The sequence below is a fragment of the Falco rusticolus genome, chromosome 2 (assembly GCF_015220075.1).
Source record: "Falco rusticolus isolate bFalRus1 chromosome 2, bFalRus1.pri, whole genome shotgun sequence".
In the NCBI taxonomy this organism is placed as follows: domain Eukaryota; kingdom Metazoa; phylum Chordata; class Aves; order Falconiformes; family Falconidae; genus Falco; species Falco rusticolus.
Genome location: NC_051188.1, coordinates 135,519 through 262,311, shown reverse-complemented (window position 1 = coordinate 262,311; position 126,793 = coordinate 135,519). Strand labels below are relative to the sequence as shown.

Here is a 126,793-nt window from a genome sequence, read left to right as displayed (position 1 = left end):
TGGCCATGAAGCCCCCGCAGCCAGACCCCAGAACAAGGAGGAGGCAGCAGAAGCCACTGGGACATAGCGGTGGCAGTGCTGAGGGGCAGCGGGGTGTCCCAGGCACCTGGTGGGGGTGACGCCAGATTCTGGGGACAGGGGGCAGTTGCTGGCTGCTCCCCCAGATGCAGGTCCCTGCTCCAGCCCCCGTTTATATCAGCCTCGGGATCCGACCCTGCACAGGAGTGCATGTGGCAGTGCCAGAGGATGCTGGGGCAATTATGGTCTAATCGATGGGAAGTGGAGGTGACGCATCAATATCTGCAGAACTGCTTCAGATGGGCAGGCAGCCCCCACCCCCACCCCGAGAGCCCCCCGCCCTCCCTGCTCCCAGCCTCTGCCTGAGCAAGCCAGGGCGGAGAGACGGAGAGACGTGGACAGACAGATGTGTCTGGGAGGCAGCACCTCACCGGTGCCAGACAAAGCCTCTTCACATGGCAATGGGATGCTGAGAGGAGCTCCCAGGCCCTCTCCCAGGCTGTCCCCAGCCCAGTCAAACCCACAGGTCACAAAATGTTGTCCCCTCAAGCCCCAAGAGAGCAAGAGCAATCACAAACTCGCAGTGATTTGCAGCCTGCTTGGTCCTCAGTTGGTCTTAAATCTGGTTTGGGGGTGAGCTCAGGGCTTTCAGACAGGGGCCAGATCCTGATCACTGCATGCAAACACGGTCCTTGCTGCCCACTGTCCCCAGTCTGAGCAGTGACAAGGTGCTGCTGCTGGAGACCCCAACTCAAACCCCTCCTCGCAGCCCACGTGCCCACCATGGCATCACCCCTGGCTCCCAGCCTGGCCTTGCAGCCCCAGCTGTCCTCAGCAACCCTCTGCATTGCTCCAGCACAGCACCCTGGAGTGCACCCACCTGGCAAAGCACCCTTGGGGCACCTGGAGGTTGGGTGGAGGGGGGACACAGGGGCTCACTCGGTGTGCCAGGTCTTGGCGGACTCTGGGAGGGCAGCAGGGCACCGGTGCCACACCATAGCCACCAGCAGGGATGAGCCCACTTATCTCACCGAGCAGCAGGTACGGGACCCCCTGACCTTTCCACAGCCCCCCCCCCCCCCGCAGCCCAGCTGTCTGGGTGGGCACAGGAGCCCGGGCCAGGAGGCAGACCCCAGCTATGCCAGCGCACGGGCTGCACTCCTCGCGGCACTGCCGGTGACCCCAGAACACATCTTATTTTTGGTTTGCCAGAGGCTTTTTTAGACCCGCTAAATAGGAGCCAGAGGATTTCCTGGTGCTGTAAATAGGCCGACCATGAAATCTGCCCGTCAGAGTCACATTTTCTCTGACTCAGGCAGCTCCGGGCCCGGAGCCTGCCTGCAAGGGCTCAGCCTCTTCCCGGTGCTAACAGGGCACAGCCCAGCTCAGCAGACCCCCGTGGCACCCTAGGGTCCCCGCCGTGGGTCTCAGCAGGCAGCCCCCATGCCTCCAGACACAGGCATCCCAGCGTTGCCGCAGGGGTCTGGCTGCGGTGCCTCTTCCCTGGCACCTCCTGGCACAGTTTGGCTTTGCTTCAGGCTGCAAAAGCCACACGGCCATCTCCGGCTGAGGAAGGAGCAATGGGGACCCTGGGGCCAGCTGACCCCTGCAGTTCTGTGCTGGCTGCACCTGGGAAACCTGCAGCACCCAGGACCTTCTCACTAGTCCCAGTAATCCTAACCAGCAGCATAAAAATCCCTGAAACAGCATAAAATCCCCACACATGCAGACCAGCCCTTCCCCTCTCCCACCTCCACAGCTAAAAAAAAACCCAACCCATCTATTATTAAAAATAGACAAGTGATGGCGCCGGGTGACATTGCAGTCACAGGATGTCCGGTGCTGCCTGCACAGGCAGGCTCACCCCCTGGCCAGGCACTGTCTGTGGAGGAGCAAAGGGAAACACGGTGGCACCGGTGGGGGGGTCCCACGTGTGACCCCTCCCAGCAAGGGTCACTGTGAGCATTACCCATTGCCACAGGTGACAGCAGCCTCAGCTCTGTGCCGAGACCATCAGAGCTGCGGGGAGCCAACCCACCTCCAGCAGCCAGGAATTTGGGATGTCAGGGGGTGGGCACAACATGAGCCCCCCTGCACTGCGGGCAGCCTGGCCAGGAGGAGAGGCATGCGCAGCAGTGGCACCGGTGGCACCACCAGTTCGGCTTGGGCAGTGAGTGGGAAGCAGATGGGTTTGTGCTGTGCCGCTGGTGTGGGGCACCTCTTCCCATGCCCCCCCAGTTGGGACAAACCCTGTGCCACTGCGAGGGGCCACTGGCACTGCCCCAGCACCACACATGTGCCAACGAAGCTCTGGAGTGGCCGTGGAGACTCACTGCTGCTCAATGGGGACCAGGGACAAAGCTTCACCGAGGGATCCACTGGGTCCCCGGTGAGCTGGCCTGGCAGCTCACCGTCACTCCCCAGCCCTTCGCCCTCGCCAAGTAAATCATTCATGATGACCTTGCTGGGTTCCCTCCTCCGGTCATTAATCATTTAACCTCTGTCCAAAAAGAGACAAGGCAATTCCAGAAACAAAACCAACCCGGAGAGCTGCCATAACCCAGCTGGCTGCTGGGGACCGGGGGGGTCACCCCAGCCCTGGCCCCCACCGCCCCTTTCGGCTCCCAAAGCCTCGCTGTGCTTACCCACCGCATTCCTCCCCGGGATTAGGCAACTCGGCCGAGGCTGTTTTGTAAGAGACTTAAAGGCTGTAAGAGTGGCGTGACGAGGGGCAGGCGAGGGCTGAAAACCGCCCCCGGGACCAGGCCAGCGATGGGCAGCTGCCTGCGAGCCGGGAGGGTGAGCTGGGGTGCCAAAACATGCCACGGGCTGGCAGGGGCCAGGGACAGACCCCGCCAGCCCCATCCCAAGCCCACACTGCCCTCGGGGTCCCCATGCTGGGGACAGAGGACCGAGGGGGGTCTGGGGGTGGCCCCCATTGTCCCCATAGTCTGGACCAAGGGCTCAGCCACCCCCTCTTCTCTGAGAGGGGTACTGAGTGCTTTTCTGGGGGTTCCCACAGCCACCCCTTCCTCACCAGCCCCACTCAGATGCCCTCAACTTAGTGGAGGGTTTTGGATGCTCTTTTTCCCTGGTCACCTGCATGCAAGCCCTGGGAGAGCTGAGCATCACACTGAGCTCCTGGGGCTCCACCGCCACCAAGGGACCCTCTCCCTGTCGCTCCCATCTCCCTGCACCAGCATCCCCAGCCCCGGGAGAACCCTGTGTCCAGGCTTCCTTTCCAAAGCAGAGTCAAGCAAGAAAACAGCTGTGCCCCCCGCTTCTCGCCCCACCTGGCACCCCAGCCCCACATGTGTCAGCCGCCCAGAAGCACTAAGTAGCACTGCCAGCATGGAGAGGTGGCCCTGGCACACACCAACACAAACCAGCCGCTCCGTTTAAGGCTCCCCCAGCACCGGGGCTGCAGCTTCCCTGCCTGAGGGTCTGTGCCGGGGTTACGTGGCACATCCCCACGGTACAGCAGGCACAGGCAGGAGACCCCGTGCCCCCGGTACTGCAGGGATGTGCCCATCCTTCGCCCACCGCATCCCAACCGCTGCTGTTGGGGCTGTGGGGCTCCCATCCTACAAAGCAGAGGAGGTGGCTCTAAGGGCAGCAGGAGCGTGCACGGCAGTAATGAGGGCCAGGCTCACCAGATTGAAGAGCTGCATGTGTGATGGGCAGCATGGTGGGCTCTGATTGAGGACGGCAGCCAAGCACGCTGCCTTCGCCGGCTCCGGCAAAGCCATGACCACCACAGGTGTGACTGCACACAGCCCTCCTGCACACTGGCAGCCCCACGGCACCCAGCTAAAATCATCATTACACCTAACGAGGTGCTGGGGAGTCAAGCAGATTGACCAGGGCCGGTCAGCGCGTTGGCGGCAGAGCTGAACCGAGTGGCTCCGGCAACAGCTGGGCTCATGGCAGCACTATCCCCGAGCACCAGCCAGCCAAACCGCGGTCAGCCAACAGCTCCTCCCTGCCCGTCCCTCCAAGGGCACCCAAGCTAGCAGCCACGGGTTGGAGGAAAACCAGCACAGCAACCCGTCAGGCATGCAGCACCAGCTTGATGAGTCTAATTCCCATCCCAATTCCTCCTCCAGTGCCGGCAACCCAGCAGGCAGGGCAGGCAAACCCTGCCTACACCCCAGCATTCCCCTTTCCCAGGCCCTTGGGCTCATTAATCAAGGAGAGCTAATTAAAGCGGGCAAAGCACAGTACCTCAGCTCAGCTGCGGGAGGTGGATGGGGCGAGCTGGCCAGCATGCCCGCAGCCCATGCCCGGCTCCCCGGCGGCTTGCGGAGGGGTCTCTGCCCGCCCAAGGACTTCCTCAAATGCTTCCTTGGTGATCGAGAACTTGCTGAAGAGCCGAGACGGGCGTTACGAGCCTGGCGCACGCACGGCGGGATGTGTTGCAATAACTGCTCATTCGCAGCTCACCACTGTGCTGCAAGAGCTTCACGGCCCCGGTAAAACCAGTAGTATCTCAGCACGCTAGAGGAGCCCCCACCACAGCCACCATGGGAGAGGAGGAAGCAGGACCCCTGTGCCGGGTGAGCCCCGGCTGATGGTGTGACGGGGCTGGGCCTTCGGCAAGAGAGGAAGGAAGAAACTGGGGGGGGTGGTCCCCGGAAAGCGGCGTGGCACGGCTAGCCGGTACTGCAGCAGGGACCGGGGCACCAAGGACGGGGTGTCCTGGGTCTGGCAGGACAAGCTGAGCCTTGGCCACCAGTGAAGAAGGGATGAGCCGCCAGGTGGCTGCCACGTCCCCACCACCCCAGGACCCCCGTGGACCCCACCGGGAGGGAAGTGAGCCCTCACCCCTGGGGATCCTGGTGGGCACCAAGGACACGCAGCCAGGTCGGGGGGGGGCCCTGTGGGAATGAGGTTGGACATCGATGGGAAGGGGGCTACTCAGCCGCCACGGTCCTGGCCACATTGGGCAACGAGCCTTGCACCGAGGTGATTTTTACCCCTTTCTGCCTCAATTAAGAAAGGATCCTGAGCTGGGACCGTGGCCGTCTGGGACTGGGCCAATGTCCCCAGTGTCCCGGGGGTCCCGGGGGATGGACCCATCCTGGCAGAGGAGCCCACAACTGACTTGCCTGCAGCTGCCGCAGCCACTGATGCTCTCGGCTGGGAATTGAAAGCGCCGCATCCTCACACCGAAACTTGCCGGCACAAATCCTTGGCGAGCAGAGAATGCCCAAAAGCAGAAGCAGGGTCCTGGGACCGTACTGAGCCTTGGCTCCCGGCAGCACTGCACCCCACAGACCTCCCACCGAAACTACTCCGGCACTTCACCTCGACAGAGTCCCATCAGTTCAGCAGCTGCAAAGGTCTCGCTTTGGGAAGACGAAGCTGTTTCATTTTCAAGATCTCACAGCGGAGCCCAGGCCAGTAAATACAACATGCAAACAAGATTCAAATGCACTGTGCTCCAGGCAGCATTCAGAAATCAAGTCAAATCTTGCAAAGTCATCAAAATCAAGGAGTGGAAAAGGTTCTTCAGAGCCTCTTCCTCCTGCCAGCAATTCAAATCTCAAAGTGCTTCATGTTTACGCAGCCAGGACTGGCCCCCCAGCCTCGCTGCAGGCTGCTGGGGCTGCTTTATAGCTCATACACACCCTGCTTTCCTCCAAGGCCATCCCGGGCTGCCAAGGTCCCAGCGGTGGGAACGGCCCAAAGGCAGCCATGCATGGAGGTGAGGGGTGTGCACGGCGCTGCGGGGGTGCACGGGGGTGAGGGGGTGCGGGGGTGCGTGGCTGAAACTGGGGGGTGCCTGGCTGATACTGGGGGGTGCAGGGCAGCGTGGGGAGTGCAGGGCAGCTGAGGATGGGCTCGCCCGGTGCCCAGGGGCGTTGCAGCAGCTGGGAGGGGAGAGCAGCAGGAGGGAAAGCCGTGAGCCGAGACCCACAGGACAGGCTGTGGGCAGTGGGATGGGGCAGCTCGGGGGGCGCTCCCCCCTGCTCTGATGTACAGTGGGAGGAAGTCAGTGAGGAGGGTGGTGAGGAGCGTGATGAGGAAGGCAATCAGGAAGGCATCAGGGACAAGGGGGCAGGGAAACAGGGGGTTCCTCATTTTCCCAAGGGCCCTCCTGTGTTTCCCTTCTCCCCCTGAAAGTAAAACCCAGGAAGGTGAAGTGTGCCCTGGGCTGTGGCGCCCATGAGGGCACATGAGCTCTTGGCATCGGGGGCATTGCCGCCTGCCTTACAAAGCCAGCCAGAAAAGGGGCAAATCCAGCAAAAAATGGGGCAAATCCAGCAAAAAAAGGGGCAAAACTATCTGGCAACTGATGTCCCTGCCCAACTGAGCCCCGACTGGGATGCTCTCAGCTCCTGACACACTTTCTGGAAGCTGCCTGCAAAATAGGTCAGGAAACCATACCCCACGTGCACAGCCCTCCCCCCCGGCAGCCCTGCTGGGCACAGCGCTGCCCCCCATCTCCTGAGGTCCTGTGATGGCCGGGGGGGGGGACCATGCTGAAAGAGGGGCTGCAGCTTGGGGGTATCAGCACCTATCCTGGGGGGCACAGCACCTCCATTCTCCGTGGGAATCATCCATGGCACCCAGCACACAGCATCAAAACCAAGTCGGCCCGTGTTTCACCTTCCCGAAAGCGGGAAGTGAAAGTCTCTTGGTGAAGTGCTCGACGGCTCCAGCTGTGGCTGGGGGGGCCCTTTGCCAGCCCTGCTGTGCTCCTGCCTCCTCTTGGTGCAGCCGACACCCATGGCACAGGCCCCGTTCCCTGCCAGGACCCCCCAAAACCCTCTGCCTGGAAAGAGCTGGCTCAGCAGGGTGCAGCAGCACCCCAACCCCATGCACAGCCCCCCCCAGCAGCCAGGGCATCCCCACGCACCCCCCGCCACCATGGCAACCCTGGCAAGCTGCAGCGTGTGGCTGTGGCCAGCAGGCACAGAGGGATGGGTACCCCCAACCGCATGCACCTGTTCCCCACCTTTGCAGAAGCCTTTCTGAACAACCATCCCCCCCCCCCCCCCCTCACCTGCAGATTTGGGGTGTCCAAGTGCCATCCCAGCCACTTGCTGGGTGCCCAGAACCGGGGCAGCACTGCCTGCCTGCACCACGGGTCAGCAGTGTGGGCAGGAGGAAGAGGAGGAGGAAGGCCATGCCAGGGGTGGGGGGCACAGCAGCACTTTCTCACCTGCCCCGGGCTGGGCAGGAAGCCCCATATTATTTTTAGACTATATTTTTTTCCCCTCAAGCGTGACGTTCGTGCCATGCGGCAGGCAGCAAACCAGAAGGGGAGACAGGCGAGGACCCACCCCAGCCACCCCCTGCCACATTCCACCTCCAGAGGCTTCTGGCTCTGCGTTTTAATGATTCCACAGCTCACATCCATCTGCAAAACCTCCCACAGCACTAACACCCCAATAGCCACAGGGTCCCCACAGCAGGACCCTCCCCAGAGCCACCTGCAGCCCCTGGCACCCGGTGACAGTGAGCGCAACCCTCCCAAGCTGATGAAATGGGACTTGATTTGGCCGGGGACGGGGGGGAAGGGGGCACAGACAGGTGGCCCAGGGTGGTAAAAACACGGCACGCATCCCGCTCGGCTATGGGATGGGGCTGGCTGTGCCGCCCTGCCTGAGGAGAGACGTGAGATGCCAGCATGAGGGAGCATCGCTCCCTGCCTTCCCTCAGACACCCCCAAGATACCCAGGCTCACCCCCTCAGTGGATTTTCTAGGTTCTGGCAGCAAACAACCTGCTTTTGCAGGGACGTGGGACACAGAGGGATGCAAAAACCCCAGTATTGCTATAAATATTCCCATCCCCGCTGTCCCGGCTGCTTGCCATAACAGCTCGGCCCCCGTAGCTACGCTGCAGAGAGGAGCACCCCCAGAAAACAACGGGCAGCTCTCAGAGGGGCTTTCCCTGGCGCAGACGTGACCTTCCTCCCAACACCGGTCCTGCCACCCCCGTGGGAGCTGCTGGTCAGCCCCAGCACGGCACCCACTCGCAGCACCCAGGGCTGCTGCGCGGGGCCAGCCGTGCCCTCAGAGGTGGGTTTTTTAGGGTTGAAGAGTGCAAATTAAAATTGCAAGCCCAGTGGCAGTGCCAGAGCCCGGCAGACACCCCCCCACAGCAAGGGACCCCAATGCAAGACATAGCCCCCGGCCCCCCGAGCATCATCCCAATGGTCCCGGGGCCGCGGCAGCAGTGAGGCGATGCAAGGAGCTGGCTCGCCGTTACCGGAGGACGAAGCGGTGACTGTCTCGGTTCCAGCCACGCGGCGCTGGCAGCCTGTGCCCAGGCAATTCTTCAGGCCTTGCCAGACATACCAGGACACAGCAAGGAAGAGGAGGAGGAAGGCGAGAGAAACCCACCGACAGCATTGCCCAGTGTTTGGGCAGTGTCGGCGGCAGTCAGCGCGGCACGGGTGCTGCTGGCAGGGGTCCCGGTGGCCCCGGCACAGCCGCAGCTGCCGGCGTTGTTTGGCTGTGAATTGGGACGCGCTGAGCTGGTTCTCAAAGAGAAAACAAATCTGCCAGCCGGGCCCTCCGGGTCCCGCTCTCCCAAGCTTTACCCCTCTGTCACCAGCCCGCAAGGTGGATTGAGCTGGGGTGAGCTGGGGATGATCTGGGTTATACTGGAATTGAGCTGGGAGTGCTGGGGTTGAACTGGGGTAGTACTAGGGTTGAGCTGGGATATGCTGAGATTGAGCTGGGGTGTGCTGGGAACAAGGTGGGGTGTGCGGGGGGTGAGCTGGGGTATACTGAAATTAAGCTGGGAATACTGGGGTTGAACTGGAGTGTACTGGGGATGAGCTGGGAATGAGCTGGGAATGAGCTGGGGTCTATTGGGGTTGAGCTGGGGTGTGCTGAGGATGACCGGGTATACTGGGGTTGAGTTGGGGTCTGATGGGGATGAGCTAGGGTATACTGGAACTGAGCTGGGGTGCACTCGGGATGAGATGGGTGTACTGGGGTTGAGCTGGGATGTGCTGGGGTTGAGCTGGGGTGTACTGGGGCTAATCTGGGACATGCTGGTGGTACATCCAGCCAGGGGGCACGGCCCTGTCACAGCTGAACAATTTTGGAGCAGGGAGCAGGGTGCAGCCTATCCCCCACCCCCCCCGCAGCTCAGCATCCCCCCTGTGCCCCCACCACACGCACAGCCCAGGGAAGTAGATGCCCTGGCAGCATGTGGGGCAGCGCAGGACAAGCATGACCCCCCCCAGGAGAGAAACCACAGCCAAGGAAGTGGCAGGGGGGTGTCCCCCAGACTGGGTTTCCACCCCCCAGTCCCCCCTCCCCCCCCCAGCATTGCCCACCCCAGCAGGCAGAGACACAGGGAGCAAAGCCGCAGTGAGAGGAGCACTGAGTACCTCTGTTCAGCGGTGGCCGGGGCTCCAGGGAGGATGCTGAGGTGCTTCCCGTAGTGGGCAGGGCCCCCCCAGCCAGGCCTGGGCTTGTTCCCGCATGGAGGAGCTTTGGCTGCCTCATGGAAATGCGAGACAGGGGAAAACCGTAGGGACTTTCCCCAAAAAGAGAAAAAAAAAAAAGAAAAGAAAAAAAAAAAAAAAAGGATTATGATTGGGTTTTTTTCCTCCCCACCCAGTTCCCAAGGCCTCGGCAAGGGGAAAAAATGAAGCGGGATGTTTTGGGGAGGGGGCGGGAGACACGAGGTTCCCACAGGCCCCCTGCATGGCTCCCCACGCCGGGGGCTGCGAGCTGGCCCCAGCAGACCGCGCTTAGCGCTGCCCGGACAATGCTCCTTTCATGCCGCAGAGCAGCTCGGGGACGGGGACACGCTGGCTGCCTGCTCTCGGGGGGGGGGGCACGGTCCCCGCGATCTCGGCCCCTCGCCCACGCGAGGCCATTAATTGCCCTGTGCAAAGGGGGGCCAGGCACAGCAGCACCCGCTTGCTGATGCAGCAGGCTCAGCCCCACATTTAGGGGATGGTGCTCTGCTGGGGTTCAGCCAGCGGGGCCGGTGTCTGACTCCCCCAAAATGCACCTCTGCTGCCTGCATCGCCCCACTCCCCACGGCCATTGTAGCTCCCTGCTCACAGCATCCCCCCGCTCACAGCATCCCCCTGCTCAAATCATCCCCACTCCCCACGTCCATTGCATTCCCACTCACAGCATCTCCCTGCTTGCAGCATCCCCCCGCTCGCAGCCTTGCCCCACCAGCAGCATCCCCGCTCCCCATGACCATCATATCCCCCCCCTGAAAGTACCTACATCCCCCATGGCCATCATATCCCCTGGCTCGCAGCATCCAGTCCCCACAGCCATTGTATCCCCCCTCTTGCAGCATCCACATTCCCCATCGCCATCGTATCCCCCTGCTCACAGCGTCATCCCACTCGCAGCATCCCCCCCATTTGCAGCATCCCACTCCCCAGGTGCTTGGAGCACTGTGGGTCCCCTCCCCAAAGCCTTCAGCCAAAGACGAGGGTGCGGTGGCCTCCCCCAGGTCACCGGGCTGCACACGCTGTAGGGCACCGCGGCCCCCGGGATGGGCAGCAATGCCAAAGGCTCATCCCTGCGGAGCCAAAGCCTCACAGACATTCCCAGCAGCATTTCGGGGATCCCTATGTCCTCCCCAGACAGCAGCAGGACAGAACCAACACAGCACCGAGCCCCCAGCACAGTCCTCGTGCCCAGTGGATCCGTGTCCCCCCTGCCCTGCCCATGGCCCGCAGCCTACCTGAGCCCCCGGTGCTGCCCAAAGCCCCCTGGGCACACAGCTCCTCCGACACCAGCTGCCTCTGCTCCCTTATGAAGCCATTTCTTCTCACAGCCCCCCTGACACTGAGTCCCTGGCAACACCTCCCACGGGCAAAAAAACTAAAAATCCCCCTGCGGGGGGCTTTGCCCCCCTGATTCGCCCCCACCGTGTGTCCCCCCAGCACCGGAGCCACCCGCGGTGCATCCCTTGCTCCGTTACTGCCCCGCACGGAGGTGGAGTGGGTGCTGGCTCCCTTTTTAATTGCGTCCTATTTTTACCGGCAGTTTGGGAGAGGTGCGGGAAGGATGGGGAGGATGTGGCAAATCAGAATTAATGGATGAAATCGGCAGCGAGTCCCCAGTGCCCGGCATGGTCCCACGTGTGACAGCACTAGTGGGGCACGGCTGGCGTCACCCCAGCCAGGCCCTGAGCCAGAACCTGGCACGCACCCATCCAGCAAGACCCTGGCGTGCAGAGAGAAGTTTGGGGTCTGCTGAGATGTGGGGTGCCCAGAGCATCAGGTGGGGTTGGAATGGGGGGGCTGCACTGGCCATAACTGCATGCACTGGTAGCTGTGCCCCACGGGGAGTGGGGGTCCCAGGGCTGAACCTGCAGAGCCACACTCCCCAGGGGAGTGCTGGGCTCTCCCCCGGGATGGAGCATCCTCTCTGCCCTCACCCGCTGCTCTGGGCACCCCAATGCCTCACAGACCCCGAACCCCTCCCTGCACCCCAAACCTCACACCCCAGCATGGCAGATCCTCTCCTGGTCCCAGCTGAGCTTTTGCAGCCCACACTGAGAGGGGGGACACCCACGGTGGGGCCCCTCTCTGCAGCACCAGCACTGGCTGCATGCCTGGGAGCAGTGACCCCCCCCAGGTGTCCCGTCGTCCCCCCACCCATCCCCGGAGCATCCCCGCACTGGCCTGACTGGGCAGCTGTGGGCTCTGCTGGAGGCTCCAAGCTGGGAGGCTCCTGGGTACCAGAGGGGGGAACAGCAGTGGGAGGGGGGGAAGGAAAAACCCTTCCCAGAATTAAATAAATAAAAAGCAGCTCTGGCAAAGCCCAGCAGCAGCTGGCTGTCCGCTGCCTGCTGCCCGCTCAGGCACCCCCCCCAGGCACCCCGCCATCCTCATCCTCTTCTTCATCACTTCCTCATTGCACGCCCCATGTTCTGCATCCCACCGCCCTGGCTCAGGCCCATGGCTCTGGGGGTCCGGCAGCCCAGGAGGGTCCCCTGCTCGGGGGGACGCTGCTTTGAGGTTTCCTGGCAAGTATCAGGAAGAAAGATGAAGGTTTCAGGGTTACCAAAGGTTCATCCTCCCCAGCTCCATCTTCCCCCATTGCCGCTGAGCGTGCATCCCGTCGGACACTGGAGAACCCCCCCACGGAGCCAATGGCTGCAGCGAGCCAGGCACCGTGGATGGCCGCATCCTGAGCAGCGGAGCTGGGGGGGATTCGCCTCTCCCTGCCACCTGCAGGGCTGGGAGCCCCCCCAGTCTCAGCTCCAGGTGATTACCAGACACTCACCATTTCCACTTTTTATTCCCATTTTAAGGCCTTTCAAAGCTCCTTGTAGAGGTGGAGAAAAGCTGGAGAAGCCAGGGATGCACCCCCAAATAGAATCCCCTGCAGCCCCCTGACTCAGAGGTGTTTTTGGTGGGGCTGTACCCCAGCTGGGGTGGTCCACAGGCGGTACTGGTGTTATTCGTCTGGCTGGGGCTGGGGCAAAACCCACTACAGGGGCGAACAGCCTTGTCTCCAATTACTGCCCAGCACTAATTGGGTTTAGGGGTTTCTCAGCACCCTCCAGCAGCACCACCACCACTGAGAGCCCCCCCGGGGTCCCCCAATGCCAAAGCCCACAATGGCTCCAGGGCACCATCCCAGGGACCCCCCGATGAGTGGGACCTGGCAGCACCCACCACGACCCCAGGGACCCCCCTGCCTGAGCCCACTGCAAAGCCGGGGACAGGGAGGGCTCACAGGGGACCGAGGCAGGACAGAGAGGCCAAGGCACCCTGTGCCGGATTTATTTGTTTTATTCCTAAATAATCAGCTCCAGTACAAGGTACAAAATCTCCCTCCTCCCCTCACTGCCCCAGGCACGGCGGGGGGACAGGAGTGCAGCCAAGGAACAGCTCCAAAATCCCGATTCAAGGCCTCTAATTCTAGCGTAGAAAGTGTTCAGACACCGAACTTGGGGTCCCTCACCTAGAAAGGGGGGGCAGGAGCTCCCCGAGACCCCCAGAATATCTGGAGGTGCCAGAAGCCCCCCCCCCCGCCTCCAAGTCCCCCCAACATGCCTGACCTGAAGATGCTGGGACCCCGAGACCCCCAACATACCCGGAGGTGCCAGCAGACCCCAAAGCCCTCCTCAAACACACATAAAGATGCTGGGAGACCCCCATGACACCCCCCAGCACACCTGGAGGTGCCAGGAATCCCCCAAGTCCCCCCAAGATGCATGGAGGTGCTGGGAACCCCAAGCCCCTAGAGACCTCCAGAACATCTGGAGGTGCTGGGAGCCCCCCCAGGTCCCCCTAACATGCACGGAGGTGCAAGCAGCTCCCAAATCCCACCACCACACACACACCCGGAGGTGCCAGGAGCCTCCCAAAACCCTGCCAGCATGCCTGGAGGTGCTGCAAGACCCCAGAGACCCCCCTATTCAACATGCCTGGAGGTGCTGGGAGCCTCCAAGCCCCCTTCCCCCCCCTGCCCAGCATGCCTGGAGGTGACAGGAGCCCCTAAAGACCCCTTTGCACACCTGGAGGTGTGGGCAGCCCCCCCTCCAGCCCCCCCGGGGGTCTGCTTAGGGCAGGGGTCCTGCAGGAGGAAGGCAGTTCTGTCAGACCCTAACAGAGGAGACAGGGAGGAGGGCTGGGGGAGTAGGGGGGGTGCAAGGAAGGGCTGGGGGGATCCCCCCTGGGCTGGGGAGCAGGGGCAGGGACCCCCCCTTTCCTCTGCCCCCCATCCCAGGGCGACAGCTGAAGGGCACTTTGGGTTTGCCACCGATGGGGATGACGAGGGGGACATCGCCAGTGTGTCCCGCAGCGGCTGCGAAGGGACCAGACACCCCCCGGCTTCCTACCCTAGTGGAGGGGAGGGGGGGGCACCCCTCGGTCCAGGGGGAGCCCAGCACAGCCCCCCCGCCCCGAGCCAGAAGCGTGGGTGCACGTGCAGGTGCGTGCAAGAGAGAGAGACACAAACTGTGGTGGAAGGGGGAGGGGACGGGGGAGGATTGGGAGAAAATGACCCCACGGAGGGGGTCCAGGCCGGGGGAGGGGGTCAGTTAACGCTGTCCTCATCACTGGCCTCGCCGCGGTCGTCTTTGGTCTCGGCGAGGGAGCTCTCGTCGATGTTCTCCAGGGAGTCGGCATGCTGGAGGGAGAGCTCGGAGAGCGGCAGCGCGGGCAGCTGGCTCTGCTCGGGGAACAGCCAGGGCTTGAAGTGCGGGTTGTGCTTCAGCTTCCACTCCGGGTACTTCAGGCAAGCCTTGTACATCTTCTTCATCGCCTGGGATGAAGGCAGCATTAGAGCCCAGGCAGGCGAGGGGACAACTCACCTCACCCCACCCGGGACCCCGGCCCCAGTGTGACTGACTCACCTTGGGGGCCAGGAACTGCGAGGATTTGTTCACCACCCACTTTGGCAGGGAACCTGCCGAGACAAGAGGAGCCATGCTGGGACCCGCACGGCAGCCGGGACCCCCGGGCATTGGGACCCGCACGGCAGCCGGGACCCCCGGGCATGGCAGCGCCAGGACCCCCAGGTCACCCTCCGCAGGGACACCCAGCTGGACAGGGCACAGGGCGAGCAAGGGGGTGGCCAGTCCAGGGAAGTCGGGGCTCAACCCGAACTACGTGCTCAGCTTCTTGCCAAGTTACAAAAAAAAAGCTAAAAAAAAAAAAGCAAAGAAAGAAAAGCTATTTTGGCTGCCTCTCTGCCCCCAAAAAGGCGTATTTCTAGAGAACTGGCTGAAAATGTTTCCTCCTGGCACTGCTCCAGGGCTCCTGGTCTGGCTCCGGCCACATCCCGAGATGCTCCCACTGCTGCCTGTCTCCAAGCCCCCCCAAGCCCCCCCCCCCCCCCCCCAGCTACGGAAAATCTCCAGCCCCACTTACTGACCCCGGCAGACCCCCAGCCAGAGGGCGGCTGTCCCCGAGGGGTAGGCTGAGGCGCACCCCTCCCCCCCCCTACCTTTGGGGTCCACCTGTGCCAGGTAGGTGATGGTGCAGCTCTTGGCTCCTGTCCCCTCGATCAGGTAGCCCGTCTGGATGGAGACTGCTCGCACCATGTCCTTCCGCGGGGGGTAATTCTGGGGAGGGGGGACAGCGAGTGGGCATTAGTGGCAGGGGCAGGGCAGGGTTCAAGCAAGCATCTACCATGTGGGCAGGGCTGCCCTGACCCCCCAGAAACCAGCCCCCCCGATGCCACCAGCCTGCCCGCCCCCCACCCCCGGAGCTCTGACTGATCATGGGTGAACCCAGCCCCGTCCTGGCATGGGCAGCCCCCCCGGCCACCCCCCGGGCACTCACGGGGTGCTTCACGGAGTAGTTCATGATGATGTAGTCGGTGCCCATGGGCAGCCAGGAGCGGAGCGTGATGACATCCCGGTTCTTCAGGGGCTTGGGGCACTTCCCTGTGGACAGTGGTGGTGGGGAACCAGGGTGAGACACTCCCCCGACCCCCACCCCCAGCACCGGCCTCCCCTCCAGAGGGCCAAGCCTGCCCCCCGAATCCCTCCCAAACTCCTCCTGGGCACCACCCAACCCACCGATGCCCAAGCCAGGCACGCTGCCATGACAGCCACGGGGCTCAGTGCCCCCCCGGGACCCCCCCAGCCCCCTCTCACAGGCGTAGTAGCCCACGTCGGAGTTGACAGTCAGCTTCCCGATGTCAAATGTCTCAATGACGTTGGTGTCCCACTTTTTCCGATACTCGATGTCATGCAGAACGTCGTAGAGCGTCTCCGCTGGCACATCCTTGCACTCCATCCTGCACTGCAGGGGTGGGCGGCTGAGAAACCACCCCAGGGAGGGAGGGCAGCCACGGGGACCCCCAGAAAGGAGGGCAGTTATGGGGACCCCCAGGCAGGAAGGTGGCCACAGGGACCCCCCAGGCAGGAGGGCAGCCATGGGGACCCCAGGAGGGAGAGTGGCCACGGGGACCCCTGGAAAGGAAGGTAGCTATGGGGACCCCCAGGCAAGAAGATGGCCATGGGGACCCCCAGGATGGAGGGTAGCTGTGGAGACCCCCAGGCGGAAGGGTGGCCCCAGGGACCCCTGGGTGGGAGGATGGCCATGGGGACCCCTGGAAAGGAGGACAGCCATGGGGACCCCTGGAAAGGAGGACAGCCATGGGGACCCCCAGGCAGGAGAGTGGCTGTGGGGACCCCTGCAAAGGAGGCAGCCATGGGGACCCCCAGGAGGGAGGGTGGCTGTGGGGATCCTCAGACTGGAGGGTGGCCACGGGGACCCCCAGAAAGGAGGGCAGCCATGGGGACCCCCAGGTGGGGACCCTCAGGCAGGAGGACGGTGGCAGGGACCCCAGGAAGGAGGGTGACCACAGGGACCCCTGGGTGGGGGTCTCTTCTCAGGTTCCCCAAAAACCAATGCAACCCCCCCAAAGGAGCCGGTTACACAGGGCCAGCTACGCCCTGAGGCAGTACAGGGCTGAGCCCTGCACGCTGGGGGGACCTTCTTGGGGGGCACCTTCCCACCTTGCCTCCTCCCCCCGCTGCTGCTTTCCCCCCAGAGCAGCACCCCTGCGTGGAGGTGCCAGCTGGTGGTACCACAGGGCACTGGTGCCTGGTGCCGTGGGGCAGCGAGCATGGTGCAGGGGGCCCAGAGTGGGGAGCAGCCCCCCTCCTCCAGGTCAGGAGCAGCTCCGCTAACCACAGTGGCCAAATCCTCAGGAAGAGAAGGGGAAGGCAGAACAGGGATGCCATCGGGCTGAGAGCTGCCGAGCCGTGCCACAGGGCAGCACAAGGGCAGGAGCAGGCAGGGAGGGCAGCCAGCACAGGCAGCATCAGCAACCGCGCCACGTCCCTGGGGATGCTGCTCCTCCACCCCGGCAAACACACATGCCCCACGTGCCTGCGAGGTGGGTACGGCACCCTGTCCCCCACCAAATGCCACTGCCACTGGCTCCTGGTCCGTCCCCAGGGTGGCTTTAGCAGTGGATTTTGGGATTTAGGGGTGGAGGAGCAGCAGTGGCTGTCCTCACTCGAGCAGGACACGGCTGCTGCTCACGGCGCCAACCTCACAGAGCCTGTCCCCAAACCCACGGAGCCATCACTGCCCCACAGAGCCATCCCTTTCTCACAGCACCTGTCCCAAGCTCCATGGAGCCAGTCTCTGCCCCACAGAGCCCATACCAAACCCCACGGAGCCAGGAGCCTGTCCCCAACCCCACGGAGCCATCCCTGCCCCATGGATCCTGTCCCCAGCTCCATCGATCCCCACCCCATGGAGTCATGCCTGCCCACAAGATCCCATCCCATCCCCACAGAGCCATCCCTGCCCTGCAGAGCCTGCCCTCAGCTCCACAGAGCCTGTGCCCAGCCCCACAGAGCCATCCCTGCCCCATGGAGCCCATCCCCAACCCCATGGACCCAGTCCCTGCCCCACATGCCACAAAGCCATCCCTGCCCCATGGAGCCAGTCCCCCTGCGCCTCACACTGCAACCCTGCCACATGAGCAGGTCTGGCCAAAACGGAGGAAGGGGACAGCCCTGCAATGTGGTCTCGGGGAGCACACCCCTGGGTGACACACTTGGGGACCTCCTGCTCCCCACCAGCACCCAGGCAACCCCAGCACCCTGCCTGTGCCAGCTGGGCTGGATTTGGGAGCGGGCACCGCGCCGCTCCCGTTTATTCCTAAAGCAGGTCAGCGGAGTGGTGCCCACGTGGGCAGGACCAGCCGGGTGACTCAGGACCTGCCCACGCTGCAGCCCCTGGGTGACTCACGTCCCAGGGGGGTGCCTGCAGGGTCTCACCAGGAAAGGGGACGGTGCCAGCTGGGAAGCGCCCAGAGCAGTGCACCCCAGCCCTCAGTCAATATTGACGCTGACGTCTACAGGGCGAGGAGGAGGAGGAGGAGGAGGAGGAAGGGAGACCAAGAGAAGGGAGACAGACACAATGGGTGCAAGGGGCTGCCCGTGCCAGCTCTGCCCTGGGGGTTTTGCCTGCACCATGCCCAGCACCGCAGGGCCGGGGCTGTGCTGGGCACGAGGGGACAGTTGCCAGCATGCCGGGCTGTGGGACAGCAGCAAATCCAACAGGGAGACAGCCCCCACCTCTGCCCGGGGGGCTGTGGCCACCTTGGGGACACACTCGCCACCCAGGTGGCTGGGGGGGGACTGAGGGGACCCCCTGGATGGAGGAAAACTGCCTGCGGGGTCACCTCAACCCCCCACCCCACAACCTCGGGGGGCTGACGCTGCCACAAAGCCCTGGCTTTGCTGGCGCATCCCCTCCTGCCGGAGCAGGCTTCCCTGACACCTGGCGCAGGCAGCACTGGGGCCCTGGCCACACAGGCCATTAATTAAAAAGAAGATCTCCCTCCTGACCCAGATGTTTGGCATGATCATTAGCGACTGGGTGCCGCGTCTCAAGGTGACCTGATGAATAATTAACAAGTGGGAGCCAGGGTCCGGGTAGGGATGGCCAGCACGTGCCTGGCTGCACCATCAGCTCCGGCAAAGCTCCAGCTCCCTACTGATGCCTCCCACAGGATGGCTGCTGGCCATCCTTTTGGAGCAGCCTGTCCCCAGGGGCAGCATCTTCCCTGGAGGACTCAGGTCCTCAGGCACCAGCTTGTGGGGTGGGCAAGGGGGTCCCGGCTGGGGTCCCCTACCCTGCAGCCACCTTTAACGGGCAGCCTGAGGCCACCGAATCCCTCTGTCCCGGTGATGAATCAGCCCTGGGTTGTGTCAGTGGCACAAACTTGTTTCCAGACTCCAGAAAACAGGTTAGACGAGAGCTGCATCCCTAATGGAAGAGAGGGGGGGACAGACACGGCAGCTGCTTCAAAGCGGGGCGAGACCTTCAGGTTTGGTTTAATTACAGAGCAGCAGCAGGAGCAAGAAAGCCAGCGAGCAAACAGCGAGGCAGACAGCTCTTTGCAGGCTGCCGGTGCCAGGCACCGCAGGCAGCCCCCGGCCCCCTCCCCAGGGAGCTGTGCCGTGGGACACTAACACCCCGGCTCAGCCCTGCCGTGCCACGTCAGCGACGCCACGTGTGCCAGGGCAGCTGCCCATCCCACTAGCCGGCCACCACAAAAATCCAGCGGGAACATCCCATCCTGGGTGGGAGGTGCTGGGTCTGGGTGCTGCTGGGATCCCGGGGGGTGGCACAGGGACTGACGGTCCCACGGCGGTCCCCGATACCGGCCCGGTGCCGCTCAGCACGTGCATGGCACCAGCATTTAAACACCCAGCAGGATCCAGCCAGGAGGGTGTTGAGGGGGGCCAAGACCCGGCGTGGCTGCGGGATGTACTGGGCTCTGGGAGGGCAGGGCTGGATTGCCGGAGGGGGCTCGGAGATCCCCACGGGCCGGCTGGCTGCGCGGGGGCAAAGGCTTTGTGGAGGGGAACAGGGACAGGGAACAAAGGTGGCTGCCCCGGAGTAAATGGGGACCTTGGCCTTTCGGGGACAAAGAGGCTCCTTGGTGGGGTTTAACCGAGCAGCACCCCAAGCCCCGGCTCCCCGGGCACGGAGAGCAAAGGACACCCAGCCCTGGGGTGCTGCCCTGGCTCAGGGACCCCCGTGAGCATGGGACAGGGCACCGACGGCCCCGTGGTGGGAGCGTGCCGTGCCAGTCTGGGCTGGGACATGCCGGTGCGCACCTAGGGCTGGTTCCCTGCCAGGCCGATGGCTGCTGGCAGACGTGGCACACCGGGATTGTCGGGGGGGGGCAGGGGACGGGCAGGGCTGCACCCCCACGTGACCTCCCTGCTGCCTGCTCGCACCCAGCAGCTCTGCCCAGAGCAGCACCCCAACCCCGCCGCAGGTGCTTTGGGATGCAGCAACACCCCAAGAGCAAGCAGCGGGGCGGGGGGTGGGGGGTGGGGCTCAGTGGGGGTGCCGAGACATGCTGCCCCATGGGGCCATACCTATACCAGCGTGCCCGGGGAGATGCCCAGACTCCACGGAGATGGGTGCTCCACATCCCGTCGGCCACGTGTCCCAGCGCAGTGCTGGGCTCGTGCCGCTGCGGAGGGGGAGCAGCATTGGGAAGCCCCCACACCCCAAGGATCGTGTCCCCCGCGCCAGGCTGCTGCCGGGGCACGACAGGGACCTGTCCCCTGGTCACTACAACCCAAACCCACCGCCACAGCCCGGTGGCCGGGGGGAGCAAACAGAGGCAGCTCCCCAGCGGGCGCAGGTGTGGCGGGAGCCAGGCACAGCCGGTGCCACCGCCACTGCCACCACGCCAGGGACAGGTTTCCCCGGTGCCGCCAGCGCCGCTTGTTTGCGCGGCTGCTGCAGAGCAGCGTGTGTGCATGCAGGCCGCACCGCAGCCACCGCCTCCGCTCCGCCACCAGCCCTGCCAGCTGCCACCGGCCCTGCCAGGCCTCAGCACGGCAGTGAGGGCCACATAACCGTGGCATCGTGGAGGCACTGGCAGGGACAGGGACACCGGCCAGCCCTGCAGGCAGCCAGAGGCTCCAGCATGGCCACCGGCAACCTCAGCCTGACGCTGCTCCTGTCCCAAGTTTTCCCTTGGATTCCCGGTGCCCGCAGGATTCCCAGTGCCCGGTGCCCACTAATGGTGCCCGGCTGCCCCCTTTGCCGGAGGGATGAGCCAGGAGGAGTGCGCACCTGCCTGTGCCAGCCCAGCAAACCGGCTCCGCGGAGGGACGGGACCCACCAGGGAGGGAAGCAGTGGGGACCCGGACAGCCCTGATCTGTACCAGGGGGTTGCAGGGCCACAGCGGGCACTGCAGGGCAAGGGGACAGCCAGGATGGGGACAGCCCCAACGAGAGCGGACCGGTGCCTGGCCGGCCCTGAGAAGCCCCCAGCCCAGCCCCAGCCCCAGCTCCTCCGTGAGCAAGCGCTGGGGGGGTTCCTGAGGTGAGAGGGGACAGGCAGCACCGAGGCTCCATGGTCCCACGCCCCGTGGGTGCCCGTTTGTCCCTGGGCGAGTCTCTAGTCACCACTATGCAGCCCCCTTGTCCCCAGGGGTCCCTACTTGTCCCTGCTCAGCCCTGGGGTCTTGCTTGTCCTGGGGTGCCAGCTCACCCCTGGGACCCCTGTTCTCAATGGGGTGCCAACTTGGCCAAGTCCCCACTCGCTCCAGGGTGCTGTATCACTTGAGGGTGCCCACTAACCCCTGGGGTTTCTGCTCACCCAAGGATGCTGCATCACCCCAGGGTCCCCACTTGCCACAAGATTCCTGCTTGCACCCCCAGTGCCTCTTGCCCAGGGTGCTGGCTCACCCCAGTGTCCTTGCTTTCCCTCTGGGTGCTGGCTCATCCCAGGTCCCCATTTGTCCCAGGATCCCCATTAACTCCTGAGGTCCCTGCTCACCCTCAGGGTCCCTCTTCACTCCAGGGTGCTGGTTCACCCCCCGAGACTCCACTTGCCACATGGTCCCTGCTAACCCCCAGGGTTCCCACTCACACCAGGGTGCTGCATCGCCCCTGGGGCCCCCCTTGCCCCAGGACCCCTGCTTGCCCCCACGGTCCCTGCTCACCCAGGGTGCTCACTCAGCCTCCAAGTCCCTATGTGCTGTGGGGGGTGCCGTAACACCTGAGGGTCCGCACCTGCTACAGGATCCCTGCTAACTCCTGGAGTCCCTGCTCACCCCAGGGTGCTGCATCACCCCAGGGTCCCCGCTTGCTGTGGGGTCCCTGCTCACCCCAGGGTGCTGCATCACCCCAGGATCCCCACTTGCCACAGGATCCCTGCTTGCACCCATGGTCCCTGCTCACCCTTGGGTCCTGCATCACCCCAAGGTCCCCACCTGCCATGGGGTCTCCGCTCACCCTAGGGCGCTGCATCACCCCAAGGTCCCTACTTGCCATGGGGTCTCCGCTCACTCTAGGGCGCTGCATTGCCCCAGGGTCCCCACTGACCTCCAGCCCCGCCCCCGCGGATTCCCCCTCCACATCAGCAGCCCCCTCCCGCCCCAAGGTCCCCGCTGCCCCCGGGGGGCTGGGTCCCCCCGGTAGCCGGTGCGGATGCCCGGTGCCGGTGGGGGCTTACCTTGATCTTGTGGAGGGAGCGCTCGGGCTCCAGCAGCTGGACCCAGACGGCCACCCCCGCCTTGCTGTAGGTGAGGCTCCAGCCGCGCTCCGACTCGCACTCCGCCCGGAACGCCCCGAAGTCCCGGTCGTCGGGGATCTGCACGCTGTCGCGACCCGACATGGCCCCGGGACACCCCCCCCCTCCTCCCCCCCCCCCCGCCCCTTTGCCCGCTGCCGGTGCCGGTGCCGCGGGTGGCGGCGGCCCTACGGCGGCGGCGGCATCCCCGGTGCGCGGCGCCGCCCGGTGCGCGGTGCGCGATGGGCCGGGGCGGGGCCGCGGGGGCGGGGCCGGGGGCGCCGGGGGGGCCGGGAGCACCGGGCGGGGAGAGCCGGGGAGGGGGGAGCTGGGGCGACCGGGAGTACCGAGGAGCACTGGGCAGGGGGATCTGAGGGGGACTGGGAGCACTGGGTGGGGGGTGCCAGAGGGGACTGGGAGCGCTGAGGCGGACACAGATGCACACAGCTGTTGCACTTGCCCAGATACCTCCACAGTGCACACCCGCACACCCTGCCTGCCTGTGCACACGCAGATGCACGTGCTGCAGTTGCCTGCACACACGTCCCGGGCCTTTACATCCACCCACCTGCACACAGACACGGGCACACACGCGTGTCCCACGGGGGCACACACACGGGTCCGCACACATTCACCGAGGCGCACTCGCACACTCCTGTACCGCACCCCGGTGTCTTTCCCCACGGTGATGCCGGGAGGGGGTCCCAGCTGCATCCACCCCTGCACCCCGTGTCCCTGGTTTCGAAGGATTTCATCCTGGCCCGTGTCAGCAGCAGCGTGGCCAGCAGGGCCAGGCAGTGCCCGTCCCCCTGTGCTGGGCCCTGGTGCGGCCGCCCCTCGAGCCCTGGGCTCAGCGTTGGGCCCCTCACCCCCAGGCAGACCCGGAGGGGCTGGAGCGTGTCCAGAGCCGGGCAGGGGCTGGGGAAGGGGCTGGGGCACAGCTCTGGGGGGGGCGGGGGGAGCTGGGGGGGCTCAGCCCGGAGAAAAGGGGGCTCAGGGGGGCCCTTCTGGCTCCCTACAGCTGCCTGGCAGGAGGCTGCAGCGAGGGGGGTCGGTCTCTGCTCCCAAGGAACCAGCGGCAGGACAGGAGGGAACGGCCTCCAGCCGCACCAGGGGAGGTTCAGGGTGGGCACTGGGAGAAATGTCTTCCCCGACAGGGTGGCCAAGCGCTGGCACAGGCTGCCCGGGGACGGGGTGCAGGCACCGTCCATGGGGGGGTTCAAAATACACGAAGATGTGGCGCTTGGGGACATGGTTCAGTGGTAGCATTGGCAACGCTGGGTTAACGGTTGGACATGAATATCTTAAAGGTCTTTTCCAACCTAAATGATTCCATGAGTCCGTGATTTCCTTTGGAGGCAGGACGAAGGGGCAGAAGGGCACATGCTCCGGGACTGGGAGCCACAGCCCCTGGCAGGCAGCTCTGCTGTGAGCCCCCTCCGTGCTGGGTGGCTGCACCAGCACCATCCCGCTGTGCCACCCATGAGCATCGTCCCTCCCCGCCAGGACACCCGGTGCCAGCCCTCACCCGGTGCCGGTGCCAGGCCCTGCTGCGGCCCCGGTGCGGGGCAGCTGGCTGGGAGCGGGAGGGCAGGCTGCCATCAGCAGCACTGGCGAGGAGAGGATTTTTGGAAGGGCTGGGGCTTCTCAGCCGGCTCGGGAAATGCTGCAGACTCAGGATTTTTTTTTTTCTCCCTGCTTGAAAACACGGAGGAAGCCTCTTCCAGCTCTTGCTGCTATGAATAACCATTTAAAGGCAGAGGGAGCCGCGCCGCACAGCGTGTGCTGAGCCCAGCAAGGCAAAGCCCTTCCCGGCAGCGTGGCACCCACGTGTCCGAGGATGCGGGGATGGGGCCCTTCCCAGGATGTGGTAACCAGAGGAGAAGGGGGGCACAGGGGTGGGGGTGTGAGGAGGGGTCCCCGTGCTCAGCACCTGCAGCACGGGGACCTTGCATCACTGGTCTCGACCTGCCATACTGCTGGCGGTGGTCCGGACCTGGGGAAAAGAACCAAGAAAGCTTCCACTCATCCCGGCGCGGGGAAGTGGGAAGCCCACCGCTGGCACCAGTGGGTGATGGCCAGGCAGGTGCCCGGCTGCGGGTGCCCTGCAGCTGCTGGGTTTTGCTGCGGTGGGTACAGGGGGGACCCTCTCCCCTTGCCCCCCCTGTCCAGCCCTCCCAAACAGCCCTGTGTCTGCTCCCCTCTGGGAATCTGGTGGTTGTTGCCCCCCCGCCCCTTTCCCAGGGAAGCGGAGCTGGTGCCAGCATCCCGCAGCCTTTCCCAGCCTGGCTTCGCTCCCTGCTCCCGGGGGATTCCAGCTCTTGGCAGGGGGAACCCCCTGCCCCATCCCCAGAGAGGGGCTGCCATGCACCGCCACGTGCACAGCCCCCACCGAAAACAGGACAGACGTCATCTGTGGGCCTGGGAAGCTGCCGGGGGGACAGGGGGCAAGGGTGGGGCTGGGGAACTGGGGGAGCGGGGATGGGGATACTGGGTGGGGAGCTGGAGTGGGGGAACTGGGCCGGGAAACAGGGGAAACGGCTGGTGGGACTGGGTGGGGAGCTGGGCTGGGGGAACTGGGGGAACTGGACTGGGGAAACTGTGCTGGGGGTACTGGGTAGAGAGCTGGGCTGGGGGAGCTGGGCTGAGGAACTGGCTGGGAAACTGGGGAGCTGGACTGGGGAACTGGGGGGAATGGGGCTGGTGAACCTGGGCTTGGGGCACTGGGGGAGCTGAGCTGGGGAACTGGGGGAATGGGGTAGGGAGCGAGGCTGGGGGAACTGAGCTGGAGGAGCTGGGCTGGGGGAACTGGGCTGGGGAACTGGCTGGGAAACTGGGGCAGCTGGGCTCGGGGACCTGAGCTGGGGAACTGCGGGAACTGGGCTCGGGAGGTGGGAGAGTGAGGCTGGGGGAGCTGGGCTGGGGAAACGGGGCTGAGGGAACTTGGCTGGGGAACTGGCTGGGAACTGGAGGAGCTGGCCTGGGGGCACTGGGGGAGGTGAGCTGGGGAACTGGGCGTGGAGCTGGGGGAGCTAGGCTGGGGGAACTGGGCTGGGGAACTGGCTGAGAACGGGGGGAGCTGGGCACTGGGGGAATGGGACTGGGGAACTGGGGAAGCTGGGCTGGGCTGGGGGAATGGGGCTGGAGGAACTGGGCTGGGGAACTGGCTGGGAACGGGGGGAGCTGGGCTGGGGGCGCTGAGGGAATGGGGCTGGGGGAACTGGGCTGCCCCACTAGCAGCTTCTGCCACAGCTCGCAGTGCAGCCAAGCCCCCAGCTTGGCGCAGAAGCACCCGTTCCTGGCTGTGCCCTCCCCTCCCCAGGGCCGCCCTAGTTCCATTCTCACCCCGTGCCCTCCCCACGCCAGGTCTGTCCCCCACCATCACCCCACGCACCCCAGCAGCCCCGGGGAGAGGGGAGAGCCCGGCCAGGCTGCGTGGCACCGAGTTCCCTGCGTGGCCAGCCTTAACCCTGCCCCTGCATTCTGCATCTCCCTGACAGCCTTTAATTAGCAGAGTGCAAAGCTAAATTAGCCGTGCAAACGTGTCCCACGCTACCAGGCTCCGCCGGGGGCTGCGGGCGTGGGAGCCAATGGAGAGATGCAAATACTGGGTTATAAAGGCTCATCGCCGAGTCGATGAAAATGGATTTTCTGCATGAGGCTGAACCGCTGCAGTCACTGGTGAGCTCCAGTGAGCTTCCCCAAGCTTTCCAGCACGGCTCGGCACGGCAGCACCCAGCGTGAGCTCTGTGTTTAGCTCTTCTCCAGGGGCTGGCAGGCAGAAAACAGATATTTAATAATGCATGTAATAAACACACTTCTTCTCAATAAACCTGATTTTTTTTTAATTAACTTCTTGCTTTTATTTTTTCTTGCTAAAACGCAACTTGTTAGCAACCCAGTTCCAACGACTCAGACGCCGAGCTTCTGAGCCTGTTAAAGTGCTGAAGTGATGGTGGGTGATGTCAAACCATGCAAGTGGCTGCGGGAATAACACAGAAACAGGGAGCGCGGGCAGCCATGGCCCCCCAGCAAACCCCAGCGTGCCACAGGGCTCCGGGGAGCTGCAGCTTCCCCTGCCTGTGGCGTGGGTTAGTATAGTTTTCTTCACCAAAGAACAAAGCAGAAACGCTTGGTTGGTTGTGTTTGGTTTTTTTTTCCCTGGAGCTGTAAGTACATGTGAGAGAAGGGGTGAATTCCTCTGGCTTTGAAATATTGATGGACCTGGAGGAGAGAAATGGGAGACGCAGCCTGCTGACAACCTGCCTGCTGTCCTTGGCTCCTGGAAACGCCAGATAGACGGGGGCTGAGGAAAAAGCACCCCCGGCCAGTGCACCAGCATTTCAGCACCTGTTTCTTTTGCCTTTGCGGTGAACCTTTCTCCCAGTGAGACCCCACACGCCGCTTGCTTTTATTTTGTCCTGAAAACACGCAATTCTGCATTTTCCTTCTCCTAGGCATTTGGCTATATGTTTTTTTATCCTCTACCAAAAAGCGTTTCTTGCACAGGGCAGTAATTTACTGTCTGTTGGTGTAGCGGCTCTGTGGGACAGTGCTGAGGGGCCCTGGGGGCTTTGGGGGCACCTCGCTGCCTTTTGGGGAGTGGAGGCATGCAAGGACGGAGAGGTGTTTGCTGGATCCGTCCCTCTGTCCCCGGTGCCATCAGATGGCCAGGGAGGAAGCAAAGCCCTGGCCCTGCACCAGTAATAAACCAGCATCAGGCCGGCTCAGTGCCTCCCACCAGGACGGACACACATGCGCATGTGCACACGCACATACTCAGAGCCACATACATGCACGGACACACGCGTGCACTGCACACACACTCACAGGCATGTATGTGCATGCATACATGATGCGCATGCACATGCATATGCATTCACACACATGCATTCAGACACGTGCACATGCACACACAGGTCACACACACATGTATGCCAGGCCCACGGCATGGGGCAGGCTCTGTGGGGATGGTGGCATGGAGCGGGGGTAGGATGAGTGGGAGCAGATCGCAGCACAGTGCATGGAGAGGTTGCCCAGCCCTGCGCCCCACATGCAATTCCCACATCAACAGCACTGAGCCCACCTGAGTGTGCAATTCCCCCCCTGGCCGAGGCTCCTGGAGGTGTTTGCTCCTGGCCCTGAGCACTGCCCACCCCAGGGGGTGTACCCAGGAGTTCCCTGGGGGCAGGAAGGCCGCTGCAGGGAAGGGGAGCACTTGTGCATGTGCAAGCCCTGCAAGAGGGTGCAAAGGGCTCCCGCCGTGCCTGCATTTGTGCACACACGTGTGCGTGTGTGTGTGTGGCTGCGCATGGTTGTGCGTATGCATGAGAATGTGCATGTGTGCATGAGTGCCTGCATGGGTGCATCCTTACATGTGCATGCATGCATGGGAGTACATATGTGTGCGCGCATGTTTGCTAGTGCACAAGTGTGTATGCATGCATGTGTGCAAATGCACCTCCGTGTGTGCATGCATGTCTGCAAGTGCACCTGTGTGCACGACGCATGCACGTCTGCTTCTCTGGGCGTGCGTGTTTGCAAGTGCATACAGGCGTATCCCTGTGTGTGCATGCACCAGCGCATGTGTGTGCGCGAGCACGTGTGTGTGACTGCACGTGTGCAAGTGCGCCTGTGCGTGTGTGTGCCTGCATGCGCGCGAGCGCGCCGGTGCGGGTGCAGGTGTGTGCACGCGTGGGTGCCCAGGTGTGGGAGCATGCGCGGGCAGCACGAGCCGGGTCTCCAATTGGCGTCCCTCTGCTGCCCGGAGCGGAGCCGGCGTCGCTTCCCGGCATGCCCCGGGCGGACCATGCCGCATTGCCCCCTGGGAGCTGTAGTCCGCGACGGCCGCGACAGAGCGGCGAGGAGCCGGGCGAGGACTACAGCTCCCAGCAGGCCTTGCGCACCATCCCGCGCCGACGCGCTGCCGCGCCGGGCTGCCGGCGGCCGCCATCTTGATCCGCCGGCCTCAGCGGCGCCGGGGGGGGAGGGGTGAAGCCGCGGGAGGTGTAGCGCAGGGAGCGAGAGGACGATGTTGGCCTCCCTGGCGGTCCGCCCGCCGCCACCGGGGCTGGCGCGACTCCTCCGGGCGCGGCTGTGGCTATCGCCGTCACGGCTGGTCTACGGGGGAGCGGCGGCGGCGGCTGAGGGGGCCGGGAGCGGTGGGCCGCGGCTGCTCCCACCTTCGCTCGCCAGGGGGCGCCGCCAGCACGCGCCGCAGCCGAGCGCGGGGCTGCCATGGCGGGGCGGGGCCTGCGGGGGGCGGCAGCGGGGCCCGGGGGGGACCCCCCCGGTAACGGGCCCGGGCCCCGGGGTCACCCCCGTAGCCGTGGGGCCGGGCCCGAAGGGGACCCCCGTGGCAGCGGGTCCGGGGCTGCGGGTCCCAGGTGCGGCCCTGCTGCGGACCGCCGGGCTGGCTGGCCAGGGCTGCCCCGGGCCTGGGCCCTCGGGCCTGGCAGTGCCCCTTGGAGGGCCCGCAGCGTGGCCCTGGGGCGCTGAGCACCGCTGTCGTCGCGGAGGAGACCCCGGCGGGCGTCGGAGCAGAGACAGGAGCTGCCCCCCGGGAGCTGCGCTACCTGCCCTCGTCGCTGTGCTGGCCTACTGCTACCTCAGGGACCACCTGTCCAAGGGTGACTATTGCTGCTCGCTGCCTGGCCAGCCCCGCGGTGGTGGGAGGGGGCTGGATGCGAAGCAGAGGAACTTGTGCCCCACAGGGAGGGGAGCATGGGGGTCCCTCCTTGGGGATGAGGCCTGCCTGCTAGTGCTGGCCTGGGAAACCCTTCTGGGCAAATGTTATCCTTGCTCCCTAGCCCAGGGGTGTGCTGGTCTATGATGGATGCCCAAACTCTTCTGTAGTGTGAAGGTAACAATCCTCACATTTGCCACCAAGATAAAACGGCCAACGCTCTTGTCAGCTGCACTCCGGCCCCTCGCTGTGGACTCTTTCCTGATGGGTGCTGGGAGAGGACCTGGCTCCCAGCCCCTGTGGGTGAGGGAGGCTTGCAGGGAAGGGTCTGAGCTGGCAGCGTGCACTTGGCCCAGGCTTCTGCTTTGAATGTAGGATGCTTTGGGGCAGCTTCAAAGGTTCTGGAGCTGGGAAGGGATTGACTTACTACCTGATAAGGCCAGGGTTTCTCACGGCGCGGTTTATGCCCACCCTGCTGTGGGAAGTAAGCAGTTGCAGGTGGCCGCAAGTGCCGCATTAGGTTTCGGTCTGCAAAGGCAGGCATGTGTATCTGAGCTGAAGCACACAGGATAGCCTCAGTGACTGTTGGGGCAAGTGGCAGGCCCTTAGGCTGTTGTGGAACTATAGGTTTGTGCCACAGCAAGCCCATTCTTGGCACTCATGCAGTGTTTTGTATTTGGGAGTATTTGAGGTGCAGCCTCTCTGCCCCAGGTTGTTGTCACCGTACTTTCCTGCTGCAGGACAGGAGATGGAATGGCCTCATTGGTGTTACTGGACAAGGTGGTGTTGAAGCAGAGATGTGTTTGCTGCTCGGCTGTGTACCGGGCACACAGGGCATCAATCATCAGACCTTCAGCTGTACCAGGATTGGTACAAGCTACAGAAGAGGAGATGGTGCGTGCACAAGGAGGGCCTTCCCTGCTTGCTGTGGTGCCTTTTGTCATGAGCCAGCACTTGCTGCTCACAGGTTTGGGCTTGTTGGCAGCGAGCTCATCTGCTGGTGTGACACAGGCCTAGGTCAGGAGGGGCTGTGACTTCACAGCAGGACACTTGGTGGTTTCAAGCATGTCAGAGGTTTGTGTCTCTGTGAGTAACACGCCAGCTGCTGCACTGGGCTGCTGGGTTTGTCACCCAGGAGGTTTCACCATCATTATAGGGAGTCTTGTGTAATTAGTGCTTAGGAAAGGTCTAAGAGACTGAGGCCTGGTTTTGTTGCAGGAGCTGGTTTGTGGACTGGTTAGCACTTAGAGCCAGGCAGCCACGTGGCTGTGGCTGCCGGTGGAGGGGACAGAGCCATGAGTGCCCCAACCCTGCAGGCAGGGAGAGTGCAGGAAGCAGGCAGGATGTTTTCCTGGAGAGAGCAGGGATGCGGGAATGTGGCTGCAGAAGGTTAGACCTGGAGTGCTCAGGGGTCTCTGCAGAGCTTGCTGAGCCAGGCTGTGCAACAGAGAGCCTTCTCCTCACTCTCACTTTGCAGGTGTCTTTGGAGAAGCCCCACTTTGTTCTTTACCAAGTACTGCATCCAGCTCTAGGATCGTCAGAGCAGGAAAGACATGAACTTGTTGGAGCAAGTCCAGAGGAGGCCACAGAGATTGTCAGAGGGCTGGAGCCCCTCTGCTGTGGGGACAGGCTGGGAGAGCTGGGGCTGTGCAGCCTGGGGAGGAGAAGGCTGCGGGGAGACCTTAGAGCAGCTCCCAGTGCCTGGAGGGGCCGACAGGAAAGCTGGGGAGGGGCTTTGGGCAAGGGCAGGGAGTGGTGGGACAGGGGGGAATGGCTTGAAGCTGAGAGAGGGGAGATTTAGGTTGGACATGAGGAAGAAACCCTTCCCCGTGAGGGCGGCGAGGCGCTGGCCCAGGCTGCCCAGAGCAGCTGTGGGTGCCCCATCCCTGGCAGGGCTCAAGGCCAGGCTGGACGGGGCTGGGAGCAGCCTGGGCTGGGGGGAGGGGGCCCTGCCCCTGGCAGGGGGTGGGACTGGCTGGTCTTGAAGGTCCCTTCCAGCCCGAACCCTTCTGTGATTCTATGCAAGGCAGAAGGCCAAGCCACAGGCACAAATAACTTGGAGAAGAGAAAGCGGGTAGAAAATGTTGGGGAGAGAGCAGGAAGCACTTGAAGGCTGGTAAGAACTGGGGAGAATTGTCCCAGCTTCCCAAATGCCCAGGTACAGCTCTGCTGGCTGCATTGGGTTTGACCAGTTCCTGCTACAGCAGCTGGGTGCATCTCCGTCAGAGCTCGGGTGCTGTCCTTACCCTCTCCAGCCAGGAGGTGTCATTCTGAGCCTGCATTGGGAACTCTGGCCTTCTTGTGATGTCTGGAAACCTGTGGCTGAGGCTGTGACTGCCTGGGGTGACAGTGCCAGCTACCCTGTAGTGCCTGCTGCACCCTGGAGCCTGCTGTCTGCAGGGTTTGCTTTGCAGATACCATGGTTCTCTGGTTGCTGACACAGTTGGTTCCTTGCTGAAGCTGCTGCTGGCTCGTGCCCAGCCCTGGGTGCCTCAGCAGGACCTTTCTGCTCCTTTCCAGCTTTTTGCCAGGCCCATCCCATGGCACCTTCTGAGCCAGAGACAGGCTGCAGAGGTAGCTTCCTACAGATGTGGGAGATCTCTGCCAGACTGGGAGAGACTGGTCTCCCAGGGAGGAGCAATTTGCATCCCTGGCTGTGTCTGCTTGAAGTGCTGCTCGGGGGTTCTCTCGTGTTATGATGCAGCACGCAAGGAGTTGCTGTTTCAGCTGGCTGAACATCTGTGTTTGGGCTAGGAGAGGCGAGGAAGGGATGCAGCCAGGCTGGGGGTTCAGCTGGCACACAGGTTCCCATGTGTCTGCCTGTGACTGCGTTTTGAAAAATTGCTGTTTGGTCCTGCCTTCCCCAGAGCCTAGCACCAGGGCTTAGGGAGGCTGTGGTAAGTCACCAAGCAAGCAAGGGATTTTGGAGTAACCTGCTCACAAAAATAGATTTTTCCTAGCCTGTGGTGTTTGATCAGAGCTGTAAGCACAGGCCCTACCTTCTCTGCTGCAGTGGCTTGTGCCACCTCTGGGTTATTATGTGCATGTGTGTCTGGCTGCTAACTTGCTTTCCCTTCTTTCTGTGTTTTCAGAAGATGCTCTGCTGGAAGCTGCGAGGATCAACAATGTTTCAGAAGTCAACAGGTGAGCAGGCTTTAGAGAGGTGTGAGAGAACAGTGCTGCTGAGGGTGGGAAGGCAGGAAAGCTCTGTCAGCACTTGGGAAGGGTGGGCTCATCCTCATTACCTGCTGTGACTCGGCACTTTTTTGTGCTTGGGCAGGCATCCCCAGGCACAGCTCCTGGGACAGGATAGAGCAGCGGGGGCTGGCTGCTCCCACAGACCTTGGGGTGCTCGCCTTGCTGTCTCAGATCCAGAGCGGGTCAGAAGGGTTGGTGAGCGCAGTTACCTGTGAGGTGGAAGGTGAATCACAGGTCCCCGCGCTGGGAGAGGACAAAGCGTGAGGCCGTGCAACGCAGCATGGTGTGGATGTACCCCTCTGGGCCTGAAGACGCAGAGCCTTGTTTGTAGGGGTCTGTCTCTGAAGGAACAATCCTTGGTGCTCTCCTCAGCCTGAGCCAGCAGCTCTCCAGCCCGGGCAGAGGTTTGTGTCCCACAAGGAGCACTGGAAAGAGCTCAGCTCTGCCTGTGCCACCCAGCTTACCTGTCAGGGAAGTGGCTGGTTGGGTGACCAAGCCTGTGCCTGTTAGGGAGCGGAGCATCTCCAGAGCTGTCCCTGTGCTCCTGTCCCACGGGCAACTGCCCTCCAAGGCTCTTGCTGTTGGCTGTGCCTGCTTCTGTTGGGGTTGTGCTGTGGCATAGTTCAGGAGCTCTCTAGCAGCCTTGAATTCTCCAGGGTGTTAACAAATGAGCACCTTTCTCAGGCCCAGCGTGTGACCAGTCCCCAAGAGGCACATTTGCTCTCTGCCCACCCAGTCCTCCTGCAGCTCTGTCTCTAGGGAGGGACTTGGATTGCCTCAAGCAATTCCCAGGACAGTTTGCAAGCAGCAGTGCTGCATTGATGAAATATGTCTGCTGGCAAACTAGCACTGACCTCATCTGCGGTGAGTCCCAGGGACTTCGTCTGGAGCTGTGTAGGGGAAACAAGCCTCCTGCCAACACAAGGTGAAGAGAAGGGTGAGAACCAGGCAGAGCTACTTGTCTGGCAGAGACAAGCCTGCTCTCTTCCAGTAGCCCAGTGGTGATGAGGTCTCCCTTGCCAAGTGCTGCCCTCAACCAGTACAGAGTTAAGATTATTTTTTTTTTTAGTAGCCTGGCAGCTTGCACAGGACAGGAGAGACGTTGCTGCTGTCCTGTGTTCACCACACCTGGCATTTCTCTGGCTGAGATCTCCCACCCAGCACAGGCATCCAGGGAGCTCAGCACTGCGAGCTGCTGTCCCTGCAGCTGGGGAGGCGAGTCCCGCTGGCCTGCAGCCAGGGGATGCACCTTCCAGTCTCCAGCATCTCAGAGGAAGCAGCCTGGCTCTGCTGTACCCCGGGGCTGAGATCTGGCCTAGATCAAGGGTCGAAGAGGATATTGGTGTGCAGCTAATTGGCACATGTGTTCTGCTGCTTGTAATTGCAGGAAGCTGCTGCTTAGGGATGTCTGGGTGATTTGTGAGCCTGGTCAGCCACAGCAGCAATAGGGATGCTCTGTGCTCCCCCTGATGAAGGAAGGGCTGGCGGCTGTAGGCAGTACGGCTCTGCTGTGCTTCCATGGCCTCTCCTTTCATTTCTGTGCTCCTTTCTTCCAGCCTGCTCTGTGGGGAGCTGCCCACCCCGCAGCACCCGCCGTGTTTGGAGCTCCCAGCTTACCTGTGCCTGGCACATACCTTGGCTGCCAGGCACGGACAGGGTTCTGTGGAAACTACTGACTCTCCCTGCTGCAGGCAGCTTCGGCCTCTGCTTTTAAACGAGCTGCCGCAGTCCAGGAGCTCTGCAGCTTCTGCAGAGCTGACAGAGGAGGCGTGAACAGGTTTGCATTAAGGGCTCTTGCCACCTGCAAGGGGTGAAGCTCAAATTCAGTCTTAGCAGGGCAGGAGGGTGGCATTCAGCTGAGCAGCATGGGCTGCACCCGGGAGAGGGCAGCGCTGTCCACATAACGCCCTGTTTGTCACTCCTCCTCCCTCCCCAACACCGCTGTCCCCTGCCTACTCTCCCCCCTGCTCCACACAGCTCGTTGGTGGTGAATTAGGAGAGGGGAAGCTGGTGTGATAGAGTTTTCTAATATAGCTTTAGACTCATTTAAACTCTCTCCTGCAGCCTAATGCCTTGGTATAACTTAAAAGCAGTGAAAAGCCAGCCAGTGGTGTGGTAGGGCTGAACTCCTGCACGCTGTCTGGCTCAGGCTTCATGGAGTGATTCAAGACACATGTTCTTTGCTGTTCAGCAACTTGTCTCATTAGGCCATGCCAGGAAAGCCGAGCAGAGACGTGTTGTTGCTTGTGTTGTGGAGCAGTTGCTGACATTGTTCAGTTCTCCGTCCTTTTGGCTCAAAGACTGTTACAAGAAGCAACCAGATGTTTACAGTTCTCCAGACCATGTTCTTTGCTACATGCTGTCTTCATCTGCTGCAAGTGCCTTGTTTAGCTAATGGCTTGTCATGGTCCTTTATGCATGAAAACATCGAGAGGGTGGTGTGAGGTGCCAAGAAGAAGGTTTTTGAAACTGTTAAGTCATAGTTGTGCTTAACTGCAGAGGGAAAACAGGGTAGAGAGAGGCTCTGAGGCAGTTTGGAGCAGAGTCTGGGCTATAAGCAGAGAGCTGAAGAGCTTTTAGGATAGCTGTGTCCCTTATCCCAGAAGAGTTCTGTGTTCTCTCTTGGAAGAGAGTGACTCCACCACCCTAACAATTACCTGTAAGATGGTGAGGCCAAGCATATCAATCTTGCGGAAAACCCCCAGAGAGGATTTGAATGCCAAGGGTAACCAGTATTTGAATGCCAAGGGTTCCTAAAATGAATGATTGCATCAACAGGAGGTGTAGAGGCCCCAGCATAACTTGCAGCCTGTTTTGAGGTTGTGTTCCTGAAAAGTGCGATGGTGACATGGTGCAATGAAGAATGATCAGTTTTTCCTGTAGGAATAAATGTAAGGAGGGGTTGTATGTAGGGACTTCAGAAATAACACCTTAAATACATGGGGACAGGGTGTATGGTGTGGAAGGTGGAGGGGCAGGAGCAGCATCATCAGAATCATCAACCGGAGAAGATGCTGGCCTTTTGGAGGCTAGCTTTTCAGAACAGGTCACCCTTCCAGGAGATCTCGGCCTCCCCATTTCTGAGTGTAAACCTTCTGGTGTGGATGTTCTCACAGCCTATTTCTGAGTATTTACATCTCATTGTTGCATTCCTCTGTGGCGTACAAGGCACAGACTTTTCAAGGGTTGTGAGGCAAAGACATTTATTGTTAGTTACAGCTTTTGTAAGTTTATACTCTGTATGTGCGCTGCTAAAAGCTTTATTATTGGTGAAACTCTGCTGTTCACTGGAGGCAACTCTCTGCTGTTCCCGCTGTTCCCTTATCCTCTAGAGGTGAGATCACGTTCCCCCTTGTTTCTGTCTCATCCAGGTTTATTCTCATACTCCCTCAAAGTTATTTACATCTTTGCTGCAGGATCAGAGCTGCACATCGTCAAAGCAAGACCACAGCTTCATGTTATCAATGTCAAAACAACCCACTGTCTCCATCCTCTACATTCCTCCATTTAAAGTCAATCATATCAGTGGAGTAGGAAGATCAGAAAATGGAGTAATGGCAGTGGTTAGAGGAGCGCAGCGTCAGGCAGCTGCAGAACTCCTAAAGAACATACGGAGAAGACAGATCTCAGGGTGCTGCCGTATGATAAGTACTTCCACATATGTATGGAAGTGGATGACACCTCTCTGGTGATGCTGTACTAAAGAGTTCATGTTTCACAGGGCTGCAGGCAAACAGGCTGCTTTGTTCCAGCCATCAGGATGTGAGTGGAGATGGAAAATAAGTGATACAGTTACACCAAATTAAAAGCATTTTATCTTGGAAGCTGAGCTGTCCTACGCCCATCCAGATCATCTGTCTGGAAGCACAAAGAACCATGGGCACACGTGACCATCAGGCTGAAGTGACCAAAAGGAGGGTTTGTATTAGGGATCCTTGGGCAGCACGTGAAGGCAAGGCCTGGCTGTGCCTTGGGCTGGTTAGCAGCTGTGCCGCTGCACTGGCGTCTCCCCAAGTTTGAGCTCGGGTGCTTAGGCAGGCCAGCCCAGCTCTTCTCACAGCATACAGGCCAGCTCACCCTGAAAGGCTTTCTGTGGGTCCCCTTTTGCTGTGGAACTGCTAGATAGGGAGAGTATTGAGACGTAAAGAGTGTTAGTTTGGCCAGTAACTAGAAATTTCTCAATCAAGCTTGGAAAGACTAAAGTTAGGTATATCAGAAATGAATGGGAGGCTGGTGTTCAGGGCAGTTTCGCGTTACTCTAACCAGCAACTTTTTCCTTGGTTAAGGATGAGCAGGCCCTTCAAACATCCCAGGCAGGCCTCGCATTCGCACACACAGTAGTATTGCTGCAGGAAGGATCGCATGTCCAAAGGCTGGATCCAGCCCCCAGGGCTCTCCTCTTCCCTCTGTCTCCTCTCAGCTCCCAGACAGGTTTTCTCATCTTTACCCACTTGTTAAATGTGAGAAACCAGACTGAATTCTTTATCGAGATCAAGGAACGTGTTAAGTTCAGAGACCATTCCCTTTGGAGCATGTGGCAAACCAGCTGTTTCCTTTCAAGCCCTTCATGCTTTTAGCCAGTACAGAAGATAGCACCCAGTTAATGTGCATAGTTTAATTACCCTCAGCCTCAGTTGTTCTGTGCTTGTGGAGGGAAAGCAAGAAGCAAAGGCATAAAGAATTACTGCCTCAATCCCCCTTGTGTTTATATTCAATATTAATATTGATTCTCTGTGTTCCAGCTTTGTTTCTTAATAAGCCGCCCACAAAAGTGCAGGCTTACAGCAGAGTTTCCTTGCCGGCTAGATATGATGGAACAGTATTCTCACAAGCACTGTGCGACTGTGACTCACGGAAACGTGGCGTGTATGTCAGCTGGCTGTTATCAGGCTCATTCGTAACAGCAGGCAGCAACCCAAATCTGCATGTTAATGAGGTCTGGAGATGACCAGGTGCTCTCCTGCTCTCAGAGGGATCCAGCCTGACATGGTAGTGGGGTAGGAAGCTCTGTGTCAGCTGTTGCAACTGGTTCTGCATTCTCCAGGCTGATTTTCAGGTGGAGGGGTTGCAGAAACACGGAAGTCAAGCCTGATCGCCTCAAATGGTGATCTCTGCCTTTCAGTCAAGCAGCCAAGCATCACTCATCTTGTCATCTCTGACTCATCGCTGGCGCTGCTTCTTCCCAGACTGCGTCTGTCTCTTCTCCCTTGCTTTGCAGGCAACAAAGCTCATCAACCAAAAGCTCCCTTCTGCAGCAAGACAGGATTTGGCCCAGCCTGGGCTGCTGGCCATGGCGGGGTTACACCTGATAAATGGTCCCAATCCTAACAGCAAGAACACTCTGCTGTGCCTGGCTGGGAGGAGGGTGGTCCTGCTCCGTTAACCAGTCTTGCTGTCCCCTGCTTCCAGTCCTCTGAGAGCATGGCATCTCCCCTTGCTGTCACAGAGAGGTTTGCTGTCCGCCAGCATCGTGCTCCAGGAGTGTTCAGTCCCCCACATTGTTCTAATTCAGTCCCAGAAATGCTGATGTGGAATGTGCTCTGGAGCGTGTGGGGTGCATGCTGGCAGGGTCAGACTTGTTCCCCCACTGTGAAACGACCTGTGGCCCAGGGCACGTGCTGCTTTGGCCTGCTAGTGGGAAAAGATTAAACCTGTGGCTGTGGTCAGCTGCAAGAGGCTGAGCTGAAGGTTCGTGTCCTGTGTTAGCTGCTGCACTTGCTGAACTGTGTAGTTGTGATGGCGATTTGCTTTCTAGTCTGTACCTGGCATGGTGGTGAGATGTGCTGGAAAACAAGGCTGCTCTTCTAGGATGTGAGCCCTTGCTGCCATGGGGCATGTCCTCCCAGCTAGACCAGAGCAGTATTAAGGATCACAGAATCATGGAATGGTTTGGGCTGGAAGGGACCTTCAAGACCAGCCAGTCCCACCCCCCGCCAGGGGCAGGGCCCCCTCCCCCCAGCCCAGGCTGCTCCCAGCCCCGTCCAGCCTGGCCTTGAGCCCTGCCAGGGATGGGGCACCCACAGCTGCTCTGGGCAGCCTGGGCCAGCGCCTCGCCGCCCTCACGGGGAAGGGTTTCTTCCTCATGTCCAACCTAAATCTCCCCTCTCTCAGCTTCAAGCCATTCCCCCCTGTCCCACCACTCCCTGCCCTTGCCCAAAGCCCCTCCCCAGCTTTCCTGTCGGCCCCTCCAGGCACTGGGAGCTGCTCTAAGGTCTCCCCGCAGCCTTCTCCTCCCCAGGCTGCACAGCCCCAGCTCTCCCAGCCTGTCCCCACAGCAGAGGGGCTCCAGCCCTCTGACCAGCTCCGTGGCCTCCGACGGGCCCGCTCCGACAGGTCCGTGTCCTTCTGATGCTGAGGACCCCTGAGCTGGACGCAGCGCTGTGGGGGGGTCTCAGCAGAGGGGAGCAGAGGGGCAGAGCCCCCTCCCTCGCCCTGCTGGCCCCGCTGCTGGGGATGCAGCCCCGGGCACGGGTGGCTTTCTGGGCTGCGAGCGCACATTGCGGGGTCATGCTGAGCCTCTCATCCACCAGCACCCCCAAGCCCTTCTTGGCACTTGCTGAGGGTGCACTCGATCCCACTGCCCATATCACAGACAAAGATTTTAAACATTCATTCTTGTCTTTTATGCCTTTTCTGTTTTTTTATGGTTAAATAGCTAGGAGGAGCTGAGAGAAGCTGCCAGGACCACAGTAGATCCATGAAGATGAGCCTGTTTGTAGCTAAAACATTGTGCTCCTGGACATTGCACTTGTCCCCTTTCCAGTTCTGTCCTGCTCAGGGCCTGGCGTAGGGGTTCAGCAGCACCTCCTGTTTGCTTCCCATCTCAAGGGTTTGTTAAAGAATTCAGAAACTTCGCATGAAATGATAGGGTGGGCAAAAAATCCCTCTGTAGTGAATCACGCTTTGGTTACCAACTTGGACCAACACCCTCCTCAGTCCAGGGACGGATTTTTGAAAGTCCCTTGTCTGAAATGAGCTCAAATCTGAGCTGAACATGAGCTGGCTGTCCTGGGCTCCAAGCAGAATGTTGTGCCCACAGTGTGGAAACCATCGGACCATGGGAAGGAACTGTGTGGAGGGGTTGAGCCTTTACAGGAGGAGATAGCCCATCTCATACCTGTCAGAGCATCTTCCTGCCTCGAAATAATTAGCAGTACTGTGAATATCATGCATGGGGGCTTATACTTGAGGGATGCCTGAATGCTTTGTAGGGTAAATGTAGGAGCCATGTCAACAGCTACCAAAGTGTGACTGTCTCTGGTCACCAGCCAGATGTGTACCTTATCTTCTGTCCTAAACAACTGCGAGATGTCTTCAGCAGTGGCTGTGAGGGGGGGTTGGAGACGGGATTGGAAGATTATTTATAATTACATATATTTCCATTGCTACACACTTTATATTTTGCTGTCTGGTTACCCTCACCGGGCCTGTATTTGTTAGTCTGTGTCTGAATTAATGGACACCTGGGTTTTTTTAGGATAAACAGATGTTTTTCCTGTAAATGTCCTCCTTAATGTTTTCTCCTAATGTGTGGACCAAATTATACAGTGCTTTGTTTCAGTGGAAGTTTTTGACTGGTTATTGAGTTTGATTTGGCATGTGGCCTCAGGGGCTTGGAGTAGATGCAGCAGCCCAGATTTCTTCATGTTGGCTATGAAATATCAGAGGAGACTTGCATGCACTGTGCTTTCCTGTATCGGGTAGGTGAGACACCAGAAGCGGACAGCCTTTATGAGGCAGGGCTGCAGAGTAGGTTTCCCAAACAGGATGGCAACGGCTGAGGAGGAAGGGTGGGAAATAAAGTGGTAACTTCTGCTGTCGCTGCTCCGTTTCTCACTGCTTTCACAGGAGCGTTTTGCTTTAACACTTTCTCTAGTGCCCTTTTTTTGTGCTTCTTGTTGTATTTTGTCCTCCCAGGACTGACGGTGTTTGCGCACTGAGTCATAAGACCAATCTCTCTGCAGTTGGCCACCAGCTGGCTAGCTGCAAGAGACAGAAGATCTCACACTTCTTTCCAAAACAGTTTTAAACCCTTTACTGTGCCCGAATCCCTCTCTGGAAGCAGACACTGACTCATCTGGTGTGACTGGATGTGTGGTAGTTTCTGGATGTGTGGAATCCATCTGGTAGCCATCACAGGGTTAATTCCAATTAATGCAGGTGTTTATCACTGGGGAAGTGGTGGGGCTGGGTGCAGGATAGCTTCCATCTGAGGGAGCCAGCTCAGCAGCTCTGGGTTCAGAGGAGAGGCAGCGCCAGCACCAGGAAGGGCAGTCAGCCGGCATGGAAGTGTCCTGTACCAGCCATGAGTGATGGTGACAAATGGCATCAATTATTCCACTTCCCTGACAGCTTAGGAGCTGAGGAGCACCCAGGGAGATGTCAGGCAGCAGGTTTAAAATAAATGCAAAGTGCTTTCTTACACAGCCCATAAACTGTGAAACTCGGTGGGTGCTGGTGAGTCTGAAATTTGAGTTCAGGTTCGTGCAGAGTAAGCCTAGCAGGTAACCGCGTGTCACCTCCAGCTCAGAAACCAGTGGGTCATGAATTGCCAGAAGTTAGCGTATTATGGCCAAATCCCTCGCAAACAGTGATTACTCATGTTCTTTCCCCCACTATCCGCTACTGGCCACTGCCAGAGACAGACTGTCAGCCTGGTGTAGTATTTTTCCAAGGCACAGCTTAGCTGTTGCACTGAGGCGACCTGGGAGGTCAGCAATGAATCCGTGTTCCTTCAGGTGGGGCGACGTTTTCTCTTCCTCCCAAGCCTGGCGATGCCAACCATAGCACACGTTAGCCAGTAGCGAAGCAGCGTGTCTAAACTCCTGCTGTTCCCTGGGCAGCAGCAGGAGGCAGGGCACATACATCCCAGTCTTTTTCTCCGTCTTTCAGCCCATTTTAAAAGACAAAACCTACTTGTAGCATTGGAGCATCTTGCAGGCTGTGTAGGCAAGGGACAAAGACCAGCATCTTGCCATGCCTGTATCGGTCTGTTTGTGTTCATGTTGTGCCACTTGGGCTTTTCCCCATCGTGTGTTCTCACTTGTGCTGCTTTCGCCCACCCGCTGTGCCCTTGGACAACCCTGCTTGCATCTGGGAGCTCAGTTTCCCTTCTGAAACTCAGATTTATAGGAGCTTCCCTTTGATTTTGAAATTTATTTCCAGGAGTTTCTCCTTGACCACTTGCCTTTCCACATGCCCTGTTTGTGCTACCTGGGTTAGGGGCACCATCCCCTCCAGGACTCCTGTGTCGTGGGAGCAGCTGCGGAGACAACTTTGCTCTTCTCCTTGTCCCTTCCCTTCCTGAGCCTTGCTTGAACCCTCTGCACTGACCCTGCCTAATGCCTTGTGTGTTCTCACGAAGCACTGTGGTTGTTACCAGCCCTGAGATGATCGTGAGGAGCTGAGAAGCAGACGTGAGCTCTCAAGGAAGAGAGCAGCAAGATCAAAGGCTTTTCAGCAGCTTGTCGTCTTCTGACCAGGCAGATCCTTTCCCTGACCTCTAACAGGGATTGTGCCTTCATGTTTGGAGATATTGTCGGGTTTGGATGTTTTTCCTTCACTCCCTCTTCTGCAAAGCGGAGGGCAGGTCCCGAGAGGGTGAGCACATCTGAGGGTGTCCCCCACCCCTGCAGTTAAACAGTGACATATTGGGGAAGGGCTGGGGGAAATGTTTAAGTGGCCGAGAGAAACAGAAGCTATTGTTGCAAAAGTTCAAGTTTCCAGCTTCCTCTTCCTCCACCTGTCAGGAGGGAGCGCAGGGCATGCTCCCAGCACTGAGCACAAACTCAAACATGCCCTCTGGGCTCGGCTGTGAGCACGGTGTCACCGAGTTAGTCACCCAGAACCCCGGCAGCGGGGTGAATAGGAGGCACATCTGTCCGGGGGCAGCGGGGGGAGAAGGCTCATCGTCGCAGCTGACTTGGGCTCTTTTTCTCTTCTGGGTGGATCAAAGTGCTGAAGCTTTGGGAGTTGCTGTCTCGAGGTAGAATAGGGTGTATGCACAAAGCGGCGGGTGCTGCTCTGCCTGAGCTCCTCCGGCAAATTCCAGAGCAGCTGGTGATGTTCTGCTGGCTGGGCCCCGGGCTCCTCCAGAGCTCTGCTCCTTTCCAGAGAAGTCTTTAACTGCTGCCTCGGAGCTGAGGCTCTGCTGGGAGAGAGGATGTCCGTTGAAGACTGGGAACGGGAACCAACAGCTCCTCAACCATTAGAAACCTGTCAGGAAGATCTGTTCATGCAGAATACCCCGACTTTTGGGAGAAGTGGCTGAACTTTCTTCCCTAACCGTGCCCTCCCCCACTCCCCCCAAAAAAGAGGTTTTTCTGAAATCCTTAAAATACAAACACACCACCAAACAGATTCTTTATCAGGGATCTTGTAGCGCTTGGGTCTTGGTGGTGCTGTGGCAGCTGAGGGGCAGTTTGTCATTAGAGAAACACTGGAAGTGGTGCTAATAGAGCTATATATGCATGAGAAACTACTTAAAAGGTAAGAGTGAGTGTCCTGGATCTTATGTGGTTAAAATGTGGATAAACATCCTAAACATTGATCACAGGATTTTATTTAATTAAAAAAAAAACCAACTCCTACTGGTAAATACATTTGGCTGTCTAGGATCTGAGCAGTGGTCGTCGCTTTATCGATTGTCATATCGTTAAATCAGGCGGGGAAAAAATTAATGATAGGCTTGAAGACCCTGAACATAAAGTTCAGTTGTCTAGAAAATCTGTTAAGTTGCTGAGCATCTTGCAGTGATTTAAAAAAAAAAAAAATGCAGCTCCTAAATGAAATGTCAATGCATATTATGCTAGGTGATGTGATGCTACTGATTCTCTCACTGGGTTCGGTCATGTGGCATTCCAGATGCTTAAGTTTATCTAGATTCCTGAATGGAAAACTACTTGATTAATTCTAATATCTTAGCTCCAAGCCTGTAATCAAATCCGACAGCAGAGGCTCCAGCATCCTTCCTGTTGGATGCACTGTTTTAACAGGTTTGACTGCTGGACTAGGATCTTATTTCTTTTTTTTTTTTTTTTTTTAATCTAAGAATGAAGATAATTTGTTGTTCAATATGCCCTTCCAGTACATCTGGAGAGAAAAAAAACTCACTTCCAGTGAGTTAAAATGTAGTTTTTAGTGGCTCCAAAGTGCTTTAAGTGAAGGCTGTTGTCCTGGCCTCTGTCTCAGGAGGAGATGCTGAAGTGTTCAGCTGCAGTTCCCCTTCACGAGAAACCAAATGTTAAAATTCATGACATACAGAAGTAAGACCGAACTTTTGCAGCAGAGTGTCCCAGTGGCTGTTTGCACCTTTAATGTTAAATCATACCAATACCACAGGTCAAGTGTGAGTGGGGCGAATACTTTGTGGATTATATTAACTAACCCCCGTAAAAGTTGTTAATAAGCGGTAGGTGTTGGGCCCTGAGGTTTTAGCCATCAGGCTGAAGGGGCATGGCTGCCTTAATCCCTGCTTAGCTGATGCTGTCGTACCTCGGGAGGTTTGCATCTGGCTTCCCCTGTCTCTCCGGGTTCCCCTGTCAGGCTTCCTCTCTGTAGTGCTAATATTTTCCTTTATTTTATTTGCTGGATTTTATGTGGCTTATTAGACTGTCAAATTGACTGTAGGAAGGGGCTGAGGTGGAAGTTACTGTGTTCAAAGTACTTTCAAATGGCCAAGTAAATAAAATGAAATTCCGAAATAACTTGTACACGTCCTTCCATGCTGCTCTAAGAGAAGAGCGGAAGGTGACCGGGTGTTGCGATGGCTGTGAAACGAGTTTTGAGAGCACCTGGGGTGGCTCAGAGGAGAGGCAGTAAGATCTTGGTGTAGGTTTCCCCCGTCTCTGGCTGGGCTCGCTCTGGTGCTGGGGGATACGACTTCTCGTGGCCTCTGGGTGAGCTGGGGCTGAGGCTGGGCCCTGCGGTGGTAGCAAGTGAGCGGTTTATCATCCAAAGGAGTAGCTTTCTGTGCCCCTGCAGACACGGTGCACATGGCGGCACAGATGGAGCCACGGTGTGGATTTCTCCTGCAGGCAGCATCCCTCCGAGCAAGAGCAGCAATCCAGCCTGGATCTGAGTCAGGCTGGCTTATCTTGGTGTTGTGAGTGCAAACACCCTCCGTATGCATAGCTGCAATGGGAGCTGATCTCTAAAGATAGCAATCTGCCTGGAGTACAGGCTGCCATCATCTGTGTATGTAGGCACGTCCTACCTTACAGGGACAGGAAAGCTTTGTGGCCGCACAAAAAAAATTCTGCTTTAAGCAGTCTGCTCTCTGAGCGCTCTTCAGGCAACAGAGCTGGCAGCACTGTCTTATCGTTTGCTTTCAGTGATTAGGTGCTGGAAGAAGGAGAAGGCATAAGGACATATCCTGGGGGGAGCCAAGGCTGGTCCTGTGCAGTGCCTCAGACTGTACTGTGCAGCACCATTTCATAATGCAGGAGCTGCAACCTGGCCAGAGGTCATGATAGCGTAGCGTAGATTTGGTAAGGATTCTGCATGAAGATTTGTTCTTCTGCTACTGTGTAGTATCAAGTATCAAACTTTTTTGGAGCAAGGACCTATTGTTTATCTGCCAAATTGTTCATCATCATTAAACTTTTAATTGTAACCCTGGTAAAGAGAACATAAACCTTCTATTGGTGCAGTGGACCATCTACAGGGGTCATGGCCTCCTGAACCATGGTTGGGAGCTATGAATAAAGGCTACCAGTTACTGTTCTATTTTTTTAGCTGTTGGATCTCAGTCCAAGTGCCTGATGAGCAGTTCAGAGCATCCAGACAGAATCACAGAATCACAGCATCGTCAGGGTCGGAAGACACCTCTGGAGCCCACCCAGCCCACCCCCCTGCTGAAGCAGCTCTCCCAGAGCAGGTTGCACAGAGCCGCGTCCAGGCGGGTTTGAATGTCTCCAGAGCAGGAGACCCCACAGCCTCTCTGGGCAGCTGTCCGGTGTCCCGTCACCCTCAGGGGAACGATGTTCTTCCTCACATTCAGATGGAAGTTCCCGTCTTGCACTTTGTGCCCGTTGCCCCTTGTCCTGTCGCTGGGCACCGCTGAAAAGAGCCTGGCCCCGTCCTCGTGGCACCCACCCTTGAGATATTTGTGGGCATTGGTGAGGTCCCCTCTCAGTCTTCTCCTGTCCAGGCTGAACAGCCCCAGCTCCCTCAGCCTTTCCTCATCAGGGAGATGCTCCAGCCCCTCATCATCTTCACAGCCTCTGCTGGACCCTCTCCAGTAGTTCCCTGTCTCTCTTGAACTGGGGACCCAGACTTGGACACAGCACTGCAGATGTGCCTCACTAGGGCAGAGTAGATGGGGAGGATCCCCTCCCTTGACCTGCTGGCCATGCATGTCCTCATGTCCCCATGTACCAGGGCACTAGTGCTGGCTACCCCTCATGTTTAAAGGATGGTCAGATTACCCACCTGCACCCGCTACCTACGTATCATAGAGTCATGGAGTCATAGAATTGTTTAGGTTGGAAAAGACCTTTGAGATCATCAAGTCCAACTGTTAACCCAGCACTGCCAAATCCACCGCTAAACCATGTCCCTAATCATACCTCCACTTGAGTCAGAAGAGCTATCTGACACGCTTCTATGTAGAGCTTGGCTGAAGTCATCTGGCTGTTGTCTGTCGTCCCCCCACAGTCTCAGTCTAATAGGACAAAAAGTTCAACTGAAGGGGGATACCAATCATTTTGGGTATCTAATTTGGATGGCAATTACCGGGCTAGTTTCTCAAGTCAGCAGGGAGAACTGTGTTCAGCTGTGTTCAAAACATAACCTAAAGCTTGGGCATTGGTATTGCTGGTTGGAAATAACTTTAGGATTATATGAGTAAACTTGTTCCTTGGGATAAGTTTTTGGTGAAACTGCTGTGAGAATTTTTGACCAGGTGGAGGACGGTTTGCAGTGGGCTTGTGTACAGCTGTGGGTGTTTGCTAGGCTAGCCTTCATGCTTTCCTTTGTGTTTGTTCCAACTGTAGGAAGAGGGATAGGGTGCATTTCCCTCCTTTTCACTAATTCCATGCCAACACTTGTTATTAACCATCTGACAGAGTTAACACCACAGCAAGATGAGGGCAGTTAATTTGAAAAAGGTGGCCAGGTTCAGACATGTACCTCTCTGAGTCCTTAGAGAAGGAGTCCGACTTTTTCAGTGTGTGGGAGCAGCCGTAGCTGCCATCGACTCCCTTATCTGTGATCTGGGGGGTGTAAATACTTGAAGTGTGGTGCTTGCGTGTGTGAAACGTGGCATGTGTTTTCACTTGTGTTTCTCACAGCACAGAGTTTAATGGTAGCTCTTCCCTGTTACACCTGTGTGACGTGCGGTAATGGCCTCACCTGGAAAGGAAGATGGAAAAGCCTCAGTTTGGGAAAAGAAAGAAGGATGAGCCAAGGGGGAGAGAGCTGCTGACTCCTGCATAGTTCTCCCTGCATTCTACAGCCTGACCGTCAGCTGCCAGCAGCACCTTGTTCATGGGCGGGGGGGGTGGGGGGTTAAGACTTTGTCTCATCTCGTTTAACCTGAGTGCTCTAAAATTTGTGTCTGGATTTCCCTTCTTTTTTGTGATCTACAGAGAGAATGGCACTTCCAGACTGTCATTTCATACCGTCTGGGTTTGGCACTTGGTTTAGGATGAGCTAAATTAGCTTCTGCAAGGACCTGTCCCTTGCCGTTAGCTGTGGGGAGCGCAGGCAGCTGGGCTGGGCTGGGCAGTGAGCATTCACGTGGCTTTGGTTAGAGGAGGTTATTTGGATCCCGTGGTTGGCCATGAAAGAGAGAAGTCTCTGAAATACCACTGTTCTAAGGAACTGCTTGGAATCTGGTGCTAAGAGTAATAGTGGTGTTGCCGCAGGGTCAGAGGATGCAGAAAGGGTAGAGAAGCCTTCTGGTGCTTTAGAATCTGAAGAACGTAACAGTAAAAGCCAGCAGAAGCCATGCAGGATCAAAGTTGCTAAAAGGTGCCAGGGAGGGATTAGGAAACAGTGCAAAGGCTGAGATAATTTTGCAGAAAAAACCACCAAGGATAGTCTGACGCCTCACATTTTTGGGGTTTGTCTCATTTGTTCTCATGTTGTGCAAGAAAACTGCAAAATATCTCCTGTTGACGTGGGCTTAGGAGATCTGCTGAACTTCTTCTGAAACCCCAGTGGTTGCATTGCGGCCTGAAGATCCAAAACTGTCATCAGATTGTAGGTTAATTGGCTTCACTCTCCATCCTGCTGTTCAGTTCTTTGGGTATTAGACTGAATAGAAGAAAGAAATAAAAGATAAAGAAAACAGGATGGTTGGCATTGCACCATTTGAAAGGACTGTGCCTGTTATCACCTACCAGTTCATTTCAGTTTGGCAGCTGATGAGAAACTGGATTGAATCAGCTTTTCATGTTGATTCTTCCAGGCTGCACTGGAGCAGGTGCTTGTGAAGTAAAATATTCCTCTTTCCGTCATTGGCTCCAGTCTGCCGGGGATGCTTTCTCTGCATCTTCTTCCTCAACGTGTCTCTCTTCTGTCCAGGTTGTTGCTGGAAGGCACGGATGTGAACGCGAGGCACAAGCTTGGCTGGACTGCTCTCATGGTGGCAGCTATCAGCAGAAACTCCAGGTATGTTTGCCTCACCATTCCCCATCACGTAGTGGGTGAGTCACTTCACGGCTCCCCCACCTTTTTATGAAGTCATACCGAGCTCCACAGAGAGTTTCCGTAAAGTTTGGGCTGTGTTGTTGAGCTAAACCCGAGGGAGCTTTTCGCTCTTCCTTTGCTCGGTACGCAGATGATGCTCAGTACACAGGTACACATCACACGCGGGTGTGACAGATGGAGGTAGGCTGCTCTGCCATCCCAGAGAGGTGACTGCTGAACTGACAGCGCCATTCCACAGCGGCACTCAGATTTTGGCCTCTGATGAGTTCGTAACCTTGGGATGTCATTGTGGTAGGCAGTCTAACACCCTGCCATCAGAAATAGCTTCCCGTAAGAGCTGCACGTCCCTCCTAACTTGTGGGGCCATTGCTGGGTCTTTCATACTAGGCCTTTATGAAGCAAAAAGGCTGAATGCTGTGCCCTCCCTCCTTAGTTCCCATGATGATCGCTGTGGCTTCTTGTAACCTTTTAAAGACACTCTTAAATATATTCAGTCTACAACTAAATTCAATTAGTTTTTTTTATTTAAGGAAAAAAGAGAAAAAGAAATCCAATTTTGGAAAACGTGGGACAGACGGGAGAATGAGCTTTGATGTTACAACCTCTCAGGGATGCTTTACTTAGTCACAAGTTCATAAGCAAAAAAGCCTAATTACTTGGGAAAACACAGGATTAAAGCAGCGCACAAAAGCTGAATATCCGCTCTCGGGCGACACGATTCGAATCCATGTGCCGAGTTCGTGTGTGGTGCAAACTTTGATGTGTGCTATGACAAGCTGAAAGTCGTGACCTCCTTGGGGAGCTCCTTAAGATGGGCACAGAGGCGGGGGCTTGGGACTGTTTGTGTAACTTTGATGTCCGAGCAGCAACGGGCCCCGTTGTTTGCCCGTCCGCAGAGGGACGGGCTTTGGAGCCTCCCACCTTTGCCAGTGGACAATGGTCAGCAATGGAGTGTGACGACTGTTGACCATTCCGAGTGACTGATGGACCAGAACAGGGCTTCCCGAGTTGCAAAGGCTAAGAGGAGACGGGGAGAAAGGCTGTTCATGGTACAATAATTACCTAAAATCACGCCTAAAATCAGGTAGAAATGCTAATGAAAACATCTAGGAAGTAAAAAACGTTCAGCACCCAGGCGGGTCCCTTGTCATAGCCTGGCAGAACGATAGTGACAGTGTGTCTTCTTTGGGTACCTGGCAGAAAAAAGCTGTTTGTGTGTGTGTTGGGCAAATTGTGTTTATTTTCCCCACATTTTGGACAAATACTGACTTTAATTGAAAATTAAGAAGCTCTCGAGTACCTGAAGCTTGGTAGGACTTGTCTCCAACAATATAGCGGAAGAGTAATTAGGTACTTCATGGAGACAAACAAAAATGCAGTGCAGACTTACTCCTGGTGTAACAACTCTGTTGATACTGCTGGGGTTGTGCCAGACATGGGTTTGGCCCTCCGTACCATTTTCTAGCTTTGTCATGCCCACAGTGGGGTCTCGCTGCTGGCGGGGAAATGTATTGAGCTTGAATGTGACAGACGGGAGTGTTGGAAATTCCCTATAAATGGTTCGCTTGTGGACGTAGTCCACAGGGTGACCTTTTTAACCCGAACCCGGCAGAACTGGGTGTTGTGTGTGCGGTCGGCGACGGAACTGGAGACAGCAGAGCGTGGGGAGCTGATGGCATTGACTCAGTGCCATGGGTTTGCCTGCAGAAATGTAAATGTTTATTAGCTTTTCCCTTCCAAACGCAGAGCCTGCTGGTTTTCTGGATCTCTTGCAATCCTTTTACATACATTAGGTAGGAACTAGTCTAAATACGACTTACTCTGCTTTGCAGTAGGATGCAAGATCTTTTTTAGAGTGTGGTCCCTCTGTAAAGCGCGATAATCTGAAATTGGTTTATCCAGCCACGGCAGCTGATTTGGTGGGTTATAAGTTGTTATGACTTTTGGTTTGTAGCCCACCAGTCAAACAGCACCCGGGGGAGATGAGCTGGGTCTTTCTCTGACTTGCGCGTCAGAGGAGAGGTAAAGAGTGGCTCTGAGATGGTCAAGAAGCAGCCAGCTCTGCATGTATTGTTAGCCTGAAATAAGAACAAGCTCATTCCATTTTGTTTTAACGTGCTTGTTCTGTCACTTCTTTTTTTAAGGTTGCTGATACCTGTGCAGGTTATTCAAGTGTGGCTTTAGGGGGCTGTGATGCTAAGAACAGGAATAAGTGTTTTCAGCTTAGAACTGCTAAGAAAAAGTAAGCCTTCAGCCCCAAATTACTGTCTTCCCAAAGTCATTTTTCAGAGAAGAACTATGTTTTCAGTCTCTGCTGTGCTGCTGGAGATTTCTGTGACCTGTCCTTTAGCTTTGTAATGTTTCCCAATTTTCACAGCCCTCAGTCTTCCAATTAGACAGCTACAGTCCATATGTTTAATTTAATTTCAGAGGAGCTGCATTAATGATTTCTGTCAGTTGCCATCAGCTACAAGATGAAATCCCCTGTGCTAGCGGGGAAGTTTGGGCTCTTTTGTTTTTACAACAGAACAATGATCATTTCTTCCTCTTGAAAATGTCCTGTATCCAAAACATGGCAAGGCATTAAGAAGTGTTACGGTGCATTCCTACTGATAGGTTCCAAAGGGGAGACCAGTGTCACGGCTTCATGTCACACTGAGGTAGAGCTCTTCTCAGGGGCTCCCAAAGGCTCCTAATCCAGGTGAATTTAGCCTCATAGCACCCTGTGAACTGGGAGAGGCACTGGTGCTTCCAGCAGCTCCAGGTCCAGGCAGGGATTTCCCTCTCATTGCCTGTGCTCCAGAGGATCGCTCTTCTGCAAGCAGGGAGCATTTCTAGTCCTGGCTGGCATCTTCCTCTGCTGAGCGTCCTGCTCTGAAATGCAGATGCACAGCCTGCAGAGTGGTTGCAGCTTAGCTTTGGCACAGTCATAGCATGGTGGGGGTGGGAAGAGACCCCTGGAGCCCACCCAGCCCACCCCCCTGCTGAAGCAGCTCTCCCAGAGCAGGTTGCACAGAGCTGCGTCCAGGTGGGTTTGAATGTCTCCAGAGCAGGAGACCCCACAGCCTCTCTGGGCAGGCTGTCCCGGTGTCCCGTCACCCTCAGGGGAACGATGTTCTTCCTCACATTCAGATGGAAGTTCCTGTCTTGCACTTTGTGCCCGTTGCCCCTTGTCCTGTCGCTGGGTGCTGCTGAAAAGAGCCTGGCCCCGTCCTTGTGGCACCCACCCTTGAGATATTTGTGGGCATTGATGAGGTCCCCTCTCAGTCTTCACCTCTCCAGGCTCTCTCTCGCACTACAAATGCACAGGGCCCAAGCACGAGGTGCCAGCACATCAAGCCCCCAAACACTGCTGTGATGATAGTTGTAAAAGTAAGGGAAGTGGCCAAATACTTCAGTCTGGTGTCTAATGTGTGTGTTATATTTAAAAAGCTTCATACAGTAATTTAGTTGCTATAAAAATATTGTTGAAAGAATTGTGTTCCTGTTCTCTTATTATTTTAACTAGCTTGTTTTCTTGTTTCAGACCTTCCCTGAAGTGTGGATAGATCATTTATGTTTCTTTTTTTATGGAGAGGGGACTCCAAGTCCAAATTCCTTGGCTCTGTGATAGTACAGGTTGTAATTGGGTTGTGAGCTAAAGACAGATCGGCTGTGATCACGTTCATGTGAACAAAGGAAGCTTTTAGGCTGTAATTCCCATCGCTGGGGGAATTTACCATAGCGTTAACATAGCTGATGGGGCAGCAGTGCTGCGTTTATTCTAAGCATAACAGCATGTAAATGTCACTTTAGTCTGCAGTGCTGTGCTATAACTGTGTGTTTCTGTTCAGGTGTGACGAGTGACGCTGGCGAGTGGGTCTGCGCCCACACACATACGCATTCCACCTTACTTTTCATTTATGTTTTTCAGTTGGAGTGACTCTTGGTCTGTTTTTTTCTTTAGTCTTTGTGGAAGCTTGTTGGTCTCCTGGATGTCAATACCTACTTTTAAGTGGTTTCTTCATTCTCCTGGCGAGATACCAGTTTTAAAAGGGAGGATTTATAGTCTATGCAAAAAACACTGCCAGGGGCTTCTTTCCCTTGGCTGCACCTGCTAGCTTTGCACATTTAACATATTTATAGTAATTAAGCTTTAATTAAATGCTTACTGGGAGCTTTGTGGGTTTTGTGCCTTTGTTAAAATAAGCAACAGAGCTATCATAGATTAAAAACTAATGCAGTTAGGACCTTAGCAAGCTAATGTCTATGTATTTGTAGCGTAGTGACCCTTTCTGCATGCAGCTACTCTGTTTTTCATTGTTTCAGGCAGAAATAAAATGGCAGTGAAATATTGAGTCATCCTCTTGGCCCCTTATGAGGGGGGGCAGCGTGGAAACTCGTAAGTCCCAGTGTGATGACTGGGGGGAGTTATAAAACACTGGTGCCTGGTTCTGCTTCCATTCCTTACCATCGATGCAACCCCTGTGCACCAGTCCAGCGGGGAGGGGCATGGCTGGAGCATGATTTCAGGGCTCCCAAAGTTGTGTGCATAGCTCATGCGGTGAGGAGGAGCACCTGGCTGTACTCAGTGGGATGAGCTTCTCAGGGCAGTTCAGGCCTCTGCAAGGCTCGGTGACGGCTTGCTTAGCAGCAGCAGTAGCAGCAGCACCCGTGTTTTACAGGGGGAGAGAGAAGATAAAGCCAGTTGGCTGCAGCTGGATCTCTGTGTCGCCGAGGGGTCTCTGTTTGCTGGGGCAGAGACCCGTGCAGCTCTGGCAGGGGCGGTGTGGGTGATGGGCGCATGGCTGCTTGCTTTAAGAAAGTTTGTGTGTGTTATTGCAGGTTCACAGTCAAGCCTCTTCTTTCCAGCTTCCCTTTTTCTTTTTTACTACTACATAGCTACAGTATTTCTATCCGTGTTCCTCCCTGCTTTTCTCACACACCTGTCTTGTTTTACACACAAACGAGCCCTTCATTCCCCTGGTTCCCCATGTGGATCTCCATGAGATACCTCGGTGAGTGCAGGGAAGGTGGCAGGAGGGACAAGAGCAGAGGCAGCTCCACCTAAGGAGCATTTCTTATCTGGCAGGTGCTTTCTCTTGGAAGCTGGTCCCTGTCTCCCCTCGCCCATGGGTGTTCTGTATGGACTGCTTTGTGTCCTCTTAGAGCAGGAAGGAAAGCTTAATGCTCTGTGCTGGTGAACCATCACGTTCATCACCATGCATGGTGAACCTTCCATGTTGTTCCTCCTTTTAAATGAGTCCTGGTTGTTCATCAGCTCACGGTATAAGCACCTCCCGGGCATATCGTGTTCCTTGTTGCGTCAGGGGCTGTAGCTCTGATTCCTCTCGCTGTTTCCCCACACAATCGCCTCTTCTTCATTTTCTTTTTGAGGCTTTGACTTCTTGCACTCCCTTTCTCCTTTTCCCTCCGTCTTCAGGTCGGACTCTCTTTACCTTTCCTCACTTTTGCACCTCAAACACCTTCCTGCTGGAACAACTGATGACAAGTGACTCCTCCCTTGTGCCTCTGCTGTCCCTTCCTTCTCTGCCCTTTCCATGTAGATTGAAAGAGATGGGGGGCTCCACGTGGGTACCAGGACCAGCAGTGCTTGGCCCAGCATGGTCCTGTCCCTCCCTTGCCCTCCTCTGACCTTCCTTAAGGAGCGGAGTGGGAAGTGGCTTGCGCTCTGCCTCGGTGTAGCTTGCTGGGAATTCTGCCCTCTTCCACGTGTACCAGACTTTGTGTATTGAAGGTGTGTATAGATGTTTTATATTGCTAATAACAGTCCATCATGCGTCCCTAATATTCTAGCTGGTATGTTCCTAAGATTAGAGTGATGGCTCACCTATCTGGAGCTATTTTTCTGTCTACAGGCAATGACATGATTAACTGGTGCAGTCTTATTACCTATATTAGGCACATACATCTGTTCCCTGTGATTTTTTTCATTCCTTTCACTTCAGACAACTCATTCAGAGCTCTCTGCAGCAGAGCGGAGAAGTATCTGGATGCTTTTGGACGCATGTAATGTTGTCTGTCAAAGAGCTGAGTTGTTTGAACATGTTTTTCAGCTGTGCTGACAGCACATTTTGAAGGACTTGTTCCACAAACTGGGGTATGCTCTTCAAGTACTCCCCTCCAAATGTCTGATGAACAGAGTCCACTCAGCTGTTCCCTGCGTTTGTAGCTGCCCGCCTGAGGACAGGCCAGTGGCAGTTGTTCCCCCACGCTGCTCCCCTGCTGCCTTGGCAGCGTCCCCCATCTGACACCTCTGTGCCTGAGCACCCCTTCCACAGTGATCCATGGCATCTGATGTCCCTGGAGGGTCAGGGCACAAGGAGATAGCACCATTTTAGCAGTTTCTGCAAATCTCCAAGCCATAGAAACCACCTCTGTGCACATCGTACCACCACATGCAGGCAGCAGGACTTCTAACGCTCCTTCACTGATGGCTGGGGGCATGCGGCGCAGTGCTGTGCCTTGACCATGTCTCTGAAGCGTGACTCACCCGAGCCACATGCTCAAGAGGAAAACTGTTGTGAACAATATTACAATTATCACCCTTCAATGTTGGTGTGGTTTTTTTTCCTTTATGGATTCCATAATCCTTTTAGCCCTTCTGGGGGGAGACGAGGATCATTTCATCTGGATCAATATAAACTGCCACAGAGTGAGGGAATGCTGTGGCTGCCCTGCTTTCTGTAGCCACAGGGTAGGCGTAAACGTATTCCTGGGAAGGCACCCATCCACATTTAGACCTCATCTAAGAAAAAAGGAAAGAACAGGGGCTGGAGTTTAAAGAGCAGCTCCCCCTGGCCCTCCTGCCCTGCTGAGTTTTACAGAGAGTAAGATATAGCCACACAAGGGATCTTTGTGTCCGGGCAGGACCTGTGGCTTCTGCCAGAGCTCAGGGCAGCCGCATATCAAAACCCATCAAGGCATTGCATTGTGCTGATAACTCACGGTCATGGGGAATCACTGGACTTCTTGGTTCACCAACCCCAGCTGCCGGTTGCATTGGTCCAGGCACAACATTTCTCTCCTGACACAGCCCCAGTCACATCCAGCCACCTCGTCATTGATTCCCCAACCCTATATTGTATGTATGTATTTATTTATTTAACAATAGTCTGGTCAGCCATCTAAAAGCAGAAGCACTTTCTCCAATCGATTGAACTGCCCGGCAACTTCAGTTCAGCGTGCCTCTGAGTCATCACCAGGGTCAATTTAGATATTATATTCACGCTGATGAATAGGCTCTGCCTCTAATCTAATGAAAACTTCATCAGCAAATTAAAACTCAGCTTGTTGAGGCTGTTGAGCACAGGTGAGTTATGGAGGAAAGCCTGCCTTCCTGGACCAGCTCAGCCTGCCATCAGCATCCCTCTCCTCTAGGTATCTGGTGCAGAGCGTTGTTCTGCCCACACCCCTGGCAGCAAGAGAAAGAAAACAGGAGGTATATGGGCAAAGAGAATCCTCCATTTAAAACTCAGCCCTTTATTAATAAGCAATAATTACGGAAGCTCTGGTGAGGGTGCTAGAGGAAGGCGGAAGAGAAGGATGCCTTCTCTAGCACTTCACCAGAGCTTCCTGAATTGACCCCCACAACTGCCTTACAATGTGGGAAGTAGTTACACCTCTTCTCCCTGGGAAACCTGAGGTCTTTTATTCAGGGACTGCATTACTAGCCCATGCTCTGTGACTGTCATCTGCATTCGCAAGTCCCTTGCTTATTCCAATGACACTCACGTGCTTTGTGCTGATGAGTGCAGTTACTCTGTATTTTGATGGTGCCGTTACCTTTCCTAAAAGCTAATTTGCTTGAATGTCCCATTACCTGCAAATTGAATAGGTACAATCGATATTTGTGACTCCAGGAACATCTGGCTGGTGCAGAAGTGCCTGGAGGGCATGGCACCTCCCAAAATCAGGAGGTGAGACTGAAAGATGATTGGAGAGGGAGGCTGAATGTGCAACGTATTGTTATCAGACCAGTGAGTCCTTCCTGTGTACAGAGCTGGATCGCAGCCCAAAAGGGGGCCAGGCTTTTGGAACATCAGATTTTGCCAGTAAGAGATGATATCCATGCTTATTCAACTTGAGCCTCGCAGCTATCTTAAGAGCTAAGGACATGTGTCTTACTGCTCTGGGGGAAATGGTGTGGAGTGTTGTTAATAGAGACAGCAGAGTACTTCTGACATCATCACCCTAGACCACCTTGCATCTAGCATTTGTGGTCCTCTGCTAAAGTTTCCATGGAAGGTCGCTGCTCAGAGAGAAAGGCTGAAGGTGTATGCAGTGAACGAAGAGGAAGGGGCTGCCTGGGTGTTGCTGAGAGCACATGAAGGTAATATCTGATGAAGTGCCTGAGAAGAGCATTCATTTCAACGTAGTCACTGAGAACAGGAAAGGAAGATGGATGGAGTTACCAAGGAAATTATAAGTCATTGTGTGTTATCATGTGACTCATTCAGTGCCCATAGCTCACCCCTGGGCTGCAAGGTTGTGGATTAAAGTCCTACACTGGGACTTGGGATCATTTCTTTTAAAATGACAAAGATGCATAGACCTTAAAATGTATCATAGCCTGTCAGCTAAAACTGGAGTAGGGGGATTTTTGGTGTTGGCAACTCTTTGGTGTTGACAGCTGTGAGGATAGGGTCCAAGAAGGGTGGTTTGACCATATCAGAAGCTGTACTTTAAAGCGCTTGAATGATCAGAAAGGCTTTCTGATGTAGATGCTGGAAGCCCTACAGTAAGTCAGCTGCCTAGGGCAAGATCATCAAAGGCTTAATTGAGGGACATTTCACTAATGGTGGCTTCTGTTCAGTAGCTAGATGTCCATCTCTAGGAGCATGGAGGTCATTGATGCAGACCAATAGGGCAGCAAGGCAGTACCTGCCCCACCATCTTCCATCCTGTACCTCCTGCTTTCCATAGGGACTGCCTCTTCAAGATCTCTGATGCAGTTCTCCTGATGACTGGGCTGACCACAGTAGCCCCAAGTACTGGAGATGCAGGATGTTTCCAGAGGAATCCAGCTGGATCTTCCAGAAGAACTTTGCGCAGATCATTGATCTGTGCTAGAGCTTTCCCAGGTAGAAAGCCTGGCTGTGGCACCTTTGCTTCTCCTGTTTCATAGACTTGGAGAGATGGCACACCTCCTGCCCAGCCCTGCCAGCCAGGCACTAAAAGCAGGATTGACAGGCCTACCTGATGACCTACCTAATGACCAGGGGTGGAAGAGCCTGGGCTGGTGGGCTTTGGCTGGAGCTGCTCTGGACAGCCAAGGCTACACACTTGGGCTCATGTGATTTTACTTGCGGCCAAACTTCTCTCTTGCTTTTTGTTTTGCTGCAGCCATAGCAGTCAGTGGTAGAGGTCCTGCAGTGTCCTCTTATATAAGGCAACAAGTTGGAGTTGTGAAGTGGAGGTGAGTCAGGAGCTACACATACTGAAAAGCCCTTGCTAGAGGTGCTAAAGGATTTTTAGAATAGGTTTTGTGCCCCATGCCTTGTTGATGCTCCCAAGGCGGTCCAGAAGGACCTACAGGCTCGTCTTGTGGCTAGAGAGATGGCACTCCTACATAAGATGTCCTCATGGAAGTGGCCTTTAGGAGCAGTGTAGCAGGGCAGTGTAGAAATGGCTTTTCTGAACATGGAGGGGGAGATTTGTATCCACACCTTTCTTCTCCCTGGTGGCAAATGGTCTGTTCTGAGAGGACTGAGGATGAAACAATAAGGTTGTATCTCACTGAAACTATGCTGAAGATAGTGGATGATCTCACACGCTGACCCTTGCACCAAGACCAAAACTGCTGAATGAACTGAAAGAAAATACAAGGTCCTGCACGTGGGTCAGGGCAATGCCAAGCACAAATACAGGCTGTGTGGGGAGTGGATGGAGAGCAGCCCTCAGGAGCAGGTCCTGGTGGATGAGAGGCTCAGCATGACCCGGCAATGTGCGCTCGCAGCCCAGAAAGCCACCCGTGCCCTGGGCTGCATCCCCAGCAGCAGGGCCAGCAGGGCGAGGGAGGGGGCTCTGCCCCTCTGCTCCCCTCTGCTGAGACCCCCCCACAGCGCTGTGTCCAGCTCGGGGGTCCTCAGCATCAGAAGGACACAGACCTGTTGGAGCGGGCCCGTCAGAGGCCACGGAGCTGGTCAGAGGGCTGGAGCCCCTCTGCTGTGGGGACAGGCTGGGAGAGCTGGGGCTGTGCAGCCTGGGGAGGAGAAGGCTGCGGGGAGACCTTAGAGCAGCTCCCAGTGCCTGGAGGGGCCGACAGGAAAGCTGGGGAGGGGCTTTGGGCAAGGGCAGGGAGTGGTGGGACAGGGGGGAATGGCTTGAAGCTGAGAGAGGGGAGATTTAGGTTGGACATGAGGAAGAAACCCTTCCCCGTGAGGGCGGCGAGGCGCTGGCCCAGGCTGCCCAGAGCAGCTGTGGGTGCCCCATCCCTGGCAGGGCTCAAGGCCAGGCTGGACGGGGCTGGGAGCAGCCTGGGCTGGGGGGAGGGGGCCCTGCCCCTGGCGGGGGGTGGGACCGGGTGGTCTTGAAGGTCCCTTCCAGCCCAAACCATTCCATGATTCTGTGATTCTATTATAAAATTGAGGCTAGTTGAAGGGATTTGAGTGGTTGAGAGTGAGCACATCTATGATGGGAGGCTACTTAGAGCTTCATATCCTCCTTTGCTGATGTCTGGAGGTAGGTGAGATGATCCTCATCCTTAAGTGCCAGTCCTAAACTATCAGATATCTAATTTTATCATGGGTGTGCAACTCAAACTATTGGAGAAAGTCTTCAGTGTAATGTGCTCCTGACTACACTGAAATGGTGAAAGATCACAGCTGGTAGTTGCTGTTTGGCCAATACGATCCAGTGCATCTCAACCTAAATATTTTAGAACAAAGGGCATTGTTGAAATACAAGTATAAACAAACCTGTGCTCACACGGGAGATGGCCGGAGGATCTCCTGCCTTCCAGCCTGCTGCTTTGCTCACTAAAAGTAACTTTGTACGTGGTGAAGAGTTTACCAGTGCCGGTAAGGAGCTGGCCTTTATTGTACTGTATTCAAAGAATAAAATAACCACCTTTGATTCTGCTAATGCATTTATGGGGTAAATGGTAGAGGAGCTTAAGTGAAATTCTAAATGTGACTTGACAAGACACAGCCTGCAGATACATGTCAGTCAGTCTGTGGTGCACATCGCTGTCAGCCCGTGAGCCATGTCACCAGTGATGAATGCTAACTAACGAGTTACTGTCTAGTTGTCATGGAAGGCTTGAACCCTGGAAAAAAAATTAAGAATTAACTGGCTTCAAGCTGCTTTCAGAAGTGGTGAGAAATCTAATTCTGGCCCGATTGTTTGGGTTCGAAAGCAGAGATGGAGGACTTCCACACCAAAACTGCCTGGCCTGTGCGTCTTGTGTTAATCTGTGCTGCTGCAGCATGTTGATAACCTCGCGGGTCTGGGGGCTGAAAGCCTCGATCCCAACGCACGGGAGAGTTTAGTATGGGATGTTCTGCCTGTGTTGCTGTGGCAGTCAGCCCTAGGAGGGCCTGCCCCTCCAGTGGGTCCTGCAGCCGCCATGTAAAATAAGGGGGAAGTTCTCTACAAATTCAGAGGTTGAATCTCTTTCCGAAGTCCTGGCAGCTGCTGGGCTGGTTGCAGACGATCGGGCTGTCTTCGGTGGTGATCTCATACCAGTGGGCTGGTTCTCAGAGGTGGGGATTTGCCTGAATATTATGCAGCAGTGGAATGCTTTTCTTCCAGAACCCCATATAATTCATGCAGCTGAAATTTGTTCTTGAAATGCTGGGGTCTGACGCTTCATCTTGTGAGGGCAGAAAAAGGCAAAGGAAGGCTTAGCTGTCTCATAGGCCATGTGGGTATAAGAGATGCCTTTTCAAGGGTGGCTTCCATGAGCTGCTTCGATGTAGATGGACTGCTCAAGTGACTGCTGTAAATTGTAGGGCAGAAACCTCAGAAGTGAATAGTGCCCTTTTGCTGTGCTGCATGCTGAAATGCTATGGGCTTCTTGTCTTGGGAGGGTGGCACCTTTATTAAAGGAGGCTTAGGTGCTGTTACGATTGCAAAAAAAATTGTGATTGTGTTGCAATTGCAACCCAAAAGCAGAAGTAACAGCACCATGTAGTTTTGCTTCCCTTAACCTGAAGGCTGTTGCAAGAATCTATCTTTCTGCAGGGGCAGGGATGGCCTTGGAGCCAGGATCTGGCTCTGACTGTACATTTGCTGCTGCTGGGGACAGTTTCCACCACTGATCCAGACCTACAAAGTTACGGGAATGTCACTGATTCCCATGGTGATCTGGGAATATGAATCATGCTCAGAGCGTGTTCTGTGCAGGTCTTCTTGGGAGGACTGTGTTTCCCTACAGCGTCACCCCTGCCTCAAGTGCCTCCCGCATCTAATGGGTTTCAGAATATGCTGGTGTGGTTTTATTTGTGGAAATGTTCAGTTATGGTTGTTGGTTTCCTTCACTAGCCGGGAGGGCTTTCCGAGTGCCGTCTCCCTTCTCAGCCTCTGAAGGACTTTTAATTACTCATGTTCTACCTCTGCCTTATTTTTGTTCCAATTTGTAACAGTGTGGTGAAGATCCTGCTCGCAGCTAATGCAGATCCAAACCTTGGAGACGATTTCAGCAGCGTGTATGAGACTGCCAAGGAAAAAGGCCTCCATTCTTTGGAAGGTAATATTGTTTGTGTGCAGCCACTTGCATTTGCTTTTCAGGTCCCAAAATTTTCTTTCCTGGCTTTGAAATGGAAATTTGACCTTGTATGGTTTTTTTTAGAGCCAGCTTCAGCTCGCATTTAAATGTAGAGTAACTGATGGTACGTGGGCAAGTGTGTCTGAAGATGAGAGAAAACATTGTGTAGATGTTTATGAGAAGCAATCCTTCAACGTCCTAGAGATAACCTGTTTTTATATAGCCAGAACATAATACAAAGTTGTAGATAGGAGTGTCATCCTGTTGACCCACATGCAGCCGCTTGCTGGGGAAGGAGGAGGGTTCAGGGCAGTGTATTCTGTCAGTAACCTTACCCCAGATCTTATAAGTAGGTATAAAGTGAAGAAAGACTTGGCCATTTGAAGTAAGACTGGATGATGTAACTGGTTGCAATTACTGCTGCTGTTTTTTGGGCAGGCGTTAACGCTACCTTTCAGGTCTTGGAGTCTTTACATGAAAAGGAGGAAATGTTCTGCACCGTCGTTTCATCTTGTTATGGTTTTTCTTGGCTGATGTCTCAAGTTCCAGTCTCACCCTAACATTATCCCCATTGCTGGGATGTTGATGCAGACTTAGAATCACAGAATCACGGAGTGGTTTGGGTTGGAAAAGACCTTTCAAGGTCATCTCGTCCAACCCCCCTGCCGTGAGCAGGGGCATCTTGTACTAGGTCAGATTGCTCAGAGACCTGCTCTGTTTATTCAGACCAATTTAAATTTCCAGACTGTTTCCACTCTTTACGACGATAAATGGTGGTTAGATTTTCTTGGGTTTGTGATTATCGATGGAATCTCAGGCAGGGGATGTCTGGACTCTTGGTGCCCAGCTGAGAAAGTGGCCAGCTGCACGTTTCAAGGATGCTTCTTGTCCCCAGGCTTTGTTCTGAGGTTGGCATGAGTGCTGGCAGGACTTGACCCCACTAAAATGTCCCTGGCTGTTGCCTTCCCTGTTCCAGAAGCCTCTTCCACATCTGAATGCTGTGCTGACCTGCTGGCCTTGGCTCTGTGCTGGCAGACCACAGACCATGTCCCAGCCATCCCCATCACCCTGCCAGAGCTCAGCCAGCCTCCAGGGCTCACGTTCCTGGGGACTGCTGCATCCACAGTGACTGCGTTTGTGTGCTGTGACCTCCTGCTCTGGAGTTAAACTGTTTCCTAGCTGCTGGAAGGAGAATATTGGAGGAAGCCACACGGGTTGTCCGAAGCCTGTTTGCCCTGTGTGGTTTGCAGAGCCTAAATCACGTGGTGACATTATCCATGGGTCTGTTGTGCTTTTTGCCTCACTGCTAAGAGCTGAAAGCTATATGAAGTCTAATGAAGGTGTAATATTTGAACCTTTCATAAAACACAGGTTGAGTTAAGAAGATGAATCAGTGAGAGGACAGTTTTGACAGGGTGTTATTTTATTTTTAAAAGCTCTCTGCTCTCATCCCTCACTGTAACCCACCCGTGCAATAGACGTGCTCCTTGATGGAAGTGAGAACACGCATATATCAGCTCGCTGTAGCAGTGAATGCAAAATGTATGAAACAACATTAAAAAATGAACAATGGAATGCCAATACATAATGCATGTACATAGACTTTGTTTAAGACAAAGTATATCAACCAATACAGTTAATTGTTTTTGTCTGCATTCATCCCTCTATAATGTTATGTATTTTGGGGTGAAGAAAAGATAAGGCCACTCACTAAGAAGTTGCATTAATTCTTTGGTTGACATGTTTTATTAAAAAGAATAAATTCAGTTGCATTTTTAAAAAGAGAGGGAGAGAGAGAAACTGCCTTTGTTTTTTACTTTTTTTAATGCATTTACATATTTCGTGTATAAATATTTTTTCATAAAAACATCCAAATCGAGAGTGTATGCTCCACAAACGCTGCACAAAATATATTACAGACATTTATATGGATGGCAGGAAGGGAGACAGAGGGCTGAAAATTTCCAGGCACCCAGTGATTGATGGTAGACGAGGCTTCCCCTGACGCTTTATTGAGTTTCCGATGATTATCTCTCTCTGAGACATTTTTTACAGATGACGGCCGAGCTGTCACAACGGACCATGGGGGAAAAAAACCAACAATAATAACACTTTAATCTCTTTACTGCACTGCTCCCTAGTATCTCAGATTCATCTTCCCTGACGCACGCAGTTCATTATCCTGCTCCTCCCTAGGTAGGAAATGACGACAAATAAATAAATATACATACTCACCCTGTATGCTTGGAGAAAAGACCCAGGAAAGGAAAGGAGCCAGGGCATTAATTGATCTTCCTGGAGGTACTGCGGTTCATTAGCGCAGATGCTGGGCTAGGACAGCATCAGGTATTCATTACAGTGTTTTTCTCTTCTGAACTTTTCAAATCTTCTGGAAATCTGTCGCTAGCTCTTAGGAGGGAACGTGGAGACTGCCCTGCGGGGGATCTGCTGCCCAGGTCTGCTTGCTTTGCTGTGACAAAGTATTAGATGCTGAGAGCCCTTTCAAGTTCTTGATGGCAACATGGGCTTACCGAGTTCTGGTTTTATACCCATTCACCGAGGAGCTTAGCACAGCTCCAGGAGCAGCATTTGGTCCACCAGCTGGGTGACGTTCATTCAGCAGGAGACAGCATGTGCCAGTCCCACCATCACTCAGGCTCCGTGGTGGGGCTGTGTGTTTGTGAGGCTTGCACGTCTCCCAAGGCTGGGGAGAAGGGTTGTGGCCAGGCCTGGCCCTACTGCCTGCTCCCCGCAGATGAGTGAGAGGGGGATTAGTCTCCATTAACTCTGGAATGGGTGCGACAGCCTCCCTTTCCTCAAAAATCAGATATAAAGTGCAGAGCCTGTCAAAACCCACAGCCCTGAGTGATAGCATCTGCTCGTTGATAAAAGAGCCAGTGAGGATGGTGGACACTGAAATGAGAGAGGAGGGATGTGCCCTCCCTTCAGGCATGAGCGTGCTGCTCACATCGGATTCTTGATGATGGAATACTTGACCTCTTTGGTGGCTTTGATGGCGCATCTGGCCAGGTTTTAGATCAGGCTTCTCTCTGGTGTGCTGAATGCTCTCAGGGCTGATGTTGTGAAGATGCTGTCTCTGCTCCCGTAAGTCTTCCTTCCTGGCTGATCAGCAGCATGGTATTATTTCCTTCAATGCCAAACAAGAGCCACTCTTTTTTCCACTGTTCATTTTTGCTGATGACTGGAGCACAGGGCTTACAACCCAGGATGTTTGCTAAAGCCTGACCTTTAGACCAGCTGCAGAAGAGTATTGGTGCTGCAGACCCTTCCTACGGACCCGTGCAGGGTGCTGGAGCCCTGCCCAGACACACGGGCTGGTCTGCTGGAGACTCCCAGAATTGGGAATTTGCTTCGAGGTCATGTGCTGATGGGGCAGTGTCCTCTCCTTTCACAGCTTCCTTTCTGTTTGCTGACATCACCGCTGCCTTGTAGTAATCTATTGGTGTGTTGGGAGAGAGTTTTTCCTGGCTCGGGAGCATAGTCCCTCCTAGGTGCTAGTAGAAACAGCGTCTAAAACCAGGTTTTGCACCAGAGCATCATCAGCAGAGGCACTTCCACCCCTCCCACCGCGTGTCTGAGTCTAAGTTTGTGCGTAAATATTGCAGACATTGTTAAGCCTCTGCTTGGGGAGGGGTGCTTGGCAGGAGGGGTGATGCCTGTCTGTGCCATCTTAGAGGCAGCCCGTGCCTGTGGTCCAGGTCTGCTAGCCACGGTGCATCGCCTGTGTGCCAGCTGGGTTCGCGTGGGACTCTGGCACTTCTCCAGCTCGTGTGTGTACGCTGCAGAAAGGGGACAGGTCTAGCGAGAGCTGGGCTTGGAGCTGGAGCGGTGCAGCCTCTCCCACAGAGAGTCTTTGCTTCTGTACATCAGTTGGATTTAATGCATTCCTTGATCTTCCAGCTTTGCAGTCCAAACTCTTGAGTTTGCATCTGATCTAGAAGATTTAGTCTTTAGTGTCTGTCTCAGCACAGTCCTTCTCCTGTCCTCCTGGGAATGCCTTGGCCCAGCTTTGCTCTGACCTGCAAGCACCAGTCGTTGGGCTTTCCCTTTTGCCAGGTATCTGTGCATGTTGGCATTCAGCAGAACAGAGCTCAAGGGAGGAAAAAAAATACAATTAATCAGCTTTAGAAAACATTGTTTTCTGTTCAAAGAAGCATCATGGTCTCTGGGTCTGATTTCACAAAACCTGCCAGGTCTCGGTGTAATTGCATTTGCTCAGGGGATTTCAGGCTTTCTAGTCAGCTGTGAAATGCGTTATTATGAATTATTCCCATCCCGGTAGCATTGAGGAATACACCTCGGGGAGCACACTGTACCAGTGGCTAAGGAAACACAGGATAAAAACTCCAGGCCCCAAGGACCAGCCAGTTTCAACATAAAACTGAAGACAGCAGGAGCAGAGATGCTCAGCATCATGATCTGCAGCACTTGAGCCCACGTTACTTTTCAGTTAACAAAGGAAGTGTTTTTAGAAAAGTTCCTGCTTTAAAATGGCTACTTCTTGACACTTCTGGGCAGCGCCAGGTAGAGGAGGCAGCTCCTGGTGGAGACAGGCCCAGGAGCAACCGGAGTGGAGTGGTAGGGGAAGCATAGCATGACTCTGAGGAGATGCCCTGGCCATTGCCAGCTGACTACTGTCCCCAGCATCTGTAGTGCTGTTGTCCCTCAGCCTCTCTGGCTCTTTTCCCTTGGTTATGGCTCATAGGTTTTGGCATTCTGTGCTTCCAGCCTGAAGTAGGTGCAGACTGCTGGGACCGCATTCTGGCTGGAGGGGGAAGCTGGTGTGGAGGAAGCATTGAATGCTTGTTCTCTGGCCCTTCTGGACTGTAAAAGGCAAAAATAAAAGGCAGAAGTCTCTGTGTTGCTTGCTTGCGTTGGATCCTGTTTTCACTTTGAAGGTGCAAATAGGCTGTGGTTGGAACAAGGCTGAGAGGTCTTCTTCTGCTGGGCTTTCCCCAAGCACCTCCTTCCCTGTCTGGGTGCTATGAAGGTGGGCCCTGGGATTTGTGGAAACCGTGTTGTCTTCATCTCTGCTGCTGCTTAGTGGAGCGGGGACAATAGCCACCAGAACCCTCCACTGGGGTCCTGATGGTATCCTGGAAAAGGTCCTTAGGCCCTTAGCAGGCTTCCAGGCCGGTGGTGGTGGTCTGTGCTGCTGGTGCGCCTTCAGACAAGCAGCTCTTTGTCTCAGTGAGCTGAGCTTTCATTCTTTTTCCCCTGCAGTCCTTGTAACCCGGGAGGATGACTTCAACAACCGCTTGAACATCCGAGCCAATTTCAAGGGCTGCACAGCTCTACACTATGCGGTACTGGCTGATGACTACCTGACTGTCAAACTGCTGCTGGATGGAGGTGAGTTCCATAGCTCCACCCGACTCTTGGGCCAGGAGCACTTTTTCTGAGTAGGCCTGTCCCACAGAGCTGTCAAGCTTGCACAAGGGCCACACTCTTTCATTGTCAGGATTAGACGTGATTTACTGTTTGCTTTAATCTCTTTAATTTTTAGTTTCTGTGTTCCCATTGATCTCCAGTGGTTTTTCTCAGGTACTTCTGGTGGCTGTTCTCATCTTAATCATTGACTTCCCTTTCCTCCTGCAGTTCAGTGAGGATGCATCCACTGGTGTCTCTGTTCAGTATTTTGAACATTTCCCTTTCGCAATTTGCACTCCACTCATCAATCATATCCCTTACGTACCTGTGTGGCACAGAATCAAAGAGCCCTCACTTTACTGATAATGGATCTGCTCTGCATAGGTACTGGATAGGGACCACTACCCACATGAAATGGTTTAGGCTGGGGTACTGTTGGTACCCTGGTGATGCAGCTCTTGTCAGAATTGGTAGAAATTAGCTTGTGCAGTAATTTGGCCTCCTGGTCAAACCACAGACCCCTTCTTCTCCTGGATCCTGCTTCACTGTCATCTCTTATGTACTCAATGGCTCTAGAGTACAGATCCATAGAGATATGTACAGTTGGACCAAATGATCTTATGAGACTTTTCCAACCTGAACAATTCTAGGATAATAAATGAGATGGAAATTCATAGGATTATAGCATAGTTCAGGTTGGAAGAGACTTCAGAAGGTCTCTAGTCCAACGTTCTGCTCAAAGCAGGGTGAGCTGTGAGGTCAGACCAGGTTACTCAGGGCTTTAGCCAGCTGGGGCCTGAAAACGTCCAGGGATGGACACTGCCCAACCTCTCTGGTGACCTGTCGCAATGCTTGACCGTCTTCATGGGGAAAAAGCTCATTGGCACTAGTGGAGGAGAGGAAGAAGATGCATTTAGCTAACAGAATAGAGATGTGCTACCATGACAACAGTTTTTTATATTTACCCTCCTGCTGATCTTTAGCAGGATGACATTTGCGTCTGTGTTATGCTGTTATCCAGAACCGGAGTCTGCTGAATGTGTATCTACATCTGCGTGGTGCCGTTAAATTAGCTGCATCTGCCTGCGATACAAATTGCTCTGCAGACTGCAGAGCTAGTTGGTAGAGTTCTGCTTCCCTCCAGGTTTGCGTCCTTTGTCCCTAGCATTCCTCTTACAACAATTTCAACTCCTCTCCTCCTGCAAGGTCACCTGGGGCACCTTTGAATGAGCAAGAAACAGCGATGTTGTGCCTGCTTTGAAGTGTGTGCTTGCCAGCAGCCTTCTGCCAAATGCAGTATACAGCAGCTGAACGCTGTCAGCCCGTCCCTGTGGTGCAGAGACTCTCTAGCGTCTGTCTAGCCAGATGCTGATATTTTTGCAAAAATTTTTGGAATATCATTGTCTTCGTGGTGTGGGCATCACAGGAGTTGAGGAGTTAATTCTAGGGAAGCAGGCAGGCAGATAACTGTATGACGGACTCACGCAAGGCTCATTCCTTGAGAAAGTAACTAAAAGGATAATGGAAAGTAGCGTCCGTGAAGGCTAACCATCCCCAGAAGGGATGAAGAAAAATAATTGTAGGAACATTGAACCTTGATACTCATCTCTACCGTATGCTTGTTATCTTTTACAAATAGAAAAATAAGAGTGAAAGGCTGAGATTCAATACCCCTGAATTCCACAGGTAACTCTGGCTCAGGGTTTCTCTGGGAGCCTGCGGGATACCAGAACCCTATCTCTTGGCCATAAATTAACCCCCCAAAAAAGGAGCCACTGAAAGAAAACCTATTGCAAATGTATTTAGCCAAGATTCCTATGGGTTGCTTGCAGAGAAGGGAGCTGAAAAAGCAGACAGCTGCTCTGTGGGCTGTAGGAGTATGTGCGTGTGGTGACTGGGAAGTCCTCAGATGAAAATATTGGCCCTTGTGTGGTCCAGCGCATTTGTCTGACGTGACAGACTACTCCATGTTTGGTAGATACATAGACGCTGCCTGAACACTGAACCTGGCAGTTTCTCAGTGCATCTGACTCGCTACATGTCTGCTGCACCGTCCAACAGCACGCGTTCAGCGGTTGCTTGTCCCAGGGTGCTGGTAGTCAGAGGAAACTGCTTCAACAGGACCTCTGAGATCCCACAGCTGTGGGCAGGGATGCCTGTGGGAAGAGCGGAGTGAGCTTCACTCTCTTGAGTGATGAGTTGTGAATGCACAGGGCAGGCTTTGCTGGCGAGCACAATGGGCTCTGTGATGTTACAGAGAGTGGCAACGTGGTCAAAGTGGTGGCATGGAAAAGTCCTTGTCACAGCATTGTTGTGAACAGATTTGAACAGAGTGAGCCTGGGATGGTGTGAATCTTAACAGCAGTGTTTTATCTCTAAAAACACCTAAAATACAGGTGTGGACTAGCCATGAGGGCAGAGGCATGGTCTGCTGTGAAGATGGTACACAGGCACACTCCACAGCAGTGTTAGGGATCATGGAATCACAGAATCATGGAATGGTTGGGGCTGGAAGGGACCTTCAAGACCAGCCAGTCCCACCCCCTGCCAGGGGCAGGGCCCCCTCCCCCCAGCCCAGGCTGCTCCCAGCCCCATCCAGCCTGGCCTTGAGCCCTGCCAGGGATGGGGCACCCACAGCTGCTCTGGGCAGCCTGTGTGTTGCACAGTGTATGTATGTTGGTCACAGTGGTCGTGAGAGAAGGCGACAGCAGAGCTGCCAGCAAGAGGCTGAGAGCTCTTTTTCTGTCTGTTGAGTTTGGGCTGGCAGTCGCCCTCCTACCCTCTGGGGAAAAACTGGAATAACGTTTTTTAAAAAGGTACCTCATTAGTTTTTCTGCCTTTGAAAATCTCCTTACAAGACACGTGTATTATTAGCTGATTGAAAGTACCAAGGCAGCTGCTCGGTTATTCTAAGTACAGGTAAAATGTGGGTGCAAATAAGTGAAGTCAGCACTAAAGAATTTCACTATACTGAATAAATAATTGCAAGTGGCAAGTCCAGCTCATTTCTACAGCTGTCTCCTGCTCAGCTATCTGAGAGCTTGTTAGAATACAGGACTCTCTTAATAGAGAGGACTGTTCTTTTTGTTCAAATGCTGTTTCTGTATCAGTACGGGAGCCACTGCTGTCTTTGTGAATGACCACTTCGGCTGCTTGATGCTCATAGAGAGTTCTTTGTTCACAGCAAAGTGTTGCAGCCTGGAAGAACTCACTCGAATCTCAGGAAAAAAAGCATATAACAATCTGTAGGACTCTTGTTTGTTTGAGTACAACGGAAGGGATTGTGTACCAAATCAAAGTGAAAATTCTGAATTTATCCAACCATAACACTGAAACGTGGCAATTGCTCATTGCTGATCTCTTCGTAGTCCAGCCCGATGGAAATCCTTGTGGATACAGATTCAGAAGAGTCTGCACTAAGAATGCATTTCCAAGTGAAAACTGTAATCTTGCAGAGATACAGGCATGTCTCAGTGCTTAGACCCTGGGAACATTGGTCCACCAACACGAATCTCCACTCGGCGCATGATGTGAAAGGTCCTGCTGGAGTCCTTGCAGCATCCTGAGGTTGAGTTTGCAGTGCTCTTCAGATTAATCTGTATTTGCCAGCCCATCTGCAACATCCAGTTACTCTTTGCCGTCATAGTTACGATGAAAATTAATGATGATTTACTTGCTAAATCAAATACGTCTCCCCTTTTTGTCAGGTGCATTCTTCTGAGCTGGTAGCGTTACAGCAGACCCTTCCATTCCTTTTCAGTGAGTTTTGCACTCTGGAGTTCGATTTCATGATTGGTGCCTGACATGAGGTTTTCATCGCATTGACTGGGGTGTTCCCCTCCTCCTGGTTCTGTGTGATAATAAAGCGTCATCCTTGTTAGTATAATCTGCAATGAATACATGGCTGAAGGTCTCAAGTGGAGATCGAACACCTTTCAGAGCGTGCCTGCCCCGGGCCCTTTGTGAGGATAATTTCCCCATGCTGTCTGCCATTGACATTCGCGCATAGGATGTCTCCTGTTTGCTGACATGGAACAGGCTCCCCTCGCTCCCTCCCTTACACTTCCCTACACCTGCCTTTTTACTAACTGTCCATTTACTCTCCCTAACACTTCCTTCTCTTGGTGCCCTGCCCTCAGGGCCAAAGCCATTAACTGCCAAGGCCCCTCTCTGCTGAAACAACTACCCCGTTGTGTGGCGCTGGTTTTTTTTTTTAAGGGAAGCCCCTATGCACTTGCCCCTCACCCCACATCCCTGGCCTTTTGTGGCCCATTCAGTGACTCGCTTGACCCCTCCAGGACCTTATCGCCTTGTGGTCAGCATGTGTGTGCCCAGCAGACCGCGAGACGAAGTCGCTGCTCTGTTGTCCTTTTGGGCAGTTGTTGGTGACATTTCACAGTCTCCTGACCTGAGCTGACACCATAAATATCGGTGTTTATGGGAAGGAGTGGGTGGGAGCTCGCATCCACAGCATGCACCAGTTGCTACTGCAGGCGCGATCGATTCAGAGGGCTTTGTGTTTGGCTTGGAGGAAAGAAGGCAGCGTCTCCAGCTCGCTGACGGTGGAAGCCTCTTCGTTTCAGAGGGAGCTTTTGTTATGTCAGTATTTAAATCTGCCATATGAAATAGCCAGTGTTAAAAGGTTCAGCTTTCTGCAAGGTTAGCCTTACCACAGAGCTCAGCCACCTTCTAGCACCCTTCTAAGTCTGATTCTGCTCCAGAACCTGTCACTGAAATGCAGGTAGCCAGAGGAGCCCAGACAGGCGCTGATCCGTGGGGGACCGGGGCTGGAGGCCAGCATCTGGAAGCACACTGCGTATATTCCAGCCCTCCATCCTCCTCTTAGCTCCGGACACTTACCAATAGTCAAACTGAACCTCCCGGATGGCTCATGTTGCTACCAACCCTCGTGGCCTCCAGCAAAGTTTCTGCAGGAGACTTGGGAGGGGGCTTGAGTTCAGGACTGGCTTAAATTCAAAGCCTGGTCCTTCTAGCCATGTGGATGCAGCAGTCTCAAGCCCGCAGCAGGTGGATTCAGGATGATGATGAAGGCAACAAAGACACAACCAGCAGCACTTATGTTCCCATGCGCAGGGACCTGTCCATTCTCATGCTGTCAGTGAGAGGGGTAATGGTGTGTTTTGCAGTGGAATGAGTTGTGATTCATTTTGTTTAATTTCTTGGGACATGCTTCTGTTACTGTTTTGGAGGGATTATATTTTTTTACTCCCATGTGACAAATACACAGCAGGGTTTTAGGTCCAAAGAATACCTGCAGGCTTTGGAATCGAGCAGCAGGTACCTGTTATTACTTTATTGGGCTAACGTGGGGAGAAGAGTTTAGGTTTGAAATACGTGGGGCTCAGAAGTGGGGCTGTGAAGAAGGGCAGGCCCTGGTCAGGGGAACTGAGCAATAGGAGGCTTGAAGAAGCTTAGAAACCAGAAGAGCCTGGAGAGATTCACCAGAAATTGTCTCTGTGCATCTCTGAGTGGCCCCACCTTTATTAAACCACATGCACAATCTGCTTGCCTTCGCTGTAAAGGCCCTTTGCAGCCTGTCCCAGCCCCGTGCATCATGCTGTGTTTTGCTATTGAAAGATCACACCGCTGACAGCCAGGACGCCAGCCACCACCACCTTGTGAACAGACTGTTGAACAAACGTCTTCACTTGGAAGGAGCTCACCTGGACGCCACAAAGACGCTGTTCTTTCTCCCGTAGTGCTCTCTCCGGTGCTCAGTTGTCTGCAGGAGACATTGCAAGTTGTTTGCTGATGCCTCTTCTGTTGCTCAACAGTGTTTCCTTGGCAGTGTGTGGTCCTCTGACTGTATCCAGCCGCTGTCTCATGCTTTATGATCTTTGAGGAGTGGTATCTTTGCCCCTGACTAAAGTATTTAGGTCCAAAGATACTCTGTAATAGTTAGGAGGGACAAAGAGGAAGCTGAGGGGAGAGTTGTGTTTCCTCATCAGGGTGCCAGGGCACAGTAGAATCCATGAAATCGCTGAAGTTGGCAGGGACCACTGGAGACCATCTCGTCCAACCCCCTGCTCAAAGTAGGGTCACCTGGAGCAGGTTTCCAGGACTGTGGTTGGGGTTTGAATATCTCCATGGATGGAGATTCCACAACCTCTCCGGGCAGCCTCTTCCAGTGCTCAGTATCTGTTACAGTAAAGGTTTTTCTTATGTTTTGAATTAAATTCCCTGTGTTTCAGCTTGCACCCGTTGCCTCCTGTCCTGTAACTGGGCGTCACTAGAAATAGCCTGGCTCATCTTCTTCACCCCCTCCCATCATGTGTTTATACACTTGGATAAGATCCCTGTGAGCCTTCCCTTCTCCAGGCTAAAGAATCCCAGCTCTCTCAGCCTCTCCTTGTATGAGAGGCACTAGTCCCTTCATTGTTTTCTTGGCCCTTTGCTGGACCTACTCCAGTAAGTCCATGTCTTCCTTGACCTGGGGAGTGCAGAACTGCACACCAGATGTGTCTCACCAGTGCTGAGCAGAGGAGAAGGATCCCCTCCTTCAACTTGCTGCAACACTCCTCCTAATGCAGGCCAGGACACCATTGGCCTTCTTTGTGGCAAGAGCACATTGTTGGGTCATGGTGGACTTGGTGCTCACCAGGATGTTCTCTGCCAAGCTGCTTTCCAGCTAGGTGGCCCCAGCCTGTGCTTCTTCCTCCCCAGGGGCAGGACTTTGCATTTGTTGGACTTGCTGAACTTCAAGAGGTTATTATCAACTCATGTCTCCAGCCCACCAAGGTCCCTCTGGATGGCAGCACAACCTTCTGGCCTATCAGCCATTCCTCCCAGTTCTGTATCTCCTACAAACTGGCTGAGGGTGGGCTCCGCCCATCATCAGGGTCATTAATGAAGCTGTTCAGCAGCTGTACCCGACAAGTGACAGGCCTACAGCTGCACTTTCTGCTGCTTCTCATGACCATTGAGCCAGTTTTCAATCCCACTTCATTGTCCACTGTGGGGATGTTATGGGAGATGATGCTGAAAGTCTTACTAAAGTCAAGATAAACAACATCCACTGCTTTCCTCTTCATAAATCCGTGCTGGCTACTCGCAGTCACCTTCTTGTCCTTCGTATGCTCACAGAATCACAGAATCAGCATGGCTGGGGTGGGAAGGCACCCCTGGAGACCACCCAGCCCAACCCCCTGCTAAACCAGGTTCACCCGGAGCAGGTTGCACAGAGCCACGTCCAGGCGGGTTTGAATGTCTCCAGAGCAGGAGACCCCACAGCCTCTCTGGGCAGCCTGTCCCGGTGTCCCGTCACCCTCAGGGGAACGATGTTCTTCCTCACATTCAGATGGAAGCTCCCGTCTTGCACTTTGTGCCCGTTGCCCCTTGTCCTGTCGCTGGGCACTGCTGAAAAGAGCCTGGCCCCGTCCTCGTGGCACCCACCCTTGAGATATTTGTGGGCATTGGTGAGGTCCCCTCTCAGTCTTCTCCTGTCCAGGCTGAACAGCCCCAGCTCCCTCAGCCTTTCCTCATCAGGGAGATGCTCCAGCCCCTCATCATCTTTGTAGCTGCTGCTGGCTCCTCCCCAGTCATTCCCTGTCTCCCTTGAGCTGGGGAGCCCAGACTTGGACACAGCACTGCAGACATGGTCTCACCAGGGCAGAGTAGATGGGGAGGATCACCTCTGCTAGGAAGGGGTTTGAGGATGAGTTTCTCCATCACCTTCCCAGGAATCAAGGTGAGGCTGACCACTCTGGAGTTCTCCTGATCCTCCTTCTTGTCCTTCTTGAAGATAGCCATGACATTGTCTTTCTTCCCACCCCCAGGGGCTTCTCCCCATTACCATGATCATCAAGAGAGGCCTCACAATGACATTTCTGAGGTCCTTTAGCGCTAGTGGATACTTGCTTAAATTTCCTTAACCTGATGTGGCTTTGAGCAACCTGGTCTAGTGGAAGATGTCCCTGCCCATGGCAGGGGGATTGGAACAAGATGATCTTGAAGGTGCCTTCCAACCCAAACCTTTCTGTGATTCTATTATTCTATGATCCTCCTCCGCCAAAGGTCAGTCTTTCTTGCTCCAGACATTCCCAACGGAGCCCACACCCCTGCAAGCTGGGGAGCCCCATGGGCAGAGGAGATCCCGCGTCCTCTCCTGTGCCCTGGGTGAGGCTCAGCAAGGCTGAGGCAGAGGGGGGACAGCCTGGGGAAACCTCATGGGCTTCAAACCTTGGGACAGCACTGCTGCTGAGGGATTTGCCCTGCAGGGGGGTATCCCTCCTCCTGGCACGGACACTGTTAACCTTTCGCAGCCTTGTGCTATGAAGAGTTGTCATGGCTGTGGTACCCCTCTAATAAATTAAATTCTAATAAATTAAAGCACAAAAGAAAATGCTGCAGAGAACCATCTTGTTCTTGGGCTAGAGCTTATGAAAAGCAAAATCAGAATATTGTGACTGCTTCCCCCCATACACACCCGAGAAACCTGGGCACAGAAAGAAGTGTAGAGGCAAGGTTTCCCTGGCACTTAACAGCTCAGCTGTCATTTTTCTTGGATGTTGAATTGCTTTTCCAAGGTGTTTCTTGTGCGTGTGTCCGTGTGGCGAGGGGTTGGCTGAACCATCAGCTGCTGTTGTGTGAAAATGCACTACTTTGCTGATGCACGTAGGTAGGTGGTCTCTTCCATTTCATATCTTTGCTTAAAAGCAGAGCAGTTCCCTCCTTCAAGCCTGTAGCCCGGACCTCCCCTCTCTATCCCCATCGCAGGGACAGGCACATCTCCTCCTGCCAAACCTGAGCAGCCTCGTTACGTGTTTCATTCTCCCCAGCACTCTCCTAATCATTCAGCAGATGGACTTGATTACCTCAAAGGTCTTTTCCAAACTAAATAATGCTATGATTGACCAACTTGCTTCCTACTTCCCATCTTCAGAAAACCCCTTTGCTTCCAGCTCCTCCTAGAGCCAGTGTGTGGGCTGCCCAGGCTGCTCCTGCATGGGAAACGCCTGCTCCAAAACACCGTTTGCCTCCTTCTTCCTGCACGGGACCCTCAGTGTGACTCCAGAACTGATCCTTTTTCTCATACCAGTGCTAACAGCCTCTTGGACTGGGATAGATGGTCTTGGGAGGTGCAAAGGGGCTAATTGAGCTCACCTAGCATGTAGCTGGGAGTGGAGCTCAGGTCTTGACTCCAGCCATGTCTCACTGGAGCAGCCTCACTGGCCTGCCACCTTGGGAGACTCAAGCACGTGTGCCTAGGTCTCGTGCTCAAGTCTGTCTTGTAAAACGTGAGTGATCAAGTCAGCTCAGTGCACATATCTCTAATTAAAAGTGAGAGAGAGAGAGGAAGGAAAGAACATACATTTATGAAAACATTTTAGCTGAAGCTGCAATAACGCAGACTTCTGAACTCAATTTGCCAGTAAATTTAGCACAGTACATTTGTTGGTAATGCTCCATGCTCCCCTATTTGGTACAGTATAATTGCAGATATTGTGAATAGGATGAATGATGGGTAAATGAATTACAGAGCCAGCATTACAAGGGATGCTCTTTTGACATCAGAAAGTGAAAGTGCTTGTGATACAAAGCACAAATAGAGGCTGGGCAGAGGATGGATGGAGAGCAGCCCTGCCAAGAAGGGCTTGGGGGTGCTGGGGGATGAGAGACTCAGCATGACCCGGCAATGTGCGCTCGCAGCCCAGAAAGCCACCCGTGCCCTGGGCTGCATCCCCAGCAGCGGGGCCAGCAGGGCGAGGGAGGGGGCTCTGCCCCTCTGCTCCCCTCTGCTGAGACCCCCCCACAGCGCTGCGTCCAGCTCGGGGGTCCTCAGCATCAGAGGGACACAGACCTGTTGGAGCGGGCCCGTCGGAGGCCACGGAGCTGGTCAGAGGGCTGGAGCCCCTCTGCTGTGGGGACAGGCTGGGAGAGCTGGGGCTGTGCAGCCTGGGGAGGAGAAGGCTGCGGGGAGACCTTAGAGCAGCTCCCAGTGCCTGGAGGGGCCGACAGGAAAGCTGGGGAGGGGCTTTGGGCAAGGGCAGGGAGTGGTGGGACAGGGGGGAATGGCTTGAAGCTGAGAGAGGGGAGATTTAGGTTGGACATGAGGAAGAAACCCTTCCCCGTGAGGGCGGCGAGGCGCTGGCCCAGGCTGCCCAGAGCAGCTGTGGGTGCCCCATCCCTGGCAGGGCTCAAGGCCAGGCTGGACGGGGCTGGGAGCAGCCTGGGCTGGGGGGAGGGGGCCCTGCCCCTGGCGGGGGGTGGGACTGGCTGGTCTTGAAGGTCCCTTCCAACCCGAACCATTCCATGATTCTCAGGAAAAATCAGGTTGTAAGTATACCTGGCTTTCTTGTGTTTGAATTCTGTATAATGTGTCTTGGAGTGTTTTCAGTTTCATCCCAGATGGCAAGGGCTCCGTTCTTACAGGGAGAGAGGGTGAAGGACATCACTGGACAACTGTGTCTCCCAGATCCCCAGGAGCCAGCAAGTGGTGACAAAGAGGAGATACCTTGGGCCTGATCACATCCTGAGAAGGTGATGTTTCACTGCACTCAGTGGAGTTAGCAGTGTAAGCAAGAGCAAAATTGGGAAAACTACAGGAGGAACTGAGGAAGTCAAGGTGCTGTAGGCCTGCTAGGTTGATGGTCTTGGAACAGGATGTCTTTTCTAATGGATGGTTCCCCAGAAATTTTCAGCCGTGGTTGAGGTGCCACTGTACAGTGAGTTTAAACCTACTCAATTTTTTTGCCTTCCTTCATTCTCTATTGAGCCCTGGAGATCTATCAGGTTGAAAAGCACTGCCCCGGGGCTCAAGACAGTAGATGGTACATTTGAAAAGTTCCCACATGAGCCAGTTCCTTTCAAAAATCACTTCATTTATTCTAGAGCTACTTTGGCAGCTTTCCCTGCCTCACCCTTGGATCTCTGCTGGCTTTTCCTCAGTGCTTTGTCATCAGCCAGGGCTTTGGAAGGACCAGCAGCGCAGGTATGGCAGTGCCAGCTGATGGGACAGAGCAGCACAGGAGCCAGGAGTCCCTTTGGACCCTGGCACCCACTATAAATGCACAGCATGTCTGCAGGGCACTGGGAGAATGTGTGTGTTTGTCTTGAAAGCCAGTGTTGTTGCAACTCAGTTTGGGGAAATGAAAACCACAGGCTGCTCTGTCCTCACTGGTGTTTTTTTTGCCTGACATTAGCTAGAGTTAGGAACTGTTTGTCTTCTGAAGAACAAGGCTGTAACTCAGTCCTCGTGAGCAAAACCAGGCCAGTGTGAAATAATAACTCTACTGTCCGGAATCCTGCAGGCATGCATGTAAGTGCTTATGCCAGGAGAACATCCCTGCTCCCGCAGAGCCGTGTGCTGGCAGATCGCTCATTGCCCTGGCCACAGTGCCGGAGGGAGCATGGCTGAGTCCTCCCCTGAGCTTCTGCCAGCGCCTCAGAGGACACGGAGCCCTCTCATACCCCCGAAGCACCAGTGGGGTGTTAGGGTCGGTGTTTTTGGGGAGTCACAGGTGTGGTAGCTGCCCCCAGGTGCTCTGTCCTGGAGGTTTGCTCCAGGTCTGGCACCTCCTATAACACATCTATCCCAGGCCAGCTGTGGTGCAAGAGTGCCTGAAATCCTCTCTCCCTCTCCATGCTCATATTTACAAGGGAATGTGATAAATTCAGTATTGATTCCTTCTGTTGCACTGTAAATTTTGCAAAAGATGATTAAATAGTGCAATAGAGTCTGCAAGCACCATGGCTCAATATGTTCTGGGCCAGCGTATCGACCCCCTCCATCCGACAGCAGCAAGTTCTACTCCCATCCGTGCCAGACCAGTAATTAAAATCCTGTGAGACTGGGATTTAGAAACCAATCATATCACAGCACTGAAGTGTCTAACATCCCACCGTGGCGAGAGCAATAAGCGTATAAGTGCAAGCACATTTATGTCCGTGTCGGAGTGCTTAAGAATAGTTTCCCCATAGGGCAGGGGAGCAAATAGATCCCTCTCTTAAGTGTTTCTGGGTACGAAACTCTACAGTGACATAATGTTTGTCATTAATTTAATAGCTCTGCACACGTGTAGATATATAGAGAGATGATTCTTTAGCTTCCCTTCTCATACTGTTACGTTACAAACAAGAATAAGGCAGATTGTGTTCATGCCCAGGCATCAAGTAGGCATAAAACAACTTGCATTACAATAAAGCAAGACTGAAAGGAGCAGGTAGGTCAGCTTATTTTAAAAGATGTGGCAAAGAAAAAAGGTTTTTCTGAGCCCAAAATACAGATTCCAGATTGCCCAAGCCTTTCCATGCTCTGGGCCTTCCTGTGTATTGCTGGAGAAGATTCTATTTGAAAGCAGTATGAATTTAACCACCTATGCAGGTTGAAAGCAGTTTGAGGTTAAGACTTCACTAATACTCATAACATCTTGAAGGAAGCTTTTTTTCCCTCAGATAATGTTGAGTCTTGTGCAGGGAGTGCAAGAACCTGCAAACCTGGCTCCCCTTCTTCATCCTTGTCGTGAGGTCTGCATCCAAGCGGTACATGCAGTGCTGTGTGTCAGGCACAGAGGACCAGCAGCTACTATGGTGGTCCACAGAGCTGCAGGAGGGAGGCTGCCGTGCCATGCCATGCTGTGCTGCACTGGGGTGCACCAGTAGCAGTAGCCTTGCTCAAAGAAGCAAAGAAGCACTGCTGGAGGGCATGCCCCTCCACTGGAGCTCTCAGAAGGCAAATCCAAAATAACGTATTCATCTTTAACACATTAATTCACGTTTTCTCTTTCTTCTGTTGCAACCTTCCCATTTGGCACACATGTGGACTGTTTTATGCATTCAAAGGGAAATGCAGTCCTCTACTGTTACTTTTCTGGAGGAGACGTTCTAGTAGGGATTCTACCTGTGCACTGGGCATACCTCTGCACAGCTCTTTATTTTCCAGAGTTCTACTGGGGTCACTGAAAGCAAATTTGGTCATTTTGTTGTATTTTGTAATTTTATACTGAGGTGAAAAATCTATGGGCAAGAGTCTACCCATAAAGAAGAACAACAGCCTGTGGCCCAGCACTGAATGGCATAAAAGAGATGAGTAACTGAAGGGCTTGTTCTGAGTTTAAAAGTGTTCTGCAGTTCCTTCCTTGCGGCATGTAATGCTGCGTTTTGTGGTGCTGAGAACAACAAAACACCATCAGGACATGACATGTCTGAATAAATAAGTGCTGGGCTGAGTTTCAGGAGATCTGGCATGCTTCTCGGCCCTGCCAGTGGCTCGCTGTTCTAGATGTTCCTCTCTTTCTTCCATCCTTTATTGTGCTCATCTGCAGAGCAAGCTCCTCCAGGCACATCGCTTACTGCTGGTGCCTAACGATGTGGCGATGCGGGACTTGGCACGGCTGGGAGCACAGCGCATCCGACCACATCCCTGCACCTCTTCTGAGAGCAGCCAGGAACAGGGCATAGGAGGAAAACTTGGACAAATGTCTGGTGCTTTCTTCTTTCTGAACTAATTCCTGCTTTGATTCAGTATGAAGTTAATGTGTTCATAGAACTGTTCGTGGCAGCTTGGACACCTTGTGCTCACTTCCCCAGTGAAGGGTGGCTCAGTGCCTGTCACTGCTTGTATGTAATTCAGATTGATTTTTCCATGTGTGCATGGGTTTACGTTTATTATCTGAGTTGGGTTTTGCTTGCCAGCTCATCACTCTTAAATGGCTTTGAATAAATCAGTATTGGTAGTCATCTTTTTCATGTCAGTATTGGCTCTCACTCCAGTCACTCACAGATGGTCTGACCACACAGGCATCAGCAGAAATCCCTTGGACAACTTTCTTCCCCTGTGGACACTGACCTTTAAGTTTTGCTCTCCTTTAAATCCTTTGTTTTCAGTGCTTAACTCATTATTTATCCATGTGGAGCCTTTTTCTTGTAACAGCTTGCTTCTTAGGTGAGGAACTCCAAGGTTCTTGGACATCAAAGGTGCATCTGCACAGAGCAGATCCAGTTGCCACCTGACCAGTGATGGCAGGCACGGCCCCCCAGCTCAGGAAGGCAAGGCCTTCTACCAAAGAAATTGTGCTGACTTTTCCTCTTATGTGTTTTCCCCACGCGTCTGCTGCTGTGTTTCCATGTGTAAGTGTTTTTCACAGATTGGTGTCACATTGGCTGCCTTCCGCTGTTGTCCCGTAGTGGATGTGACAAGCTGTGATTCGTTAGCGCTGGTGGATAATTTGGTATTTGAGCTCCTTCTGAACTCCTCAGTGAAGAGTCTCTGTGCCTGGCAATTTCTTAACAGTAATATTTTAAAACTGTTTCTGTTGATGCTTCAACTGGAGGCAGTTCCTGCGGCGTGTCCCACGTTGGTGCGGGAGGTTTGCTGTGTAAGGGCGGGTGCAGAGCACAGTTAGCCATTCCTCGCATCAGCTTGAGCCCTCCTGCTTCATCTTGATCACCGATGGAAACACGCCTCCTCAGGCTGACTTCCAACTTCTGATATGGCCAAAAAGAGGTTCTAGTTCTCATTCCTGAAGCAAGGGCTTCTTTTAAATTGTTTTTGAGCTGTGCTTTTTACATTTAACTTGACAGAGCAAATGCTCTGCTCTGTTTTCCTCATCTGGATGCAGCTGCCCAGCTTTGAAGGATGGGGGGTGGTTTATTCTTAAGATCCTAACTTTCCTCATTATAAAGACTCTTTAATAAGTAGCATGAGCTTCTTTAGTTTTTAACATCCATGTTTCTGAAAATTAGCTGCTGCTGGGCTGCCGTTTTATCTCTAGCAAGGTTTTTGCCGTTCTCTTTTGGAACCAAGCTCGATTCTCTGTTGGATTTTGCTTGTAATTAAGTTAAGCAGGAGTGTGGTGCTTAGGAGCTGAGATTTTGGAGAAAGTATTTTCCTCTGTCCAGGACTGAAGGCTCGCTCCTTGTCTTGTGAGCTTCCTGACTACTTGCTTCAGGAAGCAGCCCTTAGTCTCTGGTTCTTAGCAATTTATCAATTTGTTAGTAGCGTACTTTTTACCCTTGCAGTCCCTGTGGTTTTTTTTAGTGTGTTATGATGTCCTTCATCTCTCAGAGGTGTGATCCAAGTACTGCATTTTCCCTACTCAGGACATTCCATTCTTTACAAATTCTGTGTTACTGGCTCATACAATCAACTTCCTTACCTTCTTTTCGGTTCCTGTCTTTAATACACAACGTTACTGCTCCACTAGTGGGACTTGCTCCTTCACTGCAATAGAGTTTATATGCTGGCGTTTAGGCATCCTGCTGATACTTTCCTACCTGCTGATATCAGTCTCCTCTCGTGCCTCCACTCCAGCTTGCACGTCCTAGTTCTAGACTTTGCCACTGCCATCTGTCAGGAGGATGCACAGATTTGTTCCCAGGCTGGTTCACAAGGTTTGCAAGCACTGGTTAAGCTGCACCTCCACGAGGACCTCTCCTTGCTGCTTCTTACCTGCCCTTGATCAGCATCTGATCTTCATCTCGGGAGCTCTGGATGTTTCTGGTTTAGAGGATCTCTCCTTTCCATGTAGATTCTTTCTACTCCAGAACATCTAGGTTTTAATTAAGTCTGAACCCTTCCTTCCTATATCACTTTTTCAACAGAGTATTGAGGCACCATATCTCTGCTCAGTCGTCTGTGTGTTAAAATTTATTAAAAACCATGCACAGTCATAGTAATGAGTAGGTGAATACACTGAGAACAAATCCTCAAGAGATGGGTGATTTGCCAGCCTGGTCAGATGGGACAAAATGTATTTTTAATGCCATCAGATGCAAAGTTCTGCAGGTTAGGAGAGGAGAGCAGAGTGGTATCAGGCTAAAAGGAAGTTCTTTCATTTGGGTTCTCATTAAAGTGATGCTTCATTTGGTGGCAGAAGGAAAGGATTCAAGGAACTGTGTAGAAGTAAGTGTTGAAAAACAGTGTGATCTCACCAGATTCAGGCACAACAGTACACTTGGGAATCATTTTTACATCTTTTTTGCACCTTGTGGTTAGTGTTTATGGTACCATTGCATTGTACAGTACTACCATTTTTAATGAGGATATTAGAAATCACTAACAAGTGATTCTCGTTGTTCAGTGTGGCATATCTGCAGTTACCTTCTCGGCTACATTTGTAGCTCCCTAAAAGAGGGACTACACGTGTGAGGATGTGGACTTGTGTGGGGGTACGGGGGAAGTCAGAGGCTGGGAGCCTGCAGCTGCTGGCTGTGGTGGGGGCTGACCCACAGCCTCAGCTTCAAGCCCACATCACCAGCCAAGATGGCACGGCCAGGTGTGGCCCAGAAGAACTGTAGAATCACAGAAGGGTTTGGATTGGAAGGGACCTTCAAGACCAGCCAGGCCCACCCCCCGCCAGGGGCAGGGCCCCCTCCCCCCAGCCCAGGCTGCTCCCAGCCCCGTCCAGCCTGGCCTTGAGCCCTGCCAGGGATGGGGCACCCACAGCTGCTCTGGGCAGCCTGGGCCAGCGCCTCGCCGCCCTCACGGGGAAGGGTTTCTTCCTCATGTCCAACCTAAATCTCCCCTCTCTCAGCTTCAAGCCATTCCCCCCTGTCCCATCACTACAGGCCATATTAAAAAGTCTGTCCCCATCTTTCTTATAAGCTCCCTTTAGGAATTAGTAGATCTTTGAGCCATATGTTGCCCTGAAGTATGCTGAGCGTTTACTCCCATGGAGAATAACGCTTTCACTGGAGACACCAAAGGCGGAATTAGCCTCAGTGTATCAGTACACCGAGATGGTTTGATCTCCTATACTCTCATAACCAGGGTGGTTAGCAAATGCCACCAAGTAAAAGAGCAGTAGGGCTGGATGCTAAATCATCAGGGGTGTTGTCCTCAAGTGTGCCGGTGGCTTTTACTTCCACCCGGTACCTTTGAAAATGTTGCTCTTGGTCTTCCCTTGATGAGATGTGAGGATATTCCCTGGGGAGCCTATGTTCTCATGGAAATTCAATCACTTGGGAAGGTACATCGGATATACTAGCAGGGGCAGGTCTTTGGCAAGAGCTAAAGGTCATTGGCCAGCAAGTGGAGCAGTACCCTTTAATGTGTCACTTCTATTTATTGAAATAAATAAATTAAGGCAGGAAAAAGGTGGTAAGATCACAGGCTGGGGTGGCTACTTCCATATGAATGTTGTGTGTTAAAAGCTGCTTGTGAAATATGTGTCTTATTGATTTAAAAACAGGTTTACGTTACTGGAAAAAAAGGGTGATCATGCTAATTCAATCACAGAAGACTCAGGAGGACAAAAGTCTTTTTATATTACTTTAACTAGCCATGTGGAGCAATAATAATGTCATTCCTTGTCAAAGCTGATGGCTGATGACACCATGTAATCCCCAGCAGGTAGTTTGAGCTGCTTCCTCTTGGTGAATCCCAGACTATGGTGGTGTTTGAACAGGGCCGTGGAGAGGTGTAGCTGTGGTGGCAAATTGCATTTAGCATGCTGGAGCTGCGTCTTTCGTCCCAGTGCTGGTCTGCTGCTCAGAGCCTCCCTGGTTCAGGGTGGTCGCCGCTCTGTGTGCCCATCTCCAGCATCCTCAGCAGCATACCCACCATGGGCTTGGGGATTTCCAGGCTCTTCTTTTTGGGATTTAGTTTCCTTCTTCAGAAAAATTATGTTTGGGGTTTTTTTCCCCCATGGGAAACTGTGGATTGAGTCCTGTGATCTGCTGCAGAAAGAGGGGTCGTCCCCAAATCCCCACAGCATGCACAGAATGGGCAAGCGGGACTGTGACAGATCGAAGGCAGTGGCTTTGGCAGGAGGGGTGCTCACTTAGCCTGCTGAAAGCGCTTGGGGTGCTCCTTGGTGCAGGGCAGGGTGACGAACCCTGCGTGATGCTGTGGAGAGCAGGGATAGGTGCCCAGGATGTCCGCGATCGGAGCGCTGTCCGTCCCCCTTGCTGTGCTGAGGACAGGCTGGGCCCTGCTGCCAGCACCCATCCCTGCCCGTGCCTGAGTGCACTCGGACCCTTCTGGGGGCAGAGGCTCGAAGCTGGGGCTGAGCCTGGATTTGTGTTGTGGCCAGGCAGCAGATTTGGTCCTGTGGAGGGCTCAGTCCGTGCTGACATGTCAGCGTAGGCTCTGCAGCCCTGCCAGCACTGCAGGCAAGGGTGGGCTAGGCATACTTCTTGCTGGGAAGGGTCTGATGGGGACCTGAATGACTGGAGGGACCTCGAGGAACCCTTGCTGAAATGACTGCGTGATGACTAGACAGCTGCTGTAAGATGTTTGCAAAATCAGTGCCTGGTCCACAACCTTATATCTGAAGGTAGCAGCTCTGCTTCTGGGAGACTGGAGATGGCTTTATGCTGAGGAGAGCAGCTTCCCATGACTTTCCTGACTGAAGCTGTGCTGTCTTCTGCACCGGAGACTCTCCCAAGCGCATGGTTGCCACCAATATCATTTCTTTGGGACAGAAATGATGGAAGACAACCAAATGTTGAACATTTTAGCGTCTTGTCTACCATACTGCCACCAGTTCTGCCTGGCTCTTTTGCAGATAGGACCTTTGGAGTGGCACCAGGACATGGACTGTCATGCTAGTGCATAGCAGCTGTGTCCCCTGTCCCCAGAGCAGCCCCTGGTGAGTGGGCTGCAGAAGAAAGGCTCGGGATCCAAACACTCAGCTGGAGGTTACCTCTGAGGATACCCAAGAGCAGCAGGAGCTTTCACAGCATCTGGTTGTGCTATGAAATGAGGCCCTCACACTTACTCCTTTCCTTGTCTCAGTGCCCAGGGCTTTCCCAAGCCTTTTTGTGTCCAGTCTTTGGAGAAACATAGCTCTTGGGGTGTCCATATGGGTCAACGATGCCACTGTGAGCCCTGTTCTGTCTGTCCGACGTGTGAGGCTTGTTCTTGCTTCAGCAGGCACAGACGTGGCTACATGCCCCGAGCCAGATTTCCACTCCTCTGCAGGACAGACTGCAGCGGAGGATGGAGAACAAGCACCGAGCTGTGGCAGGGTCCCAGGGCTGCTTATCATTTCTGGGATGCTCCTCCAAGCCCTGTGCGAGCCCCTGTCATTGCCTCCTCTGGTCTGCCATTGCCCCCTCCTCCTGCCATCCCCATGTCCTCTCTGACAGCAGCGGAGGACCCAGGTACCAGCACCCACCACGTCGTGAGCGCTATTGACAGTTATCCAGAATCTGAAGGAACTCAAGACAAATTGTTAAGAGGATGGAGTTAATAAAATTTGAAAAATTGAGGCCTGTCACTCTACTAAACTTTTTTCGATACCGCTGACAGAAACATATTTCCCCAATGAGTGACCTTATGCAGCTGCTCCAGCAGCACGACACTGCACGGATGCTGGGAGTCAACCAGCGTGCTATTTATCAAATATTATAAGCCGGGGCCTCCTAATATGAGCAGGGAGGTGTGGGAGGAGGCGACGGACTTGCACAGCCCGAGGTGTTGCCCAGGTGTCGATCTCCAGCTACAGACAGCTAGTGGGAGGTGACAAATTGCCTTCTATTAAGTCTCCAAAGGTTGGCGTCCCCTCTGCCGCCGCTCCAGCCAGCTGCCGTGGTGGGAGAGGGCAGGGGAGGAGGTGGGGATGGGGAAAGGGGTCAGGCCAGGGCGCTGACAAACCGGTCGCCACTTTTACCTTCTATTAGCGAGCAAAGTGACACCGTTATTTATTGCGGTGTAATATTTTATTGCTGCCGGTACTCGAGGTTGGAATCGACCAGTTGTAGGAGTCGGGTTCTATCAATTATTGCAGCAATTAGTCAAGTCGTCAAAGCCATTAACAGGGGGATTAGGCCAATATTGGATAGCCATTATTGATAGATCCAGGGGAAGGGCAAAGCCAAACAAACCCTCAACCTTCATCTGAAATGAGAGCAGGCCTCGCCTCGAGGATGCCATCGTTTGGAGAAGCCAGAAAACTTCCTCCCTCCTCACTGCGCAGACCTGGGGTGGGTTTCAGGAGCGGGGGGCGGGGGGGGGGGGGGGGGCGGGGGAGCACTGTCTCTTTAAAAGATATTGAGTGGCCAACCTGGACAGTATATAATCTCACCTGTCTCGATCATATTCTTTATTTGCAATGACAAGGTTTGCAATAGAAATTACTCTGTGTCGAATGTTTATGGAGCACATTTTTCATTCTGTAAGCAAATATAGATCCCCGATGCCAATGCTTAGAAATGGCTAATCTCCCCGGCTCCTGCTTGCAGAGAGCCCTCTCACTTCTTTCATATATTATGATTGCTGCTCGCTTTTATTGAGCACTCCTGGTGCTCTGTGCTCTCCTGCGTTGCAGAAGCAGAAGCTGCAGCCTGGTTGGCGCATGCCAACATACCTGCTTGCCTCCCCTATTCCCAGAGGGATGGAAGATGTTTGCCGAGCCCCTTGCAGAGCGGGGATGCTCTAGCAGTGCCCAGGCTCCCGTGTTTCACAGTCATGCACAGGCACTGTCACCTCCCCTTCCCAGCAGCTTGTCACCACCATTTACAGGTGAATGAGCAGAGTGACGGGCTTTTCCCTCGCCAGGCTGCTTCTCAAGGCTCGATAACTGCTGGAGCCTCGAAACTGGTGGGGTGGTCAGCTCAAGCACCAGCTTGAGGGGTTTGAGGCTGATTTTAAAGTTCATCCTCGTAACCCTTGGTGTCTGCCTGGTAACAGCGAGCTGCTGTGGAGTCACTGAGTGCACCAACATTAATGCTGGGTCTCTCTGCCTTAGAGATCTCTCCGTAGCTGCCAAGAGTCAGAGATTAGTCCTGAGACCTTGCTTGCATCACTGGCTATTCCCCAGTACCCCTCTCTCCTGATGTCAGACTGCCTGATTCAGGATTCCCTCTGTATACTTCTTATCACTGCAACTGGGACCAGTTTGACTATGCATGTTCTTCTGCAATCCAGCATGTCTGGGATGGGGAAGGAGGATGAGGAGCTCTCTCCCTGTGAGTTTGTTTGTGTGAGGGTGCCCATCTGATTCACTCCAGTTCGGTCTTTGGGGTTTGTTGACTATTTTTATTAAATTAAATTCTAAAGAAGAGTGTGATTTTCCCCCCTCAGCCACAGGAGTGGCTGAGGGGGGCAGCTGTTCAGTAGGCCACAGCCATCTCCAGCTCCAGCTTGGAGTAACAGAGGAAGGGTAGTGTGTCCAATTGAAGCCGTAATGGTCCCCTGTGGCTCCCACAGGATCAGGCACGAGTGCTTTTGTGAAGCTGTATTTCCTTCTGGTGACCATGTGCTCTCATCCCCCGCAGCAGCTCTTCCCTGCCAAGCCAATTGTTAGCAGCGACAATTCCTTTTCTTGTTCCCTGGACACCCGTGCATGTAACTGCTGGTTGTACATTGTCACTTTCTGATCCAGATACCCCTTGGAGCAAAGGTTAGGAGGGGACACGGCTAGGACAGGAGGCACAAGATGTGCTTCCTGCTCGTTCTGCCCCAAGACTGAACTCTGATTGCCTGATCTTATTCATTTCTTCCTGCCATCAGGTGCCAACCCCCTGCAGAAGAACGAGATGGGACATACACCCCTGGATTATGCCCGTGAAGGGGAGGTCATGAACCTGCTAAAAGCATCGGAGACGAAGGTGAGCCTGAGATTCAGGTAGCTTTGTGTTTCCTTTCCCACTACAAGAACAGTTTTATTGAAGAAGACCTGGTGCAAGCGATGGAGGAGCACCTTAGCACACCTCCATCTCCACACTTTTTCAAAAGAGGTCTGTACAAATCAAAGACATGACGCATAAGGAATAAAACCCCTGCCTCTGAAGTATTTTAGCCGTGTCCATGGCTGAGTGCCCTCCTCTCCCATCTTAATATTTCTTCCTCAACAGTGACCTGCACAGGACCAGTAATACTGTTCTGTAACCCCACATCAGGGAGTTGTTTTTACTGTATTTTCTGGAATTCCTGGTAAAAGAGCCAGGTCTGAGAAGTCCTGAGAGTCCAGTTGTGGGCCTGGGATCCATGCACTCACGAGCACCAGTCTAAGGCAGAAGATGCCCGTTTCTGCTCTTTGGTTGTGAAACACCCATCTCATCCTTTTGATCTCCCTTGAGTGGGCTTGGAGCACACCCTGTCCCATTCGTGAGTCGCTGCTATAAGGTATTTTAAAGAGGGAAAAGAACTGCATCTGCCATAGTGCCTCCACTAAAACGCACAGGAGAAAGCAGATTTACAGAGCAGCAGGTTATTAGACAACGAGGGATCTGCAGCCTGATGTCAAGGATTTAAAATTCCTGGGTATGAGGCCTTATTCAAGTAGGAGCAACTAATTATCAATCAGTAGGAGAGGTTGTCACAGCGGTGATGAGTGATGCCTCTTGAGCATCATCTCTCCAAGAATCTCAGGTCTGCCAGGGCAGGAAAGTCCCCTGCTGCCCAGTGAGGGGGAGCACCAGTGCCACCAGAATGCCAACGCGGAAACCGAGGCACGAGGAGGCCAGGTTTGCTCATGGTTGCAGACTTGCCTTCTGACATTGTGCACCTCAGAGTTTCATCTACAGGTTTGGAACTGGGAATTTGGAATTTGAACTTGCATGGTGGAAACCTGACATTAAGAACTTGCCCACAAGTAGGTGAAAGTAAATTAAAACTGCATCAATTACTGCACTTAGTAGATACTACCATGAATTCAGCCTGCCAGGCAGTCAAAACTGCTGTACTGTCTGTGCTCACCAAGGAAAATCATTGCTCAAGGAGGGGTTCAAACCCTGTTCCCAAATGTTAAACCCCTGTCCTCATCAGGGAGACAGTGGTCTTTCCTCTTGGGCTGTTCCTCCTCCATCACAGCGAAGTGGACGCTGACCGTGGCACTCCTCTGCAGAGCTGATGGCTTCTTGCATTAGCCAGAAGCACTGGACAGCTTGGACAGCTCTCCAAGCAAGTTTTGAGGAAGAAAAGTGTAGAATAAAATAGTTGAAATCTTTACGAGAAGGAGTGGGGGGGAATTATCTGCCGGGTAAATGGTCTCTGGAGTCCAGCATTGGCAAGAAAACCTGCCCCTAACAGTTTGAAAAGCTGCCTTGGTTTTTATGCTTAACTAATAGATGGAGGAGAGAAAGGAAATATATCTATAGAGATGTTCCTGATGAAAATGATTGTACTTGTATATAAAACATAAGGCAGTCAAGCCAGCTTGTGATGAATATTCAGCTGGGGGGGATATGGTACTCCCGGGGTTGCATCCACCCCAGTATCTGCATTCCACCGAGAGTCTTTGAGAATTTATTGCTCATTTTAATCACTGCTAGAGAATGAATTGGCAGAACTATTACTGGATGGGCACATCCCATAGATTTTATTTACATATCCTTGTGACAGAATAACAGGGAGTTTTCATATGTATTTTTAATTTATTTTGATTTTCTTTATTCTTTTTTTGAAAAAAGAAAAAATTCTGGGCGTGCTTTCCCTGTGCTAGACCACACTTGCCTGGTGTTTAGCACTCTTGAGCTTGTTCACATTGCTAAACGGTCTGGTGAAATTTAAATAAGCTGTCATGGATTGAGGGCTAAAAGGAAGGGAGTAGCCCTTGAAACTAGCATCTTCTGTATCGAACTGGAAGGGAAGCAGCTCCAGGATTATCTCAGCTCTTACAAGTCTTTCTTTGCCATTCAACTCCTCTTTCCCCCGATGTACTGGGCCCGGTCAGATCCGTGTAGTGGCCTCTCCAGTCTCCGTCAGTGGCTGCCAAAGGATTTTTAAGGAGCATTTCAGCCAGGACAAGCACACAGTTGCCCTTTCCCCTGACTCCCTTCTGGCAAGCAGTGGTGTGAGGAGCCCCTGACCTGAAGCTTGTGCCCACTTCACCCTACTGAATCGCCTTTGCTGGACCTTTTAAAGAAAACAAACATCCAGCTGTGGCTCAAGCACAGCCTACTTTTTCCATCCAGAATGTCCTCAAGTTGTTGGTGTAAACATATTTTTTGAGAAAAATGTCTCTTTTGGTTGTTTGCAGCAATTCTGTGTGTTAAGCGCAGGCAGCCCTATACGCAGAGTTTGGGGCAGCGCAGCCTTGCAGTGGAAGCTGGTTTCATGCTTTCTGTAAACTCCCAAAAATTACTTCAGATGGTGTTTGCCCTTCCCATGGGAGAACCACTCTCCAGATCTCCAGAGGCTCTCATAGCTTAGTTCATCTGCAGCTGACCAGAAGTTTATCATCCTGCTTTCCTTTATTCTTTTAAATTCCTTTTCCTGTGAGGCGGAAGACGCTGTCCCCTCCACGTCTGCAGGTTGTACGCAGAGGTTTGGTGCTGCGGGTGCTGTGCTTGTGAACCTCTTTCCTCTGAATATTCTCCTGTCAATGCAGTCATGCTTGGGAGGGATGCCGCGCTGGGTAACGAATAACGAGAGCTGACGAACACGATTGCTGTGACCATCTTCGAGATAGGCAGCCAGCTGTTATTATCTCCAGGTGAGGTCTGCCAAAGCACAGGTAGAGAGAATCTCTTATTCAAAAAGAACATCTCTCATGCTTTTGGCATCGCATCGGGTTAACCTCTTAACCCAGGTGAGCACAGGAGTTCAGTTGCCTTTGATGCCAGAGCAGAGTACCAAATCTCCTTGCATTTCTTTCTAAGCACATAACACCACTGTGGTCCGCTAATCTGCTTAGGTGCCAGTGATGTGCCGTACAGGTTTCATCGGGTTGTCAGAGGGTGAGGACACGGTCCCCACTGACCGTTTCACACCACAGAACAGGAAAGAGCATTCTTGTCTCCTCCTGCTGGTTTCCTCACCACCAATGTTGAGGGCTGAAGTCAGATGCACTCTTTGTAGCTGCCTCTTCTGGCAGAAATGTCTGGCAGGGGCAAGAACCTGGGCCAGATGTGCTGCTCCAGCTGCCCCTGGTGTCAGGATAGCAGCGAGGAGGTGGGAGAATCTGGATGTGTACCTGTGAAGGAGGATGGAGGAGGGGGAATGGAAGAGAAAGGAGTGGAAGGTTGCATCTTGTGTAAAGCTGAAGATTAGTGGGGCTTTTTGTCACAGGTTGTATCCCAATCTGATGTAAAATGGGGTTTTCTCAGTGGATTTTTTCTCATTCTGGTGTCCCCTGCTCAAGGTGGTGGTGGCTTGGGATGCTCCGGGCCAGCAGCGTGACCTGACTGCAGGATGCCTGGTGGCACGGCCGCTCTGCTGAGGGCTTCTGGGAGGGCAGGTCTCTCCAGAGCAGATCCGGAGCAGAAAACAAAGTGGGACAGCTTGGGAAAAGCACCGTACCCAGTGCAGTCTTTTACCCATGAAAGCGACTGTCTTCCTACCCAGGGATTTCTACAGTGCTGGTTTTCCAAGGAGGGAGGGAGAGGGCATTGCAGAAGAGGGGCATCCCCTCCTGCCCTTCACGCACGTCTTCCCACCTTGCTGTAAACCCACGTGAATTGTTCAGTATCCTGACCACGAGGATCATGCTCTCTGCACCTTGAGAAAGTCAGAAAAGGAGAGAGGAAGAAAAGATTTATTGAGTTATATAGAAAGACACAGATATATGGCAAGAGCAGCACTTGGAGCCTCGTGGCATACATGGAGCCCGGGGGGGGATCACCGCAGACGCGCCGGTGTCTGTCCCACAGTGCAATTCTGCTGGGATCCGCGGGGAAGTTATTGCTCCGTATGAGGCATCGGGGCTGATGGCATCTCTCCATTACATGCGAGACTGATAGCACCAGCCAAAATTGGATTGTTTGCTATTTATTTTTTTAAAAACTTCTGTCAGAGTCACTGCTAGCCCAGGAAACACTGGCAGCCTGGCTGGGGGGTTTTATCCACTCCGGCTCTGGCAGCAGGATCCTGCTGCAGCTTCTGCAACCACTTTCTGTTTTGTTAGAGGTGTTTCCCCTTCAGGAAGGTGGGTTAAATGTTGGGACCAGTTATGTGTGTGTGTAATTATTCACTCTGCAGACCCTGTGGGCAATTTATGCTCTGTCCTTAGCTAGGGCTGGCTTTCTGGGATGGTTGTTTCCAGAGCAGTGGTTTCACTGGTGAGATGGCCAACCTCTGCTTGTGGTGGGGAATGGTGCTCAGCAGAAAGTTTTGCAGCGTTTTCTAAAGATGAGCAGGGGCTGGATTTGTCCTCTCCTCTCGAAGCTCACTGCACTATAACACCTAGTCCCACTTTGAGATTCTGCCTGTATCCCATCCCCGAGCATCTCGGAGGTGTGCTTGTGTCAGATGCCTCTGTGAACTGCCCTGTGCACTATCTCAGCCTTCAGCTCCAGGAAGCGTTCCGGGTGGAAGCAATGCAGAAGTAACTGGCTCTCAAAGGTCCAGCTTCCTTGTGAGCTGGAGGTGAAGGCAAGCAAATGTCCCCAGTAAAGAGCTTTTTCCAGTGCTGTCCTGCATGGTGCTGTGGGTTCACCTGCAAAGCAGCGGTGTCTGGCTTCCCCAGCATACACAGCAGCACACAGTGATGCTCTTCCATCCCTGTGGGTGGAACTCTTTAAACAGGAGATGCATGGGGGGTGGGAAAACAAGTATCAGTAGAATAGTCAAGGCTTGGTTTTACAAAATAAGCAAGCTCATAACAGGTTAAGAGCTCATGAGGAAATTTGAGCAGTGTCAGTGTTCCCTCTGTGGCACCCTTACAGAAGCGGTGCCATGTCTGGGTTTCCCATCAGATGCAAAGCCAGTTCCTGAGTGCTGCCCACGGTGCAGCACCTTGCCCACTTCTCTCCCTTCCTGCTTACCTCAGCCTCCAGCTCTGGAAGATCCAGAAATTTCCTCTTGCTTGGGCTGGTGCTTCCAGACAGAGCTGCACCTGCCTGGTGCCAGGGAGCGGTGCTCTGTCTGCATGTCAGAGGGATGCCCGTGCAGGGCTTTGCAGTGCTGGCAGGGGGAAAACTCTTGTGTACCTACCCGATGCTCATGTTGTTGTTCCAAAAAGCATCTGGTCCCAACATTTTCTTCCCTCTCACAGTTTCAGGAGGAGCAGCGCAGGAGAGAGGTGGAGGAACGCCGGAGGTTTCCGCTGGAGCAGCGGCTAAAAGAGCACATCATAGGTCAGGAGAGCGCGATAGCAACAGTGGGAGCAGGTAGGACCCTTCACATGCCACCAGCTCTGCCCTTCCATACCTTCTGCTCCACATGGAAAACAAGCCATTCCCTCAAGCCCTGATCTGAGGCTGCCTTGGAGCAGGTCACCGAAGTCAGTGGGGGACTTGGGGTGAGGTCCAGCTGGCATTTCTTGGCTGTGAGAAAGAACACTTGCTCTTCATCCCCAGAGGAGCTGTTTCACATACAGCAGCAGAGAGGACCCTCAGATGCTTTCCTCCCAGACACCAGAGTGAGGTGCCTACAAGCACTTTCCTTCGGGATGATCTCTCCTCAGGCTAAGTGTCATGGCTTGAAGCTCAAAGCTGGTCACTGAGATGCCCACCGCCCACTTTTGAGCACACAGGCAGCTCTCAGCTAAACATAGTGGCTGATCATGATGACACTTGAACATCGAGTTATCTTTTTACAGGATCGTTTGGCTTAAGAATATCACTCATTAATAATTCACGAGCAGTTTCATACAAATTCATGTGCAGAAGCCCCTCACACATGGGCTGTGTTGTGAAATTGCTTGGAGGGGGGAATTACAGGTCTAATATCTTTGGGGAATTTTCCTGTATCCCTCACAGATTTGGGGCTTCATTCCACATGAAATATGAGCATGTACTTCAGCCACACTTTCCTGGCCATGTGTACTACGTTAGATCAAAGGCCAGTGTCCTGTGACTGGTACCAGAGCACAGGGAGCTGTGGCAAGTGGAATACAGAGTGGTGTTTCCCCACTCTGCTCTCTCAGTGTCCATCGTTGTCCAAACTCCTGGTTTGCAAGCCAGGAGTACCCTGAGCCGGAAGTTACATCTTTGTGTGTAGCAGTTCTCAAGAGATTTTTCTTCCATGGATTTGTCCAAGTTTCCCTTGGATGGCCTGTAAACGTCTGGCCTCTGTAGCATCCTTTGGCAGGTCGTTGCATAGCTAGTGAAGGAATACATTGTACATTTTAAATCTGCCTCCTGATAGTTCTGCCTTGTGGCCTCTAGTTCTTGGGTCAAACAAAGTGTTTTGCTGCTGAGGAAACAGTTGCTCAGCCAAAGCAGCTGCAGTTTATGCCACAGAGCTCTTCTTGCCTCACAGACTGATTTCAGTTGAAGTTCGGAGCCTGGCCCCGCTTTGGTCAGGGATTACGATCCTGAGCTCTCAGGTTTGGTGGGGGTTAGTTGTAAGATAGCCAGGCTTTGGGGAGGATGGGGTGGATGACAGCTAACGGAAGGGTTATTTGCCTCCTGAGCTCTTTCCCTCCCCACCTTTCTGGAGGTGCCGCCAGTGAATACTGAAGATAATACTAAAGTAAACCCTTTTGTCAGCAGCGTGTCCCTGCGATGATCCTGGTTGTATCCATGAGCCCTTACAGATCCATGGGGGCACCATCTTCTCCTGCTGTATCCACTGTGGATAGAGGAATGCCATATGAGGCACCTCCTTAAGAGACTGCACTTTAAAGCACGTTGCCTTTACTAGTCTGCTGGTGGTGTTTTCTGCCTGAAAAGCCGCAGTCGTTGTCTGTGCTATAGATGTGGTGAAACACATGGTGGCTGGTGCCTGTGAGTCCATTGCAAATTGTGCAAGCCTGGAGTGTTTCATTCACTAGCGTTTCCTTGTCTGGGTCTGCTGAAAGCCCTTGGCCTTCATTGCCAAATTAGGGTGCTGGTGCCTTTTTCTGCAGCTGTTTTACCTGCACTTCAAATTTTTTCACTGTTTTAAAAAAGACCCAAAAACACAGGGAATAAATGAGGAGCCTGGCCTCTTGTGGCTGTGACGGAACCGTACAAGCGTGCAGAGAGGTTTGGAGGAAAAGGCAATGTTTTTTGTCAGACCAGAGGATGGAGTTGGGGGAAAAAAACAGACCAGCTTTTAGGCACACAGGCCCAGACAGAAACCACGAATTTCAGATGAGTGCAGACAGTTGCTCCGAGCATAACTTCGTTATGTTAATCAGTTAGGCACTTTGAGACGAAAGGGTGTTGGGCATCTGTGGAGCAGAGGAGGACAATGTCTGACTGTATCGGTTAGCCTAGTAAATGCTATTATCTCTGGCTGAAAACCTCGCTTTGCTTATACCACCCCTGCAAAGTGTGAGCCTGGGGTGTCAGCCTGGCCATGCAGAGCCTGGAGCTGCAGCCCTGCAAGCTCCAGCCACCCGCTTTCCCTCCTGAGGAGCACTGCGCCTGGTCTCATGCTGGAGGCACTGGCCAGGCTCTGTCCATTGCATGTGATGGAGCACCCAGCCCCAGCCAGAGCATCCACAGGGAAAGGAGAAGAGGGGTCCCGGTGGTTTGTGCAAGGTGGTTTTCCTTGGTGGCACAAGCTTGGTGCAGCCTCTCAAAACTCGGGAGCACTAAAAGACTGTAAGGACATCAAGGCTTCGGCAAGACTTGGTTCGATTTGCCAGTCCAAAGCCTGAAAGCCTCTGGATCCTGTTAGTAATTCCTTGAACCACCCATGCATCCCAGTTAATGCCTGAAAATGGGGCAGCGAGGTAAGACCAGGCTGAAGTCAGGGCAGAACTGCGAGCAACATGCTGTCATAAATACACAAACCATAGCGCTGTAGTTAACAAAGAGGAGTCCTGCGTGATCTGGAAGCCCTGGAAAGAGCCAGCTCTCCCCCTGCAAACACAACAGACACCCTCTGTGTTTGGAGAGTGGCTGTGCCTGGGGGCAGCAGCACGGGCTAATTGGGAAGCTTTGATTAATGGGTAGTGCCTGTTTCTGACACAGGTGGTGTTTCTGCACATTAAAGTGGCTGCCTTTATGGAGGTTTCTCTTATTGAATTATAGGGAAAGTGCTTGATACCCCAGCAGCCTCAGGATATCAGACCAAAAGGTAGCAGGAGAGTCTCCGTCCCCTCCTCCCCTGCTTCCCTTCTGCCCCATTTTTGTGGTTTTCTTTCAGGAAGGGTGAATTTAGAGATGTGACTTTTTCTTTCAAGCACTTCCTATCTATTTTAGTGGTGGGCTTGGCAGTGCTAGTAAATGCTTGGATTTGGTGATCTTAAAGGTCTTTTCCAACCGAAATGATTCTAGGATTCTATTTTTGTTACTTATTCCCAGTTGGTTTTGCTGCCACTTTGTAAACTCCACGTGCCTCCTGTTTTGCGCTCACCAATGCAGTTTGTTGGCTAGGAGACTCGCCACACACCACGTCTCGAGATTTACCGAGCCTAGCTGATATGTTTAATGTATAACTGCTGCCTTAATTGAATAATCTGATTTAATCCGTCACTCAGTGCATGATCCAAACAGTCTCCAGAGGGGCTCAGCCAAGAATACAAAGGGAATGTGCGCTCTGGAGTTTGCTGTGCAGCTCCAGGGTGGTGGGGATGCATGGGGGCTGCGACCGCCAGGCTGCTTGCAGGGAGCTTGCCGCAGTCACAGCACCAACAGCTTGACATCTCTACTGCAGAGGGAAAAAACCCTTCCCTGTCATTTCCGAGCCCTACTGCTATCTTTTCAGCTACACGAAGCAGGACGGATGATGGTAGGACTGGGAGAAGGTGGGTGATGACTAACCCATCCCAGCAGAGCATCTCCGAGGGCACAGGATTCCTCCCAGTGCTCCGACTGAGGATGGCAGTGGTGGGAGGCAGCTCGGCCACAGCTGAGTGGTGCTCTCCCCTCTGTGGGTATAGATGTTTGTTTCCTTTTAACAAAATACAAATTAAATATTCCATCTCGTAATGTGTCAGAAAGAAACAGGCAGGTATTCCTGTGATCCCAGAAACTCACGGCACACTGGATGCTACAACCGGTTCATGCAAATGAACAGCTAAAAGGCTTATCATTGTGTTTCCAGGGCACTTTCATAAATGATTGTATTCCAAATCTGGTTAGGTCTCATTTGGCTTTTCACTTGAAGCTGCAGAGGCACCAGGGTGAAGCAGTGCATGCTTCTTGGGGAGCAACAGAAAGCGTCTCCTGTCTGAGGTTATATCACCTCCCGAAGGAGGCATTTTTTGAAAGGTTTTTGGTTCGTTGGGGTTTTTTTGTTTGTGATCTTGTATCCTAAAGATTATGCCAGAGATCTAGTACCTCTTTTATAGCCACATGTTGTTTGCCAAGCAATGGTCGCTGAGAGGTGGGGGGTTTGAAACCACCACTTTCCCATGCTGATTTTTTAAGTCTTTTGGACTGAGGTAATCTGGTACAACTCTTCCTGAAAGTGGGTAAGGAGGGAGGAAGAAAAAGTGTTGTTTATTTTTTAGTGCAGAGATGTTGAATATAGTGCAGAAAATCTACTTTTTTATTATAAAGGTACAAATTTTAAACACACTGAGCAGCCGCAATGTTGAAATCAGTTGGTGTTTCAAAGCTGAAGGAAAATGGGTTGAGCAGGAATGTCATCCTGCCCTGGCCCAAAGGAAACTGGCTTTATTTTGGCCAAGGTGGATCCTTTCTGAGTCCTGTGTCTCAGCGTGTCCAGTACTTGTGAAATGGAGGCAGGTAGCCTGCAGGTCAGGTCAGACTCTGTAAGGAAGCAGCTTTGCTCCAGCTGGAGGTTCAACTTCTTCCACATCCCAGAGCTACCGACAGTGGGGCTGGACGAGTGGTTCTTCGGGGATGTGGTAGACCCTGGACCATAGATGCAGAGCCTGGACAGAGGAGAGCGATCCCACAGTGGGTATGGACCTGGAGACATCACCCTGTGATACCCTGAGCCCGGGCAGTCTGAGAAGCACCGCTGAATGAATTGATTTGATAAATGGACATTTATTACACTCACAAATTGGCTGAAACCAATTTCGGTCACATCAACCCCTGATAACTGCTAGGGTATTGATTTGTGTAAAGTAATACAGTGAATTTATCAGTTCAATAGCAAGCTGAAGGGCCTCTCAGAGACACAGTGCTACAGTTACGCTGTTACAGATGTACAAAATAAAGTGAGAGCACTGCAGCCACGCTGGAAATGGCTCCAAAGAAGAAGGCCCAGGCATCACGAGCCTCTTTGCTGGGACATTGGGTCTGAATGTCTTAATGAAATTTCAGCAAAGCAGTGTGACCTACCTCCTTTTATTTATTTATTTCTGCCATCCCCAAAGTTACAGGAGGAAGGGGACAGCTTTCCGAGATGCATGGCACGGATTTCTTGTGTGGCTGTTGACAAAGTGGTCAGCATGGCTGGCAGCCACTTTCTGGGTACAAATCCCAAGGAGAGGAGTGCTCCTGAGTGCTTTCCCAGCTGACATTTTCATCCTTCAGACTGGCACTGGTGTCCTGCTCTGTCCTAGGATGGCATCTTTGTTCCTCTTGCTGCAGCTGAACTGTGTGGTGGCCAACCTAGGAGAGTCTCCTACAGCCATGGATGCAAGACCCGGGCGTGCAGTGGCCCCTCTCTGTTTTTTTCCAGAGAATTCAACCTCAAAAAGAAAGTCAGTATGCAAAACTGAGAAATTTTCAGGTTTTCCAAAGCTCAAGAGCGCTGAGGCTAGGCTGTGTGCTAGAATATCTCATCACTTTAAGGCTGTTTGTAGAAAAGGTTTTAACATCTCATCACTGTGTTGATCTAAGTAACCCACTAACTAACGATAAGCAGCACCTTCCAGCTGGGATCCCAGACAAGCACTAACTTTGTGGAAGTTTTTTTGTGGAGTGCTCTACATCCTTGGGGTTGCTATGAGATGAGATGAGCATTTCCCCATAAAGTCCGGTATCCTGCTGCAGAGGGGAGTGAAAAAAGACCACACTTAACCTCGCTGCCTTCGGACCGTTGAGCGTGCTGACCCCTGCAAGTGGTCACTCCATGCCCTGAAGCAAAAGTTTATTACCTTTATTATCTTAGCTGAGATAGCTGCAGAAATTGTTGGCCATTATGTTATTCCCCGTCAATTTTTATAAAATATATCAACCCTGGGTGTTTGACCTCACGTTTGCTGTGATAAAGGGCACCAGGACAGCAGGATGCAGCGAGGCTGCTGGCGCTGGGATGGCTGCAGCCTGCCTGGGCTCGCCCAGACCCTCCTCAGCACCTCCGTGTCAGCGGCAGGGCCGTTCCCTCCTCTCCCTCCTCCTGCAGTGGCTGCTGTGTGGGGTGATGTGGCCTGTGGGTGGCTGGAGGGCAGGACTGGGTGCCCACTGGGCTCTGCCCATGATCTCTGAGGGGCCAGAGCCACAGCCCAGGCTGGTCCGTGGGGCTGAGCAGAGAAACCCAAGCAGGGAGAGGCAGAGCCGGACGCAGGCCAGTCCTGCAGCCTGGCTCTATGCCTGAGCTAATTAAGCCTTGACAGGAGTCAGGACTTATTAGCATGGCTAAGGGACTGGGTAATACATCTCCATTGCATCCAGGCATAAAACAGCCGGTCCTCAAGTTCCCACTCAATTCACAGCCCCTGTGCCCAGTCCCATTCTGCTGGGTGGGTGTGCCCTGGACTTTGAGGTTAAATCGGGCTCTTTTGGCTGTTTGGGTTGAGCATTACGCAGTGACGCAAACCGTCACCTTCAGACTGAGCTACCACCACCTTGCAGGAAGACCTCCCATCTTTTCCTGCAGACTCTGCAGAGATTAGGGACTCAGTCACACTCCTCTTTGTAAGTTGCTGCAATGGTTAATCACCCTCATTATTAAAAAAAATGTTCTGCCTTATTTCTAGTTGGAATTCATCTAGCTCCATCCCCTGGAGCATGTTAATTTTGTCTGCTAGATAAGCGAGTTCTCTGCTTTCTTGTGGATATACTTAATGACTGTGGTCAAGTCAATCCTCAAACCTCTCGTTGTTAACCTCAGTAGATTGATTTTTTCATGCAGTTTTCAGGCTCACTCGAGGCTTTGCACATGTTTTCCTAATCCTCACCAGATCTATCGGCGTCCACCCTACGTGGGTGTCCTCAAATGCAGACGTGAGCTCGGAGGAGCTTGGCCGCGTGCAGGTCTTCTTAGCAAGAGGAGCAGCTCCAAGAGCTTTGTGGTAAATTCATGTGAGCTGCATGATCCAACCACTGATAGTTCATCTGAGCTGCTGCTATTTAACATCTTCCCACCATGTCTCCTGCTGGCAGAGGCACCATTACACTCTCAGGCTGTAGGCTACGATATTTGGCTTCTTTTTACATGCAAAGTGGAAATATGTATTAAATATTTCCCGTGTTGGTTTACTCTCCCTGTTCCTGCAGGAAGACCCCTCCGTGTGCCACAGCTGGGATGCCTTTTCTTAGGGATCTTTTGTTTTCCTGTACCCCATCAGGTTTTGCATACTGACTTTCTTTTTGAGGTTGAATTTCTAAATTCCCCAATTTTAAAGGTTAGTGTCATGCTCTCCTGCCAGCTGCACAGAGAAAACACCACAGCTCCCCACAGTGTCAGCCGGTGCCCCGTTCTGGGGAGACACAGGCAGCTACATGTCTGGGGCTGAGGAACAGGGACAGAGGCTTGATCCCAGGCTGTGTTTTGGTGACAGCAGTCAGAAAGAGAGGAGATGTGAGTTTGGGGATGGCAGTCACAAAGAGAGATGCGGTTTTGGTCCTGTGTTTGCTGTGGACACCACTGAAAGGCAGCAAACACAGAGCTTTGCAGTGCCACTTGTGCAGCAGCGTTTAAAGAGCTTTATTTTAAAAGCACGGTCAAACTGTGGATCTCTTCAGTGATTCCCCTCTGTTCTTCATTCTACCTCTGATGCTCCTGTTTTCCTCTGCTACCTATCTGCTATCATGTAAGTGATCATTCTTGGGCATCTTGCCCATTTCAGTCCCTACTTCTATCAGACATAACATGCTGCATATTTGGTCTCGCTGACATCTGGCCATGCACTGCTGGAAGAGCACACTTGCAGCTACCTCGTTTGGTACAGCCTCCCCATCACTTGTAACACCGTACAGTTCTGGGTTTTGTCACTTCTTACAAAATCTCACAAAATGCTTTACAGCATGCACCAATCCATATGGCAAGAATAACTCTTTTTAAGAGCTGTAATACAGGCTGTGTTTAAATAATGCAGATAAATCAGGAAGACTGAGATGTGAGCTTGTCTCCCTCTGAACTAGGAGCTGGAAATTCAGTATATTGCAGTGCCTCTGTGGTTAAAGCCCAGAGTACAGGCTGTGATCTGGTGACCTCTGTGCTCTGCTCTGGGGCCCTGCACCATGTCGTTTTGCTAGAGCCAGCTGCAGATTTGTACAAAGCTGTGGTCTGGAGCATTTCATGTCCCATGGTCCCTTCCTGGCTCCAGCTCGGTCCAAGCCCGTCCCTGTCCCCAGTGCTCAGTGGGAACCAGCACATGGTGGTGCACCCAGAGGGCTGGTGGAGCAGAGCGAACTCAGATGATTTTGGATTCCTGGGGCTCAGGTTTGGTTTGGGGGAAGCAGAGTCAGCATTCTGGGCTGCCATCCCCCATGAGCACTTCTGGTCTCAGCGGGGAAGAGCTGTGCCCTTGGGCAGCGCCCACTCCCCTGACATTGCTGGAGTCTGTTTAAGACAAGCTGGGAGACAGAACCCAGTAACGCTTTCCTTACATGTCCTCATGTCCCTCTGATGTGCATCCTTACAAACGTCCTGAAAGAAGAGCTCAGTTCATCCCATACAAGATTGGGGTGAGATCTGGAGCCCCTGCAGATCAAAATTCTGAACAACCCACAAAATACCTCCCCCTGTCCCTGCCCCCTTTAGCTACTGCCAGAACTGAAGTGTATTAGCCACCCTACCAGCCTGCACCCATATTTCATATTTACTGGTGGTCACTTCAAAATGTTTCAGGGTGCAAATACCCTGTGAGTCTGTTTTCCAGGGGCTGTGCTCAGCACAGGCTTTGCTCAAAGGTTTGTGGCACTTGCTTGGACTCCAGAGGAGGTTGGACAGGTATTTGGAAGTGAAACCCATGGAGGATCCACACCACAGCAGGCACAGGAGATCCCCAGAGCTGAAGATAGTTGGAGGACAGCACAATACAGGGAGACAAGTCCCGCTGATGGGACTTGGTCTTCGCTGAGCCTCCTCCTGTGGTTGCTGCTTCACCCACCGCTCCTGGAGCATTGCTGCACCAAGCTGATGCCCGCAGTGGATGGAGGAAACATCTAGTCCATCTCCTGGTGTCAACCAGCCACCAGATTTCATGTCCAGTCCAACCATGGCGGTATCTAGTATTACAATGCTAAGAATTCTTTACTTAGTCAAAAGGCCAAGCAGCAACGGATGCTTGGTCTGAACCAGGGCAGTCACTTCTGTGCTTCACAGGCCAGATCCAGCCTGGAGGTGACTGTGTTTGATCCTCTTGGCCTCAAAAGCCATTCCTTATCTTCCAGATAAGGTGATGTTACTAGTTTGGTGTTCCTGGCATGGTGATGTTACTGGTTTGATGAACATGGTCACAGAGTCTGAGGCTGTTCAGTGGGGTTGAGGGGCTGAATCACACCTTGGGTGGCTGTGGACACCCATGGGGTAGGAGGCATCCCCAGGCAGATCACTGTCTGTCCTGAAGAAGGGGTGTGCTGTTCAGACTAGGAGTTTAGGAGGTAATCGTGTGTTTAGGTTTTCAAACCCTCCTTGCCTTTTGTAAAATTTTCCATTGGTATCTTAACCAGGGTGTCCTTGGATACTGCTGTCCAAAGAGGAAGAGAGAGAACCAGTATTCCTTTCCCAGTCCCTCTAGACTTGCACCAGTTCAGAGCTTTTGTGACCTTCAGTCACCTCCCTCTTTTCATTCATGTGCAAGAAATAATGCATAAACCTTCTCAAACCTGCTTTTTTACAGAAAGATTGTGCTTGCAAGCTGGTAATGCGGCATGCCTCTCACATCCTCCCCTCACCAGCCCCCATTGCTCCATCCATCCATCCATCCATCCATCCATCCATCCATCCATCCATCCATCCATCCCTCCCTCCCTCCCTCCCTCCCTCCCTGCCGTCTCCCTGGCAACACTGAGTGCACATCCTGGAAAACTTTATCCGAAATCTGCTCTGGGCAGCTTTCCAAATCCATGCTAACCTGATTAGGTGTCTCTGGGGCCTTGGCTGGCTAATCAAATTAGATAGCACTAATGGTAGCAAGGACTTTGAGTGGGTAGAGAGCAGTAAAACATAGTGTATACTTAGTGATAATTATACTTGCTTTTGTGTCATTGATTTATATGCCTCCCCCACACCCCCCGCCCCCTCTTTGTTTTCGTTGTTTTTCAATGCAGCTATTCGGAGGAAGGAAAATGGCTGGTATGATGAGGAGCACCCGCTGGTCTTTCTTTTCTTGGGATCATCTGGAATAGGTAATGTTTGGGTCGTGGTGAGAGGGATGGAGAGCCCTGTGGAGAGGCTAGGCTGGGCAAGGGGGCTACGGCCGGGCTGCTCCTCGGGCTCAGTGTGGGCTTGCAGCACTTTGCGCAGGATCTGCATAAAACACCAGTGAAAGGTGCTGTCGTCCTCCCAGCTGGCCACCCAGTCCATCATCCTGCAGGGCAGCCACTGCCAGACTCCAGCACGCACAGACATGTCTCGTGCTGGGGCATGGGCAGCCTCACGCTGAATCATCCTGGGAGTCCGTCCACCCTCCAAGTCTGACAAAGGGGCAATTTTCCCAATAAAGGCGTTATTTTAACAGCCCTGTGCTTTCTAGCAGGAATGCCCGCATCCTCCGTAGGGGGGGTAATAGCAGAAATCTGCTGCTGGCAACCCAAATCTCAGCTCATCTTGCTCCTGTGGGCAAGGATTGCTTTGTAATGACGGGATTTTATTGACACCGATAATATTTGTCCTCAAGCTCAATAAAATGCAATGTTGACAGCTGATCAGTTCATGAAATGTACAAAATGACTTTTAGTCAGGGGGAAAAAAAGAAAAAAAAAAAAGCAGCTTTAAAGTAACCAAACTGTGACATTTGAAACAACTTTGGTGCTTCTCCTGCATCTGCTGACTCCTGTGGTCCCTGGGAAGATGCCAGTGCTGGAGGGGTTAAGGCAATGGGACGCAGGCAACAACTGCTGCCTGACCAGGCTCCTGCCTCAGAGCAGTGGCAGGCCAAGTATTAACTCTAAATGAGTTGCTATAAAGTTGTATAAAACCAGTAAGAAATGTTTTTGAGACTTCATTGCGCTGCTTATAGCAGGTCTGAAGGCTCAGTGCAGTAAATTGTCAGCTCTTCCACTCCCATGTATTTCCACAGGGTTGGGGAGTTTTCCTTCTCTTCCTGCCATAAAAATTAATATTGAAATAAGAAAGCAAAGCAGCTGAGAATTCTGTTGGATCAAGTGGGTATTTTATATAGGGCCTGATGTAACAGCAATCGAAAGCCCAGGTACGTGCAAACTAGAATGGCTAATGCGTCTTCACATTTCAGTAGGATCCCACAGCAGTTAAACATTTTAAAGATCCATTCATAGATAACGTATGTATATGCAACGTGTAAGTACACATGTATACCTACAAGCTTACACATCGGGATCTACGGCACAGCAACATCTGAAGCCAACAAAGCTCAAACGGAAATAAGATGCTCAATTTTGGCAGAGGTTTTATCTGCCAGCACGGGTTTCCGAGCACGGTGATGAATTCCAATTTTTGCAGCCCTTTTGTGGTGATCTAATTAAGTGATCCTGCAGATCTGACCCACCAAATCTGTCGTCACCGAAATGCAGCTGTGTCAGGCTGGGGCAGATGTGTAATGGCTCCAGTAAGACTGCACTGGGCTTTAGCTAGTTTGTTTTTTTAAGACACTTTTTTTTATTATTTAGAATAGTTGTTCATGGCATATCTGCGTACCTGCTCCCTGCTCTAGCATGTCCAAGCGTTTGTTTTTCAGTGTGCAATGAAATCTAGAATGGATATCTGGGCAGTGCAGGTAGCACGCAGCCGTCAGGCAGTGGGCGAGGTGCTCGTGCCCACCCGCAGAGCATCCCCTGTGGCGGTGAAAGCCTGCGCTTCGCCTTCACTGGTAGTCCCAGGAGCCAAAATCAGCCCAATTCTCCACCTCATAAACCCAATAAACCCAGCATTTACGTGCCAGAGGGGTTTGCTGGCAAAGCCGGGATGTGTCTGACACGGGCAGAACGCGCCTGTTTAATTAAGCGTTTCCCTGAACGTGTGGGCTGGAGGGACAGGAGCTGGCCTTCCGTAAGCTGACATGTGTGTTCGTCCGTGTCAATGTGGATTTGCTCCGTTGCCGCTTGTTCTTAATCCTAGAATTGTATGACAGTTGCCTTATGTAAATCAAAGACGGAAAGAATATCCCATTTCCCTGAAATTCTCCTATCTAGCGCGTAAAAGGTGTTGCATATGAAACTTCAAATATTGAGAGTAAATATAGCAAAAATCTGATCTAACCACATCTTCTTGTGGTAAAAAATAAAGATCTCTCTGCCCATCTTGTAAGAATCAGCTATTAAAAATGAAGCAGCCAGCCCAGGGCCCTCAGCAGGGCGTTATCCCGGGGATCCAGCAGCGATGCCCTCTTCCTACAAGTGCATTTACAGGAAAAAATAGGCGTATTGGTTCCAGGGGAGGCCAGCCCTGGCGTTAGCACAGCTGACGGACAGACGGCAGGCAAACAAACCTGGGTTAACACAAGGATTTTTCTTCCTGTCTTTGGAACAGGTAAAACGGAGCTGGCCAAACAGACAGCCAAGTACATCCATAAAGATGTCAAGAAGGTAACACCTCTGCCATTTTTTTTCCCCATCGCTTTTTGCCATCCGGATGCTTTTAGTAACAGGTGGGGTTGGTTTCTCGATGGGGTTGGTTTCTCAGTGGGGTTTGTCACCTGATTTATTTTAATAAATGTGAGGGCTGGCTGCGCACAGTGAGAAGGGGGTTCTGCCACGCTAAAAAGGACCTGTGAAGGTCCCTGTCTATGTCACCAGGGTATTTGAATTGTAAAAATCTGAACGAATTTAACAATACCTTGTGTGCCCTGTTGCATGTTGCTGTTGTTTTGACATCCTGTATTGTGACCGTATTTTTTTAACTTCTGTTACTAGTAACACTGTAAATCATTAGAAGGATAACATTCTGAAAATCTGTGTTACATGCCCCTACGTGCAGCTCTTGTTGCACTGTGCCGCTACAGATGGTGGAGATGAGGACGTTCATTTTGTGCTCAGGTTTTTTAGTGCTGAAGTGTTTGGGATCCAAACAGCAGATGCCATTTGTGTGGTTTAGTCTGTTACCCACTTGACAGTTCTTTAGAGAAGATGGTTTGGAATTGTTTCTAGGTGGCGGTGGCTTATCAGAGGGCTAGTTCAGGGGTGCCTGAGATTTTAAAACACCAGGCATTTAAAGCCAGGCTCCCCGATTCACATTTGAGCCTCTGCCTGCCTTGAAGAGGTGTCCAGCTCTCTCCTATGGAGAACTGGGGAAGGTGCAGAGTTTGGAGCTGGGGAAAAGGAGGAAACACAAGCAGAGCTGCCCCCTGCACCGATGCTAGATTAATTCCTCTCCCTCACATCCTCCAGCAGAGAACGGACACAAGATAAAATGAGACATGTAGAAAGAAGATCAAAAGTAAAACAACGCTATAAAAATGGCTGTTCTGGCTTCTTTTCCTCATCCTTCTATAATTGCCTTCCAGAAGCAATAAATCCCATCTCCTGATCTCAAGCACCTTCATCCCCGACTCCCACACCTGGAACTGGTCATTGCCCAGCCAAACATCAAATGGAGAAATCATTTAAACGCTGAATGTTGTGTTAATTCAATAGCATGTGCAAATTGGAGTTTTATTGGTAATGAATCAGCTTGGCTGTCGGTGCTGTAACGAGTGGTGTGAGGGGGGGTCGTAAACCCCACAGGCGGTTGCGGGGGTGCAGCAGTTCGCAGGAACTGACAGATTAAGAAAGGAAAACCCGTAACTGTCCTGTTTTCGTGCTGCTAGACAGGTTGCAAGGTAACAACAAATGCTAACCTCCTTATCCAACCTGCGTGGTATGAACCGAGACAGGAGATTTGGGAGCAGGATCAGACCAAAGCAGAGAAGATCCTACAGAGCCTGGCTGTGCTTTGCTTGTGCCAGCTTTTGCTGGGGATGCTAGTGGGACACTCCTCAGCGTGCACACTGCCAGGATCGGGCCCTAGTCTTGTACACTTCGTTCCACCGTAGGCAGTTTGTTGGTGTTTTAATATTTTGCAGGGAAATCTGGCTCTTGTAAATTGAATTCTGTCCTAAACTGACCTGAACTCTTACCACCACCCTCCAGATACCGGCATTTCATGGGAGGGTGGCAAACCAGGCAGATCCTCCTGCTTTCCTCCTTCCATTGGGAGTTCATGGCAGCACTGTCTCGGCTCAGTGCCGCAAGGCATCACCGGGGACCAGAAGAGCTCCAGGCTCCCTGTGCGCTGCCAAACATCCCAGCCATTAGCTCCGATGCTGAGTACTCAGGGCCAGGTTGAGTGGGACTGTGGGCAACCTGCTCTAGTGCACCATGTCCCAGCCCATGGCAGGGGGGTTGGACTAGATGGCCACTAAAAGTCCCTTCGACCCATACCACTCCATGATTCTGTGGTCCGCGTGACTGTGTCCATGGCGTGCGCGGTGTGCGTGTGTCCGGCTGAGCCGTACGCAGACGTGGTGCTGCGCGGGGCCAGTTTCTTGTTCCCAGTCTGTTGTATCCTCCCACCAATCCACTCGCTCTTTCACCGTAATAACCATTTCACACGGGGACTCTGCCTTTGTTGGAGGATAATATTGTGTGTTGGCACGTTTGCAGCCAGCCTCTAAGGGTCTTTAGCAGCACGGGGTCAGCGCCTGATCCTGCCTGGGAAGAGCTGTGCGCAGCGGAGCAGGGAGGTGCCGCTCTGATGGGTTGATGCTGACAGAGAGCTTCCGTGTCCAGCTGGCTGTGCCTGTATGGATGGGGAATGTTCAAGCTTAGGCAAGTTTCTTAGGCAGTTGGACTAGGTGCTCATTGTAGGTCCTTTCCAACTGAAATACTCTACTCCATTCCATTCCATCCTATTCATTTTCCATTTTATTCTATTCTGTTCCATTCCGTTCCATTCTATTTCTGTACCTCTAAGAGCTAGATTATAGCTGTGAGCCCAGGAAGTTCAGTGTCTGCTGTGCATCATCAGCTTTTCAAATGCAAAAAGGAAACTTGGCTTGTATCTGTAAATTCTCTAACAATATTATCTATTTAAGGTGATCACCCACAAACCTAGTTTACCTGGCTTTATGATTTTGATTATTTTTTTTATTTTTGCGGAGAGGATTGTGTTCTAGTTGTGATTTATTTCTGAAAAGCTGAACCGCAGTAATACCCATTTTATGTAGCAAATTGCAAGTTGCTGTTTCAATTCATCTGTGTCACTCTGGCTCTAGCGACGAGCAGAGGTCTGAAGCGAATCTCGGCCGGGGGCTGTGAGCCAGTAGTGGGAACTGTTCCTGGCTGTCTTTGAGAAACTGCAGTCATCTTCCTCAGAGCAACCTCTGGCATTTTGTGGTGGATGTGGCCACTCCAGTGATGGCGGTCCTTGAGAGCTGCACAACCGTGTGTCCATCCATGCAGCCCCCTCCCTAGTTCTGGAGGAGCCTTCTAAGTATAATGAAACTTGGAGCACATAATGAAGTATCACGTTAACGTATTTTTCTCTTTTAGGGTTTCATCAGACTGGACATGTCAGAGTTCCAGGAGAGGCACGAGGTAGTAAAATGGGCTGTCTCTGCTTCCGAGGGGTGCACCTTCGAGTTCAATCAGTAATTTAAACAAATCCTTGTTTTAAAAAAGTCACTGCCCTTTTTCACCTGCATTTGGTCCCTGTCCTGGGCCAGTGCTGAGCAACGTCCCCATTGCCACTGAATGCAACAAGCATCTCCTGTCTCACCCTGGCAGTGGCATCCAGGACCTTCCTGGAATTACTGCCCACGTTCTCCCAGAAAATGGGCAGTTGGAATGTCAAAGTGAGGTGACAGAACAGCAGTTGCTCCGTGTTGTACATTAATTGCAATAGGGGAAATACCTGCCAAAAACACAACGTTTAACTCATGGCAAATTAGGAACAGAGAACCAAGCAACAAGAAAAGCTTTCACAGTTTGTCTCTGCTGGTGTGGCTTCTGTATGCGGTATTGACCCTTGGGGGAAGAGCAACTGCGAAGAGATCATATTGTGCATGAAAATCTGCAGCCCGAGCATGAGCCACATGCTATGCGTCACCCACAGGTGCCAGGGCTGCCCGTGTGCCTGCGCCCAGGCAGGCGCGGCACGGCCCAAAGCCCCGTTCCCCTCCTTGCCTCCAGCACGTTGCTGAGTCCAGTGCAGGATGACCCCCCAGCGTGCCTCCCACAGGGGAAAGGGGGAGAATGCAGCAGAAGACAGGACTGTGGTACAGATTCCACTCCTTCCATCACACCTCCTGCCCAATTCTGGTGCTGCAGGAGAGGTGGGACGTCTCACCAGGGTCACCTTCCGAGCTGGTGAGGCCCTAAAGCCCTTTGAAGAGCTCTGTCTGCCCAAAAAATAGCAAGGTCCTAGCCGACATAGGGTCATAATGCTTCTCTTTTGCTGGCTGTATAGGGGCCTGGTATTTTTTATCGATGCCATTGGTGAGGAGCACCCAAATCCACAGAGTGTGGGATGAGAAGTATCCCACAAGGGATCTGAGGATCATCCCCATAAACTGTAGCTGCTCTATTGTTCTATGAGGACAGGGAGGAAGGAGGAGGAAGACTCACTGGCTGGGTCCTGGGAAGATGGTGTGTTGAAGGAGAGGAGGAGGAAGGTGCTGGGGAGGAGCTCAGAAGGACAGGTCCAAGATGGGAGTACCATTTTTTTGCATTTCTTGCTGCCGAGGGCGGCCGCCAGCCTGTGCCTGGGTACACAGCAGGCTGCGAGCGGTCAGGGGTCAGGCAGACCCTCACACCCAGCATGCTGGGCTGTGACAAGGGCTGATTCGAATATTGACCTGGCACGAAGCAGCGGCAGCCATGGTATCATCATCAGGAACTGCCAGGCCCTCGAATGACCAGGGCTAGAAAAGGTCTGGAAAAATGGATATTTTATATCCAAAGCAGTGAAGGGAAGGGGTGTAGGAAGGGAAAATAAAGATGTGCTTGCAGCTGGCCTGATAGATTGGCTGTGATAGGGTCCTGCACAGCAGGGGTAAAAAAATAGATGAAAATAAAGCCATGTTGATGATTCAGTAGAAAGAAAGAGGAGCTAAGAGTAGCAGTATAAATGTAAGAGATAAAATATTGTGCCCTGACAAAGACAAGAGGCAGAGCTAAGGGAAGGAATAAAGTAGAGAATTGTGGTGAGCGCAATATAAATTTTTCAAGCAAACGAGGATCAGGAGGTCAGCCCGGGAGACAGCGTCCTTTGAAGGAGCCTGAGGAGCCTCCCGTAGCCCCAGGCACTGCAAAACAAATGCACTGAATTAGCTGCCATCGGCTAATTTCTGCTTTCCCGTTCCCAAGTCAGCCAGCGGGACCCCCTCACCTCTGCAGCCCTTGGCTGTGGGAGCAGGCAGGGGTGGCAGTGGCAGTGCTGGGCAGTGATGCTCGGGGAAGGGGGCTTGCAGCAATCCCCGGGCAGCCTGCCCATATCGCACAGCAAAAAGGAGCTGCCTGAATGGGAGAATCACAGAATGACAGAAGGGTTTAGGTTGGAAAGGACCTTCAAGACCAGCCGGTCCCACCCCCCGCCAGGGGCAGGGCCCCCTCCCCCCAGCCCAGGCTGCTCCCAGCCCCGTCCAGCCTGGCCTTGAGCCCTGCCAGGGATGGGGCACCCACAGCTGCTCTGGGCAGCCTGGGCCAGCGCCTCGCCGCCCTCATGTCGGAGCGGGCCCAGAGGAGGCCACGGAGCTGGTCAGAGGGCTGGAGCCCCTCTGCTGTGGAGACAGGCTGGGAGAGCTGGGGCTGTCTCCTCTGCCAGCCCCACAGAGCCGCACTCAGCAAAGGGGGCTGCACTGGCACGGCTGTGCCACAGCAGCACACGGCCTTTACCCTTTGCTAATGCTCAGACCATGACAGACTCACCCTTCAGCTGTGCTGCTTCCTTATCCTGGATTAAGGAAAGGAAATCCCTTGGTTTCTTGAGGAATCAGGTTTTTCTCATGAATTCCTTCTGCTTCCTGTACACACAGCCGGCTGCTGACTCTGCATGTCCAGCATCCTGGAGAAACACGGAGAATTAACAAACTGATAATTTTATTCTTTTCCACTTCTATTTGCCTAAAGGACTGTGACTTCAGATGCACCCACAGACCCAGGTTGCTTGAAAATGCTCCAAGTTTTAAGTAAAAACTTACGTGTCATTTTGCCAAAACATTTCTGTTTGTCAGAATATTCTTCTAAATGATCTTCTAAATTTTTAAACCTCATTTAAAAAAAAACATAGTATCAACAGGTAATGAATCTTGTACTGACACAGGAGAATACTTTCCCTTGTGGCCTCTTCCCACGCGTTGATTCCCACCTGCCACTCTTAGGTCCTTTGAATTCTGCTCTTAAAAGGCTAAGGAGATGAAAATAGGTGTTGGACAGCTGGGATGGGTGGCTCAGACAGCTGCTTAGAAAAGCAGGGGTGGTGCCTTTCTGCCTGCTCGGGGCTGCTCCTGCAGATTCTGCTGGTTAAAGCTTGGAGTGAGGTAATTGCTCAGCAGGCACCAATCTGCATTTGGCCAATTGTTGCTTATTAAGCTGATTTGGTGATACCTGGGGCGCGATAGATGTCACAAGAATATAGAACTTTATTTGTCTGTCGCAAAGCATTGGGGCTGCCTGCTGAGCTACAAGAGGGCTTCATCATTCCTGGCATCCGTGAATCAGCTTTCACTGTCCTGTTGCTTCCTCCTTAGGGTCGCCAAGTTTATTGGCTCTCCACCTGGCTACGTGGGCCATGAAGAGGGTGGGCAGCTCACCAAGAACAGCTGAGGCGAATGTCCAAATGCTGTGGTGCTCTTTGACGAGGTTGACAAAGCCCACCCAGATGTCCTCACCATCATGCTGCAGCTGTTCGATGAGGTAAATCCACATGTTGGGGTCAGAGTTTGCACAAGGGCTCTTTGGAAGGTGACAGTGAGCGTGCAGGGATGATGGATGCTGAAGGTGTCCTAGAGCGGAGCTGAAATGTTCCAGATCAATAGTCGCCTCCAAAAAAAGGTGACCCAACCAGTCAGCCTCTTCTCCATTTTAACACCAGGATGATACTGAGGTGTCCTGCTGCAATAAATGACACCTTTAGTCAAAGAAGAAGCCAGTGATGGGAGGGTTGGAAACTTGAGGATGAAACCTGGGAATCGGATTGTCCCATGTCACCAGGAAGATGTGACGGTGAAGACTGTGTCATGAGGATACCGCTAAGGAAAAAGCACCCCAGTGACAGCTCAGTGTCGGAAAAGGTGGGCTGCAGGTCCACAGCAGAAAGCAGGAGCGGTGAGAGGAGGCAGGAGGGCAATGGCTGTGTTCCTGTGGTGCCCTGTGCCTACATCCCATGTACTCTGCCTCCTGCACAGCACAGAGAAAATTGGCTCCAAGGTCTTGGCAGCAGGTCAGGGTGTTGCCACATCATCAGAAAAGCAGATACTCTGGGGACTTCAAAGCCCATTGGTATCCTGATCGATTGTTAATTGCTGGGTTTTAGTTCAGGTTGGTTATTTGACTTTCAGATGGCATGTGATTTGTTTCACACCTTCCTCCCCCCAAACAAAAAATCATAGAATCAGAGAATGGTTTGGGTTGGAAGAGATCCAGGATCATCTAGTTTCCAACCCCCTTGCCATGGACAAAACTCTTCAGCTAATGACCTAGGAGGAGTCTCCAGAGGAAGCCAGGACACTCTTGGAGATGGCTGGCAGGAGCCCTGGGCGAGCCATCAGCATGGACCTGCCTCTAACATTGACAAAACTGCTTGGGTATCTACCTTGGAGGAACCTGGGGCTCCTGAAACCATTGTGTGTGTGGGGGAAAGCCCATGCCCAGTAGCTCTCCATGGAAACTCCTAGGCATCTCCAGGACTGTGTTGGGCTCCTCTGGAGACAGCGAAAATCCTAAGTAGACCTCCTCCAAGGTAGCTACCCAGGGAGGATTGTCGACCTCAGAGGCAGGTCCATGCCCGTTAGCTCCCCAAATACCCTCCCAGGCATCTCCGTGCATTACAGCACCCGATCCCACTGCAGCAGGAAGGAGAGCAGATACCCGCTGTCGGAGGAGGGAGCACAAGTCTATCGGCTTTGGAGTCCTTTGCTGTCTCGGGGGGGGCACTTGGCATACCAACCTGTGCTGGCAGCTGCAGCTTTCTTGACGAGCTGGTGGTGAGCCAGGGATGCGGATGTGTTTCCAGGCTCTGCATCTTCTGCTGAGCCTCCGCCTGCTGGTGCAGCTTTTGGTTTATTTTTAAGGTCCTGGTCTGTCTCAGAGGCACCCAAACTCGCAGCAACACGCTGGAAGGTTTTGGGGGTTTTTTTTGTTTGTTGTTTTTCTTTAAGGATTATAACACAATTTTTTCTTGCATAGATCATCGCAGCAGCAGCTAAATGTGAAATCATTCCTGTACACACACTTGACAGGGCAATAACCCAAATGTGAATCTCAAGCACCCAACAAGGATTTGTTCATTGTGCTGGATATCTGTTGCTGGAGACGTATTGAGAAAAGAAACCGCCTGGGGAAGCTGCTGATTTTTTTCCCTTCTTTTTCTCTCTTTATTTTATTAATCAAGAGAATAGTACTTTTGAAGGGTTCCTGTGTCAGCTTGGTAGGAGGAGGGGTGATGCACAGCAGTTGGCTGCAGCAGCGGTTGCCCTCACTGCGAAGTGTGCTGCTGGGCTGTCTGTTGGTTTGGTTTGATGGGCAGTTCTGCAAGTGTGAGGGATGCTCCCTGTTGCCTCTTGCTGTCACGGCCTCTCCACTGCTTAGTTATAGCCATAACCCAGTTATTTCTGCAAGGTTATTTTAGCTTTGCTATGTCAGTCAGGCTCCTGGCAGTCTGTGCTCCCTGTGGTGCTTTCAGACACCTCTGAGCCCTCCCTGCCATGGGGAGCTTCGAACTGGCTTGTTCTGGAAGGCTTTGGTGAACATCTGGGCAATGCTGCTGGAGCTTTTCAAGGCACCAACGCCTGCAGTTACCCACCTCTGCCCCTGACAACAGCCCACACCAGGGGTCATCTCGTGCTCAGCACTCCAGCACACAACCCAGGCGCCAGCCAACCCACAACCACGGAGAAGGGCTGATGCCAAGAGTCTGGACCGCCTCTGAGAGTCCTTCAACCTCCCTAAGGGGCAGCAGCCTCGTTAGAGGGGTGAGGCAGAGGCACAAGGTGACAACAACTTCACCTGCACCTCACGGGGTTTCACCGGAGCTCATGTGTCAGACGGCAATCCACAGCAGGGAGCGCAGGCAGAGGTCAGAGGCAGCAGAGTAATGCCCCTGCGAGCATCTCTCAGGGCTTCCACCAAGTCTGTGCCAGGTGGAACAGGCTCGGACCACGTGCAGGGCAGGTTACGGCTGCTCTTCGGAGAGGTTACCCATTCAGCCTCCACAGCTCAGCCCCGCTTCCGTCCTGCCTGTACCCATGGGCATCCCTCACTCTGGGGAAAATCGGGACCCGTATCCTTTCACCTCAAGTTTTGGCGGAACCCTGGGGTGCCTGCTGACGCTGCCGGTGTCAATTTGGTGTTGTTGCAGGGCAGGCTGACAGATGGCAAGGGGAAAACCATTGACTGCAAGGATGCCATCTTTATCATGACCTCCAACGTGGCGAGGATGAGATTGCCCAGCACGCTCTGCAGCTCCGACAAGAAGCCATGGAGATGAGCAAGAAAAGGATCGCAGAAAACTTGGGTACTGGCCTTTCAATGTCATACTCCAAATCCCTAAAGAATCCACCTCCTTCCTTACACGGCAGGCCCCTTGTTCCATTTGACACCAGATCAGCCATCCCTCTGCCAGGGGGAGCACCCAGACGCTTCGGTTGCCTCCCCACTGCTCATCCTTGCAGCCTGGTCCGCACTGACACATCCTCCAGGCCCTGCAGCTTTTGGGCAAGCCTCAGGGATGCTCCTCTGCCAGAAGGGAAGGCAGCTGCCGGGTCTTTGATGGGTATGTCTGAAAAGTCATGCTGTTGCCTTCTAGGATGACCTGTTGCTGAGAAGTCCCACACCCCAATCTCCACCCTGCTCCCTCCTGTAATATCTCTGCTTTGGGCTTCCCCTATTCTGAAATCCTCATTATTTGAGATCACATCCTTCAGAATGAGATCACATCTTTGGAGAAGGCTTTCTGTCCACCTCCCAGCCTTCCTCATCCTGTGCTTTCTTCCCTTTATCTCCTCACCTTATCCATTCTTTCAGAACCCTTCCAAGTGTTTCCTAGAGAAGACAGGGGCTGGTACAGGTGCTCCTGTTAAAGAGGAAGAGTTTTGTTTCCTCACAGTCTTTTCAAAAAGGACTGAGCTTAATCAGTTTTGCTTCGCCTTGGAATGGGAGCGCTGGACCCACACATCAGGGTCCTATAGAAATTTTTTTAGAAATGTGAATTGGGTAATAAAAGGAGAACTGAGTAGAGTAAGGGCAGCCTCTAAGATGTGAACTAAACAGCTCTGGTGAAGGTAGCAGAGTCCCAGTTTGTGTGCAACCCTCCACTGCCTTCACCAGCTGGTTGGTGATAACTGCAGTGGCACCAGGAGGCTCTGGGGACTGGCAGGTCTCTGCTGTGCCAAGGATGGATGGACAGGCAGGCGGCGATGTCTGCAGCAGGGGCCGTCCCTCTAGCTCTAAAATCACAGAATCACAGAATGGTTTGGGTTGAAAGGGAGCTTAAAGATCATCTAGTTCCAACTCCCCTGCCATGGGCAGGGACATCTCCCACCAGGCCAGGTCCTATTGCTACAAGCCCTTGCCCAAAGCCCCTCCCCAGCTTTCCTGTCGGCCCCTCCAGGCACTGGGAGCTGCTCTAAGGTCTCCCCGCAGCCTTCTCCTCCCCAGGCTGCACAGCCCCAGCTCTCCCAGCCTGTCCCCACAGCAGAGGGGCTCCAGCCCTCTGACCAGCTCCGTGGCCTCCGACGGGCCCGCTCCAACAGGTCCGTGTCCCTCTGATGCTGAGGACCCCCGAGCTGGACGCAGCGCTGTGGGGGGTCTCAGCAGAGGGGAGCAGAGGGGCAGAGCCCCCTCCCTCGCCCTGCTGGCCCCGCTGCTGGGGATGCAGCCCAGGGCACGGGTGGCTTTCTGGGCTGCGAGCGCACATTGCCGGGTCATGCTGAGTCTCTCATCCCCCAGCACCCCCAAGCCCTTCTCTGCAGGGCTGCTCTCCATCCATCCTCTGCCCAGCCTGTACTGGGATTGCTCTGACCCATGTGCAGGACCTTGCGCTTGGCCTTGTTGAACTTCATGAGTTGCACACGGGCCCAACTCTAACCTGTGAAGGTCCCTCTGGACGATGTCCCTTCCCTCCCTGCCTGCAAAAATGTGCAGCGGTTTGCAAGCACAGACGCTGGCACAGGGAAAGACTGTCTCCGTCCCATGGTCCCTGTGCCTGTGGATAACCAGGCATCCATGAACGATGGCTGCATCCCTTGTTTTCTCATCAGTTTTAAAAAACTAATCAGTCTGGCGGGGGTTTAAGACCCTTTTACAGTCTTAAATGTCTGGACACTGCATCTTCCATAGGGTATCTAGCAGCATGTGCTGTCACGGATGCACCGTGTTTACTAAAGGTCAGTCTCAAGAGCTCTGCTCACCAGTGGAAATGCCCAGAGAAGCTGTGGTGTGCAGTGTGTGCTGCGACTGCGCCTGGGGAACACTGCCATCTGCATCAGCTCCATGGGAGCAGGAAAAAATGTTGGTGTTTGATGCCAAATGCATTTTTCAGCTTCTTTCTCACTGTCTCTTCCTTTTTATTTTGAGAAGTGGATGCCAAAGCTGGCTTAATTCAGAATCTTTAAACTTCAATCAAACTAGGTAAAGGACAAAGCATGCCTGCAACTGAACTTTCAAGAATAACATTTTAAAATGCCAAGCACTTTTCTGCTAAATGAGGAAAGCATTGAATTTTAATTTCTAGAACTGTAAGGCAGACAGCTGCAGTGAGTAAACGGCAGCTAGAGAGCATAGCTGGAAAATGCATTTCGGCTCAGAAGCTTGCCCTCAATTGAGTTTCGTGGAACTCCTTGTGATTTACTGAGTTCTTGGCTTGGAGATGCTCTTTGAAGGCGGTGGCCAGGAGGTCAGCTGAAGTGCCTGGGTGGGCAGATAAATGGAAAGATAGAGGGAAGGAGCTGTTTCTGCAGCATCTCCGCATCTGGGAGTGCACGCAGCAGCGATTGCAGGTGGCAAACCGGAATGCTGGGGGCAGCTCTGTCTCTTCTGCCTTCTCCAGCTCTCCTCTTCCAGAACGCTGTACCAAATTCCTGTTATTTACTGAAAACACCCTTGGTGCCTTTTAGAAGAAAACAAAAAAGTGAAACGGGCCAAATCCTTACAACCAAAGACCCACACCACTCCATTTAGACTGCGTGGCTGGGCTGGACCATCCATTTCCCCTGTGCTGTGCTGCAAACTGCCACCCCAGGATGCACCCAAGCCCCACAGGCGTGCTCGTGTCTGCCGTGGCAGGGAGGGAGAGGTGATTTCAGAGCACACAGCGTCCCTTTGTCCCGGTGTTGGTCTGGTGGAGCCTGAGAGTCCCTTCTGCCGCTGCTTGGGGTGCAATGATCCTCATCAAGTCTGCAAAGCTGGGAAGGGCACCCAGAAGCCTGGGTCTTTCTCTAGCACCCTATGTGTCAGGATCCTATCCAGTGTGCCTTGGATGCGAGGGATCTCCCTATGAGTGTCCCTATGTGTTAAATAGCACCTGGAGTTAAATGCGGGGATGTGTAGGAAGAAATGAGACGATAAAGGCAAAGAGAAAAGTGCCTTTGGGCGGCAGACAGGTAAATCCTGCTTTTAAACTGCCTGTGGAAGTTCTGAGCTGGGATTCGGGAGCCAGCCAGACCCTGGCTCCATCTGCAGTCAGTGGAGGGAAGTAGTCTCCAGCCAGAGCTGTGCCACAAACAGTCTGAGCATGGGTTTGCTGTTTGCTGAAGGGACTGAGGACCGTCCCCGTGCCTGGCAGAGCTGCAGGACACGGAGCAGCCCCAGGTGACAGAGTGCTCTGTGCATCGTGTAATTGGCACCGGCTCCCAGAGAGCAGCCAGCGGCTGGGCAGAGAGGACTCCTGCTAACCAAAACCTCTGTGAGCTGGTGAGGCAGCTCCTGAGGGCGCAGGGCAGAGGGTGAAGGCAGAGCTGGAGCTTTTTTGCCATGCAAGTGAAACACGTAGGTGTAGGGTGCTCCCCTCGGGCACCCAAAGCATGCAGGGCGGCCGTGGCAGCCCCAAACCTGCTGTCCAGAGTGTCAAGCGCAGGGACACCCCACTATGAATGCCAACCTGGCCAGTGGCATGTGTGGAGGTTCCAGGCCTGTTGTGAAGTCCCCTCAGGACCCCCACCTTCCTCGCTGCCCAGCCTCCAGCTCCTTGTCATGCTGCTTTGCTCGCCCATCCTCAGGAGCTGGGTGGACAGAAAGCCCGTGTTCCACCTCACCCTCCCACACCCTCCTGTTTTTCAGAGGATGTCCAGATGAGCGACAAGATAACCATCTCCAAGCAGTTCAAGGAAAAGGTTATTCGACCCATCTTAAAGGTACAGATGATTTTTTTCATGGCTTATGTTTCAGGTGTCCTGAGCTTTGGTCACTGAGTCATTCGATACAATGGTTCTTCACCCAGCTGTCTCCCAGCTGTGAGATAAGCAACATGATGTCCTTTTTCAACTTTCAGCCACAAAGAGTCATAGAACGGTTTGGGTTGGAAGGGACTTTTAATTAAGGTCAGAACCCAGCAGAAATAAATAACAGCTTCTTACTCACTCCCTGTGCTCTTGTAGTAGTGCAGCAACATGAGACAAGAAAGAGAACGTGGGGTGGGAAGTGCTGCAGTGGGAATTTGGGGGTTCTCTGCTCTCCCGGGGTCACCATCTGCTCAGCTCATGCACTGCTGCAGAGGGACCAGGAAAACCTGACTGCAGCAACACGTCCTGATGACATTAAGTTTAAGATGTTTCTGAAGGACTTCAGGGCGCTGCTCACCTGGCAGTTCCTACGGAGACCGAAGAATTTGACCTCCCGGCAGGAGGCTCAGATCGGAGCCTCAGACCAGGAGGGCTGGCACGCAGCGAGGTGTCTTACTGTAAGTGGCTCGGGCAGGAGCAGACAGCAGAGGAGGCTGGAGCTGGGCTTACACTGCAGGAGAGATTCCTTTCTAGTTCCTCTTGCCACCTCCAGAATTAATTTCTCCTGTAAGCCATGCTGAGAGATGCTCCTGTTGACCTGAGATCTGGCAGCACAGACTTCCAGCTCCCTGGTGGGGTAGGATGGCTGCCAGGGCCACGCTACACTGACGCGTGAGCTGTCGGAGGTGGGAGTGATCCCTGGGGAGCTCCTGCAGCGTCACCGTCACTGCTGTCCCTCTCAGAGTCACCAACCCCGTCCCCACTGACTTTCACCCCTTGTCCCCACAGGCTCACTTCAGACGAGATGAGTTCCTGGGGAGGATCAATGAGATCGTCTATTTTCTCCCTTTTTGCCACTCTGAGCTCATCCAGCTTGTCAACAAGGAGCTAAATTTTTGGGCCAAAAAGGTAAAAACCATCCATGGCCTTAGACGTAACTTCTCAAGAGATGCATGAGCAGAGGGAAATCCCTGCCCCAACCTTCATCCTCCTGAGGTGGACACAGTGAACGTCTATCTACCTTGGGGCACTCGGTGCTCGGAAGGGTGTAGGGACCCCCTGGGATGGCGGGGGACGGTTCCTCCTGTGGCGGGGCAGGGATGAGTTTCAGGCCATGTTCAGAGATGTTGTTTTTCTGATTGGTCTTTGCACATCTGAGCTCTCTGGGGGACTAAAAAGGAATTAGGGGACCGCTTGGTGCTTTGGTGGGTCTGGCCTGGTGGAGTCCGCCCTTTCCTCCTCGGCCGAGCTCAGGCCCAGGGATGCTCAGCACCTACCGTGCTGCCTGTGGAGTCCCTGCTGCTCAAGGAATGGGGTGCCAGGGTTGCTCAAAGGCATCGGTAACCCTTCCTCCTCTTCCTCACCTGGCAGGCCAAGGCGAGACACAACATCACCCTGCTCTGGGACAGGGAGGTCATGGATGTGCTGGCTGATGGCTACAACTTGCACTATGGTGCCCGGTCCATCAAACACGAGGTAAAGCCAAGGACGGAGCCCCAGTGAAGCCCACAGCATTGCCTCCAGCCCTGCTCTGCACAGGGAGGGGATTATTGTTGGGGTCTGTCCTGCAGAAGAGGGGCCCCACAGCTCCCAAGGGGAGATGTTCATGGTCTGTGGGAGGAAACGGCACGGCCGGTACACTCCAGAGACGGGGAATAAGCAGGATGAACAGGAGATTCCAGGATCCTGCGCTGCCCCAGGGTGGGAAGGAGAGCTGCCTGGCTCCCCAGGAGGCTGCTGACAGGGCTTTTCTGATGGGAGCTGCTTTTCCTTCTTCAGGTGGAGCGGCGTGTTGTGAACCAGCTGGCAGCTGCCTATGAGCAGGACCTGCTGCCGCGGGGCTGCACCTTGAGGATCACGGTGGAGGACTCAGACAAGCAGCTGCTGAAAACCAAGGACAGCTCTTCCCCTGGAGCGGAAAAAGCAAAGATGCCAACGTTGAGATTGGAGATAGTGGAGAAAGACAGCAAATCCCGAAAACTGGACATCCAAGCACCTCTGAACCCAGAAAACATTGCTTATTTCTTGTAGGCAGCAACGAGCACACTCCGCCCCACGCTCTGCCATGGTGCGGGCAGCACAGGTTGACAATAAAACCCCATGAGACTGGGAGTGTGCGATGTGGCCACGTCGGTGAGGGCCGGCAGCCGGTGGGGCAGGGAAAAAGCCGTGCTCCTGCCACCTCCGCTGCCCCAGCGCCGGGCACAGGCAGGCAGGAGCTGCCCGCTCAGCTTGCACCCGCTTCCTCCAGGGTGGGCACAGGGGGCTCTGGAGCTGCAGCTCTGGGTGGCGAGGTGCCACGCTGCCAGCTGGGGACACGTAGGTGGAGGGTTCTGGGGTTTTGCTTGGTGTAAGAGAAGGTGTCAGAGCTTTTTAAGAAAGGGGAAAGCAGATTGCAGACCGTACGGGAGCCAGGGTGTCCAGTGCGGGTGGGATTTGCCGTTCCCTGAAGAGGCAGCTCGCTGCGGGGGCTGGGTTGGACTGCGGCTGGAACAGGGCAGGACAGGGACCGAGGGTGCGGCAGCTCGATTCTAGAAGCCACCAGGCACTTGGACTGTGTTTTGCCCGCTTCTCATTATTTATTGCAATAAACACGGTATGCACATACAACCTGCATCTGGCATGGGCCAGGGGAGGATGAGGGGAGCAGAAGTGGGGTTTGCCCCACGGCAGGACACATCCCCCAGGGCTCCTGCATCTCCTGCTTATCGCCAGGAGCTGTGAACAACGCTGGGCACATTTCCCTGTCCCAGCCAGGCAACATCCCAGTGCAAACCTCTCACTAAATCCTCCCCGCTGATTTTCTTCTGACCTGCTTCCAGGAAATATTTAATATCTCAGGCTTAACCCAGCTGCCCAAGTTGTCCCCAGTGTCAGAGCTGGAGCAAAGGTCCCCAGCCCAGACAAATGATGGTGGCTCTCACTGGGTAGAATTGGCTTTTTCCTGTGTGTTTGTGGGTGGGAGGGTTCACTGCCCCAAGCCGTGGTTGGCAGAACAGCCCTGGCCCCGTGATCTCTGCAGGGCACGGGGGTGAGGGGCTCCCCTGCGAGCGGTTTTGGGGTGCATCTTCTGGGGGCTGGAGGAGGGTTCTGGCACCAAGGGCAGCATCGCCTGGCAGAGATGACAGGGCAGATAAGAGAGGTTGTTGGGGGAAAATCCCATTTCCTCCGACCTCCATCCACCTCCAAGCCTTGCCATGCTGAGCTCACATGCATGGCTGAGTAGTGTGAGCGATCCCCCCAGTGAGGGACTCGGCGTGGGGTCACACCTGCCGTGTCCTCTCCCGAGCAGAGCCAGCCCAGCTGCTGTCATCCCTGGGGATGAGGTGTCCCATGGTGGGTACTGGCTGGGTTTGGGATGCACGGTCACCTCTGGAGCCACCCCAGCCATGCCACCATCACCCCGCCGGGAGAGGAGCCCTCTCTGCCGCAGAGACAGCAGCACTTCACCGAAAGCACCAACTCCTCCAGCTGGTGACGTGTTGCCAGGGCTGATTATGAAGAGTAGAAAACGAAATACAAAAGGCAATCAAACCGAATAGCCCTCCAGAATTAATAAGCTGGAAGTCACAGTCCCTTGGGCACAGGGACGGGGACAGCTCAGAGGTGGCAGCGAGCTGCTGGGGTCCCTGCCCGACTCGGCAAACTTGTTCTGTGAAGTCCCCCTGCCCAAGCATCCCTGCTGGCACTGCTGGGCTGTGGCGTGGGCTCAGTTTTGGTGGTGGCACTCATTTCTGGGGGGATACAGGAAAGTTTAGGGGTGCTGCCCTGACCTGCCTTTCCATCCCTGTTGCCTTTTCCTGCTGTGGAGCTTAACTCGGTGCCACTGCCTTCCACAAGGGCTGCAAACTGAGGGAAGGAAAGCTGGAAAAGCCGGGGGAGCCTCTGGGATGGCAAGCGGAGCTGCCCCATCACAGGCACTTCCCGTGCTGGTGGTCCATGGGTGCCCTGCTCCTCTCAACCCCTGCCCAGGCAGCTCCAGGCTGGCAGCGGGTGGGTGGCGGAACTGGAGAAGATGAGCCTGTTCCCATCTGGGTGCTGGGATGAGGGGCTGGCTGTGCCTGGGGGTTGCCTGGATGGGGAAGGGAGCCTCCAGCAGCAGGATTTGGCCTTTATGAGCCACTCAGGGTGACCTGCAAGAGGCCAGCAGGCCAACCAAGAGCAGGTTTCTTTTCCCCTGAAAGGGTTTTGGAGCTTCACTGGGCTTTTCTGGACCCTCTGAGATTCAGGTTTGCTCCCATGGGAGGGCCAGGAGGCGGTTCAGCTGCAGGGATGGCTGACACCAAACCCACCGGAGTTGCTGGCTCAGCCCCTGCCCCTTCCCACACCTTCACGTCCTCTCCCTGGGTGGCAGGGCTGCAGGGGAGCCAGGGCGTGGGGAGGGGGTCCCCCAACACACCGGGGTGCCTCACAGGGCAGCAAGCAGCATCCCCAAACCCGCCATCACCTCCTGCAGTGACGGGACACCAGCAAATGCCAGCCCCACGCTCTGCACAGCTCCCTCCATCCTGCCCAGTGCAGGACAGGCAAAGCCGGGACCCTGGGGGCCTCCCCAGGCGTCACCAGGCCCCCAGCCCGGCGGGCAGCAAGGGGAAATGGGGCTGGGTAAGGTGGGTCCTACAGCAGCGGCAAAGCAGGGCCAGGGGGTGCAGAGGTGAGCGTGCCGGGCCAGGGGGTGCACGGGTGGGTGTGCACGGGTGGGTGTGCACGAGTGTGCAGCGAGGTACCTGCGCATGTGGGAGTGCACAGGTGTGCATGAGTGTGCACCGCTGTGCATGAGGGTGTGCGTGGGGGTGCTTGGGGGTGCGCACGGGTGTGCATGTGTGTGCATGAGTGTGCATGGGAGCGCATGACTATGCATGAGTACGCATGGGAGTGCACTAGTGTGTGTGCATGAGTATAGCACAGCTGTGCATGGGTGTGCATCAAGGTGTCCATGTGCATACCCAGGTGTGCACAGATGTGCATTAAGATGTGCAGGGGTGCGCACTAAGATGGTGCGGATGTGTGTGCAGGGCAGCGCTGCCCGCCGCTGAGGCTGACCCCGGGGATGAAGGCAGGGTTCCCTCCATGCAGCCCCAGGGAGCAGCTGCCCCCGTGCTCCGTGTGCCCGACCCACCCCAGCACTCACGTGCTGGGACACCAGCACCCTGCACCGACACTGCCAGGCTGGGAGCACCCGGTGCCAGGACTCTCGTGGGCCAGGAACAGGCCCTGTCCCTGCCTGGGGACACAGGGAGAGCGGGGAGCCCACAGCCACGCGTGCCATCCTGTGCCATGCCATGCCATGCTGTGCTGTGTTGGGTCACACCGTGTCACACCATGCTGTGCCATCACACTATGCCATGCCGTGCTGTCCCATGTCAGGTTGTGCCATGCTGCATCACGCCATGCTGTGCCATGCCACGCTCTGCTGTGCCACACCGTTCTGCTCCACACCGTGCCAATCTCCACCATGCTTTACCATGCCGCGCCATGCCATGCTGTTTCCCTGGGGACACAGCCACAAGGGCCTTTCGGCAGGAGCATCCCGGCTGGGGCAGCACTGGGGGGCACACGGGGCCCTCCCTGATCGTTTTATTTGTTTTTAATTGTGCTGGAGGCGCGGCACCGGCATCCTCTGAGCAAACAGCAGCGGGTGAAAGGGCTCCCTCTGACAGATCAAATAAATGTGCCACCGCAGCCGGGCCGGGAACAATAAACGGGAGGCAGGATCCGGAGGGGAGAAACATCAGGCTGTGACGGGGGAAATTCAATTACCGCCAGCCTTCAGCCCCGTGCCGGGCTCCTAATTCGATTAGGGGCAGGCGAGCTCCAGCGAGCGGAGGGGCCTCGGCGCAGCCCCGGCTCGGGGCTTTGTCACCGGGAACAAAGCGATGGTCGCGGCGGCCAGAGGCCTCCAGTTGGGCTGTGCATGGTGTGGGACCGAAAGCGGGGCCGGCACCCACCAGGACACCCCCTCCGGTGCAAAATCCGGGGGTCCCCGTGGGGTGACAGGCGTTGGAGGGATGGGCATGATGCTGCGGGTGCTGCCTCTGGGCACCGGCTGCGTGTGGCCAATGCCCACGACAAAGCTGGGACGTGAGCTGTGCGGTGGACATGGCTGTCCCCAAAGTGGGCTCCAGAGGCGCCCCGACCCACCTGGGCACCCGCACACAGCCCCTCGGGTCCCGGGTGGCCCCCAGAGCCCAGCAGGATGGAGGGATGGGGGTCCCTGTCCCAGTTCCTCCACTGTGCCCAGCCCTCCCTGCTGCCATTGCCACCCTTTCAGGGGGAAGGGGCGGGGGGAGCAGCCTGTGCCCCCACCCCGTCAGGCAGTGCTGGGGACAGCTGGGCGCCCCTGCTGCTAGCACCCATCTTCCTTCACCCGCCAAAATCAGGAGGTATTGCCCCAGCTCCCACGGGAGCTGCGGGACGCACGGGGGGGGGGGGGCGGTCCCAGGCCGGGCAGGGTCAGGGCACCCCCACTCACCCCCCATCCTGCTCCCCACCGCCTACCCCCCTTGTCCCGCTCCCTCTCCTCACTCCCTTCACCCCCTCATCCTCCTCGCGCCCTCCCCCCCCTCCCCCGCCCCCGGCCCGTTCTGCCCCTGGCTCTGGGTAGCAATAGCAGCAGCTCCTTGCGTGGCAGATTGCTGCCTAATTAGTTTAGAGGGAAAACTTAATTGAATTAACTTTTTCACAACTCCAGCAGCCTGACAGTCGGGGCTCTCGCTCAGCCGCCAACCTCCAGCCCCGTGATCTAATTAACTTGTTTAGCAACCTGCCCGCTCGGCCGGCAGCTGGGGTGGGCGCGGGTGGGAGCACCCACCGGCCCCGGCCCGCAACCACGGGCGTCCCCAGGGTCCCATCGAGGGACCGGCCCCGCACCTGGCCCAGCCGGGTGGCCCCGAGGGCTGTTCCCGGTGAAGGGAGCCGGGAGCGGGGGGGCACCGGCTCTGCCCTGCGGGACTGGGGTCGCGTGTGGGGCGGGATGCGGGGGGGGAGATGATGGGGCAGGACATGGGGTAGCACATGGGACAGTGTGTGGGGCAGGACATGGGGCAGGGAGGCTGGGCAGGAGATGGGGTAGCACACAATGGGCAGGATGTGGGGCTGGACGCGGGGCCAGATACAGAGTGGGAGATGGGGGGAGTACGAGGGGCAGGCGATGGTGCAAGGTGTGGGGCAGGATAAGTTCTGGGCAGCGCCCCAGGACGGCGCGGACCAGTGCCGTGAGCCCCCGCCCCAGCCCTGTGGCAGCGTGGGGCTGAGCCCCGTGGGCAGAATTGATCCCGCAGGACCTGGACGGGATCCGGCCTTTCCCCCGGGGCGCGGGGGGCTGGTGCCCACCGGGAGGGCAGCGAGCCCCCCCCTGCTGCGCTGGGGCACAAAGCCCTTAGCTGAGCGTAATTAGACTTTTAAATCCTCTTTAGTGAAAGTGTTTGTCTTGAAAATGTCTCAAATCCCCCCCCCAAATCCCCCCACGTCCCCCCTGCATCCCCCCCCCCCGGTGCCGCTGAAAGGGGTAAAGCCTTTGCGTGGCCCCAGCGGGCGGGATGCGGCGCTTTGAAATTCATCCAGGCTGCAAATTGGACGGGGGGGGGGCAAAGAGCAGGGCCCCCCCAGGGAGAGGAGGGGAGGTTGAGCACCCCCCCCCGCTCCCCCCGTACACCCACGGACGGCGGGGTGCCCTTGCTGCCCTCCTGCCATGCCCAGCCCCTCAAGTTCTCCCCCCACCCCGGGACAGGGACCCCCGTGTCTCCCCCAGCCCAGCCGGGCCCACGGTGGGGACCCTTCCCCGGAGGGCACCTGTGAGGGCAGCAGATGCTGGGGGGGGACACTGGGGACATCGGGGTGGATGAATGGAAGGGGCCAGGAGGGGGGTGACCCGTGGGGGACAGGGACTAGCTGCTGCCTGTCCCGTGCTTGGGGGCCGCGGCCCCTCGCTCCCCGTGCTGGCGGAGCCCCCCGAGGAGGCAGCTCTCCCCGAGGCCGGGGGTCCCCTGGGTGGGGGCCGGAGGCCGCCACCCCCGCGGGGCACCGCAGGGCTCCCCCCCTTCCCTGGGGTCATCACGCAACGCCCCCGGCATGGCTGGGGCTGAGAATGGGCAGGAACCCAATCAGAGCTGTGGGGTACAAAGGGGTCCCCAGCCCCACTCCCCAGCTCCACGGGACCCCTGCGAGGGGCAGGGGTGGGGGTGTCTCCAGACACAGGGGCTGCGCTGGCTGAGGGGCACCCCCCGCCCCAGCTCTGCCATGGGATGAGGGAGCTGCCCCCGTGGGGGGGTGCCTGGTGGGTCTGGGCACCCTGGGACCCCCCCTCCACGTGCTGCTGGGGGGGATCTGGGGATGGGGGGCAGCAGGGAGGGGGCCGGGGGTTGGGTGGGGATGGATCCAGGAGGCACAGAGGAATGGGATGGGAATCGGGATGGGATGGGATAGGGATTGGGATGGGATGGGAACTGGATTGGACGGGGTGGGATGGGACAGGATGAGGATTGGGATGGGATGGGGATTGGGATTGGGATGGGATGGGATGGGATAGGGCTTGGGATGGGATGGAACTGGATGGGATGGGATGGGATGGAATGGGGACTGGG

At 54.2% G+C, this 126,793-nt stretch overlaps 2 protein-coding genes across 2 annotated transcripts; one reads left to right on the top strand and one right to left on the bottom strand.

The window, feature by feature from the left end:
* Positions 1 to 12,744: 12,744 nt before the first annotated feature.
* Positions 12,745 to 22,135, bottom strand: STARD10 (StAR related lipid transfer domain containing 10). Its single transcript, XM_037377025.1, has 6 exons — positions 21,938 to 22,135; positions 15,579 to 15,726; positions 15,262 to 15,365; positions 14,924 to 15,041; positions 14,331 to 14,383; positions 12,745 to 14,239 (listed from the first exon to the last, which is right to left on the bottom strand). The coding sequence occupies exons 1-6, from the start codon at positions 22,097 to 22,099 to the stop codon at positions 14,012 to 14,014; spliced, it is 813 nt and encodes a 270-aa protein (XP_037232922.1). The 5' UTR covers positions 22,100 to 22,135; the 3' UTR covers positions 12,745 to 14,011.
* Positions 22,136 to 27,949: 5,814 nt separating this feature from the next.
* On the top strand, positions 27,950 to 120,818 carry CLPB (caseinolytic mitochondrial matrix peptidase chaperone subunit B). The gene is given in 17 exon segments (XM_037377024.1): positions 27,950 to 28,623; positions 31,772 to 31,823; positions 47,406 to 47,492; positions 60,119 to 60,222; positions 65,485 to 65,613; positions 87,047 to 87,144; positions 92,472 to 92,586; positions 102,712 to 102,789; positions 105,110 to 105,165; positions 108,109 to 108,153; positions 111,307 to 111,471; positions 114,134 to 114,206; positions 114,209 to 114,289; positions 118,051 to 118,124; positions 119,001 to 119,120; positions 119,583 to 119,687; positions 119,991 to 120,818. Coding segments are annotated over 17 exon segments (2,232 nt in total). The 5' UTR covers positions 27,950 to 28,025; the 3' UTR covers positions 120,243 to 120,818.
* The last annotated feature ends 5,975 nt before the right edge of the window (positions 120,819 to 126,793 follow it).

Bases quoted from the DNA above. Each gene is read 5' to 3' on its own strand.
- STARD10 (XM_037377025.1), bottom strand. From the start codon at position 22,099: ATGTCGGGTCGCGACAGCGTGCAGATCCCCGACGACCGGGACTTCGGG. The intron at 14,384-14,923 runs GTAGGGGGGGGG...TTGTCTCGGCAG, and splicing joins GGCACAGGTGGACCCCAAAG to GTTCCCTGCCAAAGTGGGTG. The intron at 14,240-14,330 runs GTGAGTCAGTCA...CCTTCATCCCAG, and splicing joins CGCAGTTCCTGGCCCCCAAG to GCGATGAAGAAGATGTACAA.